This window comes from Mesocricetus auratus, unplaced genomic scaffold, assembly GCF_017639785.1.
Source record: "Mesocricetus auratus isolate SY011 unplaced genomic scaffold, BCM_Maur_2.0 Super-Scaffold_100691, whole genome shotgun sequence".
Lineage (NCBI taxonomy): Eukaryota > Metazoa > Chordata > Mammalia > Rodentia > Cricetidae > Mesocricetus > Mesocricetus auratus.
Window position 1 is genome coordinate 13,963,001 of NW_024429267.1, and position 144,179 is coordinate 14,107,179.

General features: G+C 41.7%; 3 long non-coding RNA genes across 3 annotated transcripts; all 3 read right to left on the reverse strand.

Moving 5' to 3' along the window:
• Positions 1–5,376: 5,376 nt before the first annotated feature.
• On the reverse strand, positions 5,377–10,187 carry LOC121137653. The gene is made up of 2 exons (XR_005874946.1): positions 9,740–10,187; positions 5,377–6,144 (listed from the first exon to the last, which is right to left on the reverse strand). It is a non-coding gene; the product is annotated as an uncharacterized LOC121137653 (long non-coding RNA).
• A 22,051-nt stretch (positions 10,188–32,238) lies between these two features.
• On the reverse strand, positions 32,239–35,277 carry LOC121137635. The gene is made up of 3 exons (XR_005874922.1): positions 35,221–35,277; positions 32,664–32,877; positions 32,239–32,297 (listed from the first exon to the last, which is right to left on the reverse strand). It is a non-coding gene; the product is annotated as an uncharacterized LOC121137635 (long non-coding RNA).
• On the reverse strand, positions 35,270–81,788 carry LOC121137634. The gene is made up of 5 exons (XR_005874921.1): positions 81,449–81,788; positions 77,267–77,589; positions 75,007–75,137; positions 38,909–39,009; positions 35,270–35,329 (listed from the first exon to the last, which is right to left on the reverse strand). It is a non-coding gene; the product is annotated as an uncharacterized LOC121137634 (long non-coding RNA).
• Between the last annotated feature and the right edge of the window lie 62,391 nt (positions 81,789–144,179).

The window sequence follows — 144,179 nt, forward strand, 5'->3', positions numbered from 1 at the left end:
TAGAATAGAAATGTGATGTGTGGTTAAATTAAAAACAAAAAGTCATTTTTGAAATAAGAAACATACAATAGCACACTTCATATTTTCTGTAGGTGGCAGGACACGAGCCCCAGTGAGCACAGTGTGTCGTTGGTCGGAGAGGCTGGAGGTGTTATCTTTCTCTTCTTTATAATGATACTAATTGCACAAGTTTGCTTCCTTATGATTCAGTATTCAGTACATTTACTGAGATGCTACCACATAGTAAACACTGTTCCAGACCCTTGGGACATAGTACTGTGTATGCACACTGTCTTCACAGCATTTGCTTCTCATCGCAAGGAAAGAAAGTCAATGCAAACCAAATATGATTCTGGATGGTATGTGCCCTGAAGAAAACGGTGTTGTTTATACAATTCGGTGAATGGATTACAGCAGGAATCGCTGCTACCTCTTCTCTTTCTTGCTCTAGACTCATCATGTATGGTAGAGTAGGACTTGATAACTTTTGTTAAATGATTTTAATAAATACACTCTAGCCAGCGTACTTCTCATCCAGTCTACCATGCTGGGAGCAAGGTGCAAGGCCTCCCTGCCGGGGCTCTCCTCTCTTGGATGAGAAGGATTATCTACCTACCTTCCTTTACCACACATGTGCTTCTGTCCACTTCCAAGACTGGATACTATCTCACCTGCTTCAGTCACATTCTGGTCTTGCTTTGGAGTGCACTTTCAAGCTTCTCCTTGTAATAGCCACAAACCAAAACATACCTATCGATGACAAACGTGTTCTCACTGGATGACCTCCTTTATTTCCTTCTTTTAGTTTGTGCTTCTTAGAATTCTGCTCTTGTTAGTGCATCATGACTTTTTGTCCCAGGGAAAAAATAGATTATAGAGAGGGGATGTGGTAAGTTACACAGAGAAAAGGAAAGATAAATGAGTGTCTTCTTATACATCATGTCAACTGTTGACAAAAATGCTCTCCTGTGCCCTGAGACAAATGTTAAGGGCAAATGAGATCTTTAAGAATGGCAATGAAGTTTAGCATATAAGGACAAATGAATGTATATGCAGTAACTGTTTCCTATCTTCAAAAATTAAGGATATAACAAGAGATTCAACTGTTCAAAATAGAAGTAAGGGATTAGCACATACATAGACCAGTATAAAAAATGACTTAATAAACTTAAAATATGATTAATAAATGTAGAGTAATGGATATTTCCTAAGAACAGAATCTCACTATATAGTCCCAATTTGATCTCACATTGCCCCAGTATCTCAATTACTGAATGAAGCTGAACAGCTCTGCTTCCAGAAAGACTAGAGCTGAGATACTTCCAGTATACCCCAGTGTGTGTGTGTGTGTGTGTGTGTGTGTGTGTTTGTGTGTGTGTGTCTGTGTGTATGTGTCTGTGTCCTGACTAGTTGTTCCATTCTTTGTCTGATGGTGGAATCTCACATACATGACCAGGAAAGATTATCTTCATCATATGCCTCTAAAAGTTGTCACCTCTAAGACTATAGTGCTCAATCTTATTGTAAATTCAACTATCACCACAGAATGGAAACACTCATCTGACAGTACCTGTGAGGGTATTTTCAGAAAAGTTTAACCCAGGAAGGAAGATTTGCCATCCATGTGTGCAGCAGTGTCCTTTCACCCTGACTCCAGCCAACACAATTCAAGGCACACTGGCACAGAACAGCTCCTCTGAGCATTAGGAGGCCATTTGGAAACCCAGATATCTCAGGCTGAACTCAAGAAATGAATTCATCTCCCACAGACTGGAATCCATAAAGAAAATGCCTGAAAAATACTGGTGCCATCCTAAGATTTGGGCTGATACTAGCAGCTGGATCTGATGACCAAGGTGCTTATCTGTTACTGTTCTAGGGTCTCTTTCAAGGCACTGACTTCGCTCCTGACGCTTTAACCACTAAATACCTTATCAATACAACAGCAGAGCTATCAGACTGGACTAACCATGTTACTCTAGCCTGAAGCACACATGCCAGATTCTTTTCAATATTCACTTTGCAATCCTATTACTGATGTCTCTGGCAGCAGGTAGAATACAACTTTATAGGCAGTCCTTTCATTTTATGGAGCCTTTCATCTGAAATATTAGAGAGCTGGGATTAGTGATTTCACAGACACGATTTCCATCATTCATAAATCTTTTATCTTAAAATTGAAGGCATTATCTTTAAATGTGTTCACAAATCTTCCCTGGGAATAGAAGGTCCTTTATGTACTCTATTTGAGGTGACTGGATGTAGGATACTTTATGAAGTTTTTGGACCATTAACTCTAGATTTTGCTTTTTGTTCATTTAAAAAAAAAAGATGCAATGAATGTTTTGAAAGTGTGATGGGGAAACTGGCTTCACCAAGGTAATCCAAGACTCCTGGCAGATTCCTAAATATTTAAAAACCAAAAATATGAAGGGCGTGCCAGCTGAGTTGTGCTTTAATTTTTATTTACATTCTGCTTTTGGAGTGGCTGCCATCACAGCCTCACCAAGACGGGTGATCAGTAAAGAACGTGTCCTGTCAGCAGATCCCTCCAGGGCTCTGATTCAATCTTTGAGTTATGAGATGAGGACAAAATGAACTATTTTTCAAGCTTGTAAATACGTGACAAATGGCAGTGCAGGAACTATTGATTCCAATCATGATGATACAATGCTTCATAGTCAAACCCGACTCTGCCTTTACAAACGTGTGCAAGTTGAGCAGCAAACCCCTGCATGACAGGCTTCAAATTGGACCGGCCTCTGAGAAGATTCCTGGCTGTGTTCCCTCCAACCTGAGTAAATCAGAAATTGAAATGGGCTTACTTTTACTTTTAACATAAAAAGATATTGTTAGAGTGATTGTCAATCTTAGAGCGAAACAGAAAAGCAGAAATCTCCCAAGATCCCAATGATAATGTGCTCATTCATCTACTTTTTAGTTGCATCATCATGTAATAGATATCACTGAGAAATACCTCCAAAGTGTAGGAATTTTGAAACAGCAGTTGATCTGTAGGTATGTATGGTCTAGTTAACAGACAAATCCTATTGAAATTTATCTGGAGCCAAAATGCTCAATAGGATAAAATTTGAGACAGTTCAGTGGCAATGCATTTCTGCTTTAGCAATTAGATGTTAGTTGGGGGATGATATATGTTTTCATGGAAAGATGTACCTTCTTCTTTTCTTTTTTAAACATGTATTAATTAATTTATTTATTTATTTATATTTTGTGTATGAGTGGTTTGTCCACGTGTGTGTGTGTGTGTGTGTGTGTACCACATGAGTGTGAATGCCTGGTGCCCGTGGAGGTCAGGAAAGGGCATTGGATCCCCTGCAACTGTTGAGCAAGTTGCTATGAGTCACCCTATGGGTTGTGAGGATCAAAGCAGGGTCCTTTGCAAGAGCAGAAAGTGTTCTTAACTGCTGAAGCATCGCTCCAGTCCCAAGACACAATCTCTTAATGTGATCACTAATGTCCTGAGCATTCCCTGTGGGCAAGAAATATCACTGAGTCCTAACTACAAGCCTGGTGAGAAACACTTTGGGGGAACACAGGTTGTTTTGGGTTTGCAGTAGCTGTGAGAAGGCAGCTGCATGTAGCAGAATCCTGGCCATGGAGGGCCCTATCTTCAGCTTACACTCAGGTTGCCAAGGAATAGGTTATGTAGGGCTAACTTCTGTAGAAATGTTGCATGGGTTATTGACCCCCTTCCCACCAATAACTCACACAGGCCATCTAGATGCCATGGCATAGAAAGTAGTTCCGATTTTTCAGAAAACCAAAATAAATATAGTGTGGTGGAGTAAGGCCAGTGAGAGAAGAAGTACCTTTACATTGTCCCGTGGCTTCCTCTACAGAGCCATAACTAGTGTGGAAATAGCCAAGGCAAATTGTCTTTCTTAGTGTGAGACCCTGGCCTCCAGCCCCTCCTTACACTGTTCATCCCAGTCAAATTGTTATAAGCCACCAGACAAGAAAGGAGAGTAGAGATTTACAAGAATCCACTAGCCTTCATTACAGAGTCAGGCTTCTGTAAAGGGTGGAATTACCCAATGTGTGTGTGTGTGTGTGTGTGTGTGTGTGTGTGTGCTCTAGTGCATGCGTATGGCCAGAAAGCAGTGTAGATCCAAGCCTGACCCAGTGCACACTGGTGAGGCCTGCCCTTTACCCAACCTGCACTCTGTTTGGGTGCTGCCAGGGTCTCATGACTAGGAGCTTATCTGGCCCCAGTCTGATCACAAAGAACCTAGCCTTGCCCAGATAAGCCAGGCACATCGACTACTTCCCTAGTAAATTTTTCTCAGGCTGGAATCCATTTTTAGCAGCTTCACTTGGTTGATCAATGGCTTCTATTCAATGTGGATATTGACTGGGGAAACTGGCTCGGAATGCCAGATGCAGTTCAAACTGCGCAGCTCTCCAGGACCCACCGATAATGATGGAATCTCAGCCTCCTTCCTATCCTTTAAAGAGCTCTGCCTAGCTTCTTCTTCTGGAGCAATCTCTGTTTGTTCACAATTTAATTGTGCAGAGTAGAAGATTTTAAAAAATATGCATTTTATTGGATGTGGTAACCAGCTTGGGCTACATAGTGAAAATATATCAGAAAAAACAGTATATAAATGCATATGTATACATACATATTAAAATTGTTCTCAACGCTTTTATTTTGTGAGTGTATATGTGTGAGAGTGCACACACACACACACACACACACACTCACCAATCATCAGATGAATGTGGAGGTCTGAGGATACCTTGCTGGAGACAGTTCTCCCTTTCCACCACACACTGGCCTCACACATGTGTTTTAAATAATTTATAAAACACCTTTTGTACAAAATATCCAGCAGTTTTTGTATAGAACAAAAACATAATAAGTAGATATTAGAAGAACGAGCTGCCAGCTTCTGCATGCTTTATCTCCCCCCCCCCCCACACACACACTCTCTGTCCACTCTTTTGTTTTCCATGACACTTTATGGCTTCTATTCTACTATCCTCTATGAAGAATCCATTGTTCACCTGTGCCTACCCTCTTGAGAGTATGAATGGGCAGAGCTTGGCTTTAATAAAGGTCTGACCCAATAAATACTTTCTGAATGAATAATGGGTCATAGCTACCTGCTCTTTAGGACTCACAGTGCAACAGGCTCTTTCTTTGGTCACATCTGTCTCATGAGGTATAGAGAGACTTCCCATCTCCACAGAGTATATTAGAAAATTAAGGCCCAGCAGGGTGAATAGCAACTAGAAGTGAGTGAGCCAGGAGTTTACCCAGGCAGTTTATTACACAGCCTGGGTCCCTGCTCTAATAAAATATATAATGCATATGTAATATATAGCTATAATGCATAATGTGTAACAATATGGTGTATAATGGTTTATTATAAAATAATAGACAATAACATAACATGCAATAATATACAATCATATTATACAAGATAACAATTATGGACAAATACTCAAATTTGCACCTTTGTGTACAAATGTAAACCACATATTTCTTTTTTTAGGCCATGCAGGAGTTAATATGTTCCCTGTTCCCATCACTGGATAGACCGGGTTAAGGAAGTCATTCAGATCTTTGAAGTGACAGGCCACCGCTTATGGAGCTCAGTCTGGATCTGTTGGCTCAGCCATTATTACACAGGTAGAGTGCAGGATGTAAGCGCAGACAAGCATGATCGATTCACTTCTCCAGCAGCATGACCCAGTCTACACAGTAGAAGCATTGATGATGCTGTTCTAGTGCATAGGCACTGCCCTAGGCACGCTTCTCATGAGACTGTGCTCTCCAGTCAGGACTGTGGAGATGGTGACATACCCTGGCTCTCAGGTTTCTCATCCGTAACTGGGATAGATAAGTGTCTCCCCATTCACTGGGCTACTGTAGGAAGAAGTAAGCAGAAACATGCAATAACTGAGCACAGTAGCTATTATGTGTTGGGGTTTAATGAGTAGGAGGTTGGAGAGACACTTCAGTTATTAAGAACAAATACTGATCTTCTAGATGTCAAAGTCTGGTTCCCAACACCTGTGTCAGGCAGTTCCCAACTGCCTGTAACTCCTTCTCCAGAGAACTGTCCTTTTCTGGTCTCCATGGGTACCTGCACTCATGTACACAGCCACACAGACCTATGCACAAAAACATAATTTAAAATAAATTATAATCACTTAAGATACTGATTCCAAGGGAATAAATATTCCCAGGGTAACATGGGAAACAATATCCCAAGTATAACAGAAATCAAAAGAGTTAATACTGCTGAACTGTGAGCAGCTGAAAAATGGTAAGTTTTATTTATTATTTTTAATGTCAAATTTTTATTTAAATTAGAAACAATTTTATTTTACATATCAATCCCAATACCCTCTCCCTCCTATCCTTCCATGCCTCCCACTGACCCCCAAATCCCATCCTCCATCCACTTCCCAGGGAGGATAATGCCTTCCATGGGGGATCATCAAAGTCTGTCACATCATTTGGGGCAGGGCCTAGGCCCTCCCTGTGTATCTAAGCTGAGAAAGTATCCCTCCATGGGGGAATGGGCTCCCAAAGTCCATTGAGGCACTAGGAATAAATACTGGTTCCACCATCAGAGGCCTCATAAACTTCCCATGCCTCCTGTCACCCACGTTCAGGGGGCCTGATTTGGTTCTATGCTGGTTCCCCAGCCATCTGGCTGAGGTCCATGAGATGCCATTTGCTCAGGTCAGCTGTTTGTGTGGGTTTCCCCAGCATGGTCTTGACTCCTTTGCTCATCACTCCTCCCTCTCTACAATTGGATTCCAGGAGTTCGGCTCAGTGCTTAACTGTGGATCTCTGCTTCTGCTTCCATTAGCTACTGGATGAGGGCTATAGGATGGCATTTAAAATAGTCATCAACCTCTTTATAAATGAGGGGCATTTAAGGTAACCTCTCCACTATTGCTTAGATTCTTAGTTGGGGTCATCCTTGTGGATCTCTGGACATTTCCCTAGTAACAGATTTCTGTTTAAACCAATAATGGCTCCCTCTATTAAGGTATCTCTTTTCTTGCTCTATTCTTTTCTCGACTTAATCTCAAGATCCAGCAATTCCACTCTTAGGCATATACCCAAAGGATGCATATTCATTAACCAAGGACATCTGTTCAACTATGTTCATAGCAGCATTATTTGTAATAGCAAGAACCTGGAAGCAACCTAGATGCCTATCAACCAAAGAATGAATAAAGAAAATGTGGTACATTAACACATTGGAATATTACTCAGCAGAAAAAAAAAGAAATCTTGAAATTCACAAGCAAATGGATGGAACTAGAAGAAACCATCCTGAGTGAGGTAATCCAGTCACAGAAAGACAAGCATGGTATGTACTCACTCGCATATGGATATTGGACATAGAGCAAAGGAAAATGGTTTTATGTTATACGTATTTTACCAGGATAAAAATGTCTGGCAGTTTCAAAGAAGTAGGCAGAAAACATAAGAGAAGATATATATGCTTGTACACACACACACACAGAGAGAGAGAGAGAGAGAGAGAGAGAGAGAGAGAGAGAGAGAGAGAGAGAGAGAGAGAGAGGTGGGGGAGACTTGCATGTGAGTACTTTTGTGAAACTCAGTACCATGTGCAGCAATACAACAAGTGTGCACTGACTGCATAAAAGAAAATGGAAAAAGTGCAGCCAAAGACAAATTTAAAATTCATTCCACAACGGAAGGTCTTTCTATTGCTGTGGAAATTCCTACATGTCTTACGAAGATGTATGTTGTTTGCTGTTTTAAATTTGAAATCACTGAGACTGGTAAGATGACTCAGTAGATAAAGATGCCTGATACCAGGTCAGTGACCTGAGTTCCAACTCCCAGAACTAAACTGTGTATAAGACCTGCTCATGGCCATGACAGGTAAATAAATGAATGTAAAAGTTAAATCAAACCTGTTGAAAATTTTAATGAAAGTATTTCTATTTTATATTTCTATTTGAATGGTAAAAATGATGACATCTCCCAGTTATTGCTCTGTGTAGAGGCAGAGGTTCAACGCATAGTCCAAAATGAGCTTACTACTGAATGGTCACTATGTCCATGTGCCACCATGCCCAGATAACCACACTTTATCAAGAATCATCCTTACTGTCTTTACTTTTCCAAGAGCTCAAAGAGGCTCTCAAAACAGTTTGTATTGTATTTTAAACAGTTGACAGTAAAAGCATAAAGTCTCATCATATGTTCTTTGCAACTGAGGGGTGCTATTCTACATTCTAGGAACAAACATGGGATTGGAACCTTTGATTCCTGAGACCTTTGCTGACGGTCTGTTGTGCCTAGCTCAGTGGGTTTGGAAGATGATAGCTGGTCAGGAGCCCTGGCAAGGCAATGTCCAGGTGAGTTCTAGCCTTTGGCTATAGGTGTCTTGTTTCACATCCATCCCTGATCTGCTTTACCTTATCTACTCTGAGCTGTGTCACTCAGAGTGGCAGTTGTCATTCTGAGAACTCCGGGAGCTGAAGTTGACCCACAAGTTCTGAGAGCACTGTCTTTGCACCTGGGATATAGTGAGACCTAAGAGAGCTTCCAACTCTCTGGAGGTCAAGATCAAGAGACTATGATAAAAGAGCATAGGAAGCAGATGGTGTGTTGGCCTTGTATCATATGGGAAGCTCTGCCCATGTCTAAGAGTATTGAAGACCTTAGACAGAAGAGGGGGAATCAGAGGTACTCACGACTGACAGGTACGCAGCAATACACTGGCCATTTGCTGAACTTTTGAGTTTAGTGTTAGTACTCAGGCATCTGCACTAGCCTGTCCTTGGGTTCTAACAGGATACACCCTCAGCTGCAGCCTCTAAAAGCACCACCTGTGCATATCCACTATGATCCCTTGCCCACCTCCCATTCCTCTCTTTCTTTCTCTCCCTCTCTCTGTTCCTCTCTCATTCTCCCCCTCTCCCTCTCTTTCCTCTCTACTATCTCCTGCTGCTCTGTCTCTGAAGGTCAGTCTCCCCTCTTCCCTTTCGTATGATCCTTTACCCTAATATAAAATCCCTCTGCTTGAACCCTTTTGCATGACATCTTTCTTGTGCATGCTGCTTTTCTAAAATTACAACATTCAGGAGTATAAGGTGACCAATGATCTAGAATGTTGATTCACTGGACTTTGTGATTGGAGCCACGAAACTGGGAGGGTTTACCTAAGGAATTACATGTCTGTATTTAAAAGAAAGTCAGCAACTTGAGAGAGGCTCCGTGGGTAAAATGATTGCCAGGAAAGCACAAGGACCCAACAGCCAAACCCCAGTACCCACACAAAAGGCCAGGAACACAACTGTAATCCCAATGATAGGGAGACTGAGACAGACAGATCCCTGGTACTTAGTGGTCAGATAGTCTAGCCAAATTGGAGCCCTGGGCAAGTGAAAGACATTGTCTCAAAAATTAAGGTTGGAAGCCAGTGAGATGGTTCTGTAGATAAATGTTCCCAAGCTGAGTCTTAGAACACACATGGTAAAAGAAAAAACGGATTCCCACAAGTTATCCTCTTACACACACACACACACACACACACACACACACACACACACTTGCACTCCTGACTTGTACCAACACTTACATACACTATTTAATTAATTGCTACCTACATCCTGACTCCCACAGCCCTGATTTTGTAGTTTTCCTGCAGGCTGGACTCTACCTCATCTGTGTCCATTCTTCTTTCATCTGATCCTGGCAAAGGCCCCTTACCTTTGAATGCCAGATTTCAGAACAACCATCTGTCCAGTTGCCATTTATATTGCCATCTCTTGCAACTGCTTAATTTTGATGGTGTTATCAGCAACATGTGTGACACTCCATCTGCCTCTTGTCTTCACCATTCTCACAGTCAGTTCCCTTCATCCAGAGCCAGGCTAGCCACAACTATCTGGCTTCCACCAGACTTCACCTGCTGTTAAGAAACACTATGTGGGTCACAGTCATGGTGACACTGTTCAGAACACACCCTGCGTAGAAAATTGCATGTCAAAATTAACCGTCTTTGTATGTTTTTATAAACCCTCAGATCCTCTTCACAGTATATTCAAGGTGGTTACCTTTGACCCTGGACATTTTAATTCAAGGTTTTATGCACCCTTAAGATATACCAAGGTGGAGCCGGGCGGTGGGGCACACGCCTTTAATCCCAGCACTTGGGAGGCAGAGGCAGGCGGATCTCTGTGAGTTCGAGGCTGGGCTGGACCGGCAGCCTCGAAAACAATACAGAGAAACCGTCTCATAAAAACCAAAAAAAAAAAAAAACAAAAAGATATACCAAGGTGGTGCCAGAGAGGTGGCTTGGTGGTTAAGAGCACTAACCCAAACAACCTGGGTTCGAATGTTCGATTCTTAGCATCCATTTGGAGGTTTATTACCACCCTTGACTTCAATCCCAGGAGCTCTAATGCTCTTTTCTGGCCTCATAGGTATGGCATGCACATAGTTCACAGACATATGCAGGCAAAACACACACACACACACACACACACTACAATGTAAGAGTGTATGAGTCCGAATACAGGTAAGATGAAACCTAAAATTTTATTTCAAAAAAAAAAAAGAAAAACAAGTAGGAAGTTCTAAGCTATTGCTATCTTAGAGTAGTTTCAGCTGGAATGAGAAATTCCAGTGTTTCTCCTTTGGAGAAATTGTTTTGATTTGTGTTTTTCCCTCAGCATACTACTGCTTACTGCAGTAACAGTAATTCTCATCCTGAGGTTTCACACAAGGAAGCAGAGACTCCAATGGGATGGTAGTTTGCACAGATCCTGAAGAGCATGCAACATGTAGCTATTTCTGATAATGTACCTTTTTAAATGTAGCTGTCTTGTGGGTGCATCTGATCATCTGATCGGTTAAAAGGGTGATGTGTCTCTGTATTAAAGACACAGAGTGACATTTCCAATCAGATGAACCCTCCATAAATACCCAGTTCTAACTGGTAGAGTTTTTACACCTTCACTGATGCTAAGGTGTGGTTTCCTGAGTAAATTAAAAAAAAAACAAAAACAAAATCTAACTGCCTCTTAGAATTGCTGGGAGGGAACAGAACATAAAAGAAAGATGTATTGCAGAGGATCGCAAAGCTATGCAACTTCCACATTTTTCTTTGATGCACAGGACAGGGCCCCAGTAGGAAGCCCTCTGGGAAGTAATTTACAGCGGGTGAAACTGGGGTTCAGAGAAGTTAATTGAACTTGCCCCGAGTCACACTGCAGATTTGTGATGGGAATGGGATTTGAACCCAGAGCCACTGAGTTATGATGTTCACCCTGGGAGAGTCTGAGTTATACAGAAATACTGGGTGTGTTTTATTGTTCAAGCATCAGACAACTTGGCTGCAGAAGTTGAATTCTACTGGGCCACATCCCACAGTACCTGGATGTACTGCGTTCTAACTGCTGGCTGGCCAGGAGTCAGTCTTCTGTTCGATGGAAAAGAAAGCTATTTCAAGTACCACTAAATGTTTCTAATTTAAGCTCTATTAAATTTGGGGTCTCTAGTAATTATCCTGAAAGCCTGGGTGGAGATTTTTGTCTTATTTTTGCTGCCTTTGAAGAAAAAAAAATCATGAGCAACAAAAACAATAGCATCAATTAGAGGCATACTTAAATATGACCTCAGTAGGTTTAGTGACATGCACCTGTAGTCACAAAGCTTTGAATGATAAGGCAGGAGGACCTTAAATTCCAGGCCAGCTTGGGATACAAAGCAAAACCAAACAATGACTGTGTTTGTTTTAAGGGTGTTGGCAGGAGAGATAACATGACATTTCACCAGCTCCATCCTTATGATAAGCATATAGATGGCCCAGCTGACGGATAAGGAAAGAATCAAGGAAGTGATTATCTTTGGCAGGACCAAGTCCAATGCCACAAGTTCCAAACTCTGTTCATGCTGACTTGTAGTTCTCCCTGGACTTCTGAGTGGCCTGGATCTCTATGACAGTCTGATGAAGTGAGAGACATCCACACACCTAAAATGTCGCCATACTGTTCAGTGTTCATCATCAGCTTGACAGAATCCAGAATGACCTGGGTGGTGGGCTTTGGGGCATACCTGTGCAACATCATCATTTTTTACACAAGCAAGGAAAAATGTATTTATTTTTCCTTTTTCAAATAAACACAGATACAAGTATGTTGGTTTGATATTAAGACTTTGGTGGCATATATATTCCATCAGTTTCACTGCTTCATGAAGAAGCAAACTACTTTGGAAAGTTACTCCCTTCATAAGATTGTTAAAAAAGAAATTTTATGGATGCAACAACAACAATCTGATGTCTAGCTTCAAACAAGCAAGAAAGCAAGCAAGGAATCCATCCACAGGTTGATGGAGGCTACAAGCTACTTCTGTTCAGAGTCTTTTCAGAGATAAAGGCTCATGGGAACATTTGGGATGGAAGCAGAAGAAATGTTAGACATATTTGATGCCATCAGATCCATTCCAGGCGGGCCACAGATGCGGATGCCTATTTTTCTTTACCACTGAACTTTCTCTCTGCACATGGCAGGCTTGACTGCTTGCTGACATTCTTTCTGTGCTTACAAATGTTTCTACTCCTTGAGACATCTGGTAGACCACTGGACAGTTGGAAAGGGAAGGTTGGATCCCAGTGCAATTCACCTTGGACCCATGAGAAGGTCACAGCTTCTACTTTCAAACTGCAAAGCCTACATCCAATTCTGTGTGCAACATCATCTTGATGATGCTAATGAAATGATAAGTTCTATCCCTAGAAAATAAGGAACTGTTCCCAGGGAGCCTTGATTGTTTAAGTAGAGAGAAGGAGCTGAGCAGAAGCAAGCATTCTTTTCTCATTGTGGATACACTGTAACCAGGTGCCTCAAGTTCCTGCTCCTTTGACTTCCCTGTCATGAATGACTGTACCTTCAGCTCTGTGCCAACAACCCTTTCTCCTTTAAGCTGATTGTTTTTCACAGCATGAGGAAAAGTAACCAAGATGGCTGCTTAGGATTTCCAGCAGCTCTTTCCAGTGAGAACTCCTTCCTGCCCACGTGTCTTTTTATACAATAAACTCTTCCCATCTTTTGACAACAACAGGTCATCCAACTGAAGCTGTTTTGCTGACCATATGCATTTTAGAGAACTTCAGATCAGAAAATAGCATACACTTCTATTTACAAACATTTAGATGAATGCTGTCTTTTAATAAATTCCTTCTGAGCTGATATTAGTAGAATTATATTCACATATGTGGTTGAGTGTGCCCTTAATGACAACCAACAGTTGATCCAATTGATTGGTCCTTGAATTGAACCAATGGGAGACTGGATACCCCAGCAGCACTCTAGCTAGACAGGGCAATGAGCAAGGCTAGATCACAGGAAGCAACATGGGCTATCAACCAGAGGAGGAAGAAGATGGTGCTCTATGTTAGAACTAAGAGAAATGAAAACATAAGCAATGCTGACCCCATCTTCACTTAATAGTTTTATTGTGTGTGTGTACCTGAATGCTTGTACATGTGTGTAAGCCAGAGGTTGATAACAGGTGTTATTATCTATGGTGATATATTGTTTATGATCTAATAAAGCCACTGAAGATCAGAATGCAAAGCCAGTCACAGTCATAGAAGCTGGGCAGTGGTGGCACACACCTTTAATCCTAGGACTCAGGAGACAGAGGCAGATGGATCTCTGTAAGTTCAAGGCCACCCTGGGATATATAAGAGTGATCAGTCTAAAAGTGAATGCAGAGCTCATACCTTTAATCCCAGCAATAGGAAGGCATGTAAGATAGGAGCAGGGCATTCAGCATTCAGTCTCAGGACACTAGCAACTAGTCTTCAGCCATGTTGAGGTCAGGACTGCCCCAGGCTGAGGTAGAGGTAAGAGGTCTTTAGTGTCTTGGCTGCTTTTCTTTTCTGATTTTTCAGTGACTTTTTATTAGATCATAAACAATATATCACTACAATTATCAAACATACTAAATGTGATATGATATAATGTAATATAATAGTAACTATATCATATTGCTCTTTGATACAGGATCTCCTACTGAACCAATTTGTCTATACTGGCTGGCCAGTAAGCTCCAGGGATCTACCTGTCTTCCCCTTTCTAGTTCTAGGAGTGCAGACATGTGCCGTGCCATCATACCAAGCTCTTTTTCATGGATCTCAGGGATCCAAACTCAGGTCTTCATGCTTGCCCATCATGAATTTTATTGACTGAACTATACTTAGTTACATACTTTGGAAGTGATTTTTCAATTTTAAAGCATGTGTTAAGGAGCTGTAGCTTAGTTGATAGAGTGCCTCCCTAGTAGCATCCAGGAAGCCCTGAGTTTGATATCAGCATTGCATAAACTAGGCTTGTTGGTACATGCCTATAACCCCACCACAGGGAAGATAGAGACAGGAGGATCAGAAGTTCAAGGTCACACTCAGCTATGGAGAGTTCCAAGCCAACTTGGCATAAATGATACCCTGTATCAGAGGCCGACATACAAACATGTATATGTGTGTGTGTGCACACACACAGACACGCACACACAGAGAGACAGAGAGACAGAGAGAAACAGAGAGACAGAGAATAAAATTGTGTTAAGTTACTATTTATCTTGATCATAATATTTTGGGCCAATATCTAAAATTTAAGAACTAACACACAAGTCCCTTACTTACCTTATCCCTAATCCCAGCACTGGATTGTGGCAAGCGGACTGTTCATTAAAATGGAATATTTAAGTACTTCTGACATCTCCCCTAAGAAATTATATTATCTGGCAACATGAAATTGCCATCTTAATGTGGAAACACATAATGTGTTCTTCTGGCTAGCAGGTTCCTCCAATGTGAGTGGGGAACGGTGTTCGCTTGTTCTCTGCAGCTCTTCCACTCCGTATATGGGTCAACTACTGAGCTTCTGTTGGCCTATGAGTTGAGCCTTGTGCCGTGAGAGCAAGTGTAAGACTAGCTGTGCTGGTGAGTCTCCACTGCTGACTTCACACATCTAGAATCACCTGTGAAGAGAGTCTAGATGGCGTTAGCCTGAGGGCATGTCAGTTGTGGGTTGTGTTGCTTTATAATTACTGTGGGACAACCCAGTCTACTCTGGGAAGCACCATTCCCTAGACTGGGCCCTGAATTGTTTGAGAGCAAAGAAAGCAAACAGAGCTAGCTAGCAAGGATCTGTGCATTTATTCTCTCTCTGTTCTTAACTATGGATATGACTCTTCACATCCCTGCCTCTGCTTCACCAAAATTATGGATAGCAATTTAGAATTATAAGCCACATAAACTCTCTCCTTTGTTGCTTTTTGTTGAGTATTTTATCATACCAACAGAGTGAAACTTGAATATTGTCCATGCTGTTAACATTTCATAGGTGCATGGAATTTGATGAAGTTTGTGCAGCAGCCACCCCCACCCCAGTTCTACTAAATTCACTGTAATAGCCTGTCTTCCTTATTTTGTGCCTTTTTTTCAAAATGCCAGATTAATTTCTCAAAGGTTAATCACATGGCGCTTATTTTAATTATGCCTTTCTAGTCACGACAAATGACAGTGTTTGACTTCTTGTAGCCTTCCTTTGTATTGTGTGACCAATGAGATTATTAATAAATGCCTTTTCATTATGTGTCCAGGCTGTAGGTGCCCACGGGGTATGGGGCAACCTCCTGTATTTTATTCTGGGTGCAGTGTCAGCAGGGCCTTGCGGATTTGCTAATGAGCTAAATCCGGTTAGTGCCACACGCCCTGGATGGCCCGAGATCTTTTAAATATATCATTGCTCACAGAGACTCAGCTGGACTCAGGCCGAGAGAGATTAACTTCTCATCCCAATTAGCAAAGAGTCCGACTGTTGCATGTGGCCTGCTTCTATAGCCCCAAACCCAGGACACGCTGACTGACAACATGAGCCACTAGCCAGCTGACGACAAACCCCAGCTTAGAAAATGATGGCCTCAAGAAAGGATTTCTCTTATTATCATTATTTGTTTTGTGTATGCCTCGGAGGCCACCATCTCCGTTAATAGGGTGGGCAGTTGGAGGAGGCAGGGCCTGTACTGTTTCCCATGTGGGCGATAACTGTGCTAGAGAAATCCATTGAGTTCTTCCTAGAATGATAGAAGGCAAAGAACCAGAGGAGTGGAGCTCTGAAAGTAAACCTGAAACACTTGAGCAGATTCCTGCACTTCAAAGCATTGCGTGTCGATGGGATTTTCATTTCAGTGTTGAGACATGATTCACCGGACTAGGCTCAAATATTAAATATAATTTATTTTGGGGAGAAGTCAAGTACACAAGAAGCAGATGGCCGCCACAGGTTCCTGCTCTAAAGATCCGCTAAGGCTGCTCCCTGACCTAACTGGACGAAAGAGAGAGCCACCACCTGCCCAGACGCAGACTAAACTCACTCTCCCTCACATTCTCACCTGTGACCACACCCTTTTGGTTACAGGTGTGGGCGGGGTGGATATCTCACTACAATTCCCCTTTTAGTCTAAAGAAAAGATTTAGGCTACAAAACTATATACAAAGATAGCAGTTATCAAGTATGCTCTAGAAGAAAAAGTAAGAACAAACACACTTAAGACACCAAACACAAGCACACAAAAGGCAAGAACTATACATCCAGTCCTAGGGTGAAGGCATAATAGAGATTACTATAGAGTTCTCCTAAGCTGGAAAGCTTAAGTCTTGTACCTAATACTTCTTTCTAGGAAGAGAGAATAATAATTGTGACAGTCTAATCCTCAACCTCAACTATACTAGGGTAGGCAGGAAGTGCAGGCAAGCAACTTCCATAGGTGCAGAGAAGACAGAAACAGCAGGCTACCTCGACAGTCACCCAAAGTCTCACAGCAGCATGGGGCAACCAGCTTTGGCTAAGACCTGGAGTATCTGATTGGCCAACACAGAAGCAGGGAGGTAGAAAGGCTCTCTAACCCGACTTGGCAAGGTTCAGCAGTCTTCTAAGTTTATCTTCTGAAAGCACAGTAGGACAGCATGTCCAAAGTCAGCAGTCAAGGTGGGGCCAGTTCTTTGCCCAACAGGCCATTAGCCAAGGAGAGAATGGACTCCAGAAGGAGTGACATTGGTGCCCAACATTTCTCTGGAATAGCTTGGTGCTGTCTGAAACAATTGTGTCTCGTGTCAATGGAGTACTAATGTTAAAACATTTAAATGCCATATTCTGCAGGTCTGTGAAGTGTTTGAAGATCAACTATCTATTGACCAATCTCATAGATAAGAAACATGGGTGTTAATAGTCTGTAATTCTTAGAAACACAGTTGTACAATGGCTGAAGTTTCCCAAAATAATTTAACTAAGACAATGACTTTAAAAATGTAACTATATACATAAATATAATTCTCAGTAACAGAAATAGAATTGAAATGTCTTGACTAGAGGTAGAACCATAAAATGCAATATGACAAGATATCCTATGTTGTATTAATATACAAAATGTATATACATCAACATAGATTTATATTTGTTGCAAACATCGTAAACAGAAAGAAGACCCTAAACAGTCTACATATAATAATCTAACAACTTAATTTTATCTATAGCCAACAGTTGCTAAAGTTGGTTCACTTGAAAATATGTTAATCTACCTATATTCCATGTTAACCATACCTTTCCCATCCATACCCTTAAACTTATCTGAAAGAGATACCAGAGTCTGAACATCACCTTCCATACCCAACCCAAAATGACTAAAACCAACCCTATGCAAGTGAATACTATCCCTTAATGCCAGCAGTAGGGAAAGGGGACGTTCTTAGGATTACTTCCTGCTGAAATGGGATGTCAGTAACTCCATGGGATCCTGTAGTAGAAAAATTAGAGCAACAATAGTCTCCAGAGGACTAGCAATAACATTTGCAGCTAGTGTCTGTGTGGCAGAAGATGCTTGACTGAAGTTCTTATCTGAAGCTTTGGCTCTAGTAAGAAGGTGCACTGTTTCAGCTAGCTGTTCTGGAGTTGTCTCAAGCCTTATAGTTCCAAACCAGTTTTAGGGTTGTGTTTATTAGTTCAGAGGCATTAAGTTGAATCAAATGGAGACTCTTAATCTCAGGGACATGGATTTGAGCACCATGTTGGGCACCAGATTTTGAGGCGCAGATAATGATTCACAGGATTAGGTTTAAATATTAAATATAATTTATTTTGGGGAGGAGTCACTTACACAAGAAGCAGATAGCCCCTGTAGTTTCCTGTTCTAAGCATATGCTCAGGCTGCTCTCTGTGACCCAACTGGACACAAGAGAGAGCCATCTGCCTGGACCCCAAACCTAAACTCACTCCCAGTCAAGTCCTCACTGTGACCACACTACATATCTCACTACATTTCAGTGTTTGGTTGTTTTAAAATAATAATCACACTGGTTTGTAATTATAGAATGTGGTGGTCTCTGTTCACTCAATGCATATTAATTTATTCAACCCTCACAAGAACTCTAGGACAGAACTAACTGTTCCAAACAAAATTGGTGGATGGTGTCTCTCCTCTTCTGTGTTTTTATCTCTGTCCCCTCTTACTGCCCTTGAGATGAATTCATGTTTCAACTATGCATATTGTGATTTCATATTTCCATGGACAGGTTTTATTCTTATGAGGAACACTTACTTTCAAATGTAGTGTGCATTTGGAGTGATTCAATGCCAAGCCCTAATAAGGCATCTACAAGGAAACATATAGGAGAATAGGAGATCTTCACAGAAATAAAGAACAAGAGATTTTACAGAAATAAAGATGAGAAGAAAAAATGTGGGTTTTTTTCTTGAATACTGTTTCTAAAACAAAGAAAACATGTACAAGATGATTGTCCTGGAAATCAAGAGTAGAAATGCATATTTTCTGTACCTCACTTAAGAGTAAAAATGATACACAAAAAATGTTCAATAGTAAAATGTGTTCCATAGTAAAGTAAATATAACCTTTTCAGATTCCTGGCCATACTCTATCAAAATCAGGGCACCCTGTCCCATCCAGAGGACTCCAGAGGTATTCCTGAACATTAATCAGTGCATACATCCTAACCACCAGCCCATCTAAACATCAATGAGGTTCACAAAAAAAGAAAGAAAAAGAAAACATTTTTTACAATAGAATATAATCTTTGCAAGCTGCAAATGAAATCCAGTTAGGGGAGTTGATAAATCTTTTTTTTTCCAAAAGCAAAAATAAGACAGGATTCTACTTTATATAAAGGCTTTCTGAAGCTCCAGTTGTACACAGAGAGAGAGAGAGAGAGAGAGAGAGAGAGAGAAGGAGCATATACACACATGTGCTTGTACTCACATGCATGCACACACATAGAAACATATAGAGAGAGGGAAGGGGAGCAAATGTACACAAACATACAGTGATCGAAATGTGTGTGCACACACACACAATGGCTTTAAAATGACTTCCCTATCTAGAGCAGCCAAAGGCAAAGCATGCCAGGGTCAAAGGTTGACTGTATTTGTAAAGTGTCCACAATGGGAAATTTCAAGAGTGTAATAGCTGCCTTACCCTTTGTGTCTACAGGCGAGGCAGAATGCCTAATGCTGGGACACTGGGCAGAGCAACCAAGGATCCACTTGAAAAGAATTATGGGAGTTGTGATGAGTATGTGTTTGCACATGTGTGAAGAGAAGAGAGGAGAGTCAAGGAATACAAACATCAGAGGTAGGTTTACAGAGAGTCCATTTCCTGAATAAGACCTGCTCATTATTTGATTCAAAAGCATCCCTTTTTCTTGCAATATGAGCTTTCCAGTTTTACCCAGTGGAGAAAAAGCCTGTCCCTCCTCTGTGCGTTGGCATCTCCTAAGCCTGCACAGCTCTCTTTAGTACTACACCCTGGGTGCCTCTTCATGCTGCTCTACCATCACCTCTATCCTGCCTATCACAGGGTCTCATGGGACTTTGGGAAGCAGTGTTGCAGGCAGGCTGGATTTTGCTCATCTGTGTTTTCCTTCACCTGGAACTATGTTGATGGCACGTGGATGCCACGTGGTCAGTAATGAGTTTAAATGAAGGAAGATTCTGGCTAACTTCTAAACATGTTTACTGCCTCTTAAAAATGGGGGGAAGCTAAGATAATTACCCCAACTGTTAGACTGGGAAATTGCATTCTCTAAGTCTTTTTTTAATTCACAGGTTAAAAAAATATCTCAAGCAAACTCATTATAACTATTTTTTTAATCTAAATATGAACAAGATGCCTGAAATAATTAACAGGAATGTGCTACATCTTTGATGTCTACAAAATAGAAAGTACAGTGTACTTGGTGGAAATGATAATATTTTGGGGTTCAGAAGGAGAGATTTGAGAGTGTGACTCAAAGTTGTGGGAGGCATGGCAACTCCAGACCTGATCTTAAAATGAGCTTACAGTCTAGAAGCTGCAAGTTGGGACTGGCCAAACAGTACCTGAGCTCCAGAATTCATGTGTGGATTCATCAAATTCACCTAGCACTCACTTAAACAAGAAACAAATACACAGATGGTCTCAGACCTCTGAGACTACAACTTATGATAATGCCTACTGGGGAGAGAGAAATGCAAATGGAAGCCTTAGGTTCTCAAGTTGTAGGCCCCAGACATTTGTATCAGCATCACATGTGGCCTTTCAGCAGCCAGTTCTTATCTAGGTTCTGCTGGGTAAGAAATGCAAGACTTGGTGGTTGTGAGGGAGTATGGACTATAGCGTATCACAGTCAGTACAGTGCTTCCTATATAAGTTAGGGAACCAAGTTGAAATCACCAGGTTCTACACAAAAAGCCAGGTACTGTGGTGCATGCCTGCAATGCCAGTTTGAGGGAGGAAGAAACAGGAACCCTGGAGTTTGTTGTCCAGCCAACCTAGTCAAATGGATAGACTGTAGGCTCAATGGGAGACACTGTCTCAAAATGTAAGGCGGAGAGAGAAAAAGACACCCATTGTTGCCCTTTGCCCTCAGCATGCATAACACACACACACACACACACACACAGATGCACACAGGAGACATTGGGACTCAGGGATTTTATCTTAACTCTCCCATGTTTTCCTGGTGTTAATGTACAATATCATGCCATACCTTTCAATGCTGCATATTAAAATACTATTACCCATGACTGCCATCCCATAACTTGAACCAAAACTCCCCCTTCATAGCATTCATCTTTTCATCTTCTTACTCTCTATCATCTCACCAAGGTCTTAGCCGAAGAGGTCACTGTCAACAGTGACAATATCCATCAACCTTCCTGAGGTTCATCAGATGTGTCTTCTTACATACTTTCTGTAAGGTCCTGGGCTAATAGAGAATATAACTTAATAGATATTAGTTTAGATGCCCCCAGGATCCTTCCTCAGAAAATATCAGATTTTCCCCTTTCAGTTGTCTCTTCAACTTGGAGTATCACTCCTACTCTGATACCTGTTTGGTTAAACTCCCTCTGAAAGAGAAAATAATGATTCACAGTTGCAATTTTTAATATTTACTTTATAGACACAAGAGTATGTGTCTATGCCTAGCAATGTTCATGTGAATATAGTGCCTGTACAAGCCAGGAGATGTTGTTAATCACCTCCTAGAAGAGGTCATCAAATACCCTAACTCTAGAGTCATAGGAAGGTGTGAGTCCCTTGATATGAGTCTTGGAAACTGAGTTTGGGTCCTCTGCAACAGTAACAAGTGTTCTTAACCACTGAGTCGTCTTTCTAGCCCTAGTAGTTACAAATTATGAGACAAGACTCCAATAGAAGAAGGCTATGTCCCAGACTCAAAGGGCTGTTTGGAGCAAAGCAGGTGCTCATTAGAAAAAGGGGAAATGTATTATTTAAATATTAAGCTAGAAGGAAGAGAACAGTTCTGGCCTGATAGGCAAGGGAGGCTGGGATTTCTGTGAACCTGACCAGAGCCGAGTTTCTGAGATCTAGCCCTGGATGGGCATCCAGTTTTCTGGGATTTTAATGGCAGGTTCTAGAGAAGAGTTAATACAACTATGGTATTGTGGGAGTGTGGGGTTAGAACTAGGAATGGGGGGAAGAGAAAGAGCAAGTAAGAGGTTTCTCTTGACCCTTGAAATAGCACAGCAAACAGCCACCTAAAGGAAAAGAGGGATGGAAATACTTTTAGTCTTAAGTGAATTTCTGACCCGCATTTATGATTCAAGCTAAATGCTTAAATGAGAAACCTCAAGACAGTTGGGCCTGGTGGTACACACCTACAACCCTAGCTTGAGGTGACAAAGTCAGGAGGACCAGGAGCTCACCCTCATCTCAACAAACAAGCAAAGAAAAGGGTAAAGTGGAAAGCAAAATCAGAAAAGCCTTAACTTGGGAGAGTCCCTTCAATCCAGAGAAAACAAACAACACAGCCTCAAACTCTATTTGAGTAGCTGAGAAGAAACCTACCAGAAAGCATGCTTTGCCTCTGGACAGATACTTGCCAGTTACAGACTTTGCTTGAATGAGCAGTTCTACTTTGCTTGGATTTGCAAAAGCAATGATGGTATTATAAATACCACCCAGAGAACAGCAACCCCATATGATTCATTTATGACATATACTTATGCACTGTGGTTGTCGACATATCTTTACTTAGACCATCTAAGGTTAGTTCTGCAACCTAAATTAAATCAGAAAAATGCATTTGTAGCCAATTCATGTATTTGTCGCACCTGCTGTGCGGCCTGCATCCGAGAATGTAGTGAGGTGGTCGGGATAGATGACACAGAGACCGGTTGGTTGCTTTAAGAAAACTTTATGCTTCCCAAGTCAGCTTTAGGAGGAGATTCCAGTCCGCTTAGGAGAGAGCTCTCAGGAGAAGTCTCCCCAAGAAAAATTGCTTCCCCTTTTAAGGACTTCTGCCATCCATCTACATACAATTCTTTCCAGACTTCTCACCCTCCTGGCTGGTGGTTTAATCTCTGGCCCCAGAATTGGGGAGACACCGCAGGGGGGACAGGAAGAGGCATCTAGCCATAGGGGGTGTGAAAGTCATGGTATCTCAGTGAGGGAGCCCTTATCTGAGCCCTATCAAGAGCTTTAAAGCACTGAATTGTTTTCAGTAAACATTACACAGCTGCCTGCTCCCAGGCCGAAGGGGAAGTGGGTTTCTGCTCAAGGTCTGGTGTCCCCACAATGTACCAGAACAACTTTATCTGCCATCATTTCTGCACTTAGATATTTACATATACCTGATCTACTTTTCAAGTCTCTCTCCTCCCCAACCATCCAATTCCCCCAAATTTATCATGGTGGCAGAACAGCCTGAATCCAGGAAATACTGCTGGACCCTGATGGGATGAAGGGAGCATCAATCTGTAGTGAACTGGAGATACTGCCTCAGTTGTGTGCATGGCAGAATAATGGGCTGCTGATCAGTTCTAATGCCTGGGGTATACAACCTAGCTTTTCTGCACCTCAACTCCGCATCTATAACATAGAATTTAACAGTGCTGCCCTACGTATCTCACAGATTAAGAGTTGTCATGGCCCTGCCATGTAGCACATAACAGATTGACTGCATGAACTCCAGGAAGGTCTTTGGCCTTTCAAATGTTCTGTTCAGTGCTGTGTGGGAGAATGCTGACTATTTGAGACATCCAGCCAATAATGCATGTAGTCTTTCAGGTCAGAGATGAAGGAGCACTGCCTTTACAGAATGTTGGAAAAGAAGAAAGCATTGAGTAATAGAGACGTGAACCCTGGTTTCAAGTCTAAGTCTAAGAAAATGCAAAATTAATGCATAAGAACTAGAAATATGTCAGCATGGGAAAGACTGTGTGTAATCACTGGCACAGACAGGATAGTTGTTTTGCTTCTGTTTATTTGGTTTTGGTTTTGAGACAAGGTTTCTCTCTGTGTAGCCCTGGCTGTACTGGAACTTACTCTGTACAGCAGGCCGGCCTCAAATTCAAAGAGATCCACCTGCCTCAGACTCCCAAGTGCTGGTATTAAAAGAGTACACTACCACCACCCAGCCATGATAGTTCTTTTTATAGGAATAATGTCCACTCCTTGCCACTCACCAGGTGATATCTATCTAATCCTAACATGTATTAATAGTCACAGCAGTGTGAGAATTCCATTCTTATTATTTACATATTTCAAGTGTATTAGTGTTTGTTTTTGTATGTGTATTATGTATTGTATGTGCAGTGCTTGTGGAGGCCAGAAGAAGGACGCTGATCCCCCTGGAACTAGCATTGCAGCTTTGAGCTGCCATGCATGTACAGAGTCAAATCTGGGTTGTCCGAAAGAACTGCCAGTACTCTTAGCTGGTGAGCTATCTCTCTAGCTCTACAGTGCCCATTTTAAAGATGAGAAAAGCAAGGCTCACCGAGGCCAAGTAGCTTCCCCAAGGCTGATATAGGAACATCTATTGGAATTCACCTTTAGAATGTATTAAAATGGGCATCCAAGAAGCCTTCCTTCTGCACGCTAATTAGTGCTTATGGTGTATAGACTGCAAGAAGCCGACATGTGCATTACTGGACTTCCCACAAAGGAAGCAAATCCCCAAAGTGAATTCAGAAGAGAAGTTAAGTGAATAGATGTAAAGATTGTGTGGCGGGAAATGCCTTTAACCAGACCTCAAACGCAGAAGATCATCAAGTGTAGGATGCAGCACTTTACCCTGGGCACATGGGAGATGAACCAGAAAATGCCACAGAAAGCTCACTTGAAGACACCATGGACTCAGTGGGGATGACTATACAAGTGTGTCTGGACCATGTAACACGACAAGGATGCTGTCTTACACACACACACACACACACACACACACACGCGCGTGCGCACACACACATACTCACATACACTTGCACATTCACACCCCACACATTCATACTACATACACACTCACACATTCACAACACACACATTCACAACACATTCATTCACACCGTACACACACATACACTCACACACATACAGGCACAATTATGATTTCAAATAAAATCTTTAGAAGAAAATAAGTAACTACCGAGCTTTACAGCAATGATACAAAGAAACTCCCAGAAAAAAACACATATACTACTCATAACATGTAATAAATAACACATTTTAAATATTATGTCTAGTTATAACAAAATGATAAGGATCTTAGGAATAAGCACATTAAAAGAAGCTCAAATCCTTTATTAAAGTCAATAAAAGGATTTAGCTCAAAGATGTTAGCATGACAGTTGTGCTTTTATAATTGGCCCTTGGTGTATCTTTTATGGAAATTAACATAAGTCACCACTTTCACAAGAATGTTTCAGCATATTGTTTCATAAATTCTGCTATTTTGATGACATATTTTATAGCTTGAGTTTGAAATATGCCCTACAGGGTTATGTGTTCGTATACATGGTACCCAGCAGGTGGTGCAGTCCCTTTGGGAGGTCAGTCACTGGGGAGAAGGGTTGATGCTCCACTGTTACACTCTCCCCCCTTCCTCCCACTCTCTGCTTCTTGAATGTGGATGGAAGGTACCTAGCACCTCAAGCTCCTGCCCTGCCATCCCCGCCATGATGATTCATACCCCCCTGGATCTATCAATCAAAATTGACCCTTCCTACCTCTAACTGCTTCTTGTCAGGGATTCATCCACAGTGATAAGAAAAATAATAAGTACAACATGTATTTTCATTGCAAATATGTTTTAAATACTGAGTTTAAAATTATGTGTTCAGTACATTTAGAGTTGCCCATGCATATGCTCATTACAGCTTTTTGCTTTTCTTTAGTATTCACAGACTCTCCTCTGAGATTGTTGTAGTATCTCAAAGTAGTTCTTTCTGTGTTTCTTTTCTTTTAAGGTCAGCTTTACTGAAGAAGACTAGTTCTCCACTCTGGGCATTCCTCAGGTTCTTATAGTGCTTTGTCTAGAGTTGAGATTTCCTGAGCTCTTCTCATACCCACATTAGCACCTCTAGTGGAGTCTTCCTTATTCAGGTCAGCCACGTAGGTTGAGACTTCATGGGTGTAGTTTTTGATATTCCTAGGAGACACAATCTCACAGCAAACTCCGTCCTTTGGGCATTACAATCTTTCTGCTTTCTCTTCTACAATGATCCCTGAGGTATGGGAGTTTTACTGTAGATGTAATAGTTGGGACTGGGTTCACAACTCAGCATTTATTTTTTTTCCAATACCAAATGGTAGTTCCTGAAAACATGCATACAAGTAATATATATTATACAGACTGGGCAGGTTGTATTGGGTTTCTGTATTTAGAAACACACACACACACACACACACACATGCACACAGACACTATCTAATTATTCTTTATCAATTAAAAGCCTCAGGAGTCATATATCAAGGTAAGAGCCTGACTGATCAGAGAAGTGGCCAAGAAGAGATCAGAGACCTCCTCTCTTTCTTTCCTCAATCCAAAAGACCTGAGAATCTTTCTAAGCCCCTCCCTATGACTTTCCATGTCTCTCTATATGCCAGTGATCCTCCAAAACCTCTATGGCTAATTTTGGTCACCCTCTGATTCAAAGTAAATTTTATTTTTAGTCTCTAGGGTGTCAGAATGTGATCAAAATACTCCACCACACACAAACAATTAAAGAAAAAGAGGCCAAAATTTTGAAATAAAGCAAGGGGCTACATGGAGAGAGGAAAAGGAAATGGGAAATCACACTGTTGTATTATAATCTTAAAAACTAAAAAGATTAGATTTACTGATATATAATATATAATTTATATTGGCAGTTGCCTTCAGAGTTATGAACTTATTTTTTCTTTCTCAGTTTCTCTTGAGAAGTTGACTCTCAGTTCTCTTGCTGTTCAATTGGCTGTGATGTGTGTGTGTGCGTGCATGCATGAGTGTGTGTGTGTGTGTGTGTGAACAACCTTACCTTTTTTGCATTGTTTTTCAGTCCTGTGTCTTAGAGTGTTTTGTTTTGTTTTAGTTAATGCTTCTTGGAATGTGTAGAACCTCTCATATCTGAGGATTAATGTCTTTGAGGCTTTAGACAATTCATGGCTAATATCTCTACCAATATTGTTTCGCATTATTGATCTTCCCTTTTATTATGAGGCTTAAATTACATATTTGTTACTCTGTGGTGTGTCTCCTGTACTCTGTTTTGTTTTTCCACTTTTCCTGTCTATACTTAAGTCTGGGTATGCTATGCTTTTCTACCTTGTGACCTAATAATCAAATCTCCTGTTCTACCAGGCTATTGGTTCCTTCCTTTCAATTGTATATTTTTAACTCTGTGATTTTTATTGTTCGCAGATTCAGTTCCCTGGAGAATTTACTTGCCTTTCCTTTCTTGATTTATTAGTAACAGCTCCATGTTTGTTTCTAAACTTGCTATTATCTCTATCATATGCAGGTCTATTTTCTTCTTTTGATATTTTTCTCTTAGTCTTGCCATTTCATCCTATGTTCCATTAAACTTTGGCTGACTATGATGAGGTGTTGTTATGGTTAGTGTTTCCCAGAAGATCTTGCCTTGGAGCAGAAATGAAATAAAAACAGCTTACCTTAATCTTCCTGGGGATGAGTCTAAAGTTTGGTTGTGATGTTTTCTGAGTGCTGACTCACCCTCACTCTGAGCATAACAGCCTTTTGGGAATCTCTGATGGAAGTTCAGAAATAACAGCACTCTGCCTTCTTGTTTCACCTTCCCCTCCCATTTATGTTTCTCTAGGACATGCTATAAAATCCACCTCTGCTTCCCAACTTCTGAGATGCCCTTCTTCTGCGCTGCACTCTTATACCACTGACCATCAGCAGTCATGAGAAGTAACAATGCAGTCCAGCTTCTCATGCACAGACTTTTCTATTCTGAATTTTTTTCCACTTACACTTAAGTCCTACAAACTTGAAAGTTCAAATGGTTGTTTTGTTTTTTCTCAGTTTTTCCAGTTTTTGTTGATAAGGATATTTCTATATTTGGTGGTACACATCTTTAATACCAGTACTTAGGAGACTGTGGCAGGAGAATTTCCATGAGTTTGAAGCCAACCTTGGCTACATAGTGAGCTCCAGCTGAGCGATACAGTATAGAAGTCATCTCAAAGTACAGAAAGAAAACACAGAGAAAGAGATAGTAGAAGAAAACAGAAAGAGACGAATGAATGAATGAATTTCAGCCCATGGAAAATCAATTCACTATTAGTGGGAGTCATTTATACATGGGTACACATTTTAAAAGGTGAAACACACCACAAATTCATGCTGATACCTCTAGTTCAAGTTCAAGAATACAGTACTTAATTTCATTTATCTTATCTCTGTATCACTGTCCTCAGTGTCCCAAACCACACTTGTCAATGACAAAGACATTTGCCAAATGTGCTAACCCCACAACACAATTTTCCTATGAAGCAGTCAAATATCAAAAACACAAACAGCATCCATACAGTTATCAGTTTTTAAGTTTTTGAAAAAGGAAATATCTACCAACTGTGTTTTCTAATATGTAAGCACTTTTCTGGGTTTAAAAGTTAAATCCTAAAGCAAGGACAATCTTTACTGCATCTCATGCTTTTCAATATTCAGTGGGTCTTGCTTTCATTGTTACAAATATTTAATGAAGTGCAGAGTACATACATGTGTTTTATAAATCCTTTCTTAAATAATGGGTGTTATGCTATGTACACACCTTCACCTTGAATTCCAATATATCCTAAAGAACATTTTGTGGTGTTTTATGGTGATCTAAAATCATTTAATATTTGTATATAACTCTTGTTTATTTCCCCATTGTTTTCAAGTTAATTCTTTTTTTACCTCACTGCTTATGATCATCATATTAAACAGTTACCATTTATTTCCTTTCTTCCTACATTGCTCCTTATTTAGATACCTAAAGTAAAACTTTGTGTCACTGATTACAGAAGATTCTTGAAATCTCGGGGAGAAGGGCATGCTAGAGAATGCTTACCTTGTGAGTTCACTCCCCACCCTCTTGCTTTCCTTGGTAAGTTCCAGAATGTACTTTCTCTTCCAAGAATTAGAGAAATGCATCCGTGAAAAGCACAAGTGTCTTTGAAGAGTCCTGCTGAGATGTTCTTTGTAGCTGAGGAGACATGGTGAGATTGTGACCTTCAGATTGAAATCTCAAATGAAAGGGGATGGTGGGTGTCTAGGTGACAGGGTACTGGTGTGCTTAACCAACAAACATCATGTAGGCATACTTCTACATAGAGTGACAGAGTTGAATGGTAATCGTGGAATGGTCAGAGATCAGTGCTGGAGAGCTATGCTCAGTACCCCAGAAAGAAACAGATATGTAGCAACTGAAGTCCACTGGCATGGTTTCAGTGTAAAAACTTAGATTCTGATTTGACCTGTCACCATGGAGAATCATAGATTTCTGGAATTGAGACAGTCCAAATACCTTGACTGAAGGGGAGGCCAGTACCTCTCACACCGACCTGCCTCCACCCAGAGCCCACATGAAAGCCCAAGGGAAGCTTGCTGCTTGACAGGGATTCTCTTTTAGGGAGTGAAGAGACAGAGTCAGAAATCTCAACCACAGGCAGAGCTGTATCAGCATTTCCCCCATCACAGCACCACCAAGATACTAGAGATGGCACGGAGAGGACAGGAGGCTCAAGCTGCTTGGTGAAATCTACTAAGGTGAAGCCTGCTCCTTCCCCTTCCATAACTACAGAACCCCTGCACCCAGCAGGAGCCATTTCCAGCAATGCTGCTTCCAGATACCAGAGATGAGGAAAGCCTTGCTGGGAAATCTGTCTTCCTACCTCAGGTATTTCTTTCTAGAATAATTGCACTCATTTAGACTTGCCAAGTATGGTTCTACTTCAAGATGATTCTCTCACACCTCACCCAAATTCAGCACCCAACACTTAACAAATGGTAACACTGAGTGTGGTAATGCACACCTTTAATCTTAGCACTTGGGTGGCAGAGACAAATTGATCTCCTTGAATTTGAGACCATCCTGTTCTAAATAGTGAGTTCCAGGCCAGCCAGGGACATTGGTACCCTTCTCAAAATGAATGAATGAATGAATGAATGAAAGAACAAATGAATCCCTGTCTATTGAGATAAATGTTAACCTTATCTGAAACTCAGGAAAACCTGGATCCATGTGCTTCTCATGGTTTTAATTTTAAGATGAAAACATAACCTCAGGAGTCTTTACTGTGTATCTGATTAAAGAACTATGCATCATTTGAGCCAAGCAAGACGAGACTAACCCTTCATCTCAGCTTTGAATCCATAAAATGCAACACAGGATGAGGGTCTCACTCCAGTTGTCCTAAAGAGTTATTTCTTCTTATTAAAAGATCATCAGATCCCCTGAATGTGGGTGTCCGTGAGGAGGCCTAGGCAATCTATGGGACCTTGGGTAGTAGATCAGTATTTATCTCTGGCATACAAATGGACTTTGGGTACCCATCCCACATTAAGGGATGCTCTCTCAGCCTGGACTCTTGGGGGAAGGCCTAGGCCCTGCCCTGAATGAAATGACAGACTCTGGAGATCCCCCATGGAGGGCCTCACCCTCTCTGGGGAACAGAGTGGGGATTGGGGGAGGCGCTGGAGGGCCTGGTGGGGAGAGGCAGGGGAGGAGGAGAGGGAGAAGGCTGGGATTGATATCTAAATCATGCATATTTCTAATTTAAAATTTTTTTTGGTTTTATGAGACAGGGTTTCTCTGTATTGTTTTGGAGGCTGTCGGTCCAGCCCAGCCTCGAACTCACAGAGATCCGCCTACCTCTGCCCCCCCCCCCCCCCCCCCCGAGTGCTGGGATTAAAGGTGTGCACCAGCACTGCCCGGACTAATTTAAATTTTTTTAAAAAGAAAGAAAAAAAAGATTATCAACCTCATGGCAAATTAGGAAATAAAGCAAATTCTAAAGTCTTGTTTTGCTTTCACTTTTAAACCAGTTTGGCAATAAATGAATCCTAGGCTTAGGCTTTTGGTAAATTATCTCCAAGCATCTATATTCAAGGGTCTCCCATCCCTGCCCATGTCACAGACTCTCCTATATGAACCTCAAAGGCAGGTGCAAGCACATTGGAGCCTCGTGAGAAAGCAGACAGTGCGGATCAGCCTAGAACTCTTGCCGGTACACAGAAGCTTTGCCGCAGTGCGGTTTCCCAAACAAAATGTCTGAAGGGTAGCTGTGACTTTGACTTAGTTTCCCCTCCATAACCACCTCTTCCCATTTCTCACAGAGCTCTGTAAAAATCCCTTCCCACCTTCAAGGCTCAGGTGGAATACGGCTCACCCAAGAAACTCCCTGCTTCCTCAGTTACACCACCAGAGCCACTCATATTTAGGGTAAGTCTTTCCCAATAGCGTGAGCAAGAAACTCAAAGGAGGACCTGATGGCTTGCCTTTTAGATGATTCCAGATCCAGTCAGGATGGCAGCTGAAATTAACCATCACACCACTGAACATGGATAACGAGCAACACCAAGTATACTGGGAAGGGGAGTCATACGATACTTTATTAGAAAGAGAGAAGTCACTTACATGAGAAGCCAAGAACTGAGGTCAGCGCTCTGCTGGTCTCAGACGTCGACTGCAGCCCCAAGAGAGCGTGTGACCACCCCTCCTTCCTTGACCTTTATCTCTGCCTCTCCCCATGTACCTGTGACCATACCCAAACCCGCATGGTCAGTGCATCGGGTACATGACATCCCTAACTACAATTCTCCTTTTAATCTAAAGAAAAGATTTAGACTTGAAACAAACTAAATTGTCTCAAATATATATAAAGCATATATACATAGAAGGTGATAAACAAACTATATTCTACCTATATCGTATCCTAAGCATATCTATCCCATCTAAACCATAAACTTATCTGAAAGAGGTGCCCAAGTCTGAACACCTTCTTCCAATCCCAACCCTAAATAATTGAAAGCTAACCCTAACAGGTATAAATTATCCTGTAATATCAACAGTAGGAAAAGGGGGTATAGTATTCTTAAAATTACTTCCTGCTGGAATGGTACAATGATAACCTCATGGGATCCTGTAGGAAGAAAATGTTAGTGTAGTATAAGTCTCAAGTAGACTATCTACAACATGTGTACCCAGTCTCCGTTTGATGGGAGATGCATGAATGAAGTTCTTGACTGAAGTTCTAATGTTGATTGAAGCTCTTGTCTGAGGCTCTGGACAGATTGTAGAAGGTAACCATATCAGTTAATTAGTCTGGAGTTGTGTAAAATGATGTAGTCCCAAACCGGTTTCAGGATGGTAATTGTCAGTTCAGGTGCATCAAGTCAGATCAGGTGGAGTCAATGAAGTGGGGCCCCATTTTCTTTCTGATGTTTTTTGAAGAGTGCTGTTAGGAAATTCTTTGTTCTCTGTGGAAAATTCAAACATTAATGTCAACAAAGAAATTTCAACTTTTACATGTATGTGTACAGGGAAAGGCAACAATAAGGAAGATAGTAAATATGAGGGGAAATTAGACTTTCAGAGAAAGAACCGAGCATAAACAGATGACAGTCCCTAGATTTTGTTTTCTTCTGTCTTACATCAATTGGCTCCTTTATATAATACAGAATCTCTGAATTTTATTTTAACAACATGCTTGGATTTAGAGGAAAAGAGTCAAATCCAACTCCAAAGCCAGCTTTGGTTTAAGTGAATTGGGAACAAAAGAGTATTAGGAAGTAAAGAGAAACAGATATTAAAAGGACAAAGTTAAGAGAATTAGACATTGATACCAAATGTTAGATTCTTCTTGGTTTGATGGTTCTTTGGGTAGCCATCCTCCCTTCTTTAGGTATCTACATGTTCACTGTCTTCTCACTGCTTAGAGATGGTTTTCCTGTGAAGACCAGAACAAAACACTTTCCTTTCCTTTGTGAGGTCTCCATATACCTCATGGAATATGACTTTGTGGATGAGCTGTCATCTATCCTCCTCACAAGGTTTCTCCTGTTCGGAATGAATTTTGATCAATTTTGATAGAATTCAAAGCTTTTCTTCTCCTGTGGAAACAAAGGTGAAACCCCTCCCCCAATGTAACACATATCCTGGTTTCCACACTGAGGTCATTATATCCTTGAAATACACTGGCCAATTTAGTTCAGAAGTTTTTTTCTGTAGTCCAGTGTCTTTCTGCAGCTATTTGTTCTTTCATATTATTATTTAAAAAGTTTAATGTTAATAAAGCATTATATAATCTGTGTTTGGGGGTCTTTGTTTCCCCTTGATGTTTATGGAGCATTTCTTTTAAAGTGTGGCTAGATCTCTCTTCCACTGCTTGTAATGTGGAATTTATGGTATAAGGTATGTGCTTTATGTTATAATATTTGAAAAACTTCCAATTTTCTAGAGACATATGCTGGAGCATTGTCAATTTTTATTTGTGCAGGTATACCCATGATAGCCATCACCTCTAAGAGGTGTGTAATAACAGAATCAGCCTTTTCAGAGCTAAGAGTGGTAGCCCATTGGAATCCTGAAAATGTGTCTATGGTATGGTGCATATATTTTAAACTTCCAAATTCTTGAAAGTGAAACACATCCATTTGCCAAATTTCATTTCTGCAAATACCTTTGGGACTACTGTCTACTGATAATGGAGTTTGATTATAGGATGAACAGGTGGGACAGTTATTTCCTTGACTTGTTGCCAAGTGATAGAAAAATCCTTTTGTAAGCTTTTGCTATTAACATGACGTTTTTTATAAAATTCTAAAGCTTCTAGCACACTTCCTATTAATAAACAATCAATCTCATCATCACCTTGTGCTAGAGGACCTGGCAGACCCTTATGGGATCTGATGTGTGACATATATATATGATGAGTTCTATTCCTGATCATTTCCTGCAATTGTATAAACAATGAATTAATTCCATATGGTCAGGAATAAATTCAGCGGTCTCAATGCGAAAGACAACTCTCTCTGCAGATTGCGAGTCAGTAACTATATTGAGAGGCTCTGTAAAATCCATAAGTATCATGAGAATGGTGTACAACTCTGCCTTTGTACAGAGTTGTAAGGGCTTTGAACTACTTCTATTTCCTGATTTATAACCTGCCTATCCTGACTTGTTTGCATCAGTGTAGAATGTAGGAACTCCAGAGATTGGCATTTTTCTTACAATATGTGGGAGGATCCAAATTTTTTTCTTTATGAATTTGATTCTCTCTGTTTTGGGATAATTGTTACTAATTGTTCCCAAAAAGTTAATGCAAGCCCTTAGCCAATATTTATTATCTTTCTATAAGGAGGAAATTTCTTTATTAGTTAAAGGTACAATAATTTCTGTTGGGTCCCTTCCAGTTAGTTGATGAAGACTTTTAAAATCAAATCAGTGATCTTTTCTATATATGTCTTCAGTTTTTAAATTCTGTTTATGTGGCAGAAATACTCATTCTAATATGATATCTTCCCTCTGCGTTAAAAATCCCTGAGGGGTATTCTCTAGATGGTAAAATAACCAGAATACAGTCTAGTTTTGGATCTACATGGTCCACGTGTTCTTCTAGTATTCTCTTTTTTACCCACTCTAATTCTTTTTCAGCCTCAGCTGATAATATTCGTGAACTATTTATGTCAATTTTTAGGTGTTTCAAATCATGCCCTTCTACTCCAATAATTGTCTGTAGTTGAGAAATTTCTCCTAGTAGTTTTTGATGATCGTTAAGAGTCTGGTAACGATCTCTCCTGATCTGTACTATCTGTGGTCTAATTATCTGTAGATCTATTTTATAACCTAAATAGTTAATAGAATCTCCTCTTTGTAAATTTTGTTTTCACTTAAATGGGGTTGCTTATAAATGGTAATTATCACTGTCAATCTCTTTCTAAATGGAAAAAAGGAATATGATATAGAAATGAATACTTTGTATTGGTATGGATTTTCATTTATTGATACAAATTTTAGTTAAATTTTGTTATTTATATATTTCTCCTCTTGTTTAAGTATTGTGTTTATACTAATCTTTTAAAATGTAGTGCATAATTAAATACAGATTGTGTATAGTGACCTATAATAGTCAGAACTTATAGTTAGGTTAGTTAGGTTTTCTAGATATACAGAGATGCATTTGAAATATATATATATACATATATATATATTCTTCAAACCTTTCAAAGATCTACAGAATATATGGCATTTAAACGGTTTAGAGTTTTTCATGATAGTGAGACACAGCTACTCCTGACACACCAATTATGTCTGAGAGGAAGATGGGCATTGAAGAAACTCACAATGGAGTTTGCTTTCAATATGGCAAAATTAGCCATTTGGGCAAGAAACTGCTCTTACCTTTGCTGTTTGATAGACTGGACATGCAGTACCCACAGGAAAGAGACTGCTGAACTTGATGGGACAGTCCTAAAGGGTTACTGCTTCATGGTAGAGTCTGCCAGACATTCTACAGGACACACACACAAAAAAATGACTGACAAACTGTTAATGCAAGCAGACAGTTTAAAATTTCCTGCTTTGTTGAGCAGTCTTCCAGACACACTGTGGCCTATGGGCTGAAGATGGATGCCCCAACGTTACAGAGGAACTTCAGGTGACAGTCCAGGTAGCAATGTCTCTGTCAATTCTTGTGTTTATATATTATCTTCTGTGGTCTCTGATGGAGTTGAAGACAGATACTTATAGTTTTCCTTAGTTATAATAAAAGATAAGCTAAATATAAGACTTTAGACTCACACAAATAGGATAGATGATAAACTACTTGAAGTCTTACTAAATGTTATTGGACTAAATATTGTTTAACTATAGTTCTTACTTGACAACTGTTTTGTTATATATAATTTGACTATGTTAAAGTTAAAACCTTTCTTTTATTTAGATAGAAAAAAGGAGATGATGGAAGAAGTTCTTCTGTGTATATGTTGTCCTATCAGTTTGTAAATAAAGCACTGTTGGCCAATAGGGAAGCTAGATAGGGGACTAGGAGCTGAGGAGGATTCTGGGAAATGTAGTCAAGGGTGGAGAGCCACATTGTGATCCCAGGAAGAGAGGATGCATGAGGCTGTGTCTTTGGTAAGGTAAGACCTTATAAAAATATATATTAGCAATTACGGGTTAATAATTAAGTCAGAACTAGTCATTAACAAATCATAGCAAACAGCCAACAGCTTCATAATTAATATAGTGTCTCATGTGTTATCTGGGGTCTGAGATAGCAGCAGGACCCAGGCAGCTGGTGGAAAAGAATGCACGGTACACATCACCACTGATTTGTTAGGAAATGTCTCAGAAATTAGATAATGGGGGACAGTCAAAATATTGATAAAAGGTCTTGTTAATTGTCCAACTTCAGTGTTTCATGGATGCTGTTTGTTTATGCCCACAGATCCCCTTTGGTATTTTTCTGTCACATGGTAAATGACCCAGGAGTGCTAGGCTCACAAGGGTAGCCATTATTCTCCTCCTCTGAGTGGATTTTATTTCCTACCAATGTCCTCACATCTGGATTCTCCTTGATAGCCCAGCACAGCTGTTAAACTAAGGCTGTTGGCAGCAATTCCTCAAAACCCTTTAAAGAACTGCTGCCTAGTGAACCAGGCAAATGTCACCTATAACAGATCAGGTGATGGGTTACTACTTCTTCCTCAATTAAGCACGGCCATTCCTCCCTCCCATGCCAGCTTTGTGATGCACCCTGGGTAGGGTAGAAAGCCCAGGTCACCCAGGACAAGGAACAAATAAATACCACACCTCGTTCCTGAAGAAAACTTTGAGTGTGTTCATTGGATTTCTCTACCTCTATAAAAAATGTCAGCAGCTGCTGATATTGTTTCTATTTTCAGGATTATTGATTGCAACCTTAAAAATAAAGCAGTTACTATCTCAAGCAAATGGACAAATGAGATAAAACAGTCAAAGAAGAAAGAAAAAAGGGGATATTGCCAAAAGGAAGGATGGCTCCTCCTGCTGTTTTCTTAAACTGGTGTCCTGACTTCCCCATCTGTGAACCTGCACAGCTGGAGTTCAGTAGAAGATCACCATCTTTATCTAAGTGAACAGTACATCAGAGGAAGATCATTCTGTCCACTCACTGAATGGATAGAACAGCCCTTGGGATGCTGTTGTGGTTCCTCTCCATTTAATTCTTCAGTGGTTCACATATTAAACATGAAACAGAACCTCTGTTATGGGATAGCTTTGACCATGAAAATGAGCACCAAGTTAGGAATTAGAAGATCTAAATACGGGATCAGTTACTAGCATGTGAATGTTGAGTCCTACCACAATGGGTTATTTATGGGATGGGATTATAACAATGTTAAAGACAAAATATAGATGTGGCAATACATGATGAAGCCAAATGCTCTATATTTTGTCACAATTTAATATTATTTCAAGTGCAACTAATATCTGTCCTAGTATGATCTTCAAGTTCCTGCTTGAAGAGAATGAAATCTTAAAAGATTGACATTTTGGAATTGGGTAGGCAAGACTCAAAGAAGTCAGGTTTCTCATTGGCAAAAATGTATACTGAATAAGGCTACCCAGGCCCAGAATGACAAACACTATATAGTCTCTCATATGTGAATCTTAGCTTTGGATCTTTCATTTTATATATTAAACTTCAAGTATATGTGGAATCCAGAGACATAGTAAAATAAAAGTAGAGGAGGGAATTGTGGGGACAGAAAAATTTAAACATACAGAGGTGTGGAGAATAGGAAGTAATCCGGTAGAGGGTCACTTCGAGGGAAGTCAGGAAAGATAGAGCCTACAAAGCAGCTGGAAGCCTGCAGGGGTGATCCAGGAGAGACCTGATCACAACTGAATAAGGAGAATTGCCAGTGGAGATGGAGAAGTGAAGATGAGATGAGTCATTAGAAAAAAGGGTACAATCAACAGAGGTTGGTGGTTAAACTGATGGGGGCATTGGGAGGAAGAAATATCCTATGTGTGTGCCAAGTACTGAGTCAGTTTAAGGCTGCATTTTCACACCCACCACAGCCATGTGTCCAAATCCTAAATCTTGATGTGGTGATATCAGAAGCTGAGTGTTAGGGAGGTAATTAGGTCAGGAGGGTACAGTCCCCAGAATTGGGATTGATGCCCTTATTAAAGAGGTCCCAGAGAATTCCTGTTCTTTTTCTGACTTTAGATTGAACACCAAGAAGACAGCTAACTGGAAGCCAGGACAAGAACCCTAGTTGGCGAGTAGCTTCTAGAACTGTGCTCTTGTCTTTTTGACCTGTAGAACCTTGTGAGCTAAGTCTCTATTTTCCATAAGCTATCTACTTGGTGATGTCTCTATATGGCAGCCCATTTAGACTCAAGCTATAGACAGCACAATATTCAGGTTAAGTAGAATGGTCCACCTACCATTGAGCTGAAAAATCCCTTTCCTCCCCACATCGCTTGTGGTCAATGTTTCATCACAGCAGCAGAAAACAAACCAGGATAGAAGCAGAAGCAAAAATTGAAAAATTGATCTGCTCAAACTTTACCCATGAAGACAACCAGACTCATGTAAGAGAAACACAGTAGGATCCAACAGTAAAGGCTGATCCTAACTAATCTGTTTTCAGGATGTGTAGAGTGTAGCCTTCCCTGCCATCTGCCTGGGCCCTGCCACAGTTGCAGTCCCCAAATAACACAGGACGCTATATTAATTATGAAGCTGTTGGCCGTTTGCTTGTTTCTTACTGGCCAGCTCTGACTTAAGTATTTAACCCATAATTGTTAATCTAAGTATTTCTCTTACCAGAGAAAGGGGTCCAGACCTCTTATTCCTCTGGAGGCTACATTGTGACTGTCTGTGTCTCTCTTTCCCAGAATCCTCCTCAACTCCTAGTCCCACCTATCTTGCTTCCCTATTGGCCAACAGTGCTTTATTCAAACCAACCAGACACATTTTTTACAGAATGACATCTCCCAACAAGGATGGCTCACTGTCTCATAATGCCTCCTGAGTATGGTTATGTTGTGGCATAGAAGCACTATCTAGCAACGAGAGGTGATAAGACCTTACCTCCTACAACAAAGACTTCCAAACCAGAGTGGCTCATGTCAGCCTGCAGGGTTGCACTCTCCTTATATATGTGACAGGGCCTGAAGCAAACCTCATCCTTGCTGGAAACAATGCAGGGAAGAAAGTTTAGATAAAACTGTAGATAGCATTCCAGCTCATCTTGAGCATAAGCAGAGAACATTAGAAATAGATGAATGAGTGAATTAAATGTAAGTCAATCGATGATCAATCAGACCGAAAATGATGTCACAGCTCAAACTGAAAGGAAATGGGATTTATCACATTCCATCAATGCAAAGTTGCACATTATTCTCAACTTTTAATATCCTGAAATTAAACTGCCCCTTAGAATCAATGAGATCTTGGGATAGCTGTCAGCACAGCAGCAGGTTGGTTGAGATTGTGCAAGTCTATGATTTCAAAAGTTCTTCCTTCTCTCCTACCCTGGCTGCATCAGTATGACCAATAAATCTCTTTAAAATGCAAATGTCTGAGACCCACCCTACACTTACTCTAAAAGGATATCTAATCCAATTGTTTAATAAACTCACCAGTTAGTTCTGGGTACACTTCTATTTCAGAAAGACTGGATTCAATGGAGGGGGGAATTAGGGAGGGAGGGAGAGAGGGAGGGAGGGAGGGAGGGAGACACAGGCACATACAGAACAGAAACAGAGAGAAGAGACACACACACAGAGAGACAGAAACAGAGACAGAGATGAAGAAAAGAGAGTGACTCATATGGCCGTGAATTCTGACGTCTCCCAGTCTACTGTTTGCAAAAAGAGCCTTAGAAAAGACAGTGCTCCAGCACCCACAGCTAAATACTGAACTGAACTCCTGGAAACCAGTTGTAGAGAGAGAGGAATGATGAGCAAAGGGGTTATGACCGGGATGGTGAAACCCACAGAAACATCTGACCTGAACAAGGAGGAGCTCCTGGACCCCAGACTGGTGGCTGAGAGGCCAGCTTGGGACTGATCCAGACTCCCTGAATCTGGGTGTCAGTGAGGAGACAGGTAAGAACAGGAAAGAATCCAATGCTTGCAGCCACATCTCAAAGGGTCAGCCAATGTTAATCAAACTTGGCATTTATGTGACAAAATCCCTGGCATGAATAACTTAAGGGATGAAGGGCTTGCTTTGGCTCACAGTTTCAGGGGTGGGAGGAATGGAATGGCACACAGTTGGGCAGCGAAGGAAGATCTGCACTAGGACCTCTCTTTTATTCCACCCAAGATCACAGACTGTTGGATGGTCCACTCACATTCATACAGACACATAAAAATAAAATTTTCCTTTTGGTGTAGAAATGAATGAAAAACTATACAAATTGAAGTTTGGTAGAATCTGGACCTACTTTTACAAGAAACTAATAATGATATATACATTCATCAAATCATTTGAATTAATGTAATTTTCTTCTTGCTTACACATACAAATTAAGGGTTCATTTCACAATCCATGAAGTTTAATTTGATGGGTTGTAGCCATTTAGAAGATCTTTCCTGGCAGGTACGGTGGCTACTCTTGATCGTCAACTTACTAAGGCTTAGAATTCACTGCGGAACTCAATCTCTGTATGTGTCTGTGAGAGTGTTTCCAGCCTGGGTTTATTAAGAAGGTCAGATCTACTCTAACTATGGATGGGACCATCCCGTGGGTTGGAGCCCTGGACTGAATATCAAGAAGAAAGGGAGCTGAGTACCAGCATTCATCTCTCTCTGCTTCCAGGCTGCAGAGGCACTATGACCAGCTGCCTTGGGCTCCTGCTGCCATGTCTTCTCTGCCATGATAGACTGCACCCTTGGACTGTGAGTCGAAATAAACCCTTTTGCCTTAAGAGTTTTTTTTTCAGCCATTTTGTCACTGCAATAAAAGAAGTGATTAAAACACCAGATACTGATCTCTGCCAACAGATACTACAGTTTTAGAGACAGTCTAAATATTAAAAACTGTAACCTTCTCCCACCCCTCCTCCCAAGGAGAAATTAGAAAGAGACAGTGATTGAGAGGAATTTTTGGGTCTCTGAGTGCTTCTGTCACCTTCAGTATACTTTCAGTATATTGGAAGTGGGCATAATTTCAGATGCAAATTCCAGCCTTATTAAGTAGTTATGAGACTTTGTACAAACTAGTCATCCTCTCTGAGACTCAGTCATCTCTCCTCTTCAATGGGAGTAATGTTCACAGGGGTGTTCAAGGTCTGGCAGGTGGCTCATGTGTAGGACTTATAGAACGCCCAGAGCCTAAGGAATACTCAGGGTTGGGAACTAATAACCACAGTGGTCTGCAATCCAAGACACGTCATTCTACCTGCTTGGAGGTTTCAGGTCAGCTGCTGAAGGGATTCTGCCCACAACCACAGCCAACACTGTTTAAATAACTTGATGACCTGAACTGAACCTGAACCAGCCCAGGCAGGGACCACACTGCTTCACTCTGAAGAACTGAGCTACTGTCTAGGAAAAAAAAAAACTCAAAATCATTTTAAACCTCCAGAAAGCAAGTCAATTAAAGTCTTCCTAATCGAGTGCTACATTATCAAAATTAAAATAGAATTTCATTAGGGAAAGCATCTCAGAGGTTATAATTCTTACTGATAGTGAGGATCTCTCAGGAAAATGACTACGAGTGAGAGACAAACATATTTCAAAGTCCTCATCTATCCTCAGTTGAACCAACAGGAAATTCATTTCCTTTTCCAAGCCACTGTCCATCTCGTCCCCAAAACACTTCCATCAACACCTTAGAGAGTCTCTTTCCTGATAAATAATGTAGGCACAGAAGAATGGAGAGGATCTCAGGAAGAAGGGAGGCCACACAGTTAGGGTTTAGGTTTCCTATGTAGAAAGCTAAGCACTGCTGTGAGGCAAGGAACTCAGAGTAACAGCCTTAGACACAGAAGACGGGACACACATGTCTTATTAGTCACTATCTGACTTTCATTTGAAGTCTGAAGTCTAAAAAGAAAGTAAGGAAATAATTTATATGCTCACATGGAGAGATAGGTAGACAAATAGGCAAACAGATCTGCTGGTCTCCCCTCTGGATATTCTGAGACAAATTCTGATTTCACTCCAATGTCCTCTGATCTCACCAGTTCCTGTCTTGATTCTTCACTTCCCTTGATTAACAATCAATAATAATCATTAAGGAAAAATAATTTCTCTATAAATTAGAGCCTGATGGAAAGTCCAGCTCCCTAAGAATGTTAATTTGTGCCAAAGTTAAATAAATACATACTGGAAAGAGACGATGTTTAGGTCTTAAGAACACCACAAAACAAAACTCCCTGAGTTGATGGTCAGTGGTGTAGAGAAGGGTTTAATCAGTCCACAGTCACACCTTCTGTAAGGTCAATGTGTTTCTAAAGGCTTACCTCAGCTTTTAAACTTCCACAACTTCATCTGTCTCATGAGGGCTGACTGTCTCCTCAGTGCTGTGATAATCAAAGTCACAATGATAACCAAAAATTTGCCTGACCTAAAAGTCAAAATTACTTATATTGTAGGATATCCTGAGACCAGAGTCTTGATAGTATTTCTCCACAGTATCCATAATAGGTTAGTGCATCTAATACCAAAAGAGTTCATTAGTGTAATGTTTCTATATGATAGAACTGGAGCAAGTACAACTGGATGACTTGAATGCATTTCCTTTTAGATTTAGATTTTTAATTTTTATTTATACATCTGTGTATGTGTTTGTGTAAATGAATGCTACTTGTATGTAGACACCTTTGGAGGTCAGAAGACGGTGTCAGATCCACTGGAGCTGCAATTTTACGTGGTCGTGAGCTGCCTGATGTGGGTGTTGGGAATTGAACTCTGGTTCTTTGCAAGAATAGCACATGCTCTTAACCATTGAGCCAATTCTTCAGGCATAGCAAATGTTTTTTATGGAAGTGTCAGCCCTTGATTTTGACTATCATTGAATCCAACAGTCAGGCAATCTAGTCAACTCATGGGGGTCTTAAGTGTGGATTAAATATAAATCACACAGGTGAACTTGGAGATAGCCTCATGGACAGCAAGAGAACTAATCTCTTGCAAACAGAGAGCCCTGGAGCATACTGCTTATAAGCTCACAAAGAGACCTTAGAGTTGGGGTAGCATATGAGGAATTGCTTAGATGCTGGGTATATAGATTATTTAGAAGTACTTTGACTTCTTAAATTGACACATTGTTGTAGAAGGAAGAAGGAAATGCTGATGAAAAGATAGCTGTATATGTCAAAATCAGAAGCCCAATGCTTAGCAGGAGACAAGCATGGGTTTTAGGACAGAGAAATATGGCCATTTACTTGCTGTCTTTTCTCCCTGGTCTCCAAAAGAAAGCCCATTGAAGGTCAAAGGAAGCTGCCATAAATATTTAACTGCACTTCACTCTTTCTCATACTAATATCTAAGCAAGGGAAGGTAAGCTTTAGAAAGCATACACAGTGGCTAATATCTAACAGAGAACTTCAACTTACCATATACACCATGCACAACTGACACTGGCACCAACTCTACTATGTACTGAAAATATAAAAACAGGGAGAGGCACTGGAGAGATGTCTCAGTGGCTAAGAGCACATACAGAATCCCAGTTAGGTTCCCAGCATCCACACTGGGCAGCTCACTACTGCCTGTAACTCAAGTGACAGAGGGAATGAATGCCTCTGTCCTCTGTGGATATCTACATTCGTGTATGTGTGTGTGTGTGTGTGTGTGTGTGCATGCGTGTGCACACACACTTTAAAAATACAATAAATCTTTAAAATTATTGTATGGCGAGAGCCCCAGTTTCCTTTTCTTAGTGAGATAATGCACTAACTGAGACAAATGGAGGAATGGGCTCATTATAGGTGGATTTTTCTTTGAGCCACCAGCTCACAAAAAAAAATAAAATAAAATAACATGGAGACTTATTATGAACTATGAAAGCTCGGTCTTAGCTTAGGCTTGTTTCTAACTGGCTCTTATAACTCAGTGGAGAGTTTTCTGATTAGAAGTTGACTATAAATTTGTGGGCAAAGAACACAAATAAGCTGGTATGTGCATCATGCCATATCAAGGGCACATGCTGACAGTGATCTTGATCACCTGGGTGACGACTGTTCAGTAGTTAAGTTAACTACCATCCCTAAACCTCTTCCCAAGTTGAGCTCTTCAGAACAAAGTCAGTATGCATACTGCATACCCTGCAGGTAAAGGTAAAGATTAGGGCTTTATATCCACCCCACCGTGTGTGTGTGTGTGTGTGTGTGTGTGTGTGTGTGTGTGTGTGTGTGTTATTGCACATTTGTATGTGTACATGTAGAGGCCAGAAGAAAACCTTAATAGTTCTTCAGGCACTGTCCTTTGTGGCATTTTTGAAACAAGGTCTCTGGCCTGGAATTCACCAGGTAAACTACTCTGCTAGTGAGTCTGAGTGATCCACCTGTCCCCACCTCCTCAGCACTAGGATTAAAAACAAGTACCATAGTATCAACTGTCCTGGGGATCAAACATAGGCTCTTATGCTTACAAGACATGTGTATTGCTGACTGAACTATCTCCCCAGTCCTGTTCCCCACTTTGAAGCAGAAATATATTCATATATTATGACTTCAACAGAAGAAAACAGTCTCTTTTCCCCAATGTATTTGTCTATCCCGTAATTTATATTAATATGAACCTATGGGTGTTTAATACTTTGAATTTTCATCCAAAACTACTTTGTTCAACTTTTGGGTTGCTCTGTTTTTGATGCATTCATTCCTCCACCCACTAGATTTTCTTTCAGTTGGATTATGCATTTCTCAAGCCTTCTCTCACTACGCCAGCTCCTTTCTTTTTTCTTTTTTTAATTGCTATTTTGCTTTTCAGCAGTTCTCCTACCCTCCCTCCATCTTCTGAAATAAGCATGGTCAGTTCTTTTCTATGGCTTGCTTTGGAGATGTGATTCAGTCCCTGCATGACTGATCTACTAAGCCATCATTTGAGCACAATACCAATTTAATATTTGCCTATGCATGGGATGTGCTGAGGTGAACAGGGAACACTGAGTGAGTGCTGCTGAACTGAGCTGAATAAAAATAACTGAGATGGCCTCTCAGAGCTCACTGCGGCTGTATGAGCCCACAGCAGCGGCTGGAACTTCTAGACCAATCTGGTAGAAGGCTCCTCTATCACTTCCCAATCTGTCCTAGGCTCTACTTTATCCTGTCTGCTTCTGAAGCTCATTTTCAAGGTCAGGAGCATATCTATTATAGCACTTGTTCTCTCTGATACTTCTTAATGTGTCAGACTGCATCTTGCTTTTACTAGGGTCTGCTTTCGTTGTTGCGGTTCTTTGGAACCTTCAAGTTCTATATTTCTAATGTTGGGAGACCCTAAAACACCATATACGGGCTGTGGGATATATGGAGAAATATCTCACCCAAAGCTATCACCTAGGCAAGTTGAGTTTCTCTTAGCACAAAAGTGCTAGGAAAAAAATGTGCATTCACACTTGTGTGCATGGGTGCACATGCAGGGATATGTGCAGGTGTATGAAGACCTGAATTGATGTCAGGTTTTGCTCAATTGCTTTCCACTTTATTTATTGAGACAGGGTCTCTCACAGAGGACTGAACTCACCAAGTCTGCCTATTCCAGCATTTCAGTTAGCCTAAGGTCTCTACTTTCTGAACACTGTTTTACAGGCTGGAATCACCATGACTGTCTAGCTTTTATATTGGTTCTGGGGATCTAAACTCATGTCCTCATGCTTCTGGAGCAGATACTTAAACCATTGACCCACCTTACAGGCTTCAGTGTGATATTTCAATATATGCATGGCCATTGTATACTGCACTAGTCAGGTGACCGTGTTTCCCATATCATTGTTCTGTGGTTGGAACTATTCACCTCCCCTATTCTAACCAGTCACAACCGTAACCGTTTGTCGTGAGCTATTATTCCCACATAGTTATGTAAAGCACTAGAATGGTTTTTCTGTGTTTTGGCCCCATTTCTCAGCCTCTAGGAATCTTGTCATGTTCCAAGTAGCTTTTAAAAGTGGGAGAGAACTTGCAGCACATGTTAAACAAAAAAGTATTCTGTATTTAAAAAGAAAAAATGCCCTTGATCGTTACATAGTATACTTGGAATTATTACATCATATGCTATCATCTGAGCAATTAAAATGCACACAAATTTAATGCACAACTATTTATTTTCTAAAGAAGGAATATCCCCATGACATAGAGAGTGAGACAACCCACCCTGGGTGTCTCCTTCGGTTGCTTGATCCACAGGATCAGGGAATAGAACACCAATGCTTATTGCTGGGGAAGAAGGGGAGTCACTTCAATGCTCAGGGTCAGGCTAAAGCTGACCACAGTGGGGAGACAGTAGGTGGCACTGAACTGTCTACTGTCATGTGTTTTGGGGCACTCTGCTTTCTGATTTGGGACTTTGAAAGTAAATGACACCAGGACTCAATGCATTATAAAATCAGGACCTTGAGTGGGTCCCTTCCGGGAGTGGAGGTGAGTTAGTCACATTAAATAAATGGCAAATATAACAGTAAGAAAAGAAGGCAGTAAATAAAACAGCATGTGCTTGCTCACGCATGTGCACATGCATGCCATGTGCAGAGGTCAGGACACAACCTCAGTTGTTCCCCAGCTGCGGTAGGCCTCATTTTTTTTAGACAGAGTCTCTTTACTGCCCTTGAATTCACTGATTAGGCCAAACTGGCTGGCTAGAGATCCCTAGGGATCAGCCCGACTCTGCATCCTCTGGGTTGGAGTATAAGCATACACCACCACAGTCCTCATTGAAAACAAATGTGTGTGTATGAGGCAAGGTGGAGGGTAGGAGTGGTTCTGAGAATTAAACTCAGGTCCTCATCCTTGCTTGGCAAGTGTGGCTGAGCCATTGTCCCAGTTACAGTGAGGCTGTATTTGGATGGCAACAGTAATTGTACTTTGTTTGCACGCTTATCACAAGAACTTGTGAGATGCCCAGTCTCATAAATGCATAAACATTTGTCAAATAGATAAAAAGAAAGCCCTCAATAGTTAAAACAAATGAAATGCAGAGGTTTCCCTTTGTTTGCATTGGGAGCCACAGTTCCGTGCCTGATATACATAGGGCCTCTTCAGATTTGGGCGGTCAGGAAAACCTGAGCGCAGAACACATCTTCTCTTGATAGATGAGTTTCTTCCTATATCAACAAGTCCTTCCTGCCTTCTCTGGTACCCACCCCTCCTGTTCTTTCTATAAGGCTTGTCATAAGTACCCCCGCAACCCACTCATCAAAGCTGGGTTGTCAAAGCACCTGGAACCTTCGCTGATTGAACTTTGTATGATACAGTTGTCTGATTATCCACCTTCCAGTCTGCCAGGTAGAGACTGTATTGTGTTCTGTGATACAACCTAGAGTGGTGCCTGACCTAGAGGAAGCATTGAATATTTACTTAAATTAAATATTGCTTAATTACTTAATTCATGGTCATGTGAGTTATAACTAGGTATAGCCACTAGCTTACCTCACAAGGTCCCTTACCCCAAGACGACATACAACACAGTCTACGGGGTGAGAGGTGAGGGCGTAGGGGTGGAGGCAGTTCAGAAAGGCTCATTAGAAGTGTCCCTCAGTTGGCACACTGGTGGACAAGTGGATCCTCACACTTCATGGTGCCGGGAGCCACACAGATGCCTTTTCTTCTGTGTAAGATGCCTTAGCCACTGTTTCCAAAGTGGAGCCGGTAAAGGGACTTCTCTTCATGCCTCTGAGCGCCCTTAATTGATGTGGGTCACCGAGCGATTGATGTGGTGGGGCAATCGCTATCAATTGGAAGGCCGCTGAGCTAAGAGGATCAGCCAGCCCACAGTCTGCTTCTGCCAGCTCCAGAGAGCCAGAGCCTGCACGATTGATCTCTGCAGCTTTCAGTGATCAAACTGCAATGGATTTGAGATGTGTACCGTTTCAAAGGCTCCCAAATGCTGATGTCGGACCCTGCTAAAAGGGGCATAATGAGCTGAGCACCATTAAAGGTAGAGTCAATTAGCAGTCAGGAGGCTGACATTGTGTGTTTCTAAGTAGAATTTCCATCCTTTGTATCTGTAATAAAACCTTAGTGATTTTCCTGTAGGGTGACTGCCCCCCACAGAGCTTCTTGTGTGGTGAGGAGGAAGAGTGTATGAGGTGACAGTACCAGGAAGCTTCTGTCCCCAGAGAATTATTAATGCCATCTCTAAACTTTACCAGTAAGTTATCCAAGCAAAGCTTTCCCAGACTGGGCTTGAAGAGCTCTATCTCCATAGGAAGTAATATGGTATCTGGGGAATAGAATGTTCACCATCTGGGAACTCTGGTGCTAGCAAAAGGGGATGGTGATTTTTGAGAGTTCTCAGAGCTGATGTATTCTGGACACTATGCCTCACGTACCTGTCAGAGATTTCTAGGGGATAAAACTCTACCCAAGCATCTTTCACCTGATTCCATCACAAAGCACCCCCTTGCTGTGCTTTGATAAAAAAATCAACTTTGAGAAATTCACCTGAGGTAATAGCTTAGGAGTAACTTTACATTGAGCCGCAAATTTTTACTGTGAACAACTTTGCTGGGGAGTTCCCCTCTGTGGCTTTCAGTTTTTAAAAGCATAGAGATCATCATGCTGAACAAAATGAGCCAGACAGATAAAGACAAACAGTGCGTGTTTTCTCTCATATCCAGAATCCAGACTTCTGAAGAGTAATAACCCTTTGGTGCACAGGGGTATCTACTTGGGGATGGCAGTGATACCTGGAGGAGGAGAAAGGATACAGGAGAGGGGACTAGGGCCTGTGGTTCATTTGTCTTGCTGTGACAAACACTTTGACCAAAAGAAATTTCAGGAGAAAAGCCATTTCTTCATCTTACAAATCCAGGTCACAGCCCATCTCCAAGGGAAATCAAGACAGGAACTCAAGGCAGGAACGTGAAGAAAGGTCTACTTGCCTTACATTGTCTCTGACCAATGATCTCCCCACTTCAAAGCCAAAGAAGTGTGGCATGAATCATGGAGACTTCTGCTCTCTTGTTGGCTACTATCTCACAAGTTTACAGTCAGCTGCATTCCTTACATAGCTCACCACCTGCCTAAGGAATGATGTCACCCACAGTGCATGTGTGGAGAGGGAAGCTCTTATCTCAGCAACCAAGACAATCTTCCACAGATGCCAGCATCTCCTGCTGTTATATTATTGCAATATATTTGTCACAAGTAAAAAACCAGCATCAATAGAGTGCTATCAAACATCATCCACTATTAAAGCCTCAAAAGTTTCCCAGAAGGTCCCTATCATGGGTCCCATGAAGGTTGTCTTTTACATTTCACTATCTGTGAATGTCCATATCTTCTCATCTGCAGCAGCCCTTTTATATTATTTTTGGGGTGGGGACTTCGGTAATTTGGTTGAGGAGACTTTTTTTAATACCAAAAGAAAACAAGCAAAAACAATGAAATCAGAAATCTTGTATAATAAAAAGGAATGAAGGAAGTTTTAAAGGGCAGAAAATTGGAAGAAACTTAAAAGTCAGGAGACAAAGTATATCGACTCTTCAGTTTTACCAGATCAGCCCTGCCCATAAACTGATTTTGTTGAATATATATGGCAAAGATAGATGCAAATCATATTTTAAAAATTTGTAACATTCATATATCAAATCATATCATTTCCCCCTAAAATGATCCTAGGTATAGTTCAAAAGATGAATAAAAAGCAAATATCAAACTAAAAGAAATTAATAACATTTAGGGTTAAGAAAGGCAAGGCAGGCTAGAAACAGGCTGAAGGAGAGTCTGGGGTTGTAAGTTCTAAAGATTTTTCCCATCGGGATGGCAGACCTTTGACTCAAGCTGGTGGCTTGTAAAGTGTTGCCATTTGTTCTTAGAAACAGATAGTTTTGAAACTGGGAAACAGGGAAGTTCTTGGAAGGTCTGGCTCTTTTTTGCCTCGGCTTGGCCAGAGTACAGACAGCAACATCTCCTTGTGACTACATTTCCTTTCCATGTCCAAGACATTTTCCTCCTGTGCTGAACAGACTCTGGGAAGGTGCTCTGTAAATTACACTGGAGAGATGTGGTCACCTGCCAAGCCAAGTACAATCACCCACATCCAGATCCAGAATGAACAGGGTGCCCAGAGAGACCATAAAGGAGGATCAAAAGAAGTGGTTTCCTGCTGCACTCAATGGTCTTGTTTTATGGCAGAGATTCTTAGCTGATGCGATGTCTCAGAGGCAACAGAACTCCTGCAGTGACACAGGAAACGCAATGACCCACCCAAAGCAGAAATGATATATTTTTCTCATATCATAGACCCGAAGGGGAAAGATACTGAAAGGATTGGTGATTCTGCCATTTTCAACACCAAAACCAAGACAGGTGTCCAAGTTCTTTCCATTCTCAGCTGCCAGGGAGAGAATAAAAAGGCGAGGTGAGTACCAATCAGATTAGAGTTATCCAAGTCCTACCAGTCTGGGCATAGCATGACCACTCTTACAGCATGCCTATTGTAATTATTTAGCATACAATGGAGGTGTGATGGTTGTTGCTATTAAGCTGTGTATATGAGAACAGGTCAAGAGGTGACAGAAGTATCTATCTTGACATCAATGATCCTGTAGACTGATATCAACAGCTACCAAGTTAGAACTTACCATACCCCTCACAACTCAAATTTGCTAATGTTCTATTGCTTGAAGCTGAATGGTGATGCATAGACAAACAAAACAGAAACCCTGAGAGTAAATACGTAAGGGACAGCTCAGCCTCAGAGAAGACTGTATAAGGAGTGGCCCTGTCTGGCATTGGCCACATCCAAGAATAAGAAAGAACAGATTAAAGATGGCCACAGAGAGCTGTGGGAAATACCTCGGAGCAGTTGAGGCTTCACCTCTCAGATGACATCTAGGCCGTGTTGACAATTAAAGGTAACTAGGAAATCCTTCTCCCAAGAAGACAATTCTGAACAGACCCCACCTGTCCTCAGGTGGCTGTTCCAGTCTTTATTTCAGAGTCTGTGATATTGTCGCTGTGGTTATTTCATATGGAACAAAGCCACTGCTTCCCCTAGTTTTCCTAACCTCACTCATGTTTTTTAACAACCTTGATCTTCTTTCTGCCCCCATATCCTTTCTCTGCCCAACTTCTGTGGGTTATTAAGCAGAAAGAACCACAAAATCCGAGCTAGGGTTTCTGATTTGCCTCAGGTTTGCTGCATACAGCTGTGTGGGTCTGAGCAGAGCATCTCATGGCTTGAACCTGGGTTGTCACCTGCAAAGTGAAGCCTCTCATACTAAGCCATTGGCTCAAATGTCCACCTAGCATCAAGGGGTAAGGTCATGATGTGAATTTCTCTGTTCCCCATTCTCTATCTATTCATGTGTCCTTCATCCCTTGTCGTGGAAGTATTAAACTACACAAAATAGGGATGTTTTTATTGAAGGGAAGTCACTTACGTGAGAAGTCAAGAAAGCAACACAGCCAAAGCCCTCACGCTGCTCTCTGAAATGCAATCAGAACCCAAAAAGAGAGTGAGTCTCCTCTCCCAAGCTCCCCCATAGATTCTACTGTTCTATGTACCTCTGGGCGTGGTCAGTGCTATGGGTACCCAGATCTCTCCCTTCACTTCCTTCATCCACACTCGATGCTTTTCAGTGCCAACTAGGATGTGTTACTATGATTACTGTTATTACTGGTTCCCATCTGCTTTGGCTTATGAGAAATACTCTTTCTCAGGTCACCTTCACATCATAAAAGAGTCCAGAGATGCAGTGAGAATGAGAGTAGTGAGAATGGAGGACACACCAGTGAAGGAGCCAGCCTGGCAGCCCACAGGCTTCTCTATCTCCATCATGCTTTTCTAGCTCTGTTGACCTTGTCCCATTCTCCAGTGTGATGGTGGCACTGCAGAAACCCAAACCTTACTGCCAATGCTGCCACTGCCCAGTCTCTGTTTGCCATGTTACTAAGACTTCAGAGGCCTGGGCATGTGTGAATTATGTACGTAAGTAATTAAAAATTTCCATCCCTAAGTTCTTCCATGTGGACAGGTAGGTACCAAAACCCAGAGGTACATTAAAGATAAATTGTTCAAAACAAGCCTGGAAGCTGCTTTCCAAAAAAAGGTGTAAGACCACCGTGACCTTGCTTGTCAGGCAAACCAAAAGTCAGCTTGACTTGAGAGTTCTTTCAGAATTCACTGATTAAGTCCAGAGTGATTGAACCGTGCTTACTATGGGAACATATATTTATCAATTGGAAGCACATTCTTTCAGAATTCACAGTACAGGAGATACAGTTCAATTGTTAGCCTAGCATGCATGAAGCTAGTACTGCATAAACCAAGCGTGGTGATCCCTGCCTGAAACTCCAGCATCAGGAGGTAGAGGCAGAAGGATCTGGGATGCAGGATCATCCTCAGCTACATAGTGAACTTGAGATCAGACTTGAGCTACATAAGACCCTGAAAGAAAAAGAATTCCCTCTTGACCATGTCTTTGAACATTAAATTATTAAGTGTATCATAGAAGATTTCTTGAACTTAAATGAAGGATTCTAAACAATTAAAAGTGGCATTTTAAATATTTTAATTATTAATTTTTTCTTATTATCATTGAAAAAATACAGGGGATAAAGGGAATATAGCAAAACTATTTTACATTATGAATTAAAAATATAGGCATATTTCTACTGACCTAATTTTGGACATTAGTCAACTTTATTCTTTTTTTGAATTATAATAGCATGTAAATGAACTGATTTTACTTAAATTTGACTTTTTTTCCTCTCTCCAGACATTTAATGTGATAATTCAATTACCTATGTGGCTGTTAATGTCTACAGTAGATGTGCTAATTATGTAAAACCATTCCATGATGATCAGAATAGGGTGAGGACTTTATCTGAGGTCATTTGAGTTCTTGTGAAGCTTCCATTAGCGTTTTGTTCATGTACCAAATTTACTGCTTTCAACTTTTAAAATCCCAAGAAATTAGGGGGAACGTGCAATGAGTTGGGAAAAAAGTATTGTGTTCTGCAGGCAACAGTTTAACAGACTCTATTCCTAAATGTGGACATCAATCAACTTTTAAACTGTGAAATTTTATGTGTATGATTGATTTCCAACATGTATGTATGTATGTATGTATGTATGTATGTATGTATTCCCACCATGTGTATGCAGTGTCCACAGAGACCAGAAGAGGGCATCAGATCATCTACAAGAGCAGCAAATGACCTTAACCCCTGAGCAATCTCTCCAGTTTTTACATAGGCCTAAAAAGAGCTTTGTTTGCTAAACCTGCCCCCTCCTTCTCAGGATCCAATAATGTTTATGGTTAAAGTAAATAACAAAGCCCCTCCATGAGAGTCAAGAGCCTCCTGAAGAGGGGTTGGAAAGAGTATAAGAGCCGGAGGGTGGGAAGGAGTGCTGAGAAATGCTGCCTCCCCCACAGGACATGGCAATGGTGCTCATGAACTCACAGCAGCAGGAGGGGTAGTTTACATACACAAGACAGGTACAAGACTGGGCCCATCACAGATGAGGGAGGGACTCACAAGGTCTCCAACCCTTAAGGATCACCAGGTTATTAATGGTTGCTCAGGCAGTGGAGTCATATTCTCCATCTGTGTAGCCACTGATAAGTTGTTGCCCCTACCAGTTAATAATCCCCAAACTTGCTCATGCAAGAAATCCTAAATAAAAGGAGCAGACCATCAGTGGGGGGGGGGAGGTGTAACATAGGAAAAGACAAAAAGACATTGAAGTAGGAAAGAGATTTGGAGGAGAGGATGGGTTCAGCAGAACAGTATAGAGACAATCGTGGAAAGAAAATGATCAAAGAACATTATATATGCATGAATTTTAAATTAATAAATTAAAATATTTAATAATAAATCAATAAAACGTTGCAGCCAAAAAGAAAACACAAAGCATATAAAACTCTAGCTTCACCCAGTGAATCTAGGTAAACAGATAAGAACAAGAGAATCACATAAAGAAAAATCCTTCCAGTGGCCGAATTAGACAATTCCTAATTGTAGAGATAGCGCTGAGTGAGCACTAAATATTTATAGATAGCTTTCATTTCACCTCCTCAACCAGTCTGCACTGTGTGATGAGAGCATTTCCTTATCATTTTAGAGTTCAGAGTACTGAGGCTTAGAGGGAGGTAAAGTGTCCTGCCCCTCTCTAGCAAGTGGTTAAGTGAAAACACCGAGACAACATAATCCTTTGAGTCTGTGTGACCTACTGTCAAACTGGGTGCCTCCAACCAGACTCTGTACTCTACAGTTCATGCAAGAAGCACCCAGTAGAGGCTCTACCCTCCGCTCTGCTCTTAGCTGCAGTGGTGTGATACCATTTAAGCATGCATTTAATATACCCCAAAGGCACCTGAGGATGTGGGTCTTCTACCTGGCGGGAGACCACTAGGAATGACTGAAATGACTCCAGAGTCTCTTATGCAAGGGTTGAGAGGCAAAAGCTCCAAGCCCTGGCTTCACTGTGCCTTGTGCTATTCCTGTCCCCTGAAAGTGCAGTTCTTCATGCCAGACAAATAGTTTGGTTGGGACTTTCCCAACCTAATGAAATGTACCATATTCCTTAAATTCTCAGTGCATTTTTTTGCCTCTGTTTCACAAGTCATGTACTTCGTTTACCTTGTAGCCTTCTCTAATTTGAGGTTTACCTCCCAGTCTGTCATAACACTGCTGGTGCAGTCTACAAACCAGGAATCACTGTGTGCCTTGGCTCCTCCTTCTCCTGTACCCCCAAGTCCATGCTGACAGTCAACCAGCATGACCTCATACCACAGTCAGTCAACCAGTGAGACAAAGCCTTTGACCCTGAACAAGAGACACACACTAACCACCGAAGTGCTCCAGAAATAGCAGAAAGTAATAGTTTCACACCCAGCCCCTAAGTGAAAGTCACCAAAGATGCTTTAACAAACCACATGACCCTGTGTGTCCCAGACACTCAGAACCGTATCCTGCTGCACTGTGTACTTGGTTGCCATAGCTACACCCCTCTCTAGCTATTTGTAAGACTGCATATACATCAGATTCTAACTGAAAATCACCTGCCATCACAGAACAATGCTGAGACTGTGCCCAAAATGATAAAGATATCCGTGTGGATTATAGTTCTTTCTATAGGAACAAAGGGGGGAGGGGCAGAGGAGAAAAAAAAATATTTCCTGCATGCTTCCTTACAGGTTCTGCCACAAACATAGATCTAAAACCAACATAGCTTGCTTTTTTCTAAATAATCTCCTAAGAAACAGTTCAGTCTAGACCATTATCTTGATAGTTCATAATTAGGTTCAATAATAAGGCTTGTTTTGCTGGCCAGGGTCAGATTGGCATGTCCGAAGCATCTAGGCACAGTGACCTTGCTTTAAGAGGGTATTGTTAGAAAATCCATTATTATCATCACCCACACTTCACAGAAGTGGCTGTTTTGTGAATTGATGGTGTGATGTTGCCACTTTAGATAAAAGAGTCCATGAATTATTGACTTAATGAGTTAATGTTGTTTGATTTCAAACAAAGTCTTTGATGCAAGACCCAGAACTTGTAATCACGGCACAGGAAGGGAGTGCAGGTAATAGGCTCTGCTGTGCACTTAGGAACCACATCAAGTCTGAAAAAAGACAGGAATCTCATGGAGATGCCACTGACTCTCATGTGCCTGACACCTGGCGTGGTGTGTCTGGGCCTTAAGATGGCTTTATCTCTGTTAATTTGCATAAACCACAAAACATTTACTTGCATCCTCCCATCCCCGACATTTTTAAGGTTTGCCTGGGATCCATAGTGGGACTCTTGGGATTATTCCCATGCAGCCCTTCTGGCTGTGTGTATAACTGATGCTGGATAGAAGTACTAAGGGAGCCCACAGAGAAAGAGCATCACAGGGAAATCAGCCAGCCTTCTCATGAGTCAGACAACAAAAGGGAAACCAGTGCTCCTACATGGTGGTGCTTTTCCTCAGAGCACACCAAACTGTAGGGGAGAATAACAATCTTGGACACAACACTGCAGGCTTTCTAAAGACCTACACAACAGGCGTCCCTAGATTCCATAGGCTCTTTCTTAGTGCTAGCCACTAAGAGGACTTCCTCCTCAATACCCTGTCCAATACAAAGTGGGTATTGTGATTCCCATTTTGCAGACATGGAAAGCAAGGCTTGGGAAGAAGGAATGAATTTCTCATAGAATTAGTGGGAAGGAGACAGAGTTCGCAGAAGTTCTGGCCAAAGTTTGGATCCCCAACTCAATATACAGAGTCCTAGAATTATAGAGGTACACTATCATGACTGACTATGCAGAGGTGGGGATCCAACCCAGGGCTTTGTTTACTCCACGCAAGTATTCCTTCACCTGAACTACACCCCCTGCTCTGAGTTTCTGTTATTGATGGCTCTGTCATTCTTCTGGTACCTTTGCTCATCCTCTCACTTCCTTTCTTGTGCTCCTGCTTCACTTTCCCCTCCTTGGCTAACCTGGTCACTGATGCGGGTCAACTTAGACTAAGTGCGGATAAATCCCGTGTCTGGACACTGGTCATACTCACCTGGATTTCTAGAAACTTCTTCAAAGACTCAATAAATCTAAAATCAACTTGCTTCTCTCTCTCTCCTTCACCTGTCTTCTCTCATTTTGTGACTAATGCCCCAAGATTCTTAGAACCCTGACTGAGAACTTCAGTGTTTCTTATGCTCCTTGCTATCTGTCTTTCAATAGCTGATTGCTAATCTCAGTGTTTCTTGTTTTCCCTGCCTGTGTCCTGACTCAAACCCTCAGAAGCACTATCCTCTACTGTAAAGGGAAACCTTCCCACCAGCCTGGTTCCAGAGCCTCAACAGTCCCAAATAAACACACAGGAGGCTATATTAATTATGAAGCTGTTGGCCTTGCTTGTTTCTTCCTGGCTAGCTCTGACTTAAGTAATTACCCCATAATTGTTAATCTAAGTATGTCTCTTACCGGAGAAGTTTCTGGGCTTCCTAACCCATGGTGTTACCTCTCGACTCCCTGTGTTTCTCCTTCCCAGAGTCCTCCTGGACTCCTAGTCCCACCTATCTTGGTTCTCTATTGGCCAACAGTGCTTTATTGACAAATACACAGGACTTCCCCAACACTCTACCACCCAGTGGTCTAGTCCCTAGCCTGGTCTTTCTGTCTTTCCCAATTCTGGTTTACTCTTTAAAGTTTTCTGGAACCATCTCCCTTAAGAGTATACTTTCAGGGATCATTTCTATAGCCCATCTGGAAATATCGCCCTGTATTAGCTCTCAGACTCTGTCCCTGGCTTCCCACAATTCTGATGTCTGTCCATCTTGTCAACTAGTACTTCCAGGATTTGGGTTACTGCCCTGTTTTCCTCCCTTCCTGTTCCAGGACAATCCCTAGTATCTGTTTTCCCTCACTCAGATTCATGTCCATCTACTAATTCATCAAAACATAGGCACACTTTCAAGTATTTCCCCATCTAAGCCTTTCCCTGCTCTTGAATGGCACTTAGCTTCTGCCTCTGTATATTGGCAATGGCTGCCTATCACTGACATTAGCAATATGGTTGTCTTAGAGATGATTCATTTTCTTAACTGTCTTATGTGGCAGGATAGGTAGTTTATGAATCTGTCAATTAATATTATGATTTTTGAGACAGGGTTTCACTAGGCAGCCCTGCTGGACTGGAACTCAGTATGTAGACTAAACTGACCTTGAGCTGGAAGATACTTTTCTGCCTCTGCCTTCTCAGTGCTGGGACTTAGCATACCACTATGCCTGGCATGAATCTGTCTTTTATAATCATGATTCTATAAAATTGAGTCTAAACACTGAACTGACCCCCTGGAACCCAGTGACAGAGATGGAGGAGTGATGAGCAAGGTGGCCAAGACCATGCTGGTGAAACCCACAAAGACAGCTGACTGGACAAGGGGGAGCTCTTGGACCCCAGACTGATGACTAAGAGGCTAACAGGGCACTGATCCAGACTCCATGAATGTAGTGTCAGTGAGGAGGCCTCAGAAATCTCTGGGACCTTGGGTAGTAGACTAGTGTTCACCATGGCATACAAATGAACTTTGGGAGCCCATTCCACATGGAGGGATGCTCTCTCAGCCTGGACACATGGGGAAGGGCCTAGGTCCTGCCCTGGATGAAATGACAGACTCTGGAGACCCCCCCAAGGAGGGCCTCACCCTCCCTGGGGAATGATGTGGGGATTGGGCTGGGAGTGGGGGGTGAGGGTGGGGCTGGTGGAGGGAGAAGAGGGCAGCTGGGATTGACATTTGAAGCATGCATGTTTCTAATTTAAATAAAAAAACATACTTAAATAAAAAAAAACATTTTATAGGTAGAAAAGTTGCAGCTCACATAGATTGAACAACATGGCCAGGGTCATGGGTGGTAGGCATGGTTACTCCTTAGAGGACATTCCCACTACTATTCACATAGACTACTTTTCTTGAACAATTATTCTCCTCCATCCTCCATGAGCAGTCTTTGGGTGAAGGTCGTCTGACTTGGGCCATCTTATTCTGAGCTCTTTGCTCAGCCCTTCTCCTTTCTGACCTCTTTGATGTTCGGTTATTGTTGCCTTTTAAAAGTTCATTATTGTGCATAATGCATTCGTGGGAAGCAGCAGCTTCCTGTCAGTTATTTCTCCCCGTGTCTCCACTCAGCACTTCCTCTGTATTAACCCCAGTCATCTCCAGTTCTTGTCCTGCATTTACGCATCCCCTCAGCTGGAGAAGTCTGTGCAATGGAATACCACGCGGAATGGGGGTTGGGGGTGCTTAGCAAGAAGGTGAATCTGCAAAAGTGCTCCTCTCCAAGCTGTCATGTCACTCGTCATCAGACAGAAAGCCAAGTTTCACACATCCTCAACTGTAATTTGAAATGCCAGGAGGGCCAGATGCCCGTGGCTTCCCCAGCTTATTCCTCTAAGTCCCTCAGTGATGCTGACCCTGTCTCTCAGCCTTCTGGCTACTTGTTCCTCCCCCTCTCCCAGACCAAGTGGTACTAAACCCTCACCTCATCTGGCACTCCATTCCCTTTGTCTGTCTGATAGTCTGCCGTTGCCCTAAGGCCAAAAGCTCTCTGGGGCAGTGGTCTTGTTTGGTGTTTGGCACAGTTTCATATCCTGGACATCTCTATGCACACTTATGATGGCATATAACTAATAATGAAAGCCGCCAGCCTCGGGCTGCGTTTTCTATTGTCAGCTCCCTGGCTGCTGTGGGGGATGGGAAGGCAGAGCAGAGTAGTTCCAGAACAAGCGTGTTCTCACCACCTACTGGCCAGTGGGGTCCAGCTGTCCTGGGCCTCCGGCAGAGCCACTAGAACCTCTTTTCCTCAATGCCGAGCAGCCATAGGGACAGCAAAGTGAGGGGACTGTGTAGCCAGGAGCTGCAGTTTGCCACTCAGCACCTGCTGCTGAGGTGATGTGGCTTTCCTCATGCCCCACCTGCTGCATACAGAACGACTGCGCGTCTAGGAAACTTGGCCTGTTGTTGTTCTTGTTGTTTCCTCCGGCAGTACATGTTAACCTGAAGCCCCACCCTCCTGTATCTCCCAGGCGCTAGGATAACAGGCAAGGAGCTTTCTTTATGGTCTGCCTTGTCCTATGTCTTCCCCAGATCTACTAGCATGGCATGTTGAGCAGTCCATCTTGGAGTTTAGATGCAAGCATCCTAAAAGCATTATTAGAAGACAGAATGGAATACTGGAAGGACCCTAGAGTGAGATGGTTTTAACTTCTGCTGCCATTCTGTCCTTTTTCCAAGCTGTAAGAACTTGGGGGAAAAAATCACTCAACCTCAGTTTTCTTTCCTGCAGTTAGAAGAGTAAGATAGCCTCCCTCTTGCTGTTTGCTAAAAGTCCCAGGTAGTTTCTTTGTGTACTGAAAAGGGCTAAACAGTAGGCAATTAATACAAACGTTAAATTCAAATATTTTACAAAGAACAGATGCAGAAGTGAGTGTGCTGCATACTGCCATAGGGATGTGACAAAGTAAGGGAGAAACAGCCATACCGAAGAGTGAAGACTAAATAAGGTGTGTTTTACTATTTTAGATGTGTCCCAGGATTTCCAGTGTCCTGGTTAATCCCCAGCACTTGACACAGCTCTGCTACAAGGGCAGCTGCTGGCAGCATTTGCTGCACACAAAGTAAGTGACCCTTCTCTAAGCTTAAAATACAAATCAATGCTGACTTTCCCATCTATTCTGAGTGTGAGGCTCATAAGCAATAAAGGATCTCTTTGGGAGTGGAAGTAATGTGCAGAAATACGGACTCTAACTGGCAACAGCCAGGCAAACATGACTAGCAGGGAGCAACCCTTGAAATTTGCATAAAACAAAGGGATTGAATTTAGTTTACAAAGTGTGGGGGTGGCATTTTTTATGAAAAGCTGTCAGTTGTGATGCCAAAATGAAAGCAGACTCAACACACAAAAGGAGGAATCTGGGCTCTGGGACAGCACATGTCCTCCTGTGAAATCTCCTTAATTACCTCAGCTGTTTCTGTCTGGCACTGATGGTTAAGGGACCCCGTTCTCACCATCTTCCTTTGCTCTCCTCTTTGCAGTGTGTGAGCCCCACCAAGGTGCTTGCATGCTGTGTGAGGCTTATCTAGGTGAGACAACAGCCATCTCTGAATTGCACAGCCAAATGCTCCTCAGAGCCACACAGAAGGAAGTTTGAGAACTTCCTAACAGACCTTTCAGAAACACAACATTAACACAAAACAAAGGAAGCTGGGGATGGAGCTTGACTGTGGAGTGCTAGTCTAGCATGCATGACACCCTAGGCTTGATACCTAACACTGCATAAAGCAGGTGTAGTGACAGTGCCTATGATCTCAGCTCTTGAGTAGAGATAGCAGAATAAGAAATTCAAGGTCATCTTTGACTTCAATGAGTTTGAGGCCACCCTGGGCTATGTGACCCTGTATCGGAAAAATTAAAAAAAAAAGAATGCACACTATACACTTCACTAACACAAAGATGCATACACAAGAATTTGGGGAAATCATTTGTTTTGTTCAAAAATTAGTATAGCCTCTAGCACTCCTGGACTATTCCTTTAAACAGATCACTCAAAGGGCAACTTCCCAGTTGAAAATGAGAAAATGGGTGGCAGTTTTTCAGTCACTTGGTTCTGTCTCTGTTCCATATACGAGTCTGGTCTCCAAACTATGGCTTCCTCCTCTATACATTAGAATAGTAACAGCCTGTACCCTAAAGGGTGTTGCAACTGGACAGTGTGTCCAGTCAAGTTTCTCCATCCTTCTGTTAAAGAGGGAGCTAAATTAGAGATTGAGAAGAGCTATATTTCCAAAACATATTATAACCCATTTCTCCCTTCTTCCTTATATGGTAGTATTTTTTTTTCATTAGGATATTTCACTAAAAACTCACTGCCTCTGACTAACACAGATTTTAACACTGCTCATGAATGTTCCTGTACTTGTGGTCTCGGGCACAACAAGAGAAGTGCTGATTTCCCACCATCCTTGCTTTCTGCTGTCACCTACATTCCTCCTAAGCTTCTTTTCTCCCAGGCAGTAGCAGGTCCAGAGACCTGGGAGGAGACATTGAATTGACTCCATGTCCTGACCACTGGTCATGGGGCCCTTTTGCAGATGAAGATGTCAAAAGGCAATCTACAACAAGAATGACAGTGTGATTAACCAGAATGAGGCCTAAATCAGAAGCAGCATGGACCACTGGGAAATTAAGGCACCAATTTTCACTGTCAAGATCAGCTGTGATAGGGCAGTATATCCTAGCAACAGCAGGAGTCTTAACCTTGCCATCGAAGCAAAAACTAATTTTGCAGTGTTATCTGTTCCAATATCTTTTTAATCCAAAGTCTTTAAACAGAAAGTAAATACTCACACATTTCTTTGCCTAGATCAGCCTCTTGCCTCTAATTGGGAAATCCTTAATTCGGTAAATTAAGAGATTATTGAGTCTGGACACAAATGTCATTAGCTTTCTTTCTTGGTACAACTGTGGGAAACCCTGTTTGTGAGATGTAGAGGGACCACAGCTGTTCCCAGTAACAGCATTAATGGAGGACATGGCACTGAAGATCAGTCTCATGTGTCTTAAAAACTAACATACCATATCCTACTGTCCTGCAGGACAGCATCAGAGTATACCCTTGTAATTGTGCTGGTCTGGAGTCACCACTGGGCAGAGCCATCTCCTATAGTACAATTTCACATAAAGTCATCACAGAAACTCCTCTGTCCTTCAAAAACAGCACATAAAAGAGGTTTAACTTTGATGGATTTGTGCTGGAAAACATTAAGAATCACAGAACTTTAGCTGCTGGGTCCATTCTTAAAACAGCACAGATTAAGCTGTCTGAACATGCAGTTTCCCTTTAAAAAATAAAATAAAATGGATATTTACTTCTTTGGTGGGCCTTATTCTCTAAGTGAAGATAAAATCGGGCACCTCTTACAATTCATAGATAGGAGGTCCTTCCCGATATTCCCGACTCCCAGAAGCTTATTTTGCGTACTTCGTTGTCCAGTTGAGAACTAAGCCTTTGTATGTAGAACCTGTGTTTGCTATGAATGAGTTTCCCCTCACCCAGTTAATATGGGTGTTGGCGTATCATTCATGGTCGCCATTATGTGGAGGTGTGTTCTTTCTGTACTTGACTTGTTCACAGTATTTGATGAGAAGAGACACTGGGTGTTATCAAAACTTTTCTCCATCTGTGAGGAAGATTATAGTTTATGTTCTTCATTCTGTAATGATGGCATATCATGTTAATTGGTTGGCATATATTGAACTATCTATGAATCCCTTGAATGACTAACACTAGATGGTGGTAAATGATCTTTTTTAATGTGTTGCCAATGTTTGGTCAACAACTGTTGCATCAATATTCATTAAAAACCTTGGTCTGTGGTTTTGTCTTCTGATTTTGCTATCAGGATAATGCTGGCTTTGTAGAGTTTGGAAGAATTACTTCCTCTGGAATATTTTAGAATAATTGGTATTGGCTACTCTCTAAACTGAAGAGAACACACAATAAAGGAGAAATATTGGTATCATGGATTCAGATAATTGGTATTGTTAAAATGGTCACAGTACTCAGAGTTCTTTTTAGATTAAATCACTAGCAAAACGCAATAAGATTTTCACAGAATTAAAAAAGACAATTCCAAACTGTGTATAGGATCACCATGAGATAGCTGAAGACATCATGAGTCACTGGGGGAAAGCAGGAGGCACCCCACTGCTCGGCTTCCTACTGTGTCTGAAGTCTACAAAAGCAATTAGGGATTGCTGGGAGAGAAGACCCTTGGTGGAGCTGCATGCAGGTTTTGGAGAGGTTCTTGGAATGCAGCTTTTGTGAGTCATTCCCCAAACTGGAGTAGGCTTTTCAGGGATGCCCATGCCTTTGATTCAGTGATTCACTAAGAGACTTGGGTAGAATAATTACTTTGGCTTGACTTTGGTACCTGCACCTGAAGTGGAGACACATTTGTTCATGTCTTCTAAGAAAAATTACACAACAAACACACACTAGGAAAAGTATATATTCTTTTAAATAAGAGATATGGACTGGAGTTCAGTGGTTAAGAATACTAGGCAGTTCTTGAAGAGGACCCAGGTTCAGTTCCCAGCACCCACATGGTGGCTCACAATCATCTGTGACTCTAGTTCCTGTTGTGAATGTTATTTTACTCTGTGTTACTTTTGTTTAAGCTCTAGAACATTTGTCTAATGATGCAAAGATTTGTTTGATGTGTTTGATTAAATAAATCTCACATGCGATCAGGAGGCTGGGTCAGCAACTAGCTGACAGGAAGTTGTAGGGAGGAGCCAGGTGGAGAAAGGTTTATAAGGAGGGGCGAGACTGAGCACAAGGTGCCTGAGGAAACAGAATTGCCTCAGGCTTCAGAAGTTCTTCCAGCCTGGCTGAGGCTGGTAGCATCAGAGTTGCTGTTGCTGAATAGGATAGGCACCTGACTCTTTCAAAGCTACTAAGGAAACTTATTTAAATCTCTGTTCTGATTAAGAACTCTAGATTAAAAGGTTGAGGTAGAATTCTGCTTCCCAGAGAGGCCGAATAGCAAGTAACTCACCTACCTCACTGCTTAGAGTCACCCAAGAAATCCTTGTGCCCCCCAAAGGCACTGCATACATGTGGTACATATACATCCATTTAGGCAAACACTCATACACCCAAAATAAAAGTAAATATTTAGATAAAAGATCCTGGGAAAAAGAGATCACTATACATGGCAAAATGAAATTTGACTCCTTTCCAACACCAATTATAAAACTCAACTCAGAATGGACTAAATATTTAGCATGAAATTATGAAACTGTGAATACTTTAAATACCAAAAAATATATGCATATTTTTAAATACTAGAAGAAAGGAATTTGAATATCCTTATCATAAAATTTTTAAATATTTATGAAGACAGATATGTTTAGTTTAGTTTAAATATGTATAAAATGTCATACTACCCCATTAGTACAATTTTATGCTTTATGCATTAATTAAGATAAATTTAAATATTTTTCTATGTAAACAATACAAATGAACAAGAGAAGATAGTAGGAAGCCAGCCTTGACGTTGCAGAGCTTAATACCAAAACCTAACCTGAAAGTCATGGTGACCTGAAGGAGATGACACTGTAGATCCTTGGAAGCAAAGCAAGGTTTGGAGAAGGCTGTAGGGAATGGCAGGAAACAAAGCAAGATAGCTCATCCAGTTCCTCAAAGGAACACCCACCAGGTCCCACAGTGCTCCCTCAGCATAGCAAAGCTGACCACATTTCTACCTTTCAAGCCAAGGCAAAGCCCTGATTGCAGAGAAGAGTAAATCATTATGTTGGATGTATAAACCCTTCCTTTCTCAGGAATTTGTCTGTCCTTGAGATAGATTCATAGGATTCCCATGTACTACCCACCCAACTTCTCTATTAATTTGCTTAGATAGGAAAAAAAAGATCACACACACACACACACACACACACACACACGCACACACACACACACACACAAACTGTGCCCACCTCTTGTTTAGTAAACTCAACCGAAAGACCACACTAGACCAAATCCTGGTTGTTCAGAAGAGGAAGCCTAGATTCCTAGGATGTTGAGGAAGACCCTGATTGACAAAGCACAACTAGATTTTGCCCACAAGGAGCCCTCATTTCCCCTAATCTTCACAGTGCAAATATTTCCTGGTAAGAAGAAGGCCTGGGTCAGAGATCTCTAGAAAACCTGAAGTTTGCACAGAATGCCAATGCAGGTTTGCTGGCATCTCCACTTGGCAGCGCTGCCCGTGGTCTGACTGCTCAGACCTCTGTATGAAGTTGTCATCGAATCAGGAACTCTGCCCAGAGCGCTCCCTTTCCAGATGCCCTGGATCTCCATCTGTGATTCCACAAGTCGCATGGAGGTCTCATAACTTCTTCTGTCCCTGGGTTGTCTGCATTTCTGCTGAGCTATTCTTGCTCAAAACAAGCAATGGCCCTCCACTCTGATGTTGCCAAATAGGCTACCCTTCCTGTGTCTCCAGTACAAGCTTCCTGCTAGGCCTCGGAGCTGCAGAACACAGTTGGCTACACTGAATGCTGGTTTTCTCTTTGTTCTGCAAGCTCTGGCCTGTGACTCTCTCACTTTTCTTTCTCATAGAGTGACTGTTACATGCTTCAATTCTGGGACAGACTGGACTGAACACCACCACTGACACACATTGTCTGTGTGACCTCAGAGAAGCTACTTGCCTGGGGCCTCTTACAGAGTGTCAGGTGATTGGGGTCAGAGTATAGCAAAACCCGACTTTTCAGGTGTCAGTTTGACTTGGCCAAAGAAGGCTCTGCCAGCTGCTACAATATTCCTTCCGAGTATGTCTGTGAAGGTGTTTCCGGAGGTTATCACTACAGTGAAAAAAGTGGGCTGAGGAGATTGGTCCTTCTAGATGTGAGCTGATAGCACACCCCCAATGCTGAGGGCCCCAGACAGGGACAAAGGGCAGAGGAGCAGTAAATTCACTGTTTCTTGTTTTGTTTGTTTTTTGAGACAGGATTTCTCTGTATTGTTTTGGAGGCTGTCCTGGAGCTCACTCTGTAGACCAGACTGGCCTCGAAATCACGGAGAGCTGCCTGTCTCTGCCTCCTGAGTGCTGGGATAAAGGTGTGCGCCACCAACAACCAGCAAATTCACTGTTTCTTCCGCAGCTAAGACGCCCACCTTCCCTATGCTCAGGCATCCCTTCAAACTTGGAGACTCACACCTGTTGTCTCCTACTGTTGTCTGCTCCTTGTTGGCCTTCAGGTAGAGTTGTACACCTGTTCCCTTGTATACAGCATGTAGGTGGCATGTCAAGGGACTTCACTGCCCCTGTAACTGCAGGACCCAATTCCTGGAGCACAGTTCCACTCAACATATCCTTCGGCTTCCATATCTCTAGAGTAATCTTTGAAACGGGTTCCTTTCACCTCAGTGATGTTCTTTTATGAGGTATTCACAGGATTCTTTCTATTATCAAAAAGCAGTTCACTGCATGGTTGCATTACCATCTGCTTATCCACTCACCTGTTGAGGCTTCCCGTTCATTTGAGGGGGTTATGGATAAATATTCATAAGTTTTTGAGTGGACAGAAGTTTGAAAGAATCATTGGGAATGCATTACTGGTCACATAGAGAGTCTGCATGCAATAAACTACAGCTTGGCCCTCCCAAGTGGCTGTGCCATCTTGCATCAGGCCAGAGGTGACATTTCTGTGTAATGATTCCAATCAAGCTTTTAGTGTCTGAATTATGCAAATAAGATAAGAAGCACTGTTCATGGATTAGCTTCATCATGAGACAGAATCATGTCTGGCTCTGTCACCCATAGCACCCATCTCAATCTTATTACTTTTATGCAGCTTCCTGCTGAGTTTCAGCATCCGTCCATCACTACTAGATTGACTGCTTTGGATGAGATGTACAGGGAAATGCCCTGCCCTGGAAGATCCACCGCTATTTGGCCAGAGTTCGTTCACACACTGTATCCTTCAGTCTCCCACTACTATGAAGTAAAAGCCCTAATAGGCCTAACTGCATCTCTCTGGAGAAGGGTCACAGTTCAAAGGGAAATCCTTATCTGCCAGGTCTGATGTTCAGTAAGTAGAAGGCAGCACTCTTCCCAACACAGCAAGCTACTACAGTAAGATAAAAGATGGGGCTGGAGAGATGGTTCGGTGGTTGTGAGCACATAGGACTCTTGCAGAGGACCAGTTTGGTTCCCAGATTCACCTGTGAGTTGGGTGAGTCACATCCACCTGTAAATATAGTACCCTCTTCCGGCCTTCTTAGATACACACACACACACACACACACACACACACACACATACACACACATGTAGATGGAGACTTTTCTCCAGGTAGCCCGGTCCCACTTGGGCCAGTTTCTCTCCACCCACCAGATCCCCACAGCCACTTAAAAGAAAACCACTCAGAGACTTAATATATATCTATAATCGTTTGGCCAGTGGCTTCAGCTTATTACTAACTTGTTCTGTCTATAAATTGACCCATGTCTAATATTCCATATTTTACCATGAGGCTCATGACTTGTTGCCTCACATCTTGCTTCCCTGGCAGTTCATGGTGTCTTCTTTACTCTATCTCTCTTCTCTTTGTCCCTTTGTTTGGATTTCCCACCTAGCTAAATTCCGCCTGACCACTGACCAAAACAACTTCATTCATCAATCAATAAAAGCAATGCGTATTTCAAGCATACAGAAGAACATCCTGTATGTGAGGTTTATTTTTTGTCCCAGCTTGATCCTGCAGCTGCCTCAATCCTAAATACCACACAGATGCTATATTAGTTACAAAACTGTTGGCCATTGACTAGGGCTTCTTATTTGGCTAGGTCTGTCTTCATTATTAACCCATTCTATTAATCTAAGTATTTCCACATGGTCTTATCTTACTGAAGAAGGGTCCAGACCTCTAACTCCTTAGGCAGGTCACATGATGACTGCTAAGCATCTCCACAGAGAAGAGAACGATTTCCTGTTTGTCACTGCTTATATCCTAATTCTGCCCAGCTACATAACTTCCTGTCTGGTAAATCAGCCAGTCAGTGTTTTATTCATTCACTAATAAGAACGACATATACACAGAAGAACATTCCCCATCAATATCCCACATCACTCACACAATACACAGAATTAGTTAAGATAAATCTTAAGAAACATAAAGAATGGAGATGTCACTCCACTTGCAGTTGAAATGTCTGTGGCCCTAACAATGATTTTGCGGCCCCACAATGATTTTGCAAATCAGGTATAATTTAATTTGACATTCTCTGGAGGTGTTCAGTGGGTGGTAAATATCAGCGTCTGCCAAAAAAAAAAAAAAAAAAAAAACAACAACAAATGGCTGGTTTGATGCAAAGTAAAGTGTGGACATGGAGGATGTCGTTAAGTGACTCGTCAGTGATCCTGTGTAAACAGCTGAGATGTATTATAGGGAAGTACATGAGAGGGAGGAGGCCAAGATGGGGAGAGGACTATGGACATCAAGAGAAGTGATAATCAGCCACCATATATGCTCCATATCAATGACTATCCCAAACCCCCATGACTGTCACAGGAAGTGGTTCCTTGGCTCCCATCTCCTTGTCCCAAGCCTTGTCAAAACCTCCCTGCCTTACTGCCTTCAGGGAGAAGAGGTGAAGAAATGGGTGGCTTCTCTGTATACTGCAATATCATACACAGACCACCCTAGAATGAAGGTGGATTTGGAAGAGGAAAGGGGTCATGTCTAACCTGTAGTTAAAGATGAAGATGGGATTTCTTTTCAACAGCAAGCAGATCCTCACCAAAATTCAGTTTTTGGGTGAGCACCAGTGCCTGGCCCCATGGAAGCAGCTGAGATGCAGGCACTTGTTAGGAGAGGCACGAGAGGTGCATCCGAGGTACACCACAGGGAACCTGCTTCTGAAGGGTTTCACTTCTGTCTCTGAGCTACCTACCGTTTTTAAGAACAAGCACAGCCCTTGAAAGAGATGCTACTCAAAGTCATACATCCAGAGGCAAGTCAGCCTCCTCTAAGGGCTCTGTTTCTTATGTGGATTTTGTAAAAATTCAAAGGAATGTTCTATATGTAGACCCAGCCTCCTTCATTGTAAAATAGCCCCCACGAACTGCTCCAAGCAGTCCTCACTCTGGGCAGCCCCATGCCTCCTCAGAGCTACAGTGATCCACAGATTAAAGGTGCCTCTAGCTTTATCTGTGTGCAGGACAGCCCTCTTGTCTGGGCGATCTAAAAGCAGCAGATACAACAGCTGGGAACTTTGAAGATAGTGAAGCAGCAAGGGGAAAAATACTTTTCTTCGTTCACATGAAAAATCAAGAGAAGGACTGGACAGAGCCAACACCTGTGAACAAAAGGCCCCTGACTTCCGGAGTGTGGACCCGCCAAGAGTAGCACCAGCCAGGCTGGAGAAGGCACAGAGGAAGGCAAAGGAATACATGTTGAAGGTTTTGGAAGAAAGACTTCTGAAGAAAGCTTGACCTTCACCTCTGAACTCGGAGCCAAACTCTGCTGAGTGAAGGTGGACTGTGGTGGCAAATCGATCTGTACAAAATCCACAAGGGTCGTTGCGGGGCGGGGCTGCTGCTCACCTTGTGGTGGTGGTGACTGTTGATAAACACAGCCTTAAAGGCAGCCTGCAGGGAGGAAATGGATTAAAGCCAAGGACAGTAGCAAGCCTTATTAAGGACAAAAGCCAGGGGTTGTGATTGGGGACTGGCTTTCCAGGCTTTTCACAAACTGCTTGCCTATGGCTATAGATCCTGTTGGAGAAAGTGGGGAGTTAATGAGGCCAAGGGCAAAAGGCTAAAGAGCGCAAGCCAGCCAACCTCAGACTTTTTCCACTGCCACTCACTCCACCAGCTGAGTTATGTCACAAGCTCACACACTTCCCTTTGGCTACAGAGGTCTCCTCAAAGTTACTCTGTAGATTTCACAAAATTCTCAACAAATGCATATATGTGCTGTTTTGTTTTGATTTTCTTTCTTCTGAAGCTATATCGATTGTCTAACGTAGGTGTAGTATGTGGCTCCAGCTATGCTGTTATTTATTTATTTATTTATTTATGTGAGTTGACAAACAGATGCTTACCTTTCAGAAAAACTGAACAGAGTGCTATGGATACAGTCAAGAACAATAAAAAAAGGAAGACATAAAACTGAAAAAAAAAGCAGATAATTTAACATAGGTGAAAATGGAGGGAACCCTCCAACTGATGTGTGTAGAAGTTCTCAGGTGACAATAGACAGCTGTACCATAATGGGAGGTAAGAGGGAAAAAGATTCCTGACCCAAATGAAGTGTCAAAATCTGAAAGAGGGTATAGTTTCAAGAAATAAATAAAATGTAAACAAAATGAATGTTGGTCGGCCAAAGAGTGAAAATATAGAAAAAAATTAGCTCTATTTTTGAATTTAGGATAATGGAATATCACAGACATGGAAAAGCAAAAGTGTGGATGAACTGGATAATTTATAAATTTAGAGGAAGCACAAAGATCATAGTACAAGTAACAGGCATGGAAGAAGTTGCATTCCCTATACTTGGAATACAGTGTGTGGAGAGCTTAGAACTGTTCCTTCCCACTGCAGACATAACAGTGATTTTTAAGCTGCATGTGTCAGGACATGTTTTACTTTACTTAAATGCTCTGAAAGCAATAACCAGTAGACATTAAAATTCCAAACAGAAACACTATGTGTAATTATCCATCAAATCCCATCTTCTGGAGTGGTGACAACTTTACCTAAGTTCTTTAAATGCTCATCAATTAGATTAGTTAAATAAATATCTGTAAACCTATAAAATAAATGGACTACTTCACAGCACTTTAAAATAAAGGGTAAAATGATGTCAATGGGCATGGGAAGATCGCTGCTTGTATTGTTAAGTGAAAAGCTGAGCAGAGACCGTCTAGATGGCTCATCAGGTAAAGAAGTCCACCTACCCCTGGGACCTACATGATACAAGGAAAGAAGCCATTCCTTCCACATGCAAAATAAAAATTGTAATAAAATATTCAATTAAAAAGTCCAATTTTAGAAAGCACATACTATGACATACATACATGCATATAGTCCAACAGTTTATTTGTGTATGTGCATGAACTCCTATTTTTGAGTGTTTACATTCATAGAAAAACATGTATGCATTGATATCAAACAGGCTATGAACTGTGGCCACCACAGGTTCTGGGGGATCAAACTCAGGTCCTCATGCTGGCAAGGCAAGCACTTTACTGACTGAGCCTTGCCCCAGTCTACTGCTTTACCTTTTTGTAACCTTGTTGTAGAGATGATTTCAGAGAATGAGCACATGAGACATTATTGATCCCTACTCATATCCTGTCTCTAGGACTAGTGCCTTCATCCAGAAGTGAATTCTGATTGAGACTAATTCACATTGATCTTTAAAATCTAAATTGCACATTCCACCAGCTACATTCCAAACACGGGCCCAGGTTTTGTACCATTGGTCAAGCCCATTGGAGGGCTTTGGCCATCAGCATTATGGATGACCCTATCTGCACTAGATATGTTCTTAACACTTTTAGACTTTCCCATCATTTGGCATGGCACTAACTGCTCTACTTCACACATGCATTAGTTGGGACCAGACATTTCTCTCTCCACAACTCTAAAATAGAAGGACTTTGGAGCAAGCACAGCAAGTAGGTGCTGAACAAAAAGGATGAGAAGTTGATTGCAAGGTGTCCCAATTATTAACATTGTGCCCAGAGCAGAATTTATTGAGTGGACACAATAAACATTAATAATCCTAGTGACATAAATTAATGAAGGGAACCTTGACAGTTTGCTGAAGTTCGTGGGTGCTTGATGTTGGTTTGTTAGGCATCTGAAGTCCCACATCTTCAAATAAGCTTCCCTCCCCTTCTGGGTGATTCTCTCCCAGAACAGTAAGGAGTCACAAGTTCTGATGAGTATAGGAAGCAGCTGGGGTTGGGGAGATGTCTCGAAAGGTAAAGATACCTTCAGTAAATCACAGTGACGTGAATTCCATCCCTAGGTCCCACATCACGGAAGAAGAGAAGTGTTCCTGAACATTGGCCTCTGACCTACACACATGCACTATAGAACGTGTGTGCCCCACCCAACAAATCCAGAAGTAAGTAATGAAAATGAAATCCTTAAGAATTTAAATGGGACATTAAGGTGGTTCAGCTAGCATTGGTGCTTGGCACCAAACTTGACGATCTGAGTTCTATACCCAGGACCAACATGATAAAAGGAGAGAGCCAACTCCCACAAATTGCCTCCTGACCTCCACACCCATGCCTTTGCATGAATGCACCCATACTCATAAAGAAAGGAAAATAGAAAATAATTGACTGAATTTTTCTTATAGAACAAAATAGTAAAGAATCTTGGGTCTTTAGCTTGTTTATTCTTGTTTAAGGCATTTCTAGCTTAAGTTGGTCAGGAACTTACTCTGACAACCAGAATGATCCCTATGTTATGGCATCTTCCTGGCTCTTCCTCGCAAAGTTTGGCTTATGGCTGTGCACCACTGTACCAAACATAAGAACTTAGGTTTTGTGAGCAAATAGGTGAGATTGGAGGGATTGACAAAATATTTCTATGACCATTTGAAATGTAAGCATTTCGAAAAAAATGAGAACCATTCTTAGCTCTTGGGGTAAGACAGTTTACCTGATTCTCCTCAAATGCTGTTATAACAATCCCAGGACCATTGCCATAGATGAATGGATAATGTGATTCAAGCCAATGGGGGTGTTGTACGGAGAAGGGGCCAGCCAAAGAAACTCACCCTGAGCAGAGCCAAAGAAACACACTTTGACCCTGCAACCAGAACCAAAGAAATGTACCCTCACCCTGAAACAAGTGCCAAAGAAACATACTCTGTCCTTTGAATCAGAGCCAGTGAAAGAAATACACCCCAGCCCTAAAACTAGAGCCAAAAGGCTAAAAAGGACCAGTGAAAGAAACACACATCGGCCCTGGAACCAGAGCCAAATCTGACCCTAACCCTGTGCAGAAAACTAACCAATTCCTGAGCAGGAGATCTAGCCATCCTAAACTCAGGAATTGAAATCTGACCAATCCCCACCCTGGAAATCTCCCTGGAAAAATTCTGTCCCTAACAAGCCCTATATAAACCCTGTGCCTGTTCAGCTTCTGTCAGTTCAGGCTGCCCAGCTGTCCCCTGCCACCCTGGCAGGGGGCAGCCACTCTCCTGGATTCTTCCTCCCCCCATAAATCTCTTTTTTAAACACTTTTTAAAAATTATATATTTAAATTAGAAACAAGCTTGCTTCCCATGTCAGTCCCAGTTCCCTCTCTCTCCCCTCCACACCTATTCCCCCCAACCAGTCCCTCCAGCCCCCTACCCAATCCCCACTCCATTCCCCAGGGAGGGTAAGGCCCTCCATGGGGAATCTCTAGAGTCTGCCATTTCGTTCCTGGGAGGGCCCAGACCCTCCCCCAAATGTCCAGATTGGGAGAGCATCCCTCATTGTGGGATGAGCACCCAAAGTCCATTTGTGTGCCAGGGATAAATACTGATCTACTATCCAAAACCCTATAGATTGCCTAGGTCTCCTCATGGACACCCACATTCAGGGGGTCTGGATCAGTCCTATGCTGGCCTCTTAGCCATCAGTCTGGGGTCCAAGATCTCCCCCTTGTTCAGGTCAGCTGTTTCTCTGGGTTTCACCAGCCCGGTTTTGACCTCTCTGCTCATCACTCTTCCTTCTCTGTCACTGGGTTCCAGGAGTTCAGTTCAGTGTTTAGCTGTGGGTGTCTGCCTCTGCTTCTGTCTGTCACTGGTTGGAGGTTCTAGGGTGGTATGTAAGATAGTCATCAAATCATTATTAGGGAGGGGCATTTAAAGTAGTCTCTCCACTACTGCTTAGTTTGCCAGTTGATGTCATCCTTGTAGATCTCTGGAGCTCTTACTAGTGCCAGATCTCCCCTCAAACCTAGAATGACTCCCTCTATTATGGTATCTCTCATCCTGCTCTCCTATATTCTTCCCCCAACTCAACCTTCCTGCTCCCCCATGTCCTCCTCTCCCCTCCTCTTTTCCCCCTCTCTTTTTCCTGGCTTCCTTTCCTCCCCACCCCATGCTCCCAAAAGTTTGGGTGAGACTTTCTTCTGCCAGAGCAGAGACAACCCTGGGCAGAGCAGAGCAGAACAGGGCAGAGCAGGGCTGTAACTTTTCCCTGGGGAAACCTTCCCCTAAAGAAGCCAAATTATTACACTCAGCTCTTAGGGGACTGGAGCCAAACTGTAACAACTTCTTCACCAGGAAACCCTCTCCTGCCAGAGCAGAGCTGATACACTGGGGAAGCCTTTCTCTGAAGCAGGATTGTAAGCTGCTATGCTTACTGAGACCTACCTGTGGTATTGCTTGGCTCCCTATTGCCAGGATACCTTGCCATTTGAGCTGTAATACTCAGTATTCTTTGGTTCCCGAGTGCCATAATCCATCCCTGTCCATTCTATCCAAGCCACCATCGAAATACTTACAGGTGTGACATTTCCCCATGGTCAAGTCTAGAAGCCTGACTTGAGTTCATCTAGAAAGACCAGAGAGAGTTACCCTTGCTTTTTCTCATTTTCTCTCTTTTCTTTCCTTTCTCTCCCCATCCCTTTCTCTCATTGGAGATGAACATAATGCTGTTGATGGGAGGCATTTTTTGATATCTTCAAGAATCAATCTGAGAACAAAGACTCTATGTGGAAGAGGACTGAGATGAGTGAACAACTGAGAATCAAAACTTGAAAATGTCTTTCCTGGAACCTAGACTATGGTGATACTTCTTGTATGTGAAATAATAAGTGTACATATTATTTAGGATAACTTATATCAACTATCTGAGGAGAGCTGTGAAAACATTATTTTCCCTATTACAGAATGTATAGGTTACTTTGCATGAATGTCCCATTAAGCTACTATAACTAAGAGGCTTTGGCAATCAGAGACTTACTAGAATAAAGCTCATTTTTCTTACCTGTAATTGTCAAAGGAGAGTGTACAATCTGATTGAGTAGATGTGAGGGCAGGGACTCAGCTCCTCTCTAGCCCTTAGCTAGGGGTAGGTCTACCATCTTTAGGTTTTGGCCATTCCACTGTCACCCTCCCCTGGAGAAGGCAAGCATATGGGGGAGAAAGTATGATAAGAACAAGAGTGAAAGAGCTCCCTGCCCCTCGCCGGGAAGCCTGGGAAATGGAGTGTCTCTGGACCACTCTAGTAGGAAAGACGGTAATTCAGATGTTATGGAATAAGAAGAGGATGGTGTTGGTGGCAATACAGCCATCTCTGTGTGTTACCATTCAGCTCTCTAAGCCCAACGTTTGTACATGAAGAACATCCAAGACCTTACCAAGAGCAGACCCCTCAGAGTCCAGCTCCATGACTGATCTCCCAGGCTGCCTTGGAAGTTTGTTTTTCACATTTGTTCCATGTGATCCTTGAACTCCAGTAGTAATCACTAAACATATGTTACTGACTTAATTTTACAAATTAAAAGACTTTAGGCTTAAATAGCTTGTCTAAGTTTGTTAAGTTCTTGGCAGAAGTGAAACAGGATAGCATCCTGGACTAAACCTTAGCAGGATCCCCTGGGATACCCTGACTTTAGACATGATCTTAAGCCCAATTGATCAGGATTATAGAAGACAGAGGTCTAGTCAGAATCCCCATGCTTGGTGTCTGACTGAAGTTCCTGCATCTAACCTCCAATGTCTGGTCACCCTGTTTTCATACTATGAAAACATAGTATGGTAGTGTGGCCAAAGACCACCCACACATTGAGATTTCTTCTTAGTGATTTTCCATCCACAAAACATGGTCCCCTTAGCTTTTTATGCTGGTTAGGTTTTTGTCCCCTTGACACAAGCTAGAGTCATCTGAGAATCTGTAACATAGAGGAATTGCCTCCATCAGACTAGCCTGTCAGTAAGTCTGTGGGGCCATTTTCTTGATTAATGATTGATGTGGGAGGACCCAGTACACTGTGGACAATGCCACCCATAGGCAAAGTGTTATGGGTTGTATAAAAATGTAGACTGTTCTATATGATCCCTCCTCCCTCTCTTTAACTGAACTCCAGGAGCTCATCCCAGTAAGTGGTTGTGGGTCACTACATCAGCTTCTATCAGTTACTGGATGGAGGTTCCATGGTGACAATTAGGGTAGTCACTGACCTGACTTAAGGAAGGTCTGTTCAGATACCCTCTCCACTATTGCTAGGAGTCTCATCTGGGATCATCCTTGTGGATTCCTAGGAATTTCTCTAGCACCAGGTTTCTCACTAACACCACAATGGTTCCCTCTATCAAGATAGCTCTTTCATTGCTCTCCCCCTCCTCCCTTCCCCCAACTCAGTTTTCTTGATCCTTCATGTTCCCATGCCCCATCTCCTCCCTTCTACCCAACACTTAGGAGGCATAGGCAGGTGGATCTCTGTGGGTTCAAGGCCAACCTGGTCTACAAAGCGAGTTCCAGGACAGCCAGAGTTGTTACACAAAGAAAAATTGCTGGGCTTAGTGTATATTTGCAATCCCCCAGGCAAAGAGAAAGCAGAGGCCAGGGAATCCCTCTGGTTTGTCGATAGTTAGCCTATACTACTCTTTGATTTTCTGATCTCAGAAAAACTCTGCCTCATCAAAGCAGGTAAACAATGTCTATTTCTGTGGAATGACACCTGAGATCAGTCTTTGGTTTCCATTCATACACATACAAATGTGTGCATATATACATACACATACATACTCATACAAAGGGTAGCTACCCACTCTGAACTCTTTACATTATCTGCTGGTGGAGGCTTCGCCCAGCCCCCTTGCTGGCTGGCGTCCGACTAAATTCATCTAATAAGAGAAATCAGAAGATGGAATAGGAGATGGGTGTCACCACATTAGTGCTTTCCTGGAAGTGGTCACATACAGCCAGAATTGCCCTTTGCAATCCAGTTCTTCCTCCCTTCCCTGCTCTTTCTGTGGTCAGCTTGTACACTTTTCTCCCACTTTGAGTCTCTCCCTCTTCAACCCCCTCTTCTGGCTCTCACAACCCTACCTTGTCCTTGTTGTCTCCTCACAGGAATATCTCTGTTTTTCCTTCCTAGGATGCTTTATTTCTCTTTAGGATTCTTACTGATACACAATACATGTGGGACACGAGATTTCTGGCTAGAGTAATAGGCTCGGAATCACCCTCATAGCTACACGAGCATGCTGCCTCCCTAACCCATCCATCACAATAACTGTACCTTTCTCCAGTTCAGGGTACCAGCATCTCTGGGGAAGCCTGGCCCAGCCTGTGGTTGCAGAGATGAGATTTTTCTTCTTCCTCATCTTTCTTTTGCACACGTAGATTTTGGTCCCCACTCTTTTGCTTGTGGTTCACCCGCTGATGAAGGTCAGCCTCAGGAGGGAGGTTAGGCGATCCCACGGAATGCAGGGACAGCATTGAGATGCAGTTTATGCAAGTTAGAAAATCTTCCCAGAGCAACGAATGCCGAAACAAATTCTCATCAGTGAATGTGAGGAAGTAAAATCATCAAATAAATGAGTAATGGCCCCTTCACCCACCCTGTAATGATAACAGAGCAATGAACAACATTCATTGATGGTGTACAGAGCCTTATATAAAGGAATTTGCATAAAGTTCTTTTGTCTGTTTTCATGAAAGGCATTGCTATGTCTTCCTTGGGGAAGACATAAATAACACCTTCTAAGGTCCCAACAACAAATCGAAGCACAACTCTATCAAAATTCATTTTGGGGGACCAATGAGTTTATTGGACTCACTTACATAGCATGAGTAAGGGATTACTTACAGGAGTGAATGGGTATTCTTCCCCACAAAGGCCACAACAGAAAGTCCAGTAGGAATAAGGGCTTTCCCATAGCTTTACAGGCAAATCTCCCCAGCCTATATACTTGAGGCCCTATCCCAGGCCATGAACAGTTGGGGCAGAGTTGCCTACAGCAGGTGGTATGGAGCAGGGTGACTGGATACTCATGTGTCTTCTGACCTTCCCTGACCCTATGCTGAGGATATAAACAGCCCAGCTAGGATGAAGTCTTGCAAGTGGACACAGGTGAATACTTCAAGAGAGCAGTTGTCTGGCTCAGAGAACATTCCTACACAACAAAGAGTAAAGAGGCTATGCCCAGTTAAAAGAGATAAAACTGGGTTCTGACTTTAGAATCAGAGAACATGGGATGAGAAGGGAACCAACGTGTCATTGAATATCCTTTTCCTTCACTAGATGAGAACAGGAACCTGGAGCTTCTCCACAGTGATGGCTAATTATCAGCAGGGGCCACATAACTGTCAAACAGTAACTCATCAGTCAGGCTGAGCCAAAGAAAAAGAGTGACAGAACCAGGTCTGCTGGAGAGGGGCTGGCACAAAGTACCCTGGGGTGGGGGTGTTGGGACCCAGGTAATCTCTAGGGGGATCTGCACAATAAAAACAACAACAACCAAACATGAATATAGGAGCTAGGGAGATGATTCAGGGCAGGAAAAGGCCGCCATGCAAGCATGAGGGCCTTAGTTCAATCTCCAGCACCTACATAAAGCCTAGTGCACACATGGAACTCTAGTTCTGGGGAGGAAGAGATGGCCAGATACCTGGAGCTCACGGGACAACCACCCAGCCCAGCCTGACCTACAGTAAGCTCAGGGTTCAGTGGAAGACCCTGCCCCCCCAAATACATGTATGTATGTATGTACGTATGTATGTAGATAGAGCTCCGCAGTTAAGAGTAATTGCAGCTCTTCCAGAGGACCTGGGTTCAATTTCCAGCACCCACATAGTGTCTCAGAACCATCTTAACTCCAGCTATAAAGGATCCAAACCTTCCTCCTTACATCTCTGGTCAACAGACATATCTGTAGAGCACATTCATACATGCAGGACAAACACTCCTAGAAATAATTTGCAATTAAAATAAGTAATATGGTAGAGAGTGACTGAAGAAGATACCCTACATAGACCTCTATGCACACAAGTGTACACACACACACATATGAAGATTTACACACACACACACACACACACACACACACACACACACGCACTTAGATGTGAAGAAAACCTGAATATAGTAGTAGTCTCTATAAAAATCAAGTATTGGCCGGGCGATGGTGGTGCATGCCTTTAATCCCAGCACTCAGGAGGCAGAGGCAGGCGGAGCTCTGTGAGTTCGAGGCCGGGCTGGACTGACAGCCTCCAAAACCCTACAGAGAAACCCTGTCTCGTAAAAACCAAAAAAAAAAAAAATCAAGTATTGGCTATACTGATAGAAAAGTAAGATTTCTTGGACCCACAAAGTAAATATATGGAGCACCAATCTGAAAGAATGAGGTTTAGAAACAGTATTTGGCCTGGAGAGGTATGTCAATTCCAGTTGCCCGTAATCAGAATTTTAACAGGAAACAGAAGACATAGCCTATGGCCTGAGTAAAATAAGAATATGGCTTGAAAAACCCATCTAATTTAGGGTTTTGAGGGACAAAACTGGCAGTGAGGAAAATGGGATAGAGGGCAATCATCAAAAGAAAATAGGCTACATGCTTGTCTCTGCCTTGGCTCTGGAAAAACTGAGGGAGGAGTGTAGGCAAGTGGCCCAGCGAGCTTCTTTCTCACAGGTTTGAGCTGATGTATGTAGACTCTGTACACCCCTGTTTAGACTACTTCTGGTTTGGTAGCAACAGCCATGCTCGGAGATGCTCAAATCCTTCTGGAGGGTGCACTTTTAAGTTGGCCTTAGGAGATTCTGGGGACATTTTATGGAGGTTGAATAACAGCCCATAAGATCCATGTTCTAACCTCTGAAACTTGACCTGCTAGCATTTGTCCTTGAGTAGCTAAAGAGCTGAGACACTGTGGCCACCTCTGAGTGAAATGTCTTCATGTGGGCAGATCATCTAGGTATGAGTCTTGATTAGGGAGAGAAGGAAAGAAATATGGCACAGAGGTGGTGACAAGGGGACACTGCAGGGCTCCAGGGGACTCTTTTAAAAGAGAAAAGGTGGTGTGGGGCTGGAGAGATGGTTCAGCAGTTAAACATATGTATTGCTCTTATAGAGAACTCAAGTTCAGTTCCCAGCACTCCTGTGAGGGAGCTCACAACTCCTGAAGCCCAGTTCCAGGTGATCCAACTCCCTTGTCTGGCCCCCACAAGTACCTACACTCATGAGCACAAACCCACAGAAGCACATAGTTGAAAATAAAACTTTTTACAATATAAAATTCACATGAAAATTTAATTTGTGTTGTCTTCTAATAATTTATAATTGGGTCTAATAGCAAACATAAATTTTAAGGCATGAGCTGTGAACACAAGGTCCAGTAAATAACACTTGTATTGTGACAAGGAAATACCAGAGGTTTTGATGGGTGGCAAAGTCACAGGTACTGAGAATATTGTTCTGCCTGATTTTCTGCATTCATCGTCCACTGAATTTAAAGTTGAGAAAGTAGAGACCACATTTTCTTTTAGCATTTGGGCTACAGAATATGCCATAAGAAAACTAAGCCTGACTATGAAGTAACTTAGTTTATTTTTTTAAGATTTATGCATTATGTTTGCAGTGTTCTGCCTTTGTGTAGTCCTGCATGCCAGAAGAGGGCACCAGATCTCATTATAGATGGTTGTGATCTGGGAATTGAACTCAAGACCTTTGGAAGAGCAGCCTGTGTTCTTAAACTCTGAGCCATCTCTCCAGCCCTAGTTTAGGTTTTTAGACTATAGGAAATTGATCATTTTTCATTTGATGATAGGAGTTTTATGGGTTTTAATTTTTCTTCTTTCTATGTGTATGTGTGTCTATGGTATGCACACATATGTATGGGTATATATGTTTACATAGGTGCACATTCATGTGTGTTTGTGGAGATCCAATGTTGATGTTAAAAATCTTTGACTCCATTTTCACAGTTTGCTTTGAGGCAGGGTCTGTTAATCAAACCCAGGTCCTATCGGTCAACTTGGTCCAGGAATCTGGTTTCCTCCTCCCAAGGCTGGAATTGCAGAGCTCTCAAGATCACCCTGTGTTTACATAGGTTCTGGGGATATAAAGTCTGTTCTTCATGCTTGCTACAATAGGCAAGTGCTTCAACTCCTGAGATACCTCTTTAGCCCCATTGTTTTGTGTTTTTCCTACACTAAACAGCTTTGAAGTGAGAGTCACACTCACCCTCTTCTCAAAATATCTGGAAGCCATCTTGGAGAAATACATTCTACCCAGAATGCAATAAAACTATCAAAGGTAGGTTTTTACAGGGAGGCAAACTTTAAAATGGAACCACAGATGAAAAAGTCAGCATGCAATTTTCTAAATGTTGGCCTCTACAGGCATCCTCAGATATGAGCTCTTCTGTGCTGATGATGGAGGCTGCACCATTGCCAGTTTCAGATATCTAGAAGTGTGCCTACCTTGTTATGGTAATCCACCAGATCCTTTACAAAGAAAGACAGTCCAACTCAGCATTGTGATTTCCATATTAATTTGTCCTTTCAGCTATTTCAACAGAGGATGTATGCCCTCTGCTGTAGCTTGCCTCAGATCCATGTCACCTTGTTGACCTGCTGAAAAACAATGGCCAGTGCATCCCATCTTACAGATGGAGCCTGGAACAGGGACACTGTTAAAGAAAGAACATTAGCAGAAAAAGCCTTTCCACATGAAAGTGAATAGACATCACAACCATACCTATAATATACAAAAGCAAATCAAGACCTTTCACATTTTCAAAGGCTCAACAGATCTCATTCAAAATTTTAATGAGTGGTACTGTAATAACATTGACTGTTGATTCCTCCAGAGATATTCTCATACTCATTCATCAAACACTCTCATTCAAATGTTGATTACAAAACACAGTCCCCCAATACTTTCAGAAGCATCGCTAACACATGTGGGCCATTTTGGATCAACACCAAATCTGTTTTCTATGAAGATAAAACAGGGTATTTGGGGGGAAAGAATCAGAAATGTTTTTTAGTGCATTTTCCCCCTCTGGTAAGCATTTACAAGACCAAGATATGAAAATGAAAGGGATTTGTTGTTGCTGCTGTTGTAAATTTCCTTAAGGGCATGTGATACTTATTGCAATTGTACAGAGAAAACTCTCAAGTGACTCGACTCTTCCCCAATGGTGGTACAGCTCACTGCAATACGAGAAAGGGCTGCTACAATCTATCTGCTATTTACATGGCTCCAAACAAAAAGAAAAACAGCCGAGAGTCATGGCATAAGCATGAAGGAGACAGTTCTACTGGGGTTTTTCTCAAATCCCCAACCTCCACATTTCAATTCAGGGTTTATTTATTAGCTAAGAAGGGACTCTGCTGGTGGGATCTACAGAGAAGCCCCACCGGAATTCGAATCCATTCCTCATATTGTATTAACAAATGTGTGTTTCTCTAGATGGGAAGTAAACTTTGACTCTCAGGGATGCGTTGCCTGCAAAAGCTACAGAATACAATCCCCATTGCTCAGCGTGGTGATTTCGCTTGAAATAACATCACAGAGACAATCAAAGAGAGGAAATCCTTCCCAGCCTAAGTCTCTTTCAAGGACGCTGAAGAATAAAAGATTCTTTCCTCAAATACTGATATGCATTTTGGAAAATAGTCATTTTGCAAATCCATACTCCACAGACTGCTCTATAGAATTTCAGTTGCATTTCAATTTCAAATCAATTCCTGTTTTTGCCAGAAACATTGGTCCTAAAAATGAACTGCTCTTTTGTTAGCTCAAAGGTGTGTGTGTGTGTGTGTGTGTGTGTGTGTGTTCATGTGGGTGAATAATTCATAACTGCAGAATATTTAAAACATTGATTATTTTTGAAAAATAGTTGTGATGAATACATAAAACTAAAAAATAATAGAAGTAAACATTTGATAAAATTACTTTAAGAAAACAATGAGACTTTTAAACTACAGTTCTAGGCAATAGCATAATCCTATACAAAGTTAAGGTTTCCTTTGGCACACGAATTTACCCCCGATTTTTCTTTGCCATGGGGGTTTCTGATTCACAGCCCACGTCTTCTACTTTCTAGTTGCCTCCTCTTGTAAATCAGCAAAACGAGAATGAGATTATGTTCCTCTTAGATCCTGAGGATTAATTCAGATAATGAATGAGAGAAAGCTGTGTGAGACATCAGGTGTCATTGTAAGATAAAGTATCAACAACATGTTATAAAGCACACAGTGAGACGCCATCACTCTTGTGTGACACACTACAAAATGCCTTTCCCCTGTTCCTGAACCTCTCTAGATTGGTGTGGAATCTCACTGTTTCTGACAATGGACTCTGGGTGGAACTGTCATTTATTTAAAGACATACGTCAACACTTCTTACAAATGACAAAATCAAGTACCTGGTACATACTAGACCAAAATTCACTGGGAGTGGGTGCTACCTCAGTAGCTGATACTGAGGATTTTCACAATTGTTGCAGATCAGAAACACACAAAATAAAACCAACAACAACAAAAAAATAATAATGGTATTTTTGTGTAGCCCAACCTACTGTCTATTGAAATCAAATCAGAAAAACAGTGGAACTCTGCAGGACATAAGCCAATAAAATAGAATTATCTCAAAACTTCATGGAATGAAAGACAAGCAAATACAAAATATCTTTACACTGAAAACTCGTGGTTAAAGACTATTGCATCCTCCCTTCATTCAGCTGCCATGTCCTATAGCCTGATCAGAATTTAGGTCCTTTACAGTGAGTGACCTTGCTTAGCTAGTGACAAGCAGGAAAGAGGTCCTGGTCACTAGCATTACATATTTCTTTAATGAAGCTTCTGATGCCTCTGTTCATGAAAATAAATGCTTATTTTCAGATGCTTTAGAAACAAAGGAAAGAAACAGCAACGCCTGACCTTTGTGATTCCACAAGACAGCCCCTGATATGAACTTCCAGGTATATTTCATTCCAAACACTTTCTATGTTATTTTTGGGCATTGCCAACATTAAATAAAGAAATGAGATTTTGTTCTCTGTCTTTGTATGCTAAGAAACAATCAGTTTTACTCTCATCTCTCTCCACCCATCCCGTGTGTGTGTGTGTGTGTGTGTGTGTGTGTGTGTGTGTGTGTGTATGTATGTGTATTTCAGGTGCACTTTGACTTTGTTACTACAGAACCAGTAACATAATGACAAATACATTTTTCATTTATCTGCGTGGTTATTTCATTTATATAACTGATAGATGTTGTGCCCTTATCCAGATAAATTGGCACCAGGTACTAGGACCTAGCTATATAAAAATGACACTGACAGCAAATGAGTAAAAGGTGAAAAAAACAATTTCAGGCAGAGTTAAGTGCTAAGCAGGAACGGAGCCTGTCACAAACAGGACTGGAAGGGGGCTGCTTAGAGAATGGCCAAGAGAAACTTCTGTGATGAGGTAATGCTGTATCCTGGGCAGAGAAAAACAGAAAGACTTTAGCATTATGAAGTTCAGTGTAAACTGAGTCCCCAAGGAAGAATGCGATAGACAGTTTAAATTCTAAAGTAAGAATCAAGATCACAGGTTGACAGCACAGCAGAGCTGGAGGTGAGCCAAGGCTAGAAATGCAAAGGAGCCTTGTTCTAAAGGAACAGAGCCAATAAATGAACATACAAAGAGGACAGATTAGCTTGACTTACATGATACAGGCTTCAAAGGCCAGTTGTGACTGAATTCTGGAGAGACTGGAGTAAGAAGTTATCCAGTACTCAAGACCAGAAGCCTCCGCTTCCCACCGATGCAGAAGACCAAAAAGATTCCTAGAGAGATGCTGATCTTCAGCTCACATTGGAAGATCAAAGAAACTGGGTTCCGATGACTACATATACAGTGCGACCAGCTGCCATATGTTCCTGTGTCCATGCCTTCTCCACCTGATGAGTGTACTTTCAAACTGTGAGCTGAAACTATCCCTTTCTTCCTTCCTTTACTTTGTTTTTGTGGGGTATTTTGTTGCAGCAATGAAAAAAGTTACTAAACAAATCTCCAAGAAGTAGACACATATGTGAGTGAATCCCTGTTTAAAATGAATCAAAGTTGATGATATAAGATCCAAAACAAACCACCCAGTTGAGCCTTTCACCATTCTGCACCCAAAAAACCACCACTACAACAAAACGGTGCTTTTCCCTGGCTACTAGAGGTGTCATTTATCACCCACCAATAGAAATGCAGACCATCTAAATTGTGAATTTACTTCAACGCACGGGAATTTGGAGATAGGCAAGGTCTTTCTAAGGTGATATTTAAATTAAAAACAATATTTAACCATGTCACATCTGTGTCTCAAGTATTTTGTGAGATAATTATAAAATTTAATAGTCTCTCATTTAATTCAATAAACATAGGTATCTAGTAATTAAAGTTTTTATTATTCATAAAGGATTATGGGATGACTTTTAACCCAAAGGTAACAAGAGAACAGCTTGAATAGTTTAGGAAAACCTATAAAAGCGCTCATTATCCTGAAAGAATTTTTCAAATATGTCTTTAATGTATATTATTTTCTTATCACTTAATTACTTATTCTCCCTATGCACTATTTGGGGGATTTAAATTGATAAAGATTAGAAAATTAGGTCATATAGTTTGCTTAAATAATTATCTTCAGAAAACTGCTTTCCTGAGACAGGAGAGGATTATTTGAAAGAAATATCGCCTTTCAATTGCTTCTCCTGAGGCATTTCCAAAGGGCAAATAAAAGAACAGAGAGGAATACTAGCAATATAGGCAATATAGTATTAGATGTCTGCCTAATAGAGAATCGTATGATTCAATTCAAGAGAGAAGGCTCCACTGAGTCTGCAGTAAGAAAAGTAATGAGGTTTTCTAACCAGACCAAGCAGCTCTCTCCAAAATGCAGATAGAAATCTTTGCAGCAACAGACAAGAAGAACTTGGAGTTGAGTGGTGAAAATGTGCTCTCGTGTCAAAGCCATGACTGATGAACTTCAAATGTGCGATGGATCTTTAGTCAAATTCATCCATCAAAGTACACCGGAGTGTGTGTGATATCTTCATCTCATTGCCATCACTTGTTAGTCATTATGGTGTTAAGCAGCAAGGTATGGAACAGACGTCCCTGCAGTCTTGAACCATTGCAAGCTTGTAAGGGAACCAATCCACTTCCAACCTGATGTGAATCTACCAGAATAGATTATTTTATACTTATGGAATCCAGAACTTCAGCCCGAAGTCTGCTTAAGGACACAGTGCCGAATCCTGATGTGCTGACCAGGGTTCCTCCCCTTTTGACATGCACATTCCCCAAGTCAATTCTTTCAGTTAGTATTCCTAAGAGTATATAGTCAAAGAACAATGTTTAAATTGACTATGCTCTGAATAAATTAATCAAAACCCTGATCGGCTTGCTACTAAGAGAAAGATAGGAAAGCCAAGGTCATGCTCCATGTAGGAAGCAATGAAACCTTGTAGGAAGTAAAGGGTAAAACACAGGGGCTCCTCTCTGCTCCAGGCTTTCTGTGGGCTTCCTGGAAACAAAACTAATCATATCTCCATGCTTTGTGCTGGGTCTGTGCTTCTTATGCAGTGAGACCACCTAATAAATAAATCACTGGAATCTCTCCCTTCATAGAGCACCAAGTCTATAATTTTTCAGTAAGCATGTTATCACCACATAAAAATATTTTTTACTTAAAAAAGAGGGGCTGGGGGAAAAGCTGGGTCAATGGAGTGATTGTGTTCCAAACATGAGGACCTGAGTTCTATCCCTAACACTCACATTTTAAAATATAGAACATGGTGGTACACTTTTATAATCTCGGGGCTGGGGAGACAGATCACTAGGGTTCACTAACCAGCCAGCCTAGCACACCTGACAAGTTCAGGACCAATGAGAGACCCTGTCAGAAATTTGTACCTGAGGAATGACATCAAGGTTGTCCTCTGGCTGTCACCCATGCACACACATAAATATGCACACACATACACAGACACACACAAAGTAAATAATAAGTAAAATTGAGGCTCTTTGATCAGTTATCTCGCTCAGGCTTTAAAGGAAAAGATTAAGTATTTCCTACCTTAAAAACTGAAACACTGGAGTGGAGAGATGGCTCAGCATTAAGAACATTTGCTGCTCTTGGAGGGCCTGCATTTGGTTCCAGGATGCTCACAACCACCTATAACTCCACCTCCCAGGTTTTTAATGCCCTCTTCTGGCCTCTGTTGACACCTGCACACACATGCACATGCACACATGTGGAAACAAACACATTATACATAAACAACTAATTAAAAAGTTGGAAACAACAGCAAAGCAACACTCCAACGCCCTGAGCAGTGAGCCTTAACTCTTGTTGTCATAGACCTTCATGGCAGCAGTTTAAAAGCAGATGAGGTTAAGGCAGATCTGCAATTCGTCGTTTATTGAGATCAGCTCTTGCAGAATGCACAATTAATTTTTTCAGAGAAGCACATTACAACCCTCCAAATGCCGCCTTCCTCTGTAATAAGCAGTCTTCCATCCCAGTGTGAGCCAGCTTAGGCTTACAAAGTCCTCTGGATTTAAAGGTCAATTAGTTTGGTTCCACTTTGATTAGAAGCCATCATAACAGTGCTGCATGAGTAATTTATAGAGGCATAAATATTGACATCAATTTTTGTCAAATATTCCGATATCATAAACATCATGTAAATCTAGCCACCAGCAATCAATTTGCACATAATGGACTAATTTGATTAGAACGATATGGCTGTGCTATTTGGGCTTCAGAGTCCCTCGCCTCTTCCTACATTAAATCATCATTTTAAATCATGCCACAGTGTCTCTCACAGCAAGCAATCAAAAACAGAAAATTTAAGCCCATTGGATCTTTGCCTAATTTAATGATTTTTTTGCAGGGGTTGTGCTCACTTGGAACTGCCAATGAGGTTCTGGCCTCATGCCTAGAAAGGACTCCATGTTACTACTATCCCTTCAGCCCTTCCTTTCACTAAGCAAACCGGCCTTTCCCCATAACCAGTCCTAGGGAGTGTATCATTTGATTCTACTTTTCCTTTTTAAGGTTAATATATATTAAGTACACAAACTAATAGGTTATGTGTGACATTTTCATATACACATATTATGCACTTTGATCCTATTCACCTCCTTTTTTTCTCTCCTGTCCTTTACACCATCACTGATCCTCATTCTGGTTCCTAATACAACTTGGTTGCTTTCTTTTTTAAAAGTTGTATCTTGTTATTTTTAAATTATGTGTATGTGTGTAGCTACTTGAATATGTGTGCTGATGCCTGAGAAGAGCAGAAATAGAACTCTTGGAGTTGGATGCACCAGCACTTGTGAACTGTCTAACGTTGGCACTGGGAACAGAACCCAGGTCTTCTACAAGAGCAACAAGCACCCTCAATTGCTAAGTCATTTCCCCAGCCCCCCAAATGATTTTCACATGAGGATGGTCATTAGTGACTTGAGGTAAGGTATCAATATCAGTTACAATAAAATTTTATTGTAACTGATATTGATACCTGTGCAAGCCAAAGGACAAAGCTTGTTGCTAGATCCTTGAGAGCAAGGGTCTCTATTTTGTATTTCTTTCTCATCACACATGGCACTATGTAAGGCAAACTCTGCAGAGAAGAGGACATGTTCACACACTTGCAAGAAGCTCTGCATGTATGCAAGTCTGTGTACAGGTTTGCTTGCACACATATATTTATTTCTCTATGAAAGCCAATGGACAGTCTGAAATACCATTCCTTGGTATTTCCTCTTTTTGTTTTTTTTTGTTGTTGTTTGTTTTGTTTTGTTTTGTTTTTGTTTTTACGAGACAGGGTTTATCTGTATTGTTTTCGAGGCTGTCCGTCCAGCCAAGCCTCAAACTCACAGCGATCCACCTGCCTCTGCCTCCGGAGTGCTGGGATTAAAGGCGTGCATCACCACTGCCCGCCGCTTTTTGTTTGTTTTTAAGACCAGATCTCTTACTGGCCTGGGGGTCACTAATTAGGCTAGCTAGATTAGTGAATGCTACAATTCCCTGGTGGATAACCACACCTGACCAGCATTTATGTGGGTGCTAGGACTCTGAACTCCAGCCCTCACACATACAGGGTAGGCACTTAATCAAGTAGTGGGCCATAACCCAAAACCCAAATCGCAGATTTTGTCTGTAAAACTCACATACATATACACACAAATACATTGCATTAATAAAAATAAAAACAGAAATAAAGCATGCATCTGGAATAGGAAGTACTTAAGCTAAGCACAAAGAAGAGCTGAACCTCTGAGGGCGTGATGGATAGAAGCGTGATCTGGGGCATGAGGCTGAGCCAGCATTTGGTTTCTGAATCTGTGGTCCACCTTTGGAGTGTCTCCCCATCCTCATCCCACCTCCATCCTCCACCTCCTGCAGGAGAGGTTTATGTCTCAAGTCTCTAATCCCCTACACTGGGATTTTATCACCTTCATAAGAGACTGTGGTTAAAGCATGTCTGTGTGCACGTGCACGTGTGTATGTGCCTGTGTATACATGTTCCTATGTGTGCACACATTAGTGTGTAAATGTGTATAAACAGATGTGCATGTGTATATGGACGCCAGAGGTCCACCTTGGCTGTCTTTTTCCATCACTCTGCATATTCTTTGAGTAGAGCCTCTCATTGAACCTGGATCTCTCTGATTCACCAAGATGATCTGGTTAGCAAGTCTCAGCCTCTTCAGGGGACTTTAACATTTGCCACTATGCCTGACCTTCAGATGGGTGCCGGATGGAACTCAAGTCCCATAAACAGCAAGCAGTGTATCAATTGAACCTTCTCCCCAGTGCCATAGTTAAACCTTAATAAGCTAGTCTAAGAAAGGCATCTACCATCATGCCTAGCTCAGATCATCTACCACCATGTTTGCACAGCAACACTTGACTGGTTGTGAGAGTGCCTAAGGCACCTTCACTGTTGGGGGAGCTACTTCTGTTGTGCTCTGCAGCAGGGGAACCACCACAGCCCTTGGTCCTTTGGAGCAGTTTCTCAAATGCTGGCCTGTAGACCAGTCCTGGAAGGCCTGTAGAGTTTCTGACTCCTCAGATCTAGGTGAAACTGAGAACTTCCATATCTGTCTATTCTCCTGTGATGCTGGCCCTGAGGCACAAGTTCAGATCCAGAGCTTTTGAAGAATTCCATTACTTTAACCAAAATCACAGTGGTGAAAGGAAAAAAAAAATTCGAGTTATGGTTACAACATACAGTGACCTCTGAAGGAATCCTCCCTGTCCTCGTCATCCAGGGAAAGACTGAATTAGGTTGGGTTTACAAGTTGTTTTCATGGAGAAAGCAGCAGCAACTACCAAATGGGCTGAGTCTTGAAAGGATCAAGCACAAAGGGTAAGAATTCCCAAGGCCCAAGCCACCTGGGCTCTGTCAACAAGGTCAAAATCTCTCGTCTCCTGATTCCATTCAACAAAAATGAAGCACACTGGAAACTGCATGCTCTGAGTGTATTCTCACTGCGCAATTACAGCGTGTCTAGAAGAGTAATGCTAACATTAATGTTATAATAGAAATGAAAAGAGGGAAGTACAGAAATACACAGCACAGAACAATGAAGAGCTGGGCATAAAGAGCCACAGCATTTATTATGTGGGGTACTGTTGTTTTAACTCATCTCATCCTCAACGAGCTCCAGGAGATACACAGCCTAATTGGTCCTATTTCTAAACTCTGGAAAATTGAGGTACAGAAGAATTGAGCTGCTTAAGGACACTCAGCTAAAATAAACGAGAGCCAGAATTTGAACCCAGTGTCACTCCCATACCTATGCTTTTTATGCTGTCTAGAGCCTTGATCAGAAAGAAAGAAATAAGAAAAACCGACAGGTTGGCTAGGAACGTGGCTACATATATAAAGTGCACACTGTACCAGCATGAAGACCCAAGTTCAATCCACAAAACCCATATTTTTCAAAAATTACGTGTTGGTTTGGATATAGCAGCATAAACCATTAATCCCAGCACTCAGGAGAGAGGCAGAAGGATCTCTATGTGTTTGAGGCCAGACTGGTCTACTAGATAGTTCTCAGACAGCCAGAGCTACATAATGAGACACTCTCCCTGTACAAAACAAGCAAACAAAACAGATATGGTTGCATATATTTGTAATTCCAGCACTGGGGAAGTGGAAAAAAACAGATCCCTGGGGCTCACCAGACAGCTGGGCTAGCCTACTTGGTGAGTCATGGTTAGTGAGAATCTCTGTCTTTATACAAAAAATGATAGATGGCACCAGTCACACACACACACACACACACACACACACACACACACACACACACACACACACACCACAAAGATTACAGGCTATTTTTGTTAATGGTTCAAATTTACCAACTAGAAACTCACCCTCCTTTCTTCAGTCCCCATGTGTGTACTGGTACCCAGCTCGCTGTCCTAGAAGTTAAACATGAGGGACCAGTACTGCCCCTTCTTCAAAATTAAAATAACCCTAAGAGTTGTACTGATCACCTGCACTCGATCATGACATGCTGCCCCATTTCTCTAACTACCCTGCAGTCAGAAAGAAAGCCTCGTGATAAATGATGTCTCTGTCCTCTGTCCTGTGCATTAGAGCTGGCTGCTCTCCCACAAACAAGGCCAAAATTGTAAGCAACTGGCACAGAGTCAGTGACAATATGTAAATTCCTTGTATGATAAACTTGATCTCGTGTAATAAATGCTGTTTGAATTTTAATTGGCTAACAATATTTTAATGTGGTAATTGAGGTCATGGAAGACGTGGCTAGAGAAGAAACCATCTGTAACTGTCTACTTGAAGAACACTGTGTTGCCCAGGTTTCTAGAGTATTCCCAGGAAATACAAGGGAAACATGTTGCACGGGGCTGGTTGTGAAAAGACTGCAGATGGCATAACAAGACATTCTATTGAGGAGCTGTAACAGAGCTTGGCAAGAAACTGTTGAAGGCTTTTGATAATTTAAACATCCTTGCTTAGAGCATGATCCTCAAACTGCACAGAAACTATTTTTGTGTTACTTTTATTTTATTGTTGGTATGTTGGTAGGTTTGTCAGTTGGTAGGCTGATTGGTTGATTTTTGAGACTGGGACTTATGAAGTCTAGGCTAGCCTTGAACTTGTCATGCAGTTGAGGATGACCTTGAACTCCTCTCCTTCCTGCCACCACCAGCCAAGTGCTGGTATTACAGGCTTCTAATACCATGACTGGTGTATTCGCTGCCATGGCTGGAGCCCAGGACTTTGTGTGTGTTGGGAAAGTACTCTGAACTGTGAGCTACATCTCTGGGCATTTTTTTCTGAAATAAAATCATCATTAAAACATATGGTCCCATATCTTTTAACAATTTGGGGCAACACATAATCTTATTGCTTTTATAATTAATCAAGTCTACTTCCCAGAAGTCACTCATTGTGGCTTGCTCAGACCACTCTCATTTGGTTGCACTTGCTCAGACTATCAGTTTCAGGACCATTGAAATTGACCCTCTAGTGTAAAGCAGGGTTTTTTTTCTGCTGAAGAGTGAAGAATGTACTCATTGACTGACGTTATAATTATTGTCATCCAGCTACTGCCCCAGGGCCAGCCTTTGTCCTCTAGCTGTCCTTTACATGTTCTATTTCATGGTCTTCTTTGTGTTAAAGTCTCATTTCTGCTATGAAACCAAGAAGCCCAGAGTGTCACCCATTTCTGCCTTTGGGTTAGCCCTTCTCTCTGGGAATGGGGCAGACCAGGCTGTGTCTGGAGTCATTGCCATTTTTCTCCCTCCCCTTGTCATAGATTGCTATTTATTCAGCATAATTAACCTTAGAGACAGGAGGTTCTACAAGAAGCCACTGATCAACAAAGTCCTGAAAACAAATGTTTATGCTCCACCCTTTGCCTGACATTCAAAGCCCTATGCTCTCTGTGGCCATGGGGGTATGCACCCTACTTTACTAAAGGTCTGTGACCTATAATACACCCATCCAACCACAGTCTACCTAATTCTCACTCATCTTCCTCCCAGCATCTGTTCTGTGACACCATCCTCTCCATGTCTCTCTTTACCCTCACAGCTGCCCATCTTGCTCATCATCTCAGTCTTGACCATTTGTCCTAGCACAGCTCAAATCTGTCCTTTGAAGGAAGTCTGGGTGACCTCACTGGCACAGGTGTTTCTTTCCTTTTTGTTTCTCATCTTTGCTCAAATATATGTTTTCTAGAATTACATACTTCATCTTGTGGTCTTGAAAAGTAGAAATTTCCTAAAGTACATATATACAAACATCTAAAAAGAACTTAAGTAGAGTTACCCTATAATTTGGTGTCAGTGGCCCTACTATACACCATAGGTTAACAAATAAAAAGCCTAGTGCTAGGAGTAGGTTACCTTTTTTGGAGTTGACGGTCAAAGAGGTCCCATAGAACAACCCCCAAACACTATGGACTGTTGATTTGTATGAGAATGGTCATCATAGACTTGTATGTTTGAATATTTATTTGGTCCTTGGTGGAACTATTTGGGAAGGAGTAGGAGGTCTGATTTTATTGGAGGAGATATGTATGTCACTAGGGACACATTTTGACTTGCACCATTCCCAGTGAACTTTCTTCCCCATTTACCTTCTCCCACATCCCCTCTCTGTCTCTTACTTGTGGATCAAAATGTGAACCCTCAGCTGTTCTACTGACATGTCTCTGTTCTTACATCATGAACGGTAACCCCTCTGAAATTATAAACTCCATTAAATGTTTTCTTTTATGTTACTTTGGTGTAGGTGTTTGTTGCAGCAATAGAAAAGTGACTAATACACAAATTATTGTCAATGATCTTGGTTACATTCAATAAGAAATCCATGCCCTCATAAGACCCTATTGCTGAAGACGCCACATATTTGAGCCATAGAACATGGGGAAATCAAGCTAGTATTGGCATGGAATTTCAGCCATACTAGCTAACTTTTATAGTACCTGAAGGTGTTGTGCACACTCTAGAAGGGAGAAAAGTAACCCTGAATGTTACCCAGCTATGAACCCTGGGAGCTAGAGTAATGACTGCCCTAATATAGCATTAGTGTTGTGGAAGCAGCCAACTAGTGTGTGTGTGTGTGTGTGTGTGTGTGTGTGTGTGTGTGTGTGTGTGCGCACATGCACACGTGTGATTTATTTTATTCTTTGATAATCTCATGTCATATATTTTTATCATAGTTTTTTTTCCTATCTCCAAAATCTTCCCTCCCTCCACCCACTTCATGTTCTTTCTCTTTAAAAAGGAGGGGGGATTAAAAGCCATTAAACAGCTGTGTTGGCCAGCTGTTACTGCACATGAGGCCTGCCCTGGAATGGTTGGTGTACTCATGGTTTTGCACATGAGGCCTGCCCTGGAATGGTTTTGAGAGGGCTGGGACTGTGTGCCACTTCCCTTCCTCTAGGTGGGTGTTCTACATGGCTTGAGCTTCTGTGTGCCTTGTGCATTTGTTACAGCCTTTGTGAATTTCCCTGTACATCTGCCCTGCTCTGTCTAGAAAATGCTCTTTCCTTAAAACCTCTCACCACATCTGGCTCTTATTTCTATATTCCTGCCCACTCTTCGGCATAGATCCCTGATGGAGCCAACATGGTAATGCCTTGTAGACTGAGCCAGTGTAAAATGGTATCTTTTTGTGGATCTAACTTTCATTTCTCTAGATTCCGAAAATCCCTTTCTGTCTGTCTGTCTCTCTCTCTCTCTCTCTCTCTCTCTCTCTCTCTCTCTCTCTCTCTCTCTCTCTGTGTGTGTATGTGTGTGTGTGTGTGTTTCTGTTCATGCCTGTATTTTTCCTGCTCACTTCACTTACTCATCTGTAAGTTTCTTTATACATTTCCCCTAGCACTCTCTTGTTAGTTATGCTGATTGGATTTCTCCGTATTTGGGAAATTGTCTTGTTAATGTTCACTAAGATGCTAATTTGAATACAACCAAATTTACAAATACTATTGGGTTTTATTTTTAAAGGTCATTTTGTTTTTTAGGGGTGTGTGTGTGTGTGTGTGTGTGTGTGTGTGTGGTGTTTATTTACACATGTATGCAGATTCCTGTGGAGGCCAGAAGAATGCATAATACTACTTGGAGCTAGAATTGTAGTTGGCTGTGAGCCACCTGTGTTTTGTTTTGTTTTTTATGTTTTCCTGGGGCTAGGGAGATGGTACAGTAGTTAAGAGCACTTAATCGTCTCACAGAGGACCTTTATTCAGTTCTCTGCACCCGCATGACAACCCAACTGTGGTAACTATAGCTCCAAGGGATTTAATGCCTTCTTCTGGTCTCCCAGACACCACCCCCACACACATAGCATTTATTCATACAGAGACACATAATAATACTAATAAAACTTAGGTCCTCAAAAATAAAAGGAGTGCAGTTAAAGAACTCTGGTATATGGAAAGGCTCAGGCACACATACATGCACACACACATGCACACACATGCACACACATGTACACACATGCACACTCATGCATACACACACATAAACACACACTATGCATGCACACAGAGTAACGTGAACACAGTATTTTTAAAGAAGGTGTTGTTTGTTTCTCCATATTTGAGAATTTACTATGCAAACATTTGGTATATAATGAACAAAAGTGGGATTAGACATGTGGAGAGAGGGAGACATCATCTTTTGCTATTTGTGGGGAGTATTCAGGGGCACTAAATCTGCATTCTCTTCAGCCACAGTAGGTGGTGAGTGCTAGCCCCTCAGCTAGCTGGTAACTATCCCATTTCCAGATGATGGGTTATTTTCACTGTTGGTGAGTTACTCTGCCTTAGTCACAGCTGGCTGGAGGATGCTGCCTTCTCAGGACCTCTCCCCTCCTCCTGAAGCCACACTAGTAGCCAAAGTAGAACTGTGCAGCCTCCCTCTGCCTGTGGAAAAACACTGTCAGCTGTATCACAAACAGTGCCTCTAACATGTGGACCACAAACTGAAACTCTCACCCAGCTAAGGAGAGACAGGGGCTGTGGGGAGAGATGAGTCGGAGCTGTTTTAACTCTTTAGGAATGCCCAGCATCTTCAAGCTCTGCACACTCAGGGCACCTAGAGACTGACAGACTGGATTTGAGCTCTGGATCTGGTAGCAGCCTGTGATGAAATTCCCTGAAGAGACAGAGGCCTCCCAGATCTTTATTTTTAATGTGCATGCAGGGGTATGTTGGAGGAGGATAAATGTACTGTATATGATAGTCTAACGGACCCTCTGTTTTTTAGTGTTGTGAATATTGACTTCCAAATGGATTTAATCAAAATCAATAACAAAATGTACGGTAATGAAGTAATGTAAAAGGCAGTAATGTATAGGCCAAGAGGTTGACTATGGAATATATTAACAGAAAGCAGCGTTAGGAGGACAAATCGCCCTGTACTGAGCCTTTCTTCACCTAATATAAGACAATAGGAAAGAGAAGGGAGATTCTACCGCTGCCCACAAGCTGGGTCCTTTCCAGAGCTGTAGAAATATTATCTTCTTAGCAAATTTAGCGAAACGTCATCAGAAGACAGAAAGAAAAAATTGAAAAACCAGTTTATAAGATCATAAAACCGACTCAAAGATTCTGTGAAAAAATGACTGACTTTTAACAATATTTTAATGATTTCCTAAGAGTTAAATGACTTTAGAATGTTTTATGTATATTCTTGGAGCATGTCCAGACACCCTAGAGTTAAATGTTAAAGGGTACAATTGTTAAGATCTGTCCACTCATTAAATCTATAACCTAATAGGTGAATGGGGAAAATATAATATGGAGAATTGTCCAGAAAGGCCCAGAATGGTTTTGAATAATCAAATTTCACTATGGATACTATGGCTTTAAAACACAGAGAAAAACAGCTTATCCTGGTATTGTCTATAAGTCTTTGTTGTTGCTGCTGTTTCAAAGGAATCCCAATGATCTCCTAGTGGCCTTCCGCAATAGAGGATTTCAAGGGCATTGGTGAGAATGGGTAGCCCCTATATAGAAAAGCAAGCTAAAGTCTAGGGTCTCCTACTAGACTCTGGGACAACTTAAACTCAGTGGTCACTCTTGCTTCTTTCTTTGTACCTTCAGTGTCCTTTTTCTCATATTTAGCTGTCACTTTTCTCAGTTCACCATTGTGCTCACCCTTGGACTGCCCCAAGCCACCCCTTCCAAGTGCTCCCTCTCCTCCTCTGCTAACTGTCCTTATACTCTCTACAGGAACTCAAAGAAGAAAGCATGAATCAAACATAAAGAAAGAGAAGAGAAGGGAAGGGTAGGAAAAGATAAAGGGGAAGGGAAAAAGGAGAAGGGGAGGAAGGAGAAAGAAAAAAGGGGGAGGGAGGGAGAGAGAGAGGAAGGGAGGGATTGAGGGAAGGAGGGAAGGAGGGAGCACACAAGTTAAAACTAAATTAACGATGTTTGCTTGCACAGTCCCTCAGTGATTGGTGTGAACTTCCAGTGCCCATTTCTGTGGTGTACCCTCCGGGTTTGAGACCAGCACTGACACACGGGGTGCTGAGAGTAGACAGCCTAGGCACAGAGCATCTGAGGTCTGCTTGCATTTCCTCCTAGTCCTAGGAAGACTTTCCCAAAGCAGCTGTAATACAAGCCAAGCTTCAATTGGCCCCTTTCAGCGACTTCACACACAGGATGCAACATGCTGTCATGGTGGCAAATGAGAACTACAGCAGCTTAGGACTGACGAGGCTGTCTTGAAAGCTATCTTTGCCTGCTCAATAGAAGGTTAGAAGCAGGTCACATGCCAGGGTTTTTACCAAATTAATGCTTCCGGGGGGCTATACTTAGGGGATTTTTTCTCCCTAAACAATCCCACCTTTCATCGCTGCTTTTTCTCCCCTCCTTTTTCCATATAAAATAATTCAGAGGGGTAGACTTCTAGAATAATATATAAAGAATAGAGTTATCAAGCAAGCCAAGATTTACCACCAGGCCTCATGCCCTCCACCTAAGTCATTCAGAAAAAGAAGACTCTCAAATAGCCAGTAATTTCATTTTGACAGGTTTCAAATAATCCTTGACATTCTGCTTCTTGGTGCACAATTTTCATCAAAAAAATTAAAGAGACGCTTCCATTTGGGAATCATTTCCTTCATCTATTTTTCATTTAAATTGCACACTGGTATATTGAAGAAAAGCCTTCCTAAATCAGTTATCAAACGAATGTAGGAATGTAAATCTAAATCTAATTGCCAAGCTTATTGTTCCCCATGCAGAGAGAAGAAAGAGGCTCTTTCCTTTGACTTAAAAAAATGCAGTGTGTGTATGTGTGTGTGTGTAGGTCAGAGGACAACTTTTGGAGTCAGTTTTCTCCTTATACCACGCACATCCCAGGTATTAAACTCAGATAATCGGGCTTGGTGGCAAGTTCCTTTACCTGATGATCCATCTTGCCAGCCCACTCCTCTTTTAAAAAAATTAAAGGAAAAGAAAGAAACCAACTACTTTCTTTCTTGGTATTTCCATAACAAAGAATGACATTGTCATCCTCATGTCAATTCAACGATAGAAAGCTCCCTTATACTCATGTCAGAACACACATAGTAACTCAGATAGGTGAGGCTGTTTGTTTACAGTGGTTAAGTCTATAATGTTCCACTGGAACCTGCATGTTCCCATACATTGTGTGTGTAGGTTCTGGGATAGGGAGTTCAGAAGAATACAGCAAACAATGACGCTTGGTTGATAGATGTGATGTAGAGTTGATAGAAGGCCCTGAATTCCAAAATCTGGGGTATTTGGACTTTATCCATAAAATGATATTGATTGAGTATGAAATGAAAAGGAATGAGACAAAAGCTATTTCAGAAAGATTTATGTATTGTGGCTGCTTGGCAACAAGGGTGGGAGAGGGAGAGAGGGAGCAAGAGTTGGACAGGAGAAGGAAAGGAGGCTGGGCATGGAGATACCGGGCCAGTCATCCACAGACCATGAAAAATGCCTGACCCCAGTGCTCATGTGTCTCAGAATCAACCATATTGGGAAATATTATTTCTGAAGATGCAAATAAAGAGACCATGCTAGGAAAACTAGGTCCTAATTCAATATGACTAGTAACTATTTTAAAAAGATGGAAAGAAAGAGAGAGGGGGGAAGGAAGGAAGGAAGGAAGGAAGGAAGAAAGGAAGAAAGGAAGAAAGGAAGGAATTTAGGCAGCTTACATGACTCAGTACATAGAGGAGCTAGCCACCAAGTTTAAAGAGCTTTGTTTAATGCCCAGATTTGTAGGAGAAAACTGACTTTCTGACCACTGTACAAGTGTCCAAACACAAAGGTATTCACTAAATAAATAATTTAACTTAATGTTTAAAGTGGAAAATTTGGATGCAGACCCATTAACAAGAAAACTACATGAAGGCAAAGGCAGAGATGGAGGTAATCCTTCTATAAGCCAAGTAACTAAAGATGGTCCAGACACCCCCAGATGTCAGTGCACGGCAAGGGACATATGTTTTTCTCAGCTTAAAAAAAAGATAACGCTGAAAAGCACCTCAGTCTTAGTTCTACCTTCTAAACTGTGGGACAGGAGTCCCTGCTCTTTAAGCCATCACTAGCTTGTGTCCCTTGTCATGACTCAGACAATGAGAACTTTTCACCAGATTCTCACTGCAAATTCAGGCCTGAGAATAGATGAGGTTCTCCCTCTAAAGGGGACCTGACTCTAGTCAAGAAAAATAGGTAGAAAAAGGAACAAATCATATACATGCTTTAAAGTAAAAGTAGGACGGGGATGAGAGATGCAGGGGGTGCAAATGTTTCTGTGATGAGATGAAGTGTGGTCCCCCAGACCAGAGATCACAGGCCGAGTGACTAACAGAGAGCCTGACCAGAAAGCTGTGGTGTGTCGATATGCTCAGAGCACAGAACCCGGAGCCCTGCAGGAGTTCAGATGAGGTGCAGGAGGCTGAGCAAGGCTAAGGGAGATTTGTGAGGATATGGGATTTTATTACAAACATTACAGTAACTAAATGAGCATTAGTAAGTTTGAAAATACGACCTTCACAGAAAGCAAATTTCAAAGGAGGTTTTTAGATGTAGGAAGAGGTCATTGAAGCTTCCCAAGTTGTTCAAGCAGACATGTCACTGTCTTTGGCTAAGTTGGGAACAAATATAATCAGCTTTACGAAGAGTGTGTTCGGGCATAATAGCTGGCAGTTTATGACAGGACTACTGTGTGCATGTGGGATAAGTGTTTTCCCCTAGGTCTCAGGAGTTGAAAAGAGATGACTCAGTCCACACAGTTCTTGCTGTGTAAGCATGGAGGACCTGAGTTTGATCTCCAGTATCCATATGAAATTCTGGACATTACAGGATGGCCCTGCAATCTCAGTATTGGGAAGTGGGGACAAAGTCTCCTAGGGGCACTGGACAATCATTCTAGTCAAATTGAAAGTCTTTATGTACACAGAGAGGATATATATATATATATATATATATATATATATATATATATATAAGAAAAATAGTTGAAAGGGATTGAGTTAGACATTGATGTTGACTCTGGCTTCAACATGCATTATACATACGTATGCATGTATGGTTCACACACGGGTGTACATACATAAACCACACACAGAGGATAAAAGCAAGAGGGAGAGAGGTCAGAAGACAAACACACACATACAGAGGGGGGGAGGGAGAGAGCATAATCTCATCGTGTAAAGTCTTCAATCCCTCTCACACATTCATATTCCATATCTCACTGTGTGGAGTCATTCTCCCTCCCCCCAGGATTCTATCTGCAAGAACACTAGTAAGAGATGCAGGACCTAGACAAGGACCTGAAGATCCATGAACAAAACAAACCCCCTTTCCTGTAAAGTACTCAGATTCTGGTATTTCATTATGGTGATGAAAACAAGACTCATAGATCCAGCTACAGGGTTATTAATAAAAAGAAGTCTCTGTGTCTGAATAGGTTTCAGTACTCCAGAATTAACTGAGCACACAGTATGACCAGGCCCACAACTGCAAGTGTTTGCAAAGGGTACATTCCCAAGGAAAGTGCGTTTTAATAGAGAACCTCCCCATCCTTCAAAACCTTCTCTGCCTCTCCCCCTGGTGCTCTCCCTGGTGAGAGCCATTGGTGGAATCGTTTTCAAACTGCTTGCCTTTCATCACAGGCCAAAATAAATCATAAAGTGTGGTCCCAGCTTTTGCAAGGATTGGTTCAATTGCGAGAAAGTGTATGTTTGATCTGCAGAGGCTCTCTAGGGGAAAATGTTCTGAGCAAAAGGGCAGCATTTCATTCTCTAGAAACAAACGCTTCATCGTCCTTCAACCATGAAGGCTGCATCTGCACAAGGGGAGGCGCTTAGAAAAGGGAGACCAAGCGTGACTGAGAGCACAGGGACAGGGTTCCTGTCTGATTATTCAAATTAAATACCTGACTTCAGCAGGTGCCCTGCAATGGTTCCATTTGGACGGCATCTGTCTTCATTTTCCTCGAAAATGGCTAGCATTATTTTCTTCAAACTCTGTTATGATAGATTTTCCAACTGTTATGCATACATCAATGATTTGTATATTTTCATAATTCCAACTATTAAATGGGGGCTGCTATAAAAAGCAGCTGTCTCCTAAAAGCCAACCCCTGCTCTCCCCTTGTGGGCAGATATTTGTCTCTGATTAGATTTATAGTTTTCTTTGTATCCATAATCAATGCAGTCTCAATCAAATAACTCTAATCAACTTCACTTCTTAATTTGATGAATTAGACTAATAAACTCCAATTTTCACCAAGAAAATGTAGGCTTAAAGTCAACTCCTTTTCTTTTAATGAGCTACTCCCACAATTTCTAAAATTACCTAGTGTATTTTTGGTAGAGATCTGGCTAAGCTAAATTTCCTGTTGGGATAGGTTCAAGATAACAAGGGTTTCATACAGATGAACACAGATTTTTGCTTATTGATACATTGTGGTATCTTCAGTCTTGATAGTGTTTGTTGTGAATGGAGTCTATCTTTTGAAGTTGTTTGTCTAAGTGTCTGAGGCTTGGTCCTGTCATCTGTGTCCCATACTGCGCATGAATTTTAGATAGCTGCAGCCTCCTCCACTTCATTTCTCAGACTGCTTGTTACTACCCCCACATTCTTTGGTTCTCAATAACGAACACAAGCTGATGAAATTCAAATTAAGTTTAATTTAATTCTATGTTTACTTGTATGTACATAATTTGTGGAGATTTTAAATTTGTTTTGATCTCGTGATACTAGATTGGCAGTTGTCTTGAATAGTCATTGACCTGTAGAAAAGCAAGCTTCGGGGTCACCTGGTTAGCTCATCCTTATTGAGATGAGCACTTGTGAGAGTCCCTAAATGAATGCTTCTAAAACCCTAGTTCCCTATCAAATAGGCAGATAGGTACATCTGTGATTCTCTTAGCCTTCAATGATGCCCTGACACATGGTGGCCCCTAAACCCTAAGATCAAATGCTTCCTAGGTAAGAGGACCATCATCTCTCCAGATAATGTGACTTTTATTCTATTCCTGAAGAGGGAAGAACAGCCATGGTTAGATGGAGCTTTTGGCCTTTCTCCATCATCAGGGAATCGGGGTTTGTGACCATCAGTGGCCAATCAAGCCTACATGATTAAGCCTCTAGACAATGTCAGTAATATGAGACCAGAGGGTTTTCAAACTGATGAACACATGGAGACACTCTGAGGTTGGTCCACCTAGAGGATACTGGAGCTCCACATCTGCCCTGTGTGTCTTTTCCGCCTAGATGAGCCTGGGCTGTCTCCCTTATCTAACACACCAGCAGTCTAGAAATTCCAACACAATCTGTGGATAAGCTGGGCAGCCAGCACTCACAGTTGGTATGGAAATGGAGCAGTCCTTAGGGTGGCCCCGTGTCCTGTGGCATCTGCCCTGACACTGGATAACTGGTGTTAGAATGAATCATAACAAGGTTGAGCTGAAAGATATCAGTGGGTGCTGAAGAACTGCTCAGAGTGTGTATGGTGGGGAAGGAACCTATACAGCAGCAGTCATGTTTTACTTAAAATAAATGAAAGCTTTCTTTATACATATCCCAAAGGACATCAGAACAAACTCATAGGAAAAGCCACATTGCTTGGTGACACCAATCTTCCAGTCCCTATCGTCTATGATAAGGTAAGGAAAATAACTTGGAAGTAAATGCTAGGAACACAGTTATAGCCCTGGGCAGGGTTGAGCACATTATCCAGCTCAGTCCTCTTGCTGAGGCTCAGAAAGGAACATGACTGGTCGTAGCCAGCTACTTTATTGCTGTCAAATCAAGAATTATAGCTTCGTTCAGTGAGTCTTAATTTCACCCACCCACCTTCCTTTCTCTCTGGATAATTAGATATAAAGAGACAGGCTATGTTCTTTACTTCTGTTCCAGGAGAGGAAATGGAAATAGAAAAGACAATTTGGTAAATGTCACCATTATAGTACTAAAACTGAGCTCCAGCAAAGTAAGAGAGGCTGAATTTCCCTCGGACTTTCCTCCTGTTGTGATGGGAGTACACTGCCTTGCTCTTTCCCATCTCAGAGGGCCATACTGACATGGATCTGTGGGAGAGGCAGTGTTAGCAACCATATCAGGTTGGCTGCACCAATAGTGCTCAATGGGGGTAAAATCAGCTTTATTATCACTGTATGGACTTAAATGAGTTATTTAAATCTCTTGTGTTTTAGTCTTTTATCGACAAAACGAGATTCTTTAGTATTAGCATTATTGTGAATATTGTGTGATTGATATTTATAAGCGACTTGATTTGCCTTTCTATAGGTATTTCTAGGCAAATATAATACAATGATGTCAAATTGCCCATCTAAAAGACAAATCAGAATACAGACACTTATCTTAACAATGAAACATTTCTTTTCTGTTCTTCATAAGAACCTTATTTCAGAGTGAGAAACTTCTTTGCAAATTTGCAGTGAAATTATTCTGCACTATTCATACTATTCTTTTGAATCATTAGACAGAAGACTCTATACATACTTACATTTTATTATTCATCACCTCAGAGCTGGGATTATGGCTCAGTCAGTAGAATGCTCAGCATGCGTGAAGCTCTGGGTGGAATTCCCCAGCACTAGCAAAGTAGGTGGGGTGACTCACATCTGTAATTACAACTCTCAGAAGGTGAAGACAAGGAAGTCACGGTTCAAGGTCATTCAAGGTTACATAGCTACTTCAAGACCAACCCGGGCTTTATGAGAACCTGCCAAAAGTATCATTTCAAATACATTTAGATTTTTCTTTCCAACAGTGGCTTTTATGGAACTCCCACCCCACTGGAATGTAAGTATTGCAAATACACCATAAGTCAATACTGAGTCACTAAGAGACACAGAATTCAGTAGATGCAATTCCTGTTGAACTCTCAAGATAATATCTGAATATGATTTATCACCTCTGTTTATGAAGGTGAGAAGCAAATAACTGTTGCATATAAACATTTGAAAGTATCAGCTAAATATAGCCATGGCTTTACATGTTTGATAAATTTTTGGAGGGCTTTTCTGCAGTCTCTCCCTGGTAAAAGCTTTAAAGCATCAGTCTGCATGGCTGTCAGTGAATGGGTATTTCTGTTAGGGTTCTTATACCTTGGTGTTCACCTGTCTCCATGGGATAGTCCAAAATGTCATGATCTCATGTAGCTTTTTCAGGATTCAAAGGAGATGAGAAGTAATTTTAATTTATTAAAAAGAATTCACATGATATGTTGGCAGAATGTCTAGCCCACAGACATGGTAGCTCTTTGGAGCGCATGACTTTTTTTTTTCTTTATGTGGGTGAAACACACTTTGAGATGAGTGTGTGAGTTTCCTGGAGAGTTCAGTTATGAGTAATTCAAAGGGACCAGATCTCAAAAACAAAAAAAGGGATGCAAGCTAGTCTCCTTAAGAAGAGTAATCCCCAGTGAAGCACTTTCTGCTTGGCTTGAGTTAACTCTGCCTCAAGAATTTACCAGATTTGCACTGAAAACTGTGGTCTATAGACATGGGGCAGTTCTGTCAGAGCAGAATGAGAAACACCTTCCCATGGGCCAGTAAACTTTCTGCCATGGTATCTAAGCATGACTGCTGCCTTTATACACGGATTGTTGATGTTACCATATATTTAATGTTCTTTCTAGTTGACATATTCAGATTTTAGTAACTTCATTGCATATGTGGGTTGTTGGTGAGGTGTCAATATGGATGTGTTCATAATGTGCACATGCAGGTATGTGCTTTCCTGTGGACATTGGTGTCTTTGTCTGTCACACTGTACCTTGGTTATTGAGATAGTATTGCCCATTGATCAAATATGGTTGACCAACAAGTTATAGGAATCATCTCTGGGTTCCAAGTGTGTGTGAGCTGCTAAGCCTGGGGAACATATATATGGTACTAGGAATCCTCATGCTGGTATGGCAAGCACTTTACCCGCTAAACAATCTCCCTAGCCTTTTGCGATGCATTTTTGTAAAGCCAAGGGGATAGAAGAACAAAAGCCACAGTCAGGATGCTGCTGTCTAGCTCAACATGCATCCACCACAGAAGGCCTGTTCTGATCCCCAGTGTGAACCCTAAGCACAATTTGCGACCTGTGTCAGTGCCCATTGACTTTGGGACAAGTGGTGGTCAATGTTGAGACCTATTTTGCAAAGAGAAAATTGGGATTCCAAGGTGGTGAAGGAAAATTTTCAGTTTGACCTTAAAGAAATTAGAAGAAATCCATATGGGTCTATGAGAGAGAAAATGTCTAAGAAGGGGATAAAAGGACAAGCGATCCATGCCTCAAAGCTGGCTGTGTCTGCTGTGGGATGAAGTTCCCATTTGTAGATGAAAAGGCACCCACTTAGTGCATCCTCAGCTGCACTGCAGAGAGTAGTGAGAATAAAGCAAAGTAGACATTCCCTTCAGAGCAAATATCTGTCCTAGGAGTTCTCAGCATGGCAGCCATCCCTGTGAATGGAGTAGACGCTTTCTGAGTGACAGAACAAAAGGTCACACAGAATGGCAACTTAGAACAAGTAAGGCTAAGGGACACATAAAAAGACCCGTAACTACCAAAACTCCTGTCCAGTCTGTTACCACACCCCAACACACGCACGCCCAGGCACACATGAACACACACACACACACACACACACACACACACCTGCCTATTTTTGTTTTGTTGAGATAGGGTCTCACTTAGCTCATGTTGGCCTCAAACTCACTAGATATCTTAATAACTCTTGATCCTCCTGTCTCTACCTCCTGAGTGCTAGGAGTATACCACCACAACGATGCAATTCAGGAATCAAACTTGGAGATTTTGTGATGCTAGATATCTTAGTTTTTATTGTCAAATTAATACAACCTAGATTAACCTGGGAAGAGGAAACCTCAATGACTGACCTGTGAGCATGTCTGTGTGGGAACTTTCTTGATTGCTAATTGATGTAGGAGGGTCCAGCCACTCTGGGTGGCACATTTCCTAGGCAGGTAGCCCTGGGCTACATACAGAAAGCTAACTAAACATGAGCCAGTGAGTGAGCTAGGAAGCAGTATTCCTTCATAGTTTCTGCCTTGAGTTCTTTCCTGACTTCCCTCAAAGATGGACTTGATTGGAAGTATAAGGATAAATAAACTTTTACCTCCCTAACTTGCTCTGGGTCATGGCATTTATCACAGCAACAGAAAACAAACCAAAAGCCGGCTACCAAATTACATGCCCATCCACAATCTACTAACCTTCTTCACTTCCCATCTCTGGGATTGTAATGCTACTACAATCTTAGTGTGATAACTAAATCCCCATTACTTAAACTATGAGGATCCTAAAGAGTTAAACATACAGATATTCTCTTCTAGGGATATATTTCTCCCGATTATCCAGAGTAGCTTGTCTTTGCAAATTTTCAATATTATTTTATTTTAAGACATTAAATTTTATCACTATATTAAGTAGAAATAAAATTTGGAATTGGTAGCAGAATTTCAGGGCTGCAATAGAATTCCCAAAGGTTCCCCATGTCCTTTTAAAGATTAAATACAATAATGAAAGATAACTGTGTAAAATGCCAGCTCTTCTCTTCCCCATCTCCTTTTTGTGTACTCAGTCAAGAGGTCTTGCTGCCCAGCATATTCTAAGAAGGAAATAGTTCCCGAGATTTGATTCCAACTATGTTTTTATTAGACCTCCTTCCCCTGTTTCTCTTATTCCATCATGAGTTTGATGCTAACTCTGTGTACAGATACCTACTGAAATAGACACATCCTCTCTAATATTATAATGTAGATGGATTGTTGGTGATTTAGACAATACAGGGCAGATAGACTTACTAATTTCAATGAATTATAGGGAGTACAAAGTTGAAGAAAAATATATACATTTAATAACTAAATTGGAGTGTGTATATGTGTATATGATTTCATATTTCTTTTAAGATGTCAAAAATCTTATTTGATATGAATTTGAGAGTTTTCCTAAAGCCTAGTGACCTGACTTGATCCCAAGAAACCTTTAACCAACATAGTAGGAAAAACCTAATTTCTGCAATGACATGATATACACATACACACACACACACACAAATAAACATAAATAAATGTTTTAATAATATTAAAGCTTTTTAAAAATATATTTCTGATGAGTTTCATTTTGATATTCCAATATAATCACAAAGAATTTTCACACACACAAGACAGAGATAGAGAAAGGGAGCATAGAACAAGATAATAGAATTCAATATGTATTTTCATGTGGCAACAGTGACTTTTGTCAAATTTTGTGGGGCTTCTCCAGTTTCAGAGACTTTTAAACCTAAGTCCTCACTTCAGTGAATAAGAAGCAGTTTATAGACAAGCTGTTCTTTCTGAGTTAGGAGTTTCTGCTCCCCTCTTCCTGTACTTTTTCAGCATAACTTCTGAGGAAGCTTGCTAGCCTGCAGCACATACACTCATCAGCCAAGTACAGCTGGAAGTTGCACCATACCTTCCGCAGCTGAGTGAAACAGATCACACCTATTGGCCATCTTTTGGGGGTTAATGCACATTGCCAGGTACTTAATGTTCCTGTCATTTTATCCTGACCACATTACTGTAGAGTATTGTTATTTCTACTTCAAAACCATGACAGGAAGCCTTGAGTGCTGGGCTGTAATCCCACAGCCAGAGGCAACAGAGCCAATTCAAGCCTCGCCTTGATGAATATCCAGCTCGTCTACAGGACCACTAACTTTGATGAGCAGGTAGTTTGAATCTCATTTTCTGCACCCCCACTTTCCCCACCATCTTCCCTCTTTGTAAGTACAATCTTATGACTGCTTCCTTGAGGAGTCTCATATACTGAATGTAATGCTGCTTTAATGTAAGCCTCTCAACCCTCTATTACTATTCCCGGTCTACGAGTAATAATGTTTTCTCTGATGATAACTTAACCCAATTTCACAATTATTCAGACTCTACAAGCTACCAAAATGTAATCCAAGGGATTTTAAACTGCCCTCTCATGCCCAATTCAAAGCTATGTTCTCTACAAACTGGCTGCTGGAAAATCAGAGGGACATAACCTAGTCCTCTCAGGAAGCTTCTGACCCACATGGGAGCAGAAGTGAGAAACAGAGGAGCAAAAGATTCTAGTTAATTCTGGTTTAGTACCTAAATAAGGCAATGCAAAGGAAACACCTCCACGCTCTATTTCAGTCCTGGAGGGCGATCCCAGGTCCTCTCCTGCCTCAACCTTGACCCAGCCGTGCTCAGCTGTCTACATCCAGAGACTGAGGAAGTTCCGTTTCATGGAGGCCTCCAATCAAAGTGCACACGTTTTCCATGAGCAGTGACTTGCTCTTCCTAGTGTGCTCTCCTTATAAAAGACCCAAGACGAGTGGTAGCTTCCCTTGGATATCCAGGTTTCAAATACAACATCAGGCTAGACATCCCTGAACTCGTTCCAGACAACCATGGGGGTCAAACTTCCCGCTCCATTCTCCTACATGTAAATTTTACCCACCATTGAGTCATCCTTTGTCCCCGTCAAAGACTTCAGCATACTAAGATATGGAAACACTGCCCATGCCTTCCCCCCAAGACACAGAAGTCCAATCCCTGAATAATCAGTGATCTGAGTTGGTTTTGTGGACCTACTACCTTCCCAACATCTTTACCCAACTCTATAGAGCAACTATAGGAGATCCGTATCATTTCAATGAATCATCTCAACTTTGTTATTTCCTCCTACACTACTGTTAATAGGCACTTATGCTATTCCTATCTTATATAAAGAGCACACATTTCTATTTTGGAGTTTTTGTTTGCTTGTTTTTGTTTTTTGTTCCTTGAGACAAAGTCTCACTGTGTAGCCCTGGCCAACTCACTGTGTAGACCATGCTGACCTGAACTCAACTATTTGCCTACCTCTGCCTGTCTGCCTCTCTGCCTGTCTGCCTCTCTGCCTGTCTGCCTCTCTGCCTGTCTCTCTCTGCCTCTCTGCCTCTCTCTCTGCCTCTCTCTCTGCCTCTCTCTCTGCCTCTCTCTCTGCCTCTCTCTCTGCCTCTCTCTCTGCCTCTCTGCCTGTCTCTCTCTGCCTCTCTTCCTCTCTCTCTGCCTCTCTGCCTGTCTGCCTCTCTCTCTGCCTCTCTGCCCCTCTCTCTGCCTCTCTCTCTGCCTCTCTCTCTGCCTCTGCCTCCCAAAGTGATAGAATTAAAGGTGTGTAGCGTGCACCACCATGCCCAGCCAGAACACACACCTCATATACACAAAGACATACACACACACACACACACACACACACACACACACACACACACACACACACACCAGACTTCTCCCCCACATTCTCCCTCTCTAGTGTTCTGTCCGGAGACCACCTTTGAGGAACACTTTTTTTTCCTCTTCAGTCTAATGCTGTTCCACTAATGGATGCCATTTTAGAAGACAGGAATTCTGCTTTGAATACACCTGTAGCAAAGCTCAGGGCTTTTACAGCATTACCACATCTCCACTGAGCACACAAAGCCTTCCTGGTGTTTCAGGGCTTCTGCCTGCAATGAGAAATGCTGGGTCACATCCTGACCTTGAGCTATTTGCCCAGCTGGGATGTTTTTCCACCACCCCTCAAAGCACTCAGCTATTTCTGAACCCTGGCTTCTTCGCAATCGCTTACCAGGCAATAATTATACAGGTCCTCTGTTTGTCCTACAAACAGGAAGAGTCTTCGCTCTTCTGGAGGTGGAGAGTCACAAATGGAACCTGGGAGAAACAACACAAGGGGATTTCCAAGACCCCTAAGCATCCCAACTACAGTCCTGAGCTCTGAAACTGCAGAGACTTGAATCTGAGGTCCCTGACATCTTTCAGTTCATTCTCAAAATGAAGTTTGATCACAGCAGCTGTGCCAGTGATAACAAAGTGGGGTTTGGGGACTCTGTCTCAGGGTCTCTTTGCAGAAAGCAAAAGCTCACAAACAGAACTCCTAGGAACTTTGGAAGCAAAGTACGCTATTAGAAGGAGCCAAGTATATGGCTTCTCCTGGACATGTCTCACAGATCAGGTTTGGGTGGATGGTTTCACATGAAGAATGTGTTGCAAGACTTTAAAATTAAAATGATCAGGAGTCTAGTCTCTGGAGAGGGGCTTTCAGGTCCTGGTTACAGCTGTCACTGGTCACTGGCTCTGAGAACACTATCTTTAGGATTAGATCTTCATTTTTACAATGAGGTAAACAATTTCCCCAAGTGACTGCAGGAACAGTAGTTGTAGATGCACTCAAAGACAACATCCCTCAGTGAGAGATTCTGTCCCAAATATAAAATGGAACACAATCAAAAGAAAAACAGCTAAGGTAAACTGGCCCCTCCACATACTTCTGCGCGCGCGCACACACACGCACGCACGCACACCCCACAAATGTACACACACACAGACACATGTATACACACCACAAATACACACATATGCACACAAAAATACACACAACACACACACGAATGCAAATAAAATAGAAGTCTTAGCTTTACAAATTAGTATAAAATGGATTCTGCCACTCAATCCAATATCAGTGCCTGCAACTGTTTTTTTTAATTTGATACATAGTTTTATCATTTTTCACTGCCTTTCACAAGCCAGATTTTTTATGTGCTTGTGGTTTCAAATGCTTTTTTCAAGACCATATAAATGATCTCTATTTATGCTTTTATCTTTGTTTTAACATAACCCTCTGTTATTTTCCTTCCATCTTTTAATTGGCTTCCTACTTTCTTAACAGTTAATTAATTCATTGCAAAATAGCAGGTATAAGCTTTGATCATAGAATGGTTTCCTATAAATATGACCCCCTGGCTAGAAATCTGCCCAGGCCTTGAAACCTTCTGCCATATTCTTTGTAATTTGCTTGAAGGTTGGTACCTCTTCCCTGGTATCTAATTGGTATCCCAATGTTTTACCTCTCTTACCAGTGCTGACTTGGTTCCCCATGAGTGTCCTGCATGCAGGCTCTAGTTAATAATAAAAGCAGGTGGTTTGTTTGTCTCTCTGCTTGATTGGTTGCCTAGCAGGGAGAAATAAAAGAAAGAGAAGAAGAAAGAAAGGGGTTTAATTACACAATTCATTTTGACTAAGGTTCTGTTGAAAAAAGAGGCCATGTACTCCTAAGAATGTCTTTTTTTCTAATTTCATAGCAGAAGGAGTTTGCAAGAAAATGACACTAAGGAAAACTTACTACTTCAACACTCAGCAGACATAAATATGATCAATAAAATGATATCTGTCACTTATTTTTCTGGCCAAATCCAACAGCAACTCCTACCTAAGGATACTAAAGATAATAAAATCATACACACAGCTCAGCAAAGAATATCCTTTCATTCAAATGGAAACTGCTAAACTTGTACCCAACAAATCAACACTGAACTAACTCTGATCACCGAACTGAATGAAAAGAACTTCAAAGAACACTGTATTCTCTTAGAATAACTAGGACACAAACACACACACACACACACACACACACACACACATCTCCCAACATATTTGAGGTGTTATTCTTATTGTGCTTATAGATACTCCATTGGTGTGGTTTTTCTCAGTCTCCACAAAGAACTAAAGCAATGCATCTCCCCTTCCAGGCCTTTGCCTTTAAAGCTCTGATTTATGGTCTGAGGTCCTGAAGACAGTGTTTTACATAGCACAGCGCTTGTGGGCAGCCAGAGTCCCTGAAGGTGAGTGTATCATCTGAAAGGGTTTTAATGCAGCAAAGGAAAGAGGACTACCTCCCGGTAATCACATGATCAGCACACCTAAGTGGACAGCCTGGGTCTGCATATTTAAACCTGCAGCCAGAGACGCATCTCTGTTTGCACAATGCTGTCCCGTGGCAGAATTACACAGCTCGCCATGGCTGCAGCCAGATAATTATTATTGATTCGCTCTCAAGCTGTCAATCTGGGGACAGCTCTGAGGCAGCTGGTGATGGACAGGGGGAGGATTGGACAGCCACCATCCAAGGAGGAAACTTCATCTCGAAAATGAACTTAGATGAGATGGTGCCGGTGGATAAGGGTAATTGATGATTGTTTCAGAGCGAAGGAAGGGAAGCAGGAAGATTTTTAAAAAGGAAAACCTTCTTGGCATTCATCTTGCTGTCCTTAGTGGAGTATCTAGGGGCTATCTGAAAACTCCATCAAGTTTTTGTGCAGTTTTACACAGTAAGGCTGTTATTATTATTATGCCACCATAACTAGAAAAAGGGAAAAAACATTTTTCAAGTAAAGAGTCATTTCAGCCTAGAGAAATGACTTAGCCCCTAAAATACTTTCCCTTGATAAATGAGGACCAGATTCAGATCCTCAGCACCAGGTTAAGAGTCCAAGTGTATGGCATGTGCCTGTGAGCCTGGCACTGTGGAGGCAGAGACAGGAGGAACTCGGGGATGCACTAACCAGCCTAGCCTACTCAGTGAGCTCAGGTCCCAGTGAGAGGCCCTGTCTCAATAAACAAGGTGGGTGACACCTGTAGAGGAATGACACCGAGGCTGTCCCTTTGCCTTCACACACACACACACACACACACACACACACACACAGACCAAATGACACCTCCAGAAACTTTTTTTGTTAAATATGAGCATTTTCTCATATACCTTGAGGCTTATACATTTTTGAAATGCAGGCACAATAAATTGTACATGAAGATGCACTTAAATGTGTATCTGTGTGGTCATTTTAACTTTTCAGGGTACTTGATGTAGCTGTTTGATCCTTTGACAAATATCTGTTAAGCTCCTAATATTTGCAAGGCAATCTCCTCCTCTGAGCATGCTAGGTAAGCCATCAGATACCAGTTGACAGCTTGATAGATGGGTGAATTGAAGAACCAAGCAGCTAAGGGACTGGCCTGAACTCACGGATCTCATTAGAGGCCAAAGGAAGCTTGGGCTTCAGCATACTTGCTGTGTCTTGGAGTTGTATTCATTCTCTAAAACTTATCTACATGTGTTGAATGACTGATCTGAATCAATTCTATGAATCTGTGTAGATTATCACATTAAAAATTCACAGTAGTAAAATGGTTCACATGTGCCCTTTCTTACAGACACAGAAATGAGCCTCACAGAATTTCCGGATTCCCAGGCTACCCAGTGCAGTGCTAAGCCACAGGCAATTGTGTCCTGGTAAAAGGACCACTTTATCAGCTATTGGCACCCAGTTGAAACCACAATATAGCAAGACAGTGCTGGAGATGGCAAGCTTTTCTTGCCTGAGATTAGGAATATACCTTCCAGGATATACTCCAACAAAGCCTTGAGACCAGCAAGCCGGGTGTACTGATGAGTTTTTACTGTCAACATGACACAATATAGAGTTGTCTGAGAAAAAAATGAACCTCAGTTAAAGAATTTCCTCCATCAGATTGGCCCACGTTGTCATTGGGCACTTGCCTGATTGCTAATTGATGTAGGAGGGTTCAGCCACCTTGGGAGGCATCATCTAGGCAGGTGGCCATGGGCTACATGCAGAAAGGAAAGTAAACACCAGCCAGTAAGTGAGCCAAGAAGCAGTGTTCCTCCATAGTCTCTGCCTTGAGTTCCTTCATGACTTCCCTCAAGGATGGACCGTGACTACAAGTATAAGGAGAAATAAACCTTTCCTCTGAGTTGCTTTGGGTCATGGCGTTTACCACAACAACAGAAAAGCTAACTGACATTACCGGTGAATAATAATTGGGGGTGGTAGACAATTCATTCATTCCCCCTGTGCCCAATGAGTCAACAACCCCAGCCCTTGGTGAGCACAGCTTGACTTGTCTTCACAAAAGACGAAGTGGGCCTTCGTAGCTGTTTTTAGAACATTACAGTTATAGCTCTAATTTCTGTTGCTAAGCTAAGGGAGGGCATCTAGATAAATTGGAGGCATCCTATTGATATTTAAATCTGTATTGCAAGTACCCCTTTCATTGTTTTAAGTAAAGGAACATGGACTTGGAGTCTGACAGGACTAGTTTTCAATGCTCTGTCCCCAACTCCACTATTCACTAGTTCTGGTCAAGGCTTAAAGCCTGCCTCAATTCATTTTATCAGTAAACTTGAAATAATGTTTTGCTCCCAAGGTTTTGGGATCTGTCTGCATCAAAGTGTAATTCTTCTTCTTGCAAAGAGACCAAGATAGGCCCTTTGCAGTTCTGAGGTCCCCTTGTTTGTCTCGGAAGCCAATGTGGTCTTGGAATGGGCAGTGTGTTCCACAAAATTTAAACTGTCACCTGAGGCAAAGCTCCTTCAGCAGACCATTCTGACAGCTCAGTCAGCCATTTCCCCATCCACTAGGGTTGGGGTGGGGGATGCTCTAATTCCCCTTAGGCACCATCTATGTGGTATGCTCAGAACAGTCAACTCTCCTCCCGTACCTCCCGTACCTCATTTCCAAGGAGTGCTGAGAAGAGGCCCTACCTCCTTCTCCATGGGGGAAGGGGGAGGCTGAGAATCCTGGGAGGAGTCCTCTCTGCACCTCAGTGGAAGTTACAGGTATCCTCCCTCCCATACAAAGGACATAAATCAAGCCTGTATCAAAGGCTGCACTGGCTGAGAAGAAGGTCTGGGAGGGAAGGGGCCAAGCTGTGGAGAATACTTAAGCAGAATTGGCAGCAGGAAGCTTTGATGGCCCTAGCAACACACACTTGAGTGGCAGGGCTACAGCGTTGATTTTTCTTTTAATCTTCTCTCACCTTCCTGATAACATACTTCTCTGCTGGAAAGTTCCATTTCTATCCATTTATGGAACTAAGGCCAAGAATCACAAAAATACCACTTTGACTGAATGCTGAAATAAGCCCACATTCCCTACAATTACCAAAAAAAAAAGAGGGAAAAAAGAGTGTGTCTATATATGTGATATCTCTTTTTGTTGTCCTGATATTGCCTTCCATGCTGTTGTTGTTAAGTGCTGGTTGCAGGTGCTAAAGCTAACCTAGTAAACTTATCTAGGGAGGTAACAACAGTCAGATAAGATGGGACAGTAAAGAGAGAAAGGGGGAGCTAGGAGATGAGAGGAATCCTCATGCTTGTCCACTACCAGGCTGATGGCCTACTGGTTAAGAGCCAGAGAACTGTGAGCCAGTGTTGCTCATCCTGGTACAAGAAAGCATTTTGGAGGATCAGGAACTTGCTGATAAACAAATTAAACAAATGTATGTGCACCGCTGTTTCAAGGCAAAACACATGCAGAGAGTTCAGCAGGGAAAGTAGCTGCATGGAAAATACAGGAAACAAAAAGGATCTGAAATGGCATTCAGGACGTTGCAGCTGGAGTCATGAACTCTGACACCACACAGCCCAGTAAAACCCTAAACAAAGGCAAGATGACTTAGTTATCAAGAGGGATGTCACCCTGGCTGGAAAACTTACAAACCAGCACAGAGTAAGCAATATAAACCACGTTCATAGTTCTGGAGACCGGGAGTTGTTGATCAAGGTGCCATAATGATGTGCTCAGGTTCTCTCCTGCCTCATATGGAGTTACCTTCTGCCTTGTCCTCACCAGACTCTTTCCTGCCACATGCATGCAACACACACACACACACACACACACACACACACACACACGCGCGCGCGCGCGCGTGCGCGTGCGCGCGCGCACAGGATCAGCAGGTGTCAGGTGTGCTGGACAGTTTTTTGTCAACTTGACATAAGCTAGAGTCATCTGGAAAGAGGGACCCTCAACTGAGAATTTTCTCCATCAGATTGTCCTGTAGGCAAGTCTATAGGGGCATTTTCTTGATTGATGATTGATATAGGAAGGCCCAGTCCAATACAGACAATTCAACCACATGCAGGTGGTCCTTTGTTGTATAAGAAAATGGTCTGAGCAAGCCATATCGAGAAAGCCAATAAACAGAGTTCGCCCCAGGGTCTCTGCTTCCCTTCAAGTTCCCATCTTGGTTCCTGTCCTGATTTCCCTTGATGATGGACTGTGACTGAAACATGTAAGTCAAATAAACTCTTTCCTCCTCAAGTTGCTTTTGGCCTTGATACCTTTATCATAGCAATAGAACACAAACTAAGACAGGTAGATAATAGTTTGATGATTATGGCAGATATGTGGATTGTTAATAGATATGCAAATGGTAGATAGGTGAAAGGTAGATGGATAGAGCATAAGCAGACCCCCTGACTAACACAGCCCAGCCTCCACCTCTGATGGCCTTGGGTAACTGTCCATCATGAGTATAATGAGCCTCCTTTTCTACAAGAACCAGGCTAAAAAGCATGTGCCTTTGTTAAGATCCCTTCTAGGTTGCTAACTGAAACATGATACAGAAGAGCCAAGTGCTATTACACTAACTTGATCCTAAAGCCCCTTGCTAAGAGCAAGTTTTAGAGGATTTATGCTTGCATAAAAAGCCAAAAGGACTTTTAGCTGTGTTTCCACAGACTCCAAGTCTCCCGTCTTTGTTTTATTTACCAGCTTCTAAATTTAGTTCACAGGGCTTTCTGCTCTGCCCTTGGACTGCTGGTCCATGCTATGTGTGTAGGCAGTATGCAGTATCAGAATTGTGACTGAGAACATATGAACACAAAAGACATTTTATATAATAGAAAATATATTAAACACAAGGACATGGCTTTTGAATGTGGCTATGTAAGATTCCATTTATAAAAATATCTGCAAATAATGAAATCATTCTTATTCACAATATAAACCAGGGACTACAGATGTTTCAAGTACTTTTCAATCTTTATTCATATGGATCTGGCATGATGGCTCAGTGGTTAAGGGCACTTCCAGAAGCACCAAGTTTAGTTCTCAGCACCCATCCATGTAAGACAGCACAACTACCTGTAACTTCAGCTCCAGGATATCTATCACCCACTTCTGGCATCCAAATGTGCTGCACACACAGACACACATATACACACAAAAAGAAAACAACTAAATCTCCCATTTTTAAATTTTTACTCACTTTAGCTTTGCACAAGAGCCTTGATTCTTACATTTTTATGCATACATACAAGTAGACTCATTTTGAAGAACTGAAAAAGAAGAAGATTGGAGATAAGAATTCAGATGCTGCAGTTCAAAGTACCGGGGCTAGCCTTCAGCTGGGGCTAGCCTTCAGCAGCTCGACACCTCTCAGATGGCATCCCTTCCTGAAAGCTCCCCAGCTGGATAATAAACGGTTTGCTCACACAATTTTCTTGTCAGAACTCTACATTTTAGAGGCTGGAGCCATGCCACATGTAACAAGCAAGAAATGGACACACGTTGAGAAACAAGAGCAAGGACACCCACAGTATGTCCTAGCAAGACATCCATGCCTCCTGGTCTCCTTCCACAGATTCGAGACACTGGGCAAGGGAGGTAATCCTGAAGAATGGGGTTGGCAGCTTTTGTTCTCACCAGACTACAGACAGGCTTAATGAGCTGGCCTGTCTCACTGTGCAGAATGCTGCAGCCATATATTAAATCCTAATTAATGATATTTTTATTAGCACCATCACCATGTGTTATACAAAATGCAACTCTAAAAGCCAGATTGCCAGATTTTCTTTGTCAGTATCTTGTTGCATCGCTCTGACAGAAGCAACTTAAGAGAGGGAAGATTTGTTTTGCCTCTAGTTCACGGTGCAGTTCATTGCGGTGGAGAAGATAGCAGCAGGTCACATTGCATCCTCACTCAGAAAGCAGACAGAAAAATGCTAGTACTCAACTATCTTTCCCTTTGTCATCTGTCCTTGGGCCATCCACCATGAGCGGGCAACACTCGCATTTAAAGTGTGCCTCAATTAATCCAATTAACAATCTCCCTTCAGCCATGCTCAGATATTTGTCTTCCAGGTGATTCTAGAGCCGGTCAAGTTGACCACATTACACATTCCCCACTACACTGTCTACACATGGAAGAACAGAAGCTAAAAATTAGTCAAGTAGGGGACCATTCTAGAAGTATGAACATAGACAGACAGCAGAACAAGTGGAAATAACAGGTGGAAAATAACAGAAGAGACCAAAAGGTAGTAAGAGAAAGATGCGCAAACTCACACACTTCATCCTGAGTCTTTTTCATTTCACAGAAAACAAGGATAACATTATCAGGGTTTCTCAATATGATTTTATCAATGATAAGATAGAATTGTCTTTTAAAATAATAAACAATCTCTAGATTGAAATTATGTTCAATTTCTCTTGAGAAATGTTCTAGAGTAAGCACTAAGTGTTTTGCTTCCTTAAAGACATAGTGAGATTTTCCCCCCTTTCAAAGAATGCAACTGGCTTCCTTCCCCTATCACTTTGGGCACCAGGAATTTGAGAACCTAATTACAGTCCTTTTTTAAATAGTCATCAAGTGCCTTAGGGACCTTCACAATCCAGCTACATTTCTCGGATTGTGACCTTCTAAGTTTATACCATTTCATTGTGAATTTCACATGCTGATATTTTATGTATGGTGTATGAAATCCTTTTGCATATAAGTAAATAAAAGTGCATTTTATCATTTGGTAATAGTCTATGTGAGGGAAATTCTAATAGAAATTAAAATGCACAATGAGCTATTTTTGAAATCTGATGCATGTGTGGGCATGACCTTGGAAGGTTTCACTCCAAATGATGTATTAAGTTAAACTCAGGAACTAAAATGCTAAGCTACTTTAAGACTATTCCTTCCATGGGACAGGTTATTCCATAGCTGTCAGGGAATGAAGCATTACTGAATGTTATTCTCTCACTAAATGAAGCCACATGTTTGCCCCAGAGTGATGCGCTTTCCTCTTTCTCCAGTGGGGAAGAATAAGCTTCAGGTACCAATCAAGAATGAAGAGCCCAGTTCTCAGATCCTGTGTTTCAGAACTCAGAGACATAAGGTTCAGAATACATATTCTGAGCTGGCTGGCTAATAGGACACAGGCTGCAGATGCTGTATTTCAATGTCATTATGTCTCAGTTTTCTCTCCACAGAAGAGACCACCCTGCCATCTATGTAATCTAGGACTCTATTCCAACCCATAGTTATATGTCCCACAGCTCTTACCACATAGTAACATTTCTTGATCCTCTGGCTCCTCTCATTTATGTGACTTCCACGACGTTATCTGTTCTGATTTGTACTTTAACTGGAATATCTGGCAGACAGTATTTGTTGGTTGAATGAATGAGGGGATATGAAATCGTGACTGAACAACAAAAACACGCAAAAAATTCACTTTTTGCCCAATATTTTAAAGCACATTACTTGTCATTAGTTTAGCTTCTTAAATAAGAATCAACTTTTCAAAAATCAAGTACATCAAACTATGAGACCAAGTTGAAAGAAAGATCAGGGCCTGCCTTGACAAAGATCTAATAATTTACCAAACCATATTGTTCCTCACCTTTGGGCAGATTGTATGGTCAACCTAATCCTTTGCCAACTAAATCATTCTAAGCCTTATAGCTACTGCCTACGCCTCTTTCCTGACAATTAATCTTTATATGCCTAAGCATATACCACCCTGTCTAAAACTAAACTCAGGTTTTTACATAGGTCAGTTCTCTGAACATTCTTATGCTGGGTCCCAGTCCATTAACTATTCTTGATATGGCCATCGGTTCAGGGTTTAAGGTCATGGAACAAGGAGTGGGTCCTAAGAGACTGAAGGAGCACTAAAGCCATCTTCAGAGAATGGAGAGACACACAGATAAATAGAGATGAGCAAGCCTCACGGCATCTACCAGTGCCGGGCTAAATTAACCCTGACTATGCAGCAGGGGTCATAGAAATGGAAGACGGGGCACACTGAGACAAAGACCAGGGTACTCTATGTCAAAGACAGGGTTACACTGAGTCAAAGATAGGGGTCACCAGGGTACACTGAGACAGCTCACAGACAAGAAAACAAAGCTGAAGTCACATCCCCTTCTTACACAGGGGGTGTCAAGTTCCAAGGCTTACCTCTTCTAACTTGATTTTCTTTGTCTTGGCTTTCTTTGTTGAGTTGTAAATTCATTTTCATATATATACATACATACATACATATCATAATTCTTTATTGATTCTTTGGGAATTTCACATCATGCACCCCAATCCCACTCACCTTCCCATCCCTCCATATCTACACCTCACCACAGCAGCATCCCTCCCCCAAAAGTAACCACCCCAAAAATTAATTAAAAACAAAACAAAGAAAACACAAACAACAAAATGAAAACCCAACTCACTCCTTCATCCTTCCCATCTCTCTAACATCTTTTCATTTGTCCCAGTGTCATTGGAAGCTGTGGTGTGTCACATAGCATACCCTTTTGTCCAGTCAGCCCCACCTGCAAATGTTCCTTTTAATGAGTTGTTAGTCTGGTTCAAGGCCTCTGGCCTCTGGCATACCACCATCCCTGCACCCTCACTGAAACTCGTCTCAGATATCCTGTTGTTGCCCTAAGTCAAGGAGATCCTGGGGCTATTGCTCCATAGGATCAGTCCCTTCACCCACTCCAGCAGGTCATATATGGGGTAAATGTTAGGGTGAACCAACTCAAGGCCCAGAATGTGGGTCTAGGTGGTAGCTGAGCTGGTTCGTCCAGGTGGAGGTATGGAGGCAGCTCTCCCATGACAATCATAAGGTATGGAGCCATTTCTCTGAGTGTCTGGGCCAGCTCTCCCGTGCGGGGAACAGGACTATCCCTCCTGCAGCAAGGGGCAGGGCCAGCTATCAAAGGGCCAGTGAAGAGTGGGGCCAACTCAACATGGCCCTCAGATTCCAATGCATGTGGGTTTTATGACCTCCTATGGTAACATGGTCCATGGGCATCAATACAGGTCATTTCTTTAACATTGTCACCATGCTTGGGTAGTTTGGAAAGCAAGAAAGGAGGCTCAAAGTAATTTTAGGAAACTTCCCTTAAATACCAAGTTCCTTCTAAACAGTCCTGTGTTGTTTCAGATCTATGTCAGGCTTAAGTCTTGCAAAGCAGTTTCTTACCACTAAATGTAAAAGTGGCAACAGGCTAAGCGCTCTCATTCCCACAGGTGAGAAGGCAAGCTGCCTACACAACAACACATCAGGAAACTATACACACACACACACACACACACACACACACACACACACAAAGTGTGTGACACCTGTGTGACTCATCTACTTCCATAAAGCCCACCCCAAGTCAAAAGAGTCATTGCTCATCCTCTATCAGCTCTCTGAGCCCTGACTTTTCCACAGCCAAGAACCAAAGATCATACTCTGGCTCCCTCCCCAGCTCTGCTGTAGTCACCTGTCTGCTCGGAGCTCTTGCTGATAAACCCAAGTCAGCACCATTCACTTGTTCTACATGTATTTATTGAGTGCCTACTGTGTGCAATGCATAAAAAAGCATGACTATTAAGTGGTAAAAGGTTTTCATTAAATAACTATAGACTTACTCTTGATTTTAAATCACAAAAGATATAATGGTCCATATAGTCTACAGAGCAAAGTAAATCACAGGGCAGCTGGCTCCAGTGCATTTTTAAATAGGCAGGGTATAAATAATAAATGGAATAAAAGCAACACTGTGAAAATTTTATCAGTGGGGGGAAAAAGCACAAAGGAGTTAAAAGACCGGGCTTAGGTCCAGACCACCCAGTCTGTATGACCTTGGGTGAGTCCTCTCACTGCCATGGCTTCCACTTTCTCATCTGAGAAATCTGTGGATTGAACAAAGAGGTTTTTAAAGTGCCTTGTCCCATTAGTAGCCTTCTTATTCCAGAACTGAAACTTTACTCATTGTCTGTAGCCCCATCCCGAGACAAGTGTCTTAAGAAACAATGGAGCCTGGATGCACTTGATAAATGGAATAACAGAGTACCTTAGGGAGCAAGCCAGTCAGCCTGGAGAGTAACATGCCAGGGTGTACGATAGAATTGATTTGAGAAATCATTATGATAGGTAAATATTAAAACAATTGCTAATGTTGAAGCAGTGTCTTACCAACAACAGATATCCAGATTAAATTGAAAATCAATATGGAATTAGGTATCAGAATCAGCCCCTTAGTTGTAATAAATATACCTCTGTAATTTAAGATGTCCACTGATTAGTAATGAAGCAAGAGGCAAGGAGTATGGCGACTCCCTGAGAAATCTTTGGGATATTTTTGGACATGGGTTTACTTAAAAAGCAAACAAGTGGTACTCAGAACCCACCTCAATGAAAACCATCTACCATATTAAATGGGAGCAGCCCATCCTTTCCCAGCCATACAAAATAGTTAGTAGTGGGTTTAGAACTATCTTTCTGGTGTGAGGCAATCTTCAGTTTGAAAGGTAATTTCAAACCCTTTTAAATGTCAGCAAGTGTGTTTATAACACTAATCAGAAATGGGCTATAAGTATCAGAATAGAAAACAATGTAGGTTGTTATTGACAATTGGATTCTCTGTCGTAGGACTGGGAATATACTGTGAAAACTGAGCTGACCAATGCTAGCCTTCCTCTACCCACCTAGGCTCTTTAACTCCCTTGTGCCAATGAAAGTCAAATAGTTCCTGCCCAGGATGCATCTCTCAATCCCTGAAGATGTTCATACACCCATCTTCAAAGGCTAGCCATGGGAGAAAAAGGGACTGAGAATAGCTTTGGTCTAACTTCACATGGTATTTGCTACCATAGAGAAGCACAGCAAACACACACACACGATTCTGCAAGAAAAAGTCAATAGTGTTAATAAATGCACTGTGTGTGTTAAAGGCTGTGTGGATAAAAGGAAAATGTCCACCAACTTTCTTCATTAGCATTAGGGAGTCCGTGTGCACCTATGAAGCATTAAAGTTTGTGAATACAGACTAATTTCATCTTTGAGGCATAGACTTCTGATACTCGCTGCCTTTGGTCCACACATTGCCTTTTTATATGGTCTATTAGCAGGAAACTCAAGCACCCTTTATTAGGATTCCAAGAGCCTTAGCTCTCTGCTCACAAATAATTGATGCTCCCTTCTCACAAGCATAGTTTGCAACTGATAAGCACGTGGTAATTGGCACCTTCACAGACTATGAGGCAAAGGAGGGGGAAGAGGGCCTTGCTTTGCCAGCAGGAAGCTGACAACAGAGGATAACTGGATAACCATGCTCCTACTAGGAGGAGGACACTTTCTGACACATTGCCCACTTTGCATTTCCCGTCATAAATATTAAGTTTAAAGACATGACGGTTTAGGGTGTTCCCGGGGTTTATCAAAGACAAGATGTCGATCTTACAATTTATTCTCAGATGCTTGCAAAATTTGATGTGATCTCTAGCAGTGCTTAGCACTGGCAGCTCAGAGGCTTTCCATGCTCATTGCAGCATAATTAATGATGCTGTCATACTGGATACACAAACACGAATTATTACTAAATTAGAATAGAATTCCTATAGAATTATACACAATGCACTGTGGCCACGAATACATTATGAATAAGGAATCTGTGTTAACTTAGAATTAATCTTTCATAACTCTTAACCTTTATGTTTGATGAACCACATTCAAAAGCTTCAACTTTGCCAGATTTGAAAGTAAGCATCTTCAGGACAAAAGCTTGGCGGTATGCCTTTGAAGGTAGCACCAGGCATATAATCTTTTTCAAATTCTCCATTTCAGAATAAATCCAGGGTCTCTTGGGAATATGAGAATGGTAAGTGCCATGCAAGACCAAGTTCAGAAGCTGGGGCGCTGCATAGCTAGATGTCAGTGCTCCCATGGCTGACTCCACACCAATATATATGTCTAGTCTATATCATCCTTGTCCTAGTAAAACACAGCTGCTCGCCTGTGGTAAAAGCACAGGCCTGGACTACCACTGTGGTCTCCATCTGCATCCCTATGCTGCCCCTAAAGGCTATGGTGGCTGGAGCCATAAGGACATTGGCCCAAAGGAAAACAGCCACCAAATGTCCTGGGAGCCACTGTCCCCTCTGCCTTGCACTGCAGTTTTTAAAAAGCCAGACCAACTTCACAAGGCAGGAGGTATAAAAAGTACTATAGGAAGCACAAAGCTACCCACACAGATGCACACATACAGACATAATTAAAATAAATCATTTTAAATCTTTTTAAAAAGTTTTGTTGCATGTGGCACAGTAAACCTCATTGTTTTTACTACCAAACTCAAGAATCCCAACACATTTTTCTTTCCTGTCTACTTCATCCCACGTTCTTCTTCCCATGAATTATAATACTACATGCAAATTCATCTTCTAATCATATTTAGAGTCTTAATTCAGAAAAATATTCTTTTTTAATTTTTTTATCTTCCATTTTTATTTAAGTTAGAAATGATCTTGTTTCACATGTCAATCCCAGCTCCTTCTCCCTCCTCTCCTCCCCCACCCTCCCCACCAGGCACCCCAGTCCCCCACCCAATCTCCAATCCTATGCCCAGGGAGGGTGAGGCCCTCCATGGTGGATCTCCAGAGTCTGTCATGTCATCCAGGGTAGGGTCTAGGCCCTCCTTCAAGAGTCCAGGCTGAGAGAGCATCCCTCATTGTCTCAAAGTCTATTTGTACACCAGGGATAAATACTACCCAAGGCCCCATAGATTACCTAGGCCAACTCACTGACACCCACATTCAGGGGGTCTGGGTCAGTCTCATGCTTTCCACACAGCCATCAGTCTGGGGTCCAAGAGCTCCCTCTTGTTCAGGTCAACTGTTTCTGTGGGTTAAACCAGCCCAGTCTTAACTTCTTTGCCCATCAGTTCCCTCTTTCTGACGCTGGATTCCAGGAGTTCCATTCAGTGTTTGTCTGTGGGTATCTGCCTGTGCTTTAATCAGTCGCTGGATGAAGGCTCTGTTTCCCAGACTCTCTGGCAATGGGATTGTATGCTGGTACTTCCTGATTCATGTCTAAAATCCATAAATGAGTTAGTATGTGCGATGTTTCTCTTTTTGTGAGTGGGTTACTTTCAGTGCCATCCATTTGCCTGCAAATCTCAGGATTCCATTGTTTTATCGGCTGAATAGCACTCCATTGTGTAAATGTACCAAATTTTCTCTTTCCACTCTTCAGTTGAGGGACATCTAGGTTGCTTCCAGGTTCTGGCTATTACAAATAATGCTGTTATGAACATAGTGGAACATCCCTGTTGTATGAATGTGCATCTTTTGGGTATATGCCTAAGAGTGGAATTGCTGGATCTTGTGGTAGACTTATTCCCATTTTCCTGAGGAATCTCCATACTGATTTCGAAAGTGGCTTAGAGTCAGCACTCCCACCAGCAGTGAAACAGTGTTTCCCCATTCTCCACATTCTCTCCAGCATAAACTTGTGGCCCCCGCACCACAAACAAGTCCAAGGTATCATGAAAAGAAAGACAAGGCATCCAGCTGTTTGTACTAAGAGAATGTATGTGCAGCCTTTATTGCCTTTATTGAGAGAGAGAGAAAGAGAGACAGAGACAGAGAGAGAGTGTGTGTGTGTCTTTATTGCAAGTGCTAAGAGGTCTCTCTCTTGTAGGAGAGGTCTCTCTCTTGTCTTATATACAAGCTTACAGCATAGTGGAAAAACCCCAGGTGGAAGAGAGTGTGTTTTCCTCCTGCTAGATGTTGATGTCAGTGGGGCAATGGGGGGGAGCAGTAAGCCAGGACTAGAAAACAGGATGCACCTGTGGCTATCAGCTGACAAACAACTCAGAGACCCTGTGGGGGCTAGGGCCCGACATCCCCCCTTCTTTATATATATGATTTAGCACCTATCTCAGGTGACTAGGATGTTAATGCCAACCTTACCTGTCAATGGATAAATTACCCAGACTGCATGACACTCCTGTCTTAGGTTGGATGGCATCTCCTTAGTCTCACCAATCATTAGCTGCCTAATACTTCTGTAGGCTCAACTGTAGTTGAGCTGAGGGATTCTATGTGGTCCTCAAGTGACAACTTGAGCCTGGGCTGGTCTAGTGCCGAGGCACCTTAACCAAAAAAAGCATATGATAATAAGTCCTATGGCTACAAGGTCCAGAGATGGGGACCCGGCCCATCCTTTGATTAAACGGCCTGCCATCTGGGATTCCCTAAGGATGATCTCTCCAGAGGATGGAGGAACCCAGGTCTCATTCATCCTAATAATTTGATTGGCCAACTGATGAGTATAAACTTTGGCAGGGGTAACACAAATGTATGCCAGGGAAGGCAAACAGGTTTAAGGATGTCAAATTCTTACCTGGACTGTTATTTAAGGAGCCCTGAGTGCTGAAAGCCTCTGTTACTTCCCTTGTTGTTTTATCCACTGTGCTGGCTGTAGTTACAGACTGTGTGATGGCAGTCCCAGATACAATGACTGCTGTAGCAGCAACAGCAATAGGTACAATCACCCCTGCAGTGATGTCAAAGTCTCTTTTTTGCTGCATTAGGGCAAGTTGCATTTCTCCAGAAAAATACACTGGCATAGGCACAATTCCAGGAACAGAACCACCAAAGCTGATATTTTAAGTGGCCGTGTCCTGTTCAAATACTGAAAAGGGGCTTTTGTCACTCATCATGGTACATACCACTGTCCAATTGTTTTATATGGGTCCTTTTTTCCCCAAAGGGAAAAACTGACAAAATGAATTCTTTGTCTCAAGGTGTGTCAAGGGCAAACTGCTATCTCCCAGTTCTTTGTTGGCTCTGGGATGAAAACCCACGGTTCCAGGAAGTTGATGTAGCAGGCCTGTAGAGAAACTGGAAATCTCCAACTGACTGTTTTCTTTCTTCTTCCGGCTGTAGATCCGATTACATCAAGGGTCACGAACACTGGTTTAGGAGATCTCACTCTAACTTGCTTGGGCAGGCTCCCATGGTCGAGGATATGTTTGTGTTTTCTAGCAGGAAAAGAATAAAGCCTGGCGGCTGCCAGAACATTTGGTGAAATGCATGGAGCAGAGAAAAACTGGACCTGAGACAGTTGGAGATTTCCTTGAGACAGAGAGACAGACAGAGAGAGAGTGTGTGTTTATTGCAAGTGCTAAGAGGTCTCTCTCTTGTAGGAAGGAGCAGCCTTATATACAGGTTTACAGCACAGTGGAAAAACCCCAGGTGGAAGAGAGTGTGTTTTCCTCCTGCTAGATGTTAGTGTCAGTGGGGCAATGGAGGGGGGGGGGGGGACAGTGAGCCAGGACTAGAAAACAGGATGCACCTGTGGCTATCAGCTGACAAACAACTCAGAGACTCTGTGGGGGCTAGGGCCCAACATAATCTGTCATTGGAGTTTTTTTTTATTTTAGTCATGCTTTCTTTTTTTTCCATTGTATAATTTTAGCTTCTTTGTCAAAGATCAGGTGTTCATAAGTGTATGGTCAATGTCTGGGTGTTCAATTTGATTCCATTGGTCTATCTGTATATTTTTGTGCCAATACCAAACTGAGAAAACTATTGTTATAATCTGTCAGTTTTTGGCCTATGGGATCCACACTTAAATAGAAGTACATTAAATTATTTTTAGTAAAAAACAATGAATTCTAAAATAAGTTTTACATAAAACATAAAAGCTTGAAATATGTGTTATGTAGAGTTCAAGCATTTTTAAATAACATAAGATAATAAAATATGCTTATCGTAGGCATTTTGGTTGGATCGGGATGGGTCAGGTATTCTGGGAGTCACAGAATACTGACTGTTACACAGCTCAGGTGGAAAGGTATCCTGGAGTTCCAGAGCCAAGGACCACCACAGGTTGTAGTAAGCTTAGCAGCTCACAGCCCTGCCTCAGGGAAAGGCTTCCCCAGTATATTGGCCCTGCTCCAGCAAGACAGGGTCTTCCAGCTGGTCATGTTCACCCAGTGTAGCAGTTTTGCTCTGCATGAGGATTCTTGGGCTAAATTGCTACAGTTCAGCTCTGCTCTGGGAGAGCAGAGAGCATAGAGCAGAGTGTGACAACTCCACTCTGCCAAGGAAAGGTTTTCCCAGCAAAAGTGTTACAGCCCTGCTCTGTGGACTCCTGCCATATTTACTGTCTGCTTTAGTCTCTCTATAAAAGTTGCCAAGCAAACCTCTTCACACCTCCTCCTTACATCCATACCCTCTGTCCAGTTTCATTTCTGTTGCTGTGATAAAATACTGACAAAAAGCAACTCAGGGAAGAAAAGGGTTTAATTGGCTTACAATTGCACATTACAGTTCATCATTTGGAGGAACTCAGGTGGCTGGTCACATCACATCCAAGAGGAGAGAAAAACAAATGCATACCCAAGCTTCCTACTTGCTAGTTTCTTTATATAGTTCAGAGCCTGGCCTAGGAAATGATGTCATCTACAATGGGCTGGATAAATTAACAATCAGAACAACCCCACAGACATGCCAACAGGCCAATGAGATATAAATAATTCCTTAATTGGGACTCTTTCCATGTGATCTTTGGTTGTAGCAGGCTAACGTTTAAACAACTCAGCACACAACAATGTGATTCTACTCATTGCTCAGACACATTGCTCCTTCCTGAAACACTCCAAACCAAGATGGAGTCCAAGTTCCAACCAGCACAGGCTTTGTGACCATTTGTACTGCCCCAAACTCCTCTGCTTGCTTATAAAACCTCAGTTCTCTCTCTGGAGTGGAGACTCAGTACATATTAGCTACATTCTAGAGCCCTCATGCTCAGAGAGCTCACTCTGGAACCATGATGCATTATGGGTCTCTGACTCCTATTTGTTGGAGGGATTAGATGCTCCGAAAAACACTGATGGTTCTAGTCACCCATTGATTCAGTGGCTAAGATCAAATTCTTCTCTTAGCTTTTTATCTAAAGGCTCATGTGACACTTTGCTGTAAAACTGATGCAAAATAAAAGATTTATGAACACCAAAATTGATACTTGTCAGCTATAGACAGGCTGCCCTGGGAGCCAGTACAAAGGCTCACTGTCTTCTACTCCTGTGAGAGCCTCACATCCTATAAATCATTCTCAAATAACTATATTCTGATGGCCAAATGCTGTCACAGATGCTCCACTGATAATCTCAACAAGCTGAAGAAGACTATTTTGCTAGTTCCACTAGTAGATGAGGCAGCTGCAGAGCCATGGCAAAGCGAGGCACCTCTCTTCCGCGCCATGCAGAGAATGTGGCCTACACTCTGACCCCAACAAGACCTTCACGTTCAGTAACTTTTTATTGTGGATTAATTAAGGCTTCTTTTTTCCATTTTTCATAAACACTGAGAACTGGGTAGGGGAAATTTCCTGCAGAAGCCAATTCTCTTCCAGGGAAACTCATAATTCAAGACTCAGATCCCCTGCTCTTGACAATTGTGTCTGTCGAGTTCATGAATGAATCAGATTAGCACATGATTATGATAATCACCAAGGCCTACTTCTTCTCAGAACCGGTATCATTTTTGTGCTTAATTGTGGTTAAATGTCCTTGTGAATCTCCTGGCAGAGTCGTGTCACCCCTTTAATTACCGAGATGGAGTTACAAAAGGTGCAGCGTTGTCCTCTATTAGATAAGGAGGTGTGTCAGCTGGGATTAAGTCTGTAACAACACCCCACTCCCAAGACAAGTGTGCCAATACTCTCCAACAATGGTGTTGCTGAATTTGTTTTCCAATTACATCTTGAATGAGCTCAATAGGTCTCAAGACATGATGGGAGAAGATACTTTCTGGCAATTAGGCTTGGAGGTAGCCACATGCTCACTGTCCATTTCCACTCAGTCTTCAGAAATACCATTCATGGAAAGGCAAGAGGAACTCCTTGCTTCTTGTATCAGGAAGCTAGAATTTTTCTTTTTTAAATGATAGCCTTAAATGTAGCAGAAAGACTGCTGGGGAAAGAACAGGGAGCCATTGTCAAAGGGAGGTGAACAAGACACATGTTAATAGTTGTAATAGTGATAACTGCAGTGCAGAAACTGAGGCCTCATCTCAGATCTACTTTTCCACTGTGAGATTCTTTGACTGTGAACCGGTGTCTTTGAGCAGCAAATGCAATGAAAATTGCTAAAGCTCTCATTGGTGCCTCAGGAGCTTGAACTGCAAAATATGGCATATGTTCTCATGCTAACATGAAATGAGTCTTTAAAAATAAACTCTGCAGTAAGACCACCTGCTTGTGTCTAGTAAAGCCATCCTAGTTACTAACTAGAATAACTAACTATAGTTATAACTGCAGTCTGAGGAGCTGTGGAGATGGCATAGCAGGGAAGCTACCTTGTTGCCCAGGCATGTGGACCTGAGTTCAAATCCCCAGCACCCACATTTGCTTAGCATTTTGATGTTTCTAAAACTTTAATAAGACAGTTGAAAGGCAGGTCCAGACATTGAGAAACTAAAGCAGAACCCCAAGAGCTGTCTACATTGGCTCCCCAGTGTCTACCTCAATTTCCCTGTTATTGAAGATAAATATATTTAATTACTTGAGTTTTTCACCCAACCAAGTTGCCTTGGCTCTTGACTTTACTGTTTGTAAGTAATAACATCTACACATCACAGAAAGTCCTTTTCATATTTATTAAAGCAGTCATGCTGTACTATGTATCCATCTATAACTTCCATGGTTTTCATATTTACATATATGTGTGTGTTTTTTAATAAGAAACTCATTAAAAACCAGTCTAATTATGTTGCAATTTATCCAATTGTCTTTCATTAGTGATCATGGATGTTTTATAAGTACTTTACACACATGTACACACACACAAACATATCGTACATATGCATGTTTTGCAATTTCTTTCTTTGTTTAGCATTTTTAAATGTCTATCTCTCTGTTTGACTGGAAAGTCCTTGTTTTCAGCTGAGTTGGGAAGGCAGACAGATAAAAATAATCAATCCGCAGAGGAAATCTTCGTTTTAAAAATGCTCTGAAGGAAGCCTGCATTCCCTCAGGACACAAGATTCTCCCTCTCCACTCTCTTCAGTAATATAGTACTTCAGTACATGATTTTCCCAGATTAATTACACAAAGCTATTCAATAATAATGACTCATTATTCTACTAACTACGTCCTATACCAGCAAGTCTGGAACAAGCCAGCTCAATCAAGTGCCACTTAAAGGAACTAGTCTATAGACACACGTTTGTGCACCCACCCACCCACCCACACACACACACAGACACACACTCACACAGAGACTCTGTCATACACCCACACACATACACACAGAGGAGAGGGATGGAGGGAGGGAGACACACACATGCAGAGGGAGGGAGAGAGAGAGAGAGAGAGAGAGAGAGAGAGAGAGAGAGAGAGAGAGCAGATGCTTGTGATCACACAAGGATTTGGTGGTTGAAGGCCTTTGTACAGAGCATCCACCTCTGAGGTGAGTGGCAAGCAGACTCTCCTAACCAGCTTAATCCAATCCCATGCATCAGCAATGATGGTGTGTATAGAACATTATCCATCAAAGGAGCAAGATGCATTCTTCTCACTTCCTTCCTCCAGAATCTTCATCCACACCATTCCTCCATCTCTCACTCCTTTGAATGCAGTGTAGCTCTGGCACCCAGTACATCCCCATGGAAGTACCCTGACGCCTCTAGCCCCCACTCAACTCTCTTGTTAAGTACTCTAGCAATGGCTAACACAATTTTTAGCTGACATTTCCTCACACTTGCATACAAGTATCTAACTTAGCCAGAAGCTGTGAAAAGCTACTGTGGGGAGGAGAACCATACTGGAGGTAATGGCAGGCACAGAGAAAGTGAGATATTATTGTGAATTCTTACTGGGGCCACTGTACAAGCCTTCACTGATGCTTTGATTAGACACCATTACCGTAGCAATGAGGAATTAGAAATTCAAAGGCATTCAACAACTTATCAAAATGGGTTCAGTGGAGAGAAGGGAAGCTGGCATGGATCAGAGGGACCCACAGGGTTGAGAAAGAGTATAAACAGAATAGATTATATGCAGATATGAAATTGTCAAATAAAATGAATTAATCAGTATAAAATATGAAATCATATTTTCTCTGATAACAAATAACATCCAGAATTTAATTATATGCCATTCCATTCTGTATGTTTCATTTAATAAATTACAAGCTGTGGAGCAGGGACAGTGTGAGATTTCAAGTTTTTCATAGATTTTACACTACTTACCCCCCTGTGCTCCACACTATATGGTTAGCTTATGATTCTTGCATAGCTCCCAGTATCAGTGGAGCTTGTCTCCCTGCTTCTCCCTCCAGAAGGCTACTGTGATTCACACTTGCCATCTAATAAGGAGGAGATCACAACTTTATATGTATAGGAGATCTGTGAACATGTCACAGGGATGGAGAAGTGATCCTAAAATATAGGATGTATGAGTCTTATGGTTAGGAGGGGCAGTTTGATGGAAAGACACCTAAAGAAAGGGGTTGAGAAAGAAAACCAAAAAACATCCTCACAGTTGGCAGCAGGAATTTGTTTTTATTGGGAATGGGGTCTCTCAAAGTTAGCATCAAGGGAGAAATTGAGAAGGTGAGGTTGGGTACAATCAAGGGAGCCACTGATCAGCACAATCAATAATCCAAAGCTTATAAGTAAAAGTTAAAGTTTCAAAATGTTGTTGAGGAGTCACATGTGTAGATTCACACTACAAAAAGAGCAATCTAGTGGGAATGAGCTGAAGTTATATGGGAGGGCATGGTAGTTTGAATGTAATTGCTCCCCATAAACTCAAAGGGAGAAACACTCTTAGGAATATGCATAGCCTTGTTGGAGGAAGTATGTCACTGTGGAGGCAGGATTTGAGGTCTCATATATGTTCAAGCCACACCCAGTGGTTCAGTTCACTTCCTGTTTCCTGCAGACCAAGATATATTAACTCTCAGCCCCTTCTCCAGCAATATGTCTGCCTGTATGCCAGGATGTCATGCCATGATGATAATGAACTAAACCTCTGAAACTGTAAGTGTGCCCCCAATTAAATATGTTCCTTTATAAAATTTGCTATGGGCTCCTAGCCTGGGGACTGCAGCCAGGTCAACTGGCCCCTGGAGGATCAAACAACCAGTAGCCTGCTGGGAGTGCTGGTCTGTTCCCACCCCTCTCAGGGCAGAGGGCAGAGGTAAGCTCCAGCCCTGCCTTGGGCCCATTCCTTCAACTTGCCCTCTCTGGGATCTCCTAGCCTGGGGACTGCAGACAGGTTGACTTGACCCAGGCTCTCCAAGCAACCTGGAGTCTACTGAAACCACTGTGCTAATCCAGCTCCCACTCACTGAGAGAGGGAGTGCCTCAGAACCATCTGCACCCACCATGAGACCCATCATAGCATTGGACCTGCTTGCACCCACTGGAAGAGACACACCAGGAAAGGAAGAGAACTCACCTGTACACACTGGAGGAAGGGATGGGAAGATGACAATAAAAGAACACATTCAACAAAAGAAAAACCAATATGATGCCACCAGAGTCTAGGGACTGTACACCAGCAAGACCTAAACATCACAACACAGATGAAGCAGAAAAGAACAACCTTAAAAGCAACTTCATGAAGATGATAGAGACCCTAAAAGAGGAAATGAAAAAATCCTTTAAAGAAATGGAAGAAAAGACAAACCAAAAATTGCAAGAAACAATTCAAACACTACAAAGTTGGAAAGCTGAAATAGAGACAATAATAGTCTGAAGGAATGTTGGAATTAGAAAAGATGAGTAATCAATCAGGAACTATAGATGCAAGCATAACCAACAGAATTGGTACAGAAAAATCTCAGGCATTGAAGATTCACTAGGAGAAATAGATTCACCGACCAAAGAAAATCTTAAATCCAACTAATCTGTAACACAAAATATCCAGGAAATATGAGACACCTTGAAAGGGCCAAATCTAAGAATAATAGTGATAGAAGAAGGGGATGAAACCCAACTCAAAGGTGCAGAAAACATATTCAACGAGATCACAGAAGAAAAGTTTCCCAACCTAAAAAAAGGAATGTCAATCAAAGTACAAGAAGCCTACAGAACACCAAATAGAGTGGACCACAAAAACGTCCCCTTGCCACATAGTATTCAAAACACCAAATATACAGAATAAAGAAAGAATATTAAGAGCAGCAAAGGAAAAAGACCAAGTAACATATAAATGCAAACCTACCAGAAACACACTGGACTTCTCCATGGAAACTCTGAAAGCCAGAAGGTCCTGGATAGATATCGCACCTACACCAAGAGACCACGGATGCCAGCCCAGACTACTATACCCAGCAAAGCTTTCAATCACTATAGATGGAGATATTGCATGACAAAACAAGATTTAAACAATACATATCCACTAATCCAGCCCTACAGAAAGTACTGGAAGGAAAACTTCAACCTAAGGAAGGTAACTATGCTCACAAAAACATAGGCAATAGATAATTCCACTTTACAAACAGCCAAAAGAAAAATGGAGTGGAAATCCACACGCAACTCTATCACCAGCAACAATTCCTAAACAAACAAGAATGAGCAATCACAGGTCATTAATATCCCTCAATATTAATGGTCTTAACTTGCCCATAAAAAGACACAGGCTAACAGAATGAATAAGAATCCATCTTTCTGCTGCATACAAGAAACACACCTCAACTTCAAAGACAGACTGTACCTCAGAATTGAGGGCTGGAAAAAGATTTTCCAATCAAACGGATCCAAGAAACAAGCTGACGTAGCAATTCTAATATTTAGCAAATTAGACTTTAAATTAAAATCAATGAAGGAGATCATTTGATATTCATCACAGGAGAAATCCATCAAGATGAAGTCTCAATTCTGAACATCTATGCCCCAAGTACAAACACACCCACATTCATAAAAGAAACATTACTAAAACTCAAATCACACATAAAGCCTCACACACCTATAGTAGGAGATTTCAACACCCCACTCTGACCACTAGACAGGACCACCAGACAGAAACCCAACTAAGAAACAAAGGAAGTAATAGAAGTTATTACCCAATTGGATGTAAATGACATATATAGAACATTCCATCCAAACACAAACGAATACACCTCTAAACCTGTATTCCACAAAATTCGAAAATCTAAAGGAAATGGACAATTTTCTGGATAGATATCACTTAGCAAAATTAAATCAAGAACAGATAAGCAATTTAAATAGACCTATAACCCCTAATGAAATAGAAGCAGTTATCAAAAGTCTCCCAACCAAAAAAAGCCCAGGGCCAGATAGTTTCAGTACAGAATTCGGTCAGAAATTCAAAGAACAGCTAATACCAATCTCAAAATATTCCATACAATAGAAGCAAAAGGGTTATTGCCAAACTCTTTATACAAGGTTTCGACTACCTTGGTACACAAGCCATACAAAGACACAACTAAGAAAGAGAACTACAGACCAATATCTCTCATGAACATTGATGCAAAAATACTCAATAAAATACTGGCAAATCAAATCAGAAAACTCATCCACCATGATCAAGTAGGCTTCATCTCAGGGATGCAGGGATGGTTCAACATAGAAAAATCCATCAATGTAATTCTCCATAAAAAAAAACTGAAAAAGAAAAATCACATGATCATCTCACTAGATGCTTAAAAAGCCTTTGACAAAATCGAACACCCCTTCATGACAAAGGTCCTGAAGAGATCAGGTATAACAGGAACATACATAAACATAGTAACACCAATGTACAGCAAACCAACAGCCAACATCAAATGAAATGGAGAGAAACTCAACGTGTTTCCTCCATATCTCTTCAATATTGTACTTGAAGTTCTAGCTAGAACAATAAGACAACAAAAGGAGATCAAGGGGATACAAATTGCAAGAGAGAAGTCAAACGTTCATTATTTACAGATGATATGATAGTTTACATAAGTGACCCAAAAAAATTCTACCAGAGAACTCCTACAACTGATAAACACCTTCAGCAAAGTGGCAAGATACAAAACCAGTAGCCCTACTATATACAGATGATAAACAGGCTGAGAAAGAAATCAGAGAAACATCACCCTTCACAATTTCCACAAACAACATAAAATACCTTTGGATAATGCTAACCAAACAAGTGAAAGACCTGTATAACAAGAACTTTGAGTCTTTAAAGTAAAAAATTAAAGAAGATACCAGAAAATGGAAAGATCTCTCATGCTCTTGGATAGGTAGGATAAACATAGTAAAACGACAATCTTGCCAAAAATAATCTACAGATTCAATGCAATCCCATCAAAATCCCAGCACAATTCTTCACAGACCTTGAAAGAACAATATTCAACTTATATGGAAAAACAAAAGAGCCAGGATAACCAAAACAACCTTGAACAATAAAGGATCCTCCAGAGACATCACCATCAACTGACTTCAAGCTCTATTATAGAGCTATAGTCTTGAAAAGAGCTTGGTATTGGCACAAAAATAGACAGGTAGACCAATGGAATCATTGAAAACCCTGATATTAACCCACACATGTATAAACATCTGATCTTTGACAAAGAAGCTAAAAATATACAATGGAAAAAAGAAAGCATCTTCAACAAATGGTGCTGGCATAACTGGATGCTGACATGTAGAAGAATACAGATAGATCCATGTCTATAGCCATTCACAAAAATTAAGTCTAAATGGATCAAAGACCTCAACAGAAATACAGTCACACTGAACATCTTAGAAGAGAAAGCAGGAGATACTCTCGAATGGATTGGTACAGGAGACTGTTTCCTGAACATAGCACTGGTAGCAGCAACACTGAGATCGACAATTAATAAATGGGATCTCCTGAAACTGAGAAGCTTCTGTAAGGCAAAGGACACAGTCAACAAGACAAAATGGCAGCCCACAAAATGGGAAAAATAATCACCAATCCCATATCTGACAGAAGTCTAATTTCCAAAATACACAAAGAACTCAAGAAGCTTGTCACCAAAACACCAAATAATCCAATTAAAAAGTGGGGTACAGAACTAAATAGAGAATTCACAATAGAGAAAATGGCTGAAAGACACTTAAGTGCTCAACATCCTTATTCATTAGGGAAATGCAAATCAAAACAACTCTGAGATAGCATTTTGCACTTGTCAGAATGGCCAAAATCAAAACCAAGAATGACAGTTTATGCTGAAGAGGATGTGGAGAAAGGGGAACACTCCTCCACTGCTGGTGACTGTGTAAACTTGTACAGCCACTTTGGAAATCAGTATGGTGGTTCCTCAGGAAAATGGGAATCAGTCTGACATAAGATCCAGCAATTCTACTCTTAGGCATATACCCAAAAGATGCACATTCATACAACAAATACATCTGTTCAACTATGTCTATAGCAGCATCATTTGTAGTATCCAGAACCTGAAAGCAACCTAGATGCCCCTCAGCTGAAGAATGGATAAAGAAAATGTGGTACATTTCACTGAGTACTACTCAGTGAAAAAAAAAAATAACGACATTTTGAAATTTGCCAGCAAATGGATGGCACTAGAAGAAACCATCCTGAGTGAGGTAACCCAGTCATAAAAAGACAAACATTGTATGTACTCACTCATATGTGGATTTTAGACATACAGTAAAGGATTACCAGCCTACAATTTATACTACCATAGAAGCTAGGAAACAAGGAGGATCCTAAGAGAAACATACATGGTACCCTGGAGAAGAAGAAAGGGACAAGATTTCCTGAGCTAATTGGGAGCATGGGGGAGGGGAGAGGGAGTTAGGAGAAACAGGAGGGGAGAGGAGACATCAGGGAGCAGGAAGATTGAGTCAGTGAAGGATAGTGGAGAGCAACAAAAGAGATACCTTAATAGAGGAGCTATTATAGGTTTAAAGAGAAATCTGCCACTAGGGAAATGTCCATATATCTACAAGGATGACTCCAACTAAGAATCTAAACAATAGTGGAGAGTCTACCTTAAATGCCCTTCCCCAATAATGAGATTGATGACTATCCTAGAGCCTTCATCCAGTAGCTGATGGAAGCAGAAGCAGACACCCACAACTAAATCCTGAGCTGACCTCTGGAATCTAGTAGTAGAGAGGGAGGAGTGATAAGCAAAGGGGTCAAGATCAGGCTGGAGAAACCTACAGAAACAGCTGAACAAGGGGAGCTCATGGGCCCCAGACTGGCAGCTGGAGGCCAGCATAGGAATGATCCAGAGCCCCTGAACATGAATGTTACTTCGGAGGTCTGGGCAATCTATGGGGCTTCTGGTAGTGGATCAGTATTTATCTCTAATACACGAATGGACTTTGGGAGCCCATTCCACATAGAGGAATACTCTCTCAGCCTAGACACATGGGGGAGGGTGTAGGCCCTGCTCCAAATGATATGACAGACTTTGAAGATCCCCCATGGAAGGCCTCACTCTCCCTGGGGAGCAGAAAGGGCATGGGATAGGAGGTTCATTGGGAACAGGGTAGGAGGGAAGGGAGAGGGAACTTGCACTGACATGTAAAACAAGCTTGTTTCTAATTTAAATGAAAACAAACTTTAGGTTAAAAAAAGGACAGGGGAAAGGATGAAGCCAGTGGGTTGTCTAGGAATAGGATGCCAAACTGACTGAAATATCAGGAAAATAAACAGCAGAAGTGGAGAGTGAGCATGGGGATTTGAGAGGAGAAGCTCATGGCCGGGTTTACCCAGCTGTGTGGGAAACACTCCATACATTTGCCCTACTGATGAAAACATCTCTCTTCCCAGACCTCTTGGCCTCCTCAGCTTCTTGATGTGACACAGTCTTTTCTAAAGCCTTCCTCCATTTTGAGGCCTTGGTCCTTTAGGCAGACTTTATTTGTTTGCAACCTGGCTTCCTGGCATCAGGTTCAACCTCAGAATGCCATAGATAGTTGTCTATTTTACTCTGCGGCACATCCAAAAGACCCTGATGGAGAGGAGATGCTCAAAAAGTGTCTGTCACACAAATATAGAAACAGCATCTTCCTGGGGCTATGGGGTCTTTGTTTTTTCCTCAAAGGGAATATGTCTAAGATACCTATTTTTATAGTCCAGTCTGACATTATCTATGCCCTGTCACCTCAGATGCTCTGGGCATTGTCCATCCCAACAGAAGCTGTAGTCTTCCCCATCTGCATATACTTGCAAGGAGAGGAGACCCATCCCACCCAAGGCAGCATAAACCAGAGGACTCACACCATCCCACTTTCTTTATGCAGGCCATGGCTCCTACCACAAATGTGAGTGATTGATTGCTGCTGGAGGTTTCTTGTCCCACCAGGTTCCACCGCTGCTTCAGCCCCCAATAAGCATGCAAAATGCTATATTAATTACTAAAGAGTTGGCTGAAGGCTAGCTCTGTCTTAATTATTAACCCATAATTACTAATTTCTACATGGCTTTATCTTACTAGACAACACTTGGTGCATCTTATCCTCCCAGTCTCTACATGGCATCTCCTCATGGTCTCTCCCTCCCTACCTTTCCTAGAATTCTCCTCTTCTCCTAGCTCTGTCTATCTTCTATCTTCCTGCCTCTATTGGCCAAACAGTGGTTTATTCATCAACCAATAAAAGAAACATATATACGGAAGGACACCCCCCCATCTATTGGTTGCTGTAATAATTATTCATGAGACATGTACTTCTCAAGACTATGGGGTCCAAATTCCCTTTTATAACAAGTATTCTCTAGCACCTTCCCCTGCAATAAAATTATTGGATAACATAACTTTCCCACACAAGCATTTTTAAATCAACGTAACACCCTAGTTGTAATTTTAAAAAAATAAAAGAAAGTAAGCTATAATAAAACAGTCTGTATTTCACTGTCTGAGCACCCTGGGATGATCACACTAGGAAATCCAGCAATGTGGTTAGATGCTTTTCTTGTACCAACACAAACTGATGTAGATGTGTTTTTTAAAACCTTATTACCATGAGCCATCACCACAGTGTGACTTTCCAAACTGATGACTATCTCTTAAGAGGTATTCATGGGTGCTGGTATTCAAACTAACACAGACTGATGTAGAAGTGTTTTTTAAAGACCATATCACTATGAACCATCACCACAGTGTGACTTTCCAAACTTATGAATACCTCTTAAGATCCAATAATGGGACTGGTGATGACAAGCAGTTAAAGCACTGGCTGCTGTTACTCATTCAGGTTTGGTTCCCAGCACCCACATGACAGCTCTCAACAATCTGTAATTCCAGATCCAAGGGCCCTGATACCCTCTTCTGACCTCCACTGGCACAGCATGTATATGGCACATCCATACACATAAAATAAATAAATAAATAAATAAATAAATAAATAAATAAATGATCTTAGAACAAAGATCCAATAATAATTTACCACCAAAATAACAGCCAAGAAAGTTTTCATAGTGGCATATGTTTGAAGTAACAACAAACCAACCTATCAATTTTAGATACTTAAAAGAGACACAGAAACTACAGACTGCTGGGAAAGGAGTTTCCCTGGTCTGACAGGGATGTAGCTGACCTTTTAGTTGTTTGCAGAATTACATGAGTACACCTAGGCTGCCTGGCCTACAGCAAGGGCAGTTTTATTCCTTTGTTATTATTATGTGTAATACGTCTTATTTTAAACTCATTCTCATAATAATGTGATTTATCTTAAAAAGGTTATATAACATTGAGGTCAACCAGTCTTGACGCATGTTTCAAAGCCATATTTTGTAGCACTCTTCACTCCTGAAAACAAAATTCATGGATAATATACTTGGTTACACATATCACCCGAAGTCAGTGTTTCTATGAATAATATAAGAATGAAATAAAAGAAAATAAGTTATAGCAAATCTTTATATATATACATATATGTATGCATATATGAAAATGCATTGTTACTGAAATCTAATTATTATCATCATCAGTATCACATTGAGTCCACATAATGCTTGCTGACTGCTCTTGAATGGATGTGGCACCATCCACAGGGGCCTGGACAATCATACTAAGTGCCACATTCCCAAAGTAAAGTAACTCTTCCTCCATCATACAGCCATCAGCTGCCAATATCTCCCCTTTGTGAGAGTCTCCCCAGTCTGACTATCTTGACTTGGTGCAGGTTCTGCGCAGGCAGCCACATCTGCTGGGAGTTAATGTGTGATATCCTATCCTAACCCAATCCACTAGGTGGTACTTCTGACCTCAATCATGTGATAGGCTGTCAGGAAGTCTACAAAGTGTCAAGGCCAAATAAAGATCTAGTCCCTAACCCAAGACAAGGGGAGGGAAATTTGCAGAAGTGTCCCATGGTTCCATCAGGCATTGCCAAAGAGAGGGAGATAAAAAGTAATAGCCTAATTTTCATTAAGTGATTGCTCTCATAAAGTAAAAGAACTTTACTCACCAGGACATTAACCCTGCATTGCTCAGACAATTAAAGGAAGTCATAAATTAATCCGTAATCACAATCTGAAAAGAGAATTTATCCTGGTGCAGAGGATAAGAAAGAAGGGAAATTATCTCAAAGAAGAGTTTTCTATACTTCAAGTCAAGCCAGAACCTCCAGGCTGTGTGGTTATTACCCTCATTTTATCCACACCATTCCACTTCATCTCTTTTCTTCCTTCTCTTCTTCCCATCACCTGAACAGTCCCCACCCCAAACCCCCAAACTCAAGACTTAAAAATGGAAATGGGGAATATTCTTTTGTTTACTCTCTAAGAATATTGATGTTCACTAATACAAATATCATTCAAAGAATATTCCTTTGTGCTAAAGGCTACCCTTCATGGCTAAACAAAAATGAAACCTGGAAAGTGAAAATAATAAGTGGTTAAGGGTTTGTGGGGTTATTTTTGTCATTCTATTTTTATTGATATTAATGATAATATTTGAACAATATATAAGTATAGGAAGAGAGAACACAGGAACAAAGAGAGCAGAAGTGTGGAAAGATGGGCCCTCTACAGCATGAAAGGCACAGGAAACACATATTAATCTATGTGAGGGTGTTGTCAGCCCATTTTAGAGATGCTGAAAGTATGTGTAAGATCTCATTTTCCTTGTAAAGCTAAGATTTAGTTTCAGCTCTAGCTGTCTCTAGAGATCAAACTTTGAGCTTTGGAGTGAGAAATGATCAGGAGCAATAGACAGGGATGGGCACAGGAGACCGGAGAAACACATTGAAGCTTCTGCTGCTCCGTCGCCCTGTAGTAGGTGATGTCGAAAACAAGGTAATTTGCGGGGCTCTCTTAGCAGGTGGTTTTCTCTCTCCCAGTTTGGGGAGGCACATGAATGGGAAGCAAGGAGTCAGAGCACTGGAGTATGATCACTTGTCTAGTCATCACAGGCATGTTTCTCCTTTAACATGTTAGCCATCAGTCAGTCTGTACACATTGCCTGGAAAGACAGATGACACTGTTTTAGTATTTAGGATTCAAAAGCCTGGATCCAAGGGAACAATGAGAATTTTTGTGAGCCTAAGAAGAAATATGGGAAGTATTCTAAGGGGTTTGTAGAGAGCTCTGGTTTCTGCAGCAAATTCTGCTGAACTGAAGAAGTTGGGAGGGTGGAGGAACATATGAGGAGAAATCAGGGACCCTTATGCTTCCAAATGTGGCCAAGTACTTCCATATCCCTATTCTCAGGGCTGCACTACACTACAACAGTATACACAGAACTCCGAGTGTGAACTGCAAAGAACAGGAGATTCAGAGAAAAGGCAAGCAAGGGTACAGGATCAAAGGTGGAACCGGTCAATCTATGCATTGCTTCTGGATACCAACTATCAGGCTTCCTCTGGACCCCTATCAAATAAGAACAAAGCACCCACAAAATGCCCTTGACACAAGCAAAATAAACGAAATTCATGCTGAATGTGCTGTTTGCTGTGTTCTTGAGCCAACCCGAAACAACCACTTAGAAATGAATGAAGAATGCATTTACAAAGAGGGTAAAGTGACTCTCTGGGGTTCCTGACTTCCTGTGGATCCTCAGGCTGCACAATACAGCCCTGCAGAGCTTCAGAATCCCTGTGGATAGGCTGGGTGTTGGATTTCTGCACCATCAATATCCTTGGCTTCTCTCGTGCCTGAACTGACCTGCACTGTGTACATCTGTAAATAGTGGCCATAGGGCAGTAATACATCCCTTTGTGTTTTGACAAATATCAAACCAAAAAAATCAGAAAGGAAACCTGGGTGATAGTATATTATTTATTTGTGTTTTGGTTCTAATAAAATACTTCCCAGTAATATTTTAGCAGACTCATGGTTGCTTCTGTTATTTAGGTGTACTGGTTACTCACCACATCTGGAACACATAAAAATATCACACACCTCGAGGACAAATGTACCTCAAAAACCAATAATTTATTCTGAAAGTCTGTACTTCTGTGACAACAAATGCACAAAGTTATTCATTGTGGAATTTCAGAACAACAAATACTGGCAGTAACTCTGATGTGTAACATTAGAGTTACTTGAATTAAATGTTTCACCTTCATGTGGATACTACATACTCACCCAAAAGCATGGGAACAGAGTCTGTAACCTGATATGGACTCACTGGTGAACAGCAAAGAAAAAAAGAACAAATGTCCAGTATGCCACCATATACAAAAAAACCAGGAAACATCCATATCTGTCAACTACCTGTCTATACCTATTGTTATTATTTTTATTGTTGTTGTTATAAAAAGGTAAGAATTGTATACACAAGTGAGACTGTAATAATGGATATGTGTGGAGCAAGAACTCTCAGAGGTCTACAGAATTTTGTGGGACTTTGTGGTAGCTTTAACTCTTCAAAATTTAGGAGAGGTAGAAGAAGGCTGCAAAATTTCTACTAGCTTTAAGGAAACTAAACAGACATGACAAATTAACATGACCGAACAGACCTGTTTCCCAGTGTGTTATAGCTCACACATCTCTATCCATC